At 44.7% G+C, this 140,762-nt stretch overlaps 8 protein-coding genes across 12 annotated transcripts; 4 read left to right on the forward strand and 4 right to left on the reverse strand.

Annotated features, from left to right (window-relative positions):
• The first annotated feature begins 8,655 nt into the window (after positions 1-8,655).
• On the forward strand, positions 8,656-10,906 carry POP5 (POP5 homolog, ribonuclease P/MRP subunit). Its single transcript, XM_061169978.1, has 5 exons — positions 8,656-8,715; positions 8,788-8,930; positions 9,980-10,129; positions 10,312-10,395; positions 10,504-10,906. The coding sequence occupies exons 1-5, from the start codon at positions 8,696-8,698 to the stop codon at positions 10,617-10,619; spliced, it is 513 nt and encodes a 170-aa protein (XP_061025961.1). The 5' UTR covers positions 8,656-8,695; the 3' UTR covers positions 10,620-10,906.
• A 1,708-nt stretch (positions 10,907-12,614) lies between these two features.
• RNF10 (ring finger protein 10) lies at positions 12,615-43,311 on the reverse strand. Of its 3 annotated transcripts, XM_061169421.1 has the most exons (17): positions 43,066-43,311; positions 34,294-34,493; positions 29,169-29,368; positions 28,031-28,121; positions 26,825-27,009; positions 26,609-26,745; positions 23,775-23,935; positions 22,337-22,462; positions 21,747-22,023; positions 21,400-21,533; positions 20,276-20,393; positions 19,936-20,037; positions 18,770-18,925; positions 16,224-16,324; positions 13,759-13,816; positions 13,503-13,661; positions 12,615-12,899 (listed from the first exon to the last, which is right to left on the reverse strand). In XM_061169421.1, exons 1-17 carry the CDS (start codon positions 43,220-43,222, stop codon positions 12,823-12,825), a joined length of 2,439 nt encoding a protein of 812 aa, XP_061025404.1. In that variant the 5' UTR covers positions 43,223-43,311; the 3' UTR covers positions 12,615-12,822. The 3 variants fall into 3 exon arrangements, with proteins under 3 accessions (XP_061025404.1, XP_061025405.1, XP_061025406.1); XM_061169422.1 differs by lacking the exon at positions 18,770-18,925; XM_061169423.1 differs by lacking the exons at positions 12,615-12,899; positions 16,224-16,324 and having other exon boundaries at positions 13,574-13,661.
• A 3,577-nt stretch (positions 43,312-46,888) lies between these two features.
• On the forward strand, positions 46,889-62,383 carry COQ5 (coenzyme Q5, methyltransferase). The gene is made up of 7 exons (XM_061170254.1): positions 46,889-47,106; positions 50,622-50,771; positions 54,337-54,558; positions 59,141-59,247; positions 60,872-60,960; positions 61,563-61,674; positions 61,757-62,383. Exons 1-7 carry the CDS (start codon positions 46,905-46,907, stop codon positions 61,856-61,858), a joined length of 984 nt encoding a protein of 327 aa, XP_061026237.1. The 5' UTR covers positions 46,889-46,904; the 3' UTR covers positions 61,859-62,383.
• A 2,233-nt stretch (positions 62,384-64,616) lies between these two features.
• Positions 64,617-103,832, reverse strand: DYNLL1 (dynein light chain LC8-type 1). 3 transcript variants are annotated; one of them, XM_061170262.1, is made up of 3 exons: positions 103,754-103,832; positions 66,457-66,594; positions 64,617-64,935 (listed from the first exon to the last, which is right to left on the reverse strand). In XM_061170262.1, exons 2-3 carry the CDS (start codon positions 66,586-66,588, stop codon positions 64,798-64,800), a joined length of 270 nt encoding a protein of 89 aa, XP_061026245.1. In that variant the 5' UTR covers positions 66,589-66,594; positions 103,754-103,832; the 3' UTR covers positions 64,617-64,797. The 3 variants fall into 3 exon arrangements, with proteins under 3 accessions (XP_061026245.1, XP_061026244.1, XP_061026243.1); XM_061170261.1 differs by lacking the exon at positions 103,754-103,832 and adding an exon at positions 87,688-87,750; XM_061170260.1 differs by lacking the exon at positions 103,754-103,832 and adding an exon at positions 66,804-66,942.
• Positions 87,854-94,391, forward strand: SRSF9 (serine and arginine rich splicing factor 9). Its single transcript, XM_061170257.1, has 4 exons — positions 87,854-88,161; positions 90,534-90,694; positions 92,200-92,372; positions 93,896-94,391. The coding sequence occupies exons 1-4, from the start codon at positions 87,974-87,976 to the stop codon at positions 94,037-94,039; spliced, it is 666 nt and encodes a 221-aa protein (XP_061026240.1). The 5' UTR covers positions 87,854-87,973; the 3' UTR covers positions 94,040-94,391.
• On the reverse strand, positions 94,210-104,138 carry GATC (glutamyl-tRNA amidotransferase subunit C). The gene is made up of 4 exons (XM_061170258.1): positions 104,022-104,138; positions 103,754-103,926; positions 97,146-97,249; positions 94,210-95,653 (listed from the first exon to the last, which is right to left on the reverse strand). The coding sequence occupies exons 1-4, from the start codon at positions 104,100-104,102 to the stop codon at positions 95,601-95,603; spliced, it is 411 nt and encodes a 136-aa protein (XP_061026241.1). The 5' UTR covers positions 104,103-104,138; the 3' UTR covers positions 94,210-95,600.
• A 19-nt stretch (positions 104,139-104,157) lies between these two features.
• Positions 104,158-107,121, forward strand: TRIAP1 (TP53 regulated inhibitor of apoptosis 1). Its single transcript, XM_061170263.1, has 2 exons — positions 104,158-104,345; positions 105,298-107,121. The coding sequence occupies exons 1-2, from the start codon at positions 104,166-104,168 to the stop codon at positions 105,379-105,381; spliced, it is 264 nt and encodes an 87-aa protein (XP_061026246.1). The 5' UTR covers positions 104,158-104,165; the 3' UTR covers positions 105,382-107,121.
• Positions 107,122-107,503: 382 nt separating this feature from the next.
• Positions 107,504-109,431, reverse strand: LOC133075847 (cytochrome c oxidase subunit 6A1, mitochondrial). The gene is made up of 3 exons (XM_061170259.1): positions 109,301-109,431; positions 109,013-109,155; positions 107,504-107,797 (listed from the first exon to the last, which is right to left on the reverse strand). Exons 1-3 carry the CDS (start codon positions 109,398-109,400, stop codon positions 107,714-107,716), a joined length of 327 nt encoding a protein of 108 aa, XP_061026242.1. The 5' UTR covers positions 109,401-109,431; the 3' UTR covers positions 107,504-107,713.
• Positions 109,432-140,762: the final 31,331 nt, after the last annotated feature.

Here is a 140,762-nt window from a genome sequence, read left to right on the forward strand (position 1 = left end):
TAGAATATATCAATAATTCAGCCATAAAGTGGAACGAAGCACTGATACATGCTACAACATAGATGAACTTCAAAAACATTATGCTAAAGAAACCAGACACAAAAGTTCACATATTTTCTGATTCCTTTTATATGAAATATCTAGAATTGGCAAATCCACAGAGACAGAAAGCAGACTAGTGATTGCCAGGGTCTGGGGAGAGGGGGAATGGAGAGCAATGGCATAATGGGTACAGGGTGTTCTTACGAGCTGATAAAAAGAAGTTGAAATTAGGGAAAAGTGTTGGTTGCACAACATTGTGAATGCACTAAATGCCACTAAATTGTACAAATTTAATAAAAGAGGTAGTGCTTATTTCCCCTCGCCTCGAACGAGGCTGGTCTTAGGACTGGCTTTGATCATTATGATGCAGCAGAAGTGACGTTCTGGGACTTCTGAGCCAGGCCTTAAGGAGCATGGCAGCTTCCGCTTCTTGGAAGCCAGCTGCTATGCTGTAAGAAGCCCAAGCCCCATGAAGAGGCTACATGGACGTGAACTGAAGCCCCCTAGACAATAGCCCCAACTGACGGCAGCCAACACCTACTACCAGCCTTCTGTGGGTGAGGCCACTTCAGAACCTTCCAGCCATCCCAGTGCCCCAAGCCACATGAAGCAGAACTGCCTTGTCACCCGACAGAATCATGAAAACTAATAAGCTGTTGTTTTAAGCCGAAAAGTTTGGGGGTGATTTATTATGCAGCAACAAGTAACCAATTCTACCTCTAAAACCTTCACAAAGCCACCCATTTCTCTCCATCCCCGCCTCCAGCACCCTAGTCCAAGGCTCTCTTTTCCCCCCAGGCAGCACCCTCTTCATCAAACTTCCCACCTTCAGTCCAACCTCCTGAGGTCCATCCTCCCTTGAAACCAGAGGGAAACTTCTAGCCCCTGATCTCATTCTCTCAGCCCTCCAGATGGTATCCAAGCCCCTTAGTGTGGACAGCAAGTCCCTGAATGACTGTCCCCATCCATCTCTACAGCCCCAGTGTCCCTCACCCCCACCTTTAGCCCCTGCTCCTCAGAGTTCCCAGAATTCAGCACTTCCTCTCCTAGCACAAGCTGTCCCTCTATCTAGAACACTCTTTCCTACATCTCTTTCTTCTCCTGGCTAACCATTTCTCTCCTTTTGGGCCTCAGTTCAGACATCACCACCTCCAGGAAGCCTTCCCTGACTTCCAGGCTGAGTTAGGTACCTCCTCCCGGCAGCCACTTGCTCCTGTTCTTACACCCTCATCACAGCAGCTGCCCTGTATTGCTCTTGCCATTTGGGCAACCTCTTTCTCTCACCACATCCTGAGCAATTTCAGGGCAGAGACGAAGTCTTCTTTGTGTTTTCAGAGCCTAGCACAGGCCTGGCATATATTGGGTGCTCAGAGAAACCCAGGGGAACAGAGGTGGGAATTCGGTAGTGGGGGCTGAGGACCAGCTCACATCTGACATGGGACTGCTGTGTGAGTGAGACTCAGCTGTGGACTCCCCCTGCCTCCGCACTGAAAAGGCCCTGGCTACTAGGAGGGGCCTGGAGGAGAAAGAAATCAGGGAGGTAGAGTACAGCCCTCCTCCATGCACCCAACACCTCCTACCGGGGACTTCCCTGGCAGTCCAGTTGTTAAGACTCTGTGCTTCCACTGCAGGGGGCACGGGTTCAATCCCTGGTCGGGGAACTAAGATCCCGCATGCCATGAGGCACGGCCAAAAAAAAAAAACCAAAAACCTCCTACCCAACCTCTGGACTGCACCAACTGAATGACTTTGTCCATCTCCCCAGTAAAGAGACAGTGTCATGCAGTGGTTTGCATGAGCTCTACAGGCAGGCAGCCTAGGTTTCAAATCCTGGCTCTGCAACCTCCTGGCGGTGTGATCTTGGAGGAGTGACTTCATCTCTCTGAGCCTCACTCCCTTCAGGCCTAAAATAGGGCAAGATTATGGCTCCTCATAGGTTGTCATGAGGAATAAATGGGATGCTGTAGGTAAAAATGCTTTGCATAGTAGCTGGCACATGGCAGATTCCCTGAAATATCAACTAATCTCTTCTTGCCACTGCGTGAGCTGCACCAATCTAGGCCTAGCACTGTGCCTGGCACACGGCAGGTATTCAGCCAATGCCTTAAGGATGAACGAGTGAGGAATCTGATAAGAAAACACTAGCAATCATAATAGCCACAAGTATTAATTCATTCAATCTTCACAACCACTAAAGAAGCTGGGAACTATTATTGTGCCCATTTTATAGGTAATGGAATTGAGGCCCGAGAGTATGTATACAGGTCATGTAAGTAGTAGTGGCTGGATTTGAACCCCTATATTTTGAGTCCTTTAACCCTTTAACCACCACCCTATAAAGCCTCTCAAAGCCCCAGGGCTTGCCTCTCCCGTCAGCTTGGCTTCTAACCAGCTTTGTGATCTCGAGCATGTGAACCTCTCTACGGGCCTCAGTTTCCCCACCTGCCAAGAGAAGATTGTGAGGGCCAGTGTTGAAGGGCACTTCCTACTGGTCTAAGAGTCCAGGTCCTGGCCAGGATCTAGCCAGTGCTGGTGACCTGCTGACCACCCAGCCCAGGTGGGGCAACACTTGGCATGGACCGGATTGTCACAGGTGGGTCACTGCATACTGACAGCTGCACTATCCACCTGCCCCGCATTGGGGGGAATCTGGCCTCTGCCTATTCCCGGTCCCCCAGGGCTCCTGAGGGAAGCTGAGGCGGCCACCCCCAGATGTCTATTCCTGTCCCTGGCCTAGTGCCGTGCTGGGGAAGCAACAGCTATTTTGAGACCCTTCTCCCTCCAAGCATGAGCGGTGGGAAGGCGCTGGGAACATCCCGAACTGGGAGGCCGCCCGTCGCAGCCTCACCCTGGATCTGGGCCACACCAGCCCTGTGGCTCTGGCCCTTTTTCCAGCTCTGGTGATCAATTCTGATCACAGCAACCACAGTGGGATAACCCAGGAGAACAGATCCCGAAGGACTTCTGCTGGAGGCTGGGGCACAGGGCAGGCTGGGCCTTTCCCTTCAGGGAGGGGACTGGAGCAGCCACAGCTGAACCCACCAGCTGGGAGATAGAACTGCTCTGAGCTTGAAATTGGGGAAGACAGCATTCAGGACAATATATAAAAATACTCAACATTTCTTGAGCGTTCACAATGAGACAGGCCCTGTTCTAAGCACTTGACATGGAGGTAAGTCATTTAATTCTCACAGAGAGGAAACTGAGGTTCAGAGAGGGGAAGTGACTTGCCCAAAGTCACACAGCTGGTGAGTGGCTGAGTCAGGACTTGAACCCAGGTGAGCTGGCTCTGGAGTCCATGCTTTTAACTGCTTTTCTCCCCTCTGGACCTTCCAAGCCCAGGAGGCTAATATAAATTAGGGGAATGAGCACTGGGTTGAGGGTCAGTACCCCTTTGCCATTCCCAGGCATGTCACCCAGCAAGACCACCTCGGTGAGCTCAGCTTCCTTACCTGCAAAATGGGGGTCATGATAGAACCCACGGCCAGGGTTGAGGTAAGGATTAGTAATAACATACTGTAGTGACTGGGGCTCAGTAACTCCTCTAAATTATGAAACTAACATATGCACATGGTAAAATAATATGGTATAAAAGGGGACACAGTAAAAAGTGAGGTCCCCCTCCTACGTCACACCTGTAATTCTTCTCCCCACAGTTAACCACCATCAAAGCTTTTGTGTCACCTTCCGGAAATTTTCCATGCACATAAAGAAAGAGAAGCTGAATAGGATAGTGGTTAAGGACAAGAACTGCCTGGTCCAAATCCTGGCCCTGCTGCTTACCAGCTATGTGAAGCTTCGGCAATTTACATGTCATATGGGGTTAATAAAACTAAGTCCCTGTTTTACAGGGTAGTTGTGAGGATTAAATGAGTCAATCTATGTAAAGCATTTAACAAGTTCTCTGGCACATGGTCATCTAATAAATATACACATACAGTGGATCCTTTCTGGCGGACATTGAGGTAGCCTTTTGCTATCACAAACAATGCTGCAAGACATGTCCTAGTCCGCCTGTCATCGGGCACAAGTGCAAGAATCTCTGTGGGATAAATTCCTGGTGGAGAAATTGCTGGGTCAAACAGTAGTGCCCTTGTAATTTCAATTACGTTGGGGATGAGTGAATCCTCACAGCAGGCAGGGCAGAGGGAAAGAGGTCCACAAAGCAGGGAGGATGAGGGAAGAAGCAGGATGGTTCTGTCTCTGAGGTCCAGGGAGAGCCATGCCTGCCCCTGCAACCCGGTGGATACAGCAGCTCCCAAGGCCCCTGGCCAGGCAGATGGAGGGTTTAATTTTATCCAGATTGTCCCCATAAAGGTTTTATAGGGAATTGGCTGATTGGGTTAGAGGAGCAGGAGCCCCTAATGAGCAGCGGCTGCTTAACAAAATGCTGAAGCTGAACAATTTTCCTTTGCCACCATCCACCACGGCAGCATCCAGGCTCTGATCGAGACCCCCCTGGATGCCAAAGACACTTCAGAATGTATATGCCTTCTTTGAACATTCTTCTAGGTCCCAGACATCCCAGAAGAGGTAGAGAGCAAGGGCTCAAGAGCACAGGTTTGGGGGTAAGACAAAAGGTCTCTGCTGAAATTACTGTGTGACCTTGGACAAGTCACTTCCCTCCCTGAGCCTCAGAGAATAATGGGGCCTACATTCATGGGGTTGTCCTGAGGACTAAAGGAAGTCAAGCGCATGAAGTGCTCAGTACAGTGTCTGGAACAGAGAGCCTAATAAATGGTAGCCGGCGGTGGGGTGACGGGGAGGGATAAATTGGGAGAGTGGGATTGACATATACACACTACTACATATAAAATAGATAACTAATATAGCACAGGGAACACTTCTCAATACTCTGTGATAACCTATATGGGAAAAGAATTTTAAAAAGAGTGAATATATGTGTATGTATAACTGCTTCACTTTGCTGTACAGCAGAAACTAAACACCACATTTTAAATCAACTATATTCCAATAAAATTTTTTTTTTAAAAATTGGTAGCCCAGAACGTAAGGATGAAGAATAAAGCCAGCTACTCTGGATCCCACCCCAGAAGGCCCTGAGAACAAGGTACATAGGTATAGCTTCCCACCCTCATGTTATGGGAGCATTTTAGCAGTTACCTCAACTACCACCTAGGGAATGTGCCAGGTTTCCCAGTCCAAGAAATGGGTTGTGTGATTTACGTTTCCAAGTAAGCTTTAAAGGACTTACTGGAGCTGATACTCGGCTTTGTGTCTGATCCAAAAGGGCAAATTGACAGTAAGAACCTTCAGATGGGAAGGAGGGGAAGAGCTCAAAGGAAGTTCCCCCCCCTACACACACACCCATTCCTCCTTTTGTCTGATCTGAGACCCACTCTTCTGAGAAGTCCCAGGAGTCACACAACAGCAAGTACCCCATTGATCTAGGCAGTAGCCGGTTAAGAGCACAGGCTCGAGGGCAGGGAGGTAAGGATTAGACTATTCCAGCGTGTTTCGCGCCTGTGAGTTCACTTCTCCGAGCCACAGGCCCCTTCCCCACAGGCCCCTTCCTCACCTGTAAAAGTGGGATGATAATGGTTCCAAAGACTGACGGGCGCGCATTCGGGGGGCAGGCACGGCCGGGGCGCACACCCACCGCCGCCAAGCGGATCTCCTGGCCGGGGAGGCAGCCGCTGTCCACACCCCAGCGGGCGGATTCCCCCGCGGCCTCCCGCGCCGCGCGCCGGGGACCCGGGTGATTGCAAACAGCCGCCGGCCTCATTAGGAGACGTGTAATTAGCGGCTGGCGCAGCCGGAGCAGACACTGGCTAATTACCGCGGGGAGCGGGCTGAGCCGCCGGCGCCGCCCCTCCCGGCCGCCCGGGACCCTCGTGGGGCCTCCAGGCAGGCCGCCCGGCCGGGTCGGAGGCGGGGAGGCCCAGGACCGCCCCGCTGTGCTTCCCCTGGGACTACGCCTGCGGGTAGCAGTAAATCATTCGTTCAAATCCGCGTTTACTGTGCACTCACTGTGCCAGGCGTTTGCCCACGATATCTGGTTTAAATTTCATATGCACCCATGAGGGAGGAACCATTATTATCCTGTTGTACAGATGAGGAAACTGAGATCTTGGAGACGCGAATTAACCGCCTCGACAGCACGTGGCTGGTAAACGCCGGAGAAGAGATTCTAATTTACGTCTGTAGTCTCTCCAATTTATACGAAGTGGACAGCGAAACCGTGCACCGGAGGACATCAGCGGTGTAGACCGGAGCAAGGACCACGGAGTCGGATGGCCTGGAGTTCGAATTCTGATCCTGCTCCTTATTGGATGTGTGACTTTGCTCAAAGCCCCAACGGCATCTATGAAATTGGCGCGGTGTTTGGATTAAGTGAGTTGAAGGCTGGGAAGTGTTAGAGGAGTTACTTTAGGGACGGGAGGGGAGGGGGGAAGCTCAGAGGCAGAGACTTTCTCCACGCACTACGAGCCTCTGACGCCCCCTGCTGACCAAAGGAGGACGCTGGCGGGAACAGTTTTTGGATAAAGAGGTGGTTCTTGGGTGAGGGTCAAAGAGCCCTGGTCCCTCAGCAGGACCACTGCTCTCTCTCTTCTCCTTACTTCCTTAGCATCCCTCCTTTAAGGTGATTTAGAGTGAGAGATGGAAAAATTGAGAACTCAGTCCAGATCTTGCAAACAATCGGTTACCCGACTCCCTTCAGGGGCCTCACAGAGCCCGCCAAGTCAATGACAGGTCTACAAATAATCAGGGATGGATATAAAGAGCTAGTTACAAGGCTGGGCATCAAAGTGCTGGGTATAACAAGAAAATCTGGAACTAATTTAAACGTCCATCGTGGGAATATTGACCAGTTTAGCAGCTGAACAGTTGACATGAAAATATAGTCAAATGACAAGAATGAATCGTACAGACAATATGTTGAGAGAAAGGAGCCAGACGCGCACACACAAACATGCTGTTGGAGATTTATATTTATATAAAGTTCGAGGACAGGCAAAGCTAATCTATCATGATAAAAGTCAGAATAGAGGCCACTTCTGGGAAGGTTTATGGCTGGGAGAGGGCACAGGAACCTTCCTGGGTGCTGGAAATGCCCTCTTAATGTGGGCAATAGTTGCAAAAGTCTATACGTATGTAAAAATTCAATGAGTTGTACACTTAATATGCGCTTTATGTATGTTATGCCACATTAAGACAATTTTTAAAAAAAGATATTCAAGGGGAAAGAAAAGAAGAGTACTAAACAGTATGATCCTATTCTTTTTTTTTTTTTTGTCTGCTTTGGGTCTTGTTGCTGTGCGCGGGCTTTCTCTAGTTGCGGCGAGCGGGGGCTACTCTTCCTTGCGGTGCACGGGCTTCTCATTGTGGTGGCTTCTCTTGTTGTGGAGCACGGTCTCTAGGCACGCGGGCTTCAGTAGCTGTGGCCCGCAGACTCAGGAGTTGTGGCACACAGTCTCAGTAGTTGTGGCGCACGGGCTTAGTTGCTCCGCGGCATGTGGGATCTTCCCGGACCAGGGCTCGAACCCGTGTACCCTGCATTGGCAGGCGGCTTCTTAACCACTACACCACCAGGGAAGTACAGTATGATCCTATTCTTAAAAAGAAAATAAAAGGAAAAATATAATTTAACATACGGCAGAAGTTCTCATCTCATACTTTTTTTTGGTCTCAGGACCCCTTTTCACTCATTAAATTATTGAGGATCCCAAAGAGCTTTTGTTTTGTGGGATATATTGATACCATGTCTGTTAAAACTGAGAAATGTTTAAAACACAATACACAATTCTCTTAGCCATCAGAGCAATAATGTCAGCACATGTTATGTGGCCTCCGGAAAACTTCACTGTCCACTCTGAGACAGTGAAACAAGTAACATCTTAGTATTATTATGAAAGTAATTTGATCTTGGGAACTCCCTGAAAGAGTCTCAGAAAACCCAGTGCTTCCTGGACCTCCCTGGAGAACTGCTGGCACAGAGGGAAAATGAAGGAAGAAAACCCACTACATTATAAATTATTCTCTCTCGGTGCTGGGATTATAATTTATTTTTATTTGCTTCTTTGTGCATTTCTGTTCCACACAGAAAATATAAAGACTACAGATGGTTTTTGCAAACAGAAAACGAGACAATACACCCGACTCCATAAGGTTGTTGAAAGGCCTAAACAGTAATAACATATTTGGCTGTATGGGGAAATTAAACCGAGCTCTAATCTGAAAATAAGGATCCGATTTCCCCTCTGTCAATCCCTGGCCTGTGAGTGCAAAGTCTTGCCCTCAAAAGTTCCACCGTCCATCTTGGGAAGAAAATATAAGTGCACACACGACTGTGTTGCAAGCTAATAGAAGGTAAACCTCCTGGAGGCTCCAAATGCCGCGGCTGCGTCCTACACAGCGGTGGAAACTCCGGCGTGGGGCGTAACCACCCATCACAGCACAAGGTGTTCACTCTCGGAATCCAGCTCCCAAACAACTCAATCAGCGAAGAGCTGAACAGGCCGCCTGCGCTCCTCAGAGGGAGGGGGAGCTCGAAGGAGACCGACACGGGGCTCCGCCTACATTCTAGCTCCGCCTCCCCCTCTGAGTGGCTGCCAGGCCAACTTCCCATTGGCCGCCGACCAGAAAGCAGACATCCGGTTTGCGGGTCCGGCTGCTGGAGGCGGAGGCCGCAATGGTGCGGTTCAAGCACAGGTAAGCAGACCCTTGCCGGGTCCCCGGCGGCCTGGCCCCGCCCGCGCTCACCTCCCTCTCGCCCGCCCTTAGGTACCTGCTCTGTGAAGTGGTGTCTGACGATCCCCGCTGCCGCCTGAGTCTGGAGGACCGAGTGCTGGGCGGCCTGGTACGGGACACGATCGCCCGCGTGCACGGGACTTTCGGCGCGGCCGCCTGCTCCATCGGCTTCGCGGGTGCGAGGGTGCTGGGGAACCGGGGGCGGGCGGGATGTGGAGGGGGCGGTGGCCAGAGGAGGGAGAAAGAAGGGGCACGAGCGACCCCAGCAACTGCCAAGCCCTGTGCACAATCCTATGTAAGATATCGTCCTTTGGGACTTTCCTGGAGGTCCAGTGGTTAAGCCTCCTCGCTTCCAATGCAGGGGGCGCGAGTTCGATCCCAGGAGGGGGAACTAAGATCCCACATGAGGGGGGTGGGGGTGGGGGTGGGGGCAAAAGAGAAAAAAAAAGATATCGTCCTTTTTAGGAATCTCGGATCCGAGCCCGAGGTCTGCGTGAGTCCAAAGTTAGGCGGAGAGCTAAGAGCAGTAGGCAGTGAGACTTTGGGCAAGAACCCCCTGTACCTATTTGACATATGTTTGAGTTTAACAGGATGGTGAAAATTAAATGAGGGAAGCCTTGTATGGCTCTAAGTTACTTGACTGGTTACGTTGACATCACATGGAAAAAACATTGTCAAAATTAACCCTGAAAAGGGCCTGTGAAGTACAGAATGTGTGTAGGTAAATGCAGAAGGCCCTTTCAACAGGCACACTATGTAAACTCATTCTCTTACCATATGCTCGAAATTGAATCCAGTAGAAGGTAATGCACGTAGGCACAACTCTCCTACATCAAGTGAGACCCAGTTGGCTGCTATGAGAACCTGCCTAGCCCAGTTGCAGAGCAACTTGCTTTTCAGCCAAGGGTTTTCTGAGGAAGATGGATCTCTGCGCTCCCCACCCATTCATTGAGTTAACTAGTCAGTGGATTAGACCGTTTTAAATTCTGAATTCACCAATTCTGAGTGGTGTGCAAGGCACTGGATGTTGTTTCTCTCCCTTCTGTAAATGAAGGTCTGTCCTAATTTTTTTTTCTTCAGAAATCAGTTTTTGCTTACTGCTGCATCCCAACTGCCACTGCCTTGAACGATCTCTAGCGCATAGGCTCTCAATTACCCCAAGATGTTTAACCCATTCCCGAGAATCCAAAGTTTCCCCGAATGATTTTTTTTTTTCCTGCTGTAGTGCGATACCTCAATGCCTATACCGGAATAGTGCTACTTCGATGCAGGAAGGAATTCTACCGGCTTGTGTGGTCAGCTCTTCCCTTCATCACATACTTGGAGAACAAAGGACACCATTACCCATGTTTTCTCAACACCTTACACGTGGGAGGTATGGGTGCATGTGGTAATGTCTCATTTTCAAGAGGTAACAGGTTCCGTGTTCAGTCTTCAGTGGTGGGTGGGTCTTCCTGCTCTCCTGCGAAGAGCAAGATACTTTTTCCTAGCTCTGCAAGACTCTTGAGGCAAACACTTTTCACAAGCTGTTGACCACAAAGCTCTTTCATGTGCCAGGTACAATTAGAACATGTCAGAAGTTCCTGATTCAGTACAACAGGAGACAGCTGTTGATCCTGTTGCAGAACTGCACTGATGAAGGTAAGGCACGCTAGCCCTGTGCCCACTGAGCAAGTGACTGGCCTCCTCCTCCAGCTGAAAGGCCACTCCCAAAGACATCTTTAATCAACTGTACTGTACTTTCTTCAGGAGAACGAGAGGCTATCCAGAAGTCTGTCGCAAGAAGCTGTTTACTAGAGGAGGAGTCAGCTGGGGAGGAGCTTTCAGACAGTGGTGGTGAGGAGGCTGCTGAGGCAATGGAGTGAACCTCTGCAGACTGCCCTGTGCCCCAGCCTCAGGGCCCACTTGTTGGGACAGGACATTCTGGGAGGCAGCAGCATCCTCTGTACTTCTCAAACTGGATGACTGCTGACCAGAGGCCAAGTGACCAGCTCAAAATGGACTTATTTGCTTAAAACTAATCGAAGTCACCTTTACCCAGCATTGCCTGGTTAAGTGGTTCTGGAGGTTGTGAAGCCCCTGTAGTTATAGACATCTTTGTATCTAACTGCCTGGCTGAGAGCAGGTTTAATAAATGTATTTGGCTTCTGTAGCATTTAGTGCGCACGTGAAGTTCATGCTTGGCCTAGTCTCTTTCACCCCTCCACCCTCGGCCTCGGCCGGAAAACTGGCTCCCCATGTGGTACTAGATGCATAGCCTCCCACTTGAGACCTTGTACCCCTGCCCCTAGGATGGGCCCTAAGTAATCCAGGTCATTCAGAGTAGCAGTTTTAGTGAGACACAGCAACTAAACTGGCACAGATCTATAGCTGGTCTCAGTACTGACCGACAGGACCATAAGAATTCCAGATTCCTTGCCAATACTTAACCAAGTAACCTGACAAAAAATACAGTTCTTGCACTTTTGAGTGGGGAAAAAACCTGGTCTCACCTGACCTCATTATTACAAAGTCAAGTAGCAGCTGCCAACTTCTGGTAGTTTTCTGCAGTTCCACCCTTCCCTATTGCCTTTTACCTGCCTGGCACCTGAAGGCAGGTGAGACAATGCACTCACAGGAATTAGGAAGGACAAGAGACTATGATCAGTTTTGATCTGCTACCTATGAAAGACATTTCTAGGAGCTATCTTCTCCTTAATGAAATGGACATCACTCAAAGTCCCTTAAATATTTAACAAAGATTTGTGATTTTTTGCTTCACATGCCCCTTCATCTACCCAGAAGAGTTCCTGACCCAGGATCTCTTCCTTTTAAGAATGGGAGGTTAGAGCTAAACCCAGCTCAAGAACCCTTTAGGCCCGACACTAGGAAAGACATTACTCGAATTCCTCAAGCTCATAGTAGCTGTTACTTTAATCTATTAAGAAGTATATGTCTAGCGACTTCCCTGGTGGTGCAATGGGTAAGCCTCCGCACTCCCAATGCAGGGGGCCCAGGTTCGATCCCTGGTCAGGGAACTAGATCCCACATGCATGCTGCAACTAAGAGTTCACATGCCACAACTAAGGAGCCCGCCAGCCACAACGAAGACCCAGTGCAACCAAATAAATAAATATTAAAAAAAAAAAAAAAAAGCTTACCTGAAATCATCTTAAAGAAACCAGAATGCTCACAATGCTTGTGCAGGTGATTTATTGCAACTATTTGCCTTCATAGTCTATTACACCTAGAGGTCACTTTATTAAGCAGCAAAATAGTTCACATCACTCAACTTCAGCTGAAACCAAGGCATAAGACTGCTCTCGGCAACAGGGAGGCAGTGGGCAAGCCCACCGCTTTTAAACCTGTCCTGCTCTTCCTCCGGGTGTGCCAGGCTCCTCTGTTCCTGTAACTCAGGCCACTGTCACTTGAAACAAGCTTGATCTAAAGGTTGCCAGGTCCCCAGGCTTCCTTCATTGATGACAGTTACAGCTTTCCTTGCCAAACAGAAGCCACGTTCAAGAGGCAAAACCCTCCATCACACATGCCAGTGCAACCTGGGTCTGACACCACAGCATGGTTATTTGTCAGAAGAAAAACTGCAATTTAAGCTGGGTGTCATAAATCCATATTATTCCCATCCCTCTGTTTCTTAAAGATAACAAGAGAACTGAACAGATAGAAAAGATTCAACTATTAGGTGTGCTGAAAGCATGGTGCCCTGACCCAAGATGTCACAGCAGAGCAGTGCTGTAACACTAACACTGGTTTGGGCTGCTCCAAAGGACTCAAACTTAGTTCGGGTTGAGAAAAACTAACTACACATGGGTCAAAAAGACTAACCTGGCAACAAACTAAAAACCATGGCAGGAAGAGATCTCTTCTGAGTGTCAATACTTTATTTTGGTGTGAAGATGGGAAGCTGGAAAATACACTGTATTTAAAATTTTCTTGGTTCCCCCTCACATTGTGGAAACCCCCTCCCCCCAGAGCTAATCTGTTCAAACTCAAATACTTAAAAATTACAGCAGCAAAACAAAAGCGCAGAAAAAAGAAAACCAGATGGAGAAGGTAGCCAGGCCAGTAGTGTCACTTGGTGTGGACGACTGAGGTGCTGAACAGGAGCTTCTGTTTCTGTTTTTTTCTTTTCTTTCCTCCTTTCTCTTCTAAACAGAAAAAAGAAACAGCTTAGCTTAGAATGCCATCGCCTTGCCCCCCGGCCAGTTTTCATTAATGATAGTCGCAGGCAGCTTGGAGTGCAGGCTCTGGAATTAGACCTCCTGGATTCAAATACCAGTCCTTGCACACTCTGGTGTTTGTCTTCAGGTACATCACTTACGTCCCCAGCCCAGCTCCTCATCTGTAATGTGAGTTATACCCATTTAATATGGGTATCAGGAGAATAAAATTAGCACAACGCCAGGCACACAGGAAGCACGCCATAAATGCCAGTGTTGTTCTTATCTAGTTCATGAACACCACAGAGCAGGAGTGTGCTTCAAGCCTGACCTTCTCCATCTATTAGCCACCCTCCACCACTGTGTCTTAGAAGGTTAAAAAAAAAAGGTCCTCAGAATTTCACACCAAGGCCTCAAAAGAACTAATCTGGGGTGCAAAAAGGTGCTAACGTACCAAATGGAATGTTAGTTGACACTAGAACGTGAGCCCTGAGGCTCAGAGGGAAAAGTGCAACTGATTAGTGATGTCTGCCACTGGATCCAGGAGGGAATGACAGCCCTGAGCTGAGCACCCCACTTCTGTGCCTTTACCAGAGAGGGGATCTGAAGTAGCTGGCGTGTCCAGTTTCATGAAGGCTGCTTCAATCGCTTGGCTGAAGGAATTCTGGAAACTGGGCACAGGAACACGGTCTGAGTTATCACTCTCCCCATCGCTGTCCACAGGGGCAGGAGGACCTAAGCTGTTTTCATCTAAAAAACACCAGTGTTAAAATTGCAGAAACAACACTAGAGCCTTTTACTTTCTGAAAGGGGCCAAATTTCCCCTTTACCAGAGGGCTGTTCTCACCTTTCTTTGGAGCAGTTTTGGGCCACACATCTGCTTTTGCTTTTCCAATTCTCAGCATCTGCCAAAGTGGGAAAGGGGAGGAAAGAATTTAAGTAACTGACCCCAGTTCTTCTCCAGACTCCTATCTTGACACCAACTGGTACAGGGGACAAAGAACCAACTACCCCCTCTGGGAAAAAGATTTTCTAGATACTTCTCTCCTTAACACTGTTTTGGTCATGTCCTCTATATCCTGACCAATGGAACTGGCAATGAAACCCACAAGGTGGGAAACCAGTTGTTCCTTAGGAAAGAAACAGGTGAAGAATATTGCAAAGAAGGCACAAGAGATTCATACTCAGATTCTGAAGTTGGGAATCCTGACTCTGTGTCATTGCCTGCTTCTGACAAATTTTCCTACTCTTCTGGCAACTCCTAAAAACATCAACCTCTTAGAATAAGGAGTGTACAGGACCTTCCAATTTTAAAACAAACCACCTGGCTATCAAACCTCAGTTACTTAAGGCCACAAAAATCAATTTAACTTTATCCCGAAACTGCTCCCACAGCCCTCATTACCTTGTGGTCTTTGCTTATCCAATAGTTCCTTAACTATTAACTTTTAGATCCAGCCATAAACCATATCCCTGCACGTACAGTAAAATCAGAACAACTATTCCTCTTGCCCCTGAGTGAGGAAATTTTTCATCCCACTTGGCCAAGACCAGCTTTGTAAGTGCTGAGGGCCACTATGCATCCCAGCTGCCACACATACCATGCCACTCAAAGCAGGGTGAATTGAATTTTACCAAGAGACAAGCCCAAGAAGATACAAGTAGGAATGCCTGTCCTAAATGTTTACCAAAGTGGGGCTTGCATGTTGTGCAAGATGAGTTCAACTGGCAGATGTTGATTTCACTGATAAACTTTCTTCATCATGTACCACACTTTGATGATCTGCTCCCTTGGTCCCTGGGAGTCTGGGGTCCAATAGTACGACATCTGAATCATCTTACTCTTCCAAGGTCATTAAAATATATCACCTATATTTTAATCTTGACAAAAATGTTTAAATGTTTAACCTGAGTCCACTCATGAAAAAACAATCAGAAAAATCTCAACTATAGGATAATCTGTAGAACAACTGGTCTGGATGCTTCAAAAATATCCATGTCACAGGTAAAAAACAAAAAAACAGAAGCCAGAGGAACTGTTATGGATCAAAGGACACTAAAGAGACTTGAAAAACTAAATGCAATGAATAGTCTTTGATTAAATCTGACTGAAAACAATACAGGACACTGAGACAAATGGGAAAATAAAAATATGTGCCATCTTAGATAGTATTAAATCAGCTGTCTTTGATGTGATAATGGTAATTGTAGTTATACAGGAGAATGTCATTTTGGGGGCATGTATCTCCCAAGTATTTAGTTGTGAAGTGTCATTCATGAGGTCTGTAACTTACCTTCAACATAGCAAAAGAAAAAAAAGAGAGAGAGAAAAGCAAGCAAATATAGCAAAATAGTAACAACTGGTAAATCTGGGTGAAAGGTATGAATGTTCATTATACTATTCTTTCAACTCTTTAAGTCTTAAGTTTTTCAAAATATAAAGTTGAAAAAAGCAATGGCAGTAAAACCTAGCTAAAAAAACTTAGGCATTGACCTAACTCCTAGGAGCCACTTGCTTTTAACCTCTGAAACCTAGCAGTTCATTCTCAGGATTGCTGTCAATTATTTCATCCTCCTTGACTTCAAGGACTCTCCTCACCAAAGTTCAACTCCTGCTTATTCCTCAGCACCAACTGCCATTTGTACGTGAGAAATATCCATATCAACTAACTGCTCTAAAGAACTGTTAAGCTAATGATTCCAAACTAGCCCCAAAGAAGTGAATACTAACCTCCTACAAGGCTGCTTGTCAAGCTGTCTGTCCGTCTTCCTCAGTTACCTGAATGCAGGAATGCTGAGTGTTTTGCTTGTTTTAAAGATTAATACTGATCTGACATCAAATCTCACTAGCCTAGTGTTGCCTCCAACCCAACTCCTCAAGAAAGCTGATTTGGCTACTTACAGGATAACCAAGACAACTTTCCCTTTTCCAAAGTGAAGAAGAATGGTTTATTATATGTAACAGATACCACTGAATCAGAGGTCCTAGAACCAGGGACCAGTTAAAATTGACTGACATATCCCCAGCCCCTAGAACAGTGCTCAGTACAAAAGTATCTATTGACTTGTTAAATAATTAAAACTCCTGATTCTTCCTCAACTACTCTTGGCCTCTTTCCTTGGTAAGTCTATGGTAATATCTTGAGACTAACTCCCTGACCTTCCGTCTTTAAAAAGCCTTCCATGGTTATTAGAGTCAGTGCAACATTAGCCTGTAAGTCTCCCAATCTCCAACAGAGGGATTTCCAGAAAGAACAAGCATCAGAGTTCATGTTAAATACCCTTGGGCTGCTTCACAAGCAACGGGTTTACCTGGGCAAAGGAAGGGAAGGGAGAGTCTTCTTCCAGACTCCCAACGCAGAATGAAGAACTGCCCTGACTGGCAGTGGGTGACAGAGGGGTCAGCAGAAAGTCTGAAAGGGAACCAGAGACCTGATTATACAAGTCAAGTTCCAAAGAGTTAGTGTCCTGTTAATAAGAGAGAAGAGACAAACCCAGAATCGGGTCTGGATAATTACCAACCCTGCCTCAGAAAGCTAACTGTGATCCACTTTCAACTCTGCCATGTGCTTATAAAGCCAAGAACATGGCCTATTGTTCACATGAGTGATCAGCACAGAGAGAGAAAAGTTTCATGGTTACAATAACACTAGAAGGCATAGCAAAATCTATTCCCACGGTAAGAAAAATCCTCTCCACATCAGCCGGTTCTCAAGGCCTAGGTATCAGACTGTCATAGGATGGTTTTATATGGATGAAAAAGCTCCAAGAAAAAAAGATATAAAATGTAATCATGTCAGCCTTTATGTTCCAGCCAAAAGAAGTCTATGACCTGGGAATATTCAGTTAGAATCCAAAACACATACAGCAGCAAAATCCAGCAAGATGCAAGCTTTTCCCTGATACTCCCTAGGTAATAGTCTTTTCCATCCTTTCTGACCTAGGGTTGAACATTTCCCACAGATCAGTCTACCCACTGCCCTGATCACTGCTGGAAGGGAGAGGCCTATTCACTCTCCCAGCAGCAGGCCCTGCCATGGTCAGCCAGGGCTCTGTGGTACTTTTATTCCTAGGACCATCCAACTGCTCTTGCCTGAATACATTAAAGCCCACATAACTTCAGAAAAGCTAGTATGTGAAAACGCAGTCTTTGTATCACAGATGATGTAGTCAATGTTTTGCCATGTTCCTTTGTTTAGTAGCTCTCTTCTCATTCCGAAGAGCAGAATGGCTGTGCAGCCCTCAAGACCCAGGTTCTAGTCTCAGTCCCTGCCTTGGTCTCAGGCTCCTCAATCTGCCAAGTGATGGGCATATGATCACAAGGGTCACCAAGAGTTTTAAATATTCTGATCTTGGACCTTTCATTGAAAATGCCTGACAAAAATAAATTTTAAGTATCAAAAACTATCTGCCAGGAGGATAAAGATCAGAAAAGACAGCTCTCTGAAATTACAGCAACTCCTTTTAACTGTTTAATTTCATGACACATTAATACATTCTATATATAAGGAAAAACATTTTTAAAAGGCTGAAGGCCTATACCCTGAGAAAACCATAATTCAAAAAGAGTCAATACCACAATGTTCATTGCAGCACTATTTACAATAGCCAGGACATGGAAGCAACCTAAGTGTCCATCGACAGATGAATGGATAAAGATGTGGCAAATATATACAATGCAATATTACTCAGCCATAAAAAGAAACGAAATTGAGTTATTTGTAGTCAGGTGGATGGACCTAGAGTCTGTCATACAGAGTGAAGTAAGTCAGAAAAACGAATACCGTATGCTAACACATACATATGGAATCTAAAAAAAAAAATGGTCTGATGAACCTAGGGGCAGGACAGGAATGAAGACACAGACATAGAGAATGGACCTGAGGACACGGGGAGGGGGAAGGGGAAGCTGGGATGAAGTGAGAGAGTGGCATGGACATATATACACTACCAAATATAAAACAGATAGCTAGTGGGAAGCAGCCACATAGCACAGGGAGATCAGCTCGGTGCTTTGCGACCACCTAGAGGGGTGAGATAGGGAGGGTGGGAGGGAGACGCAAGAGGGAGGGGATATGGGGATATACGTATGCATACAGCTGATTGACTTTGTCATACAGCAGGAACTAACACAACACTGTAAAGCAACTATACGCCAATACAGGTGTTTAAAAAAAAAAAAAAAAAGGCTGAAGGCCTCTCAATCCTGATCTCACTCCCTAGAGTGGAACACTGTTACCGGTCTGGAACACAATCATCCCAGTATTTTTCTATACATTTAGACATATAAACCCATATTGAAATGCTTTGTTTTGTGTGGCTTTTTTAACCCAAAAATGGTGTCATGTTTTGTCTTGTTCTACAACCTCCTTTTATCTTAAAGGTCTAACCATTAGTTCAGGAAGACAGCTATTTTCTTTTTCAGTAGGTGTAAAGAATTTCATAGTATAAATGCTGTAATTTAGCCATTTCCCTACCAGTAGACTTTGTAGGCTGTTTTCTCCCCCTATCATAAATAAGACGACATAAATAAAGATATTCGCACAAACAAGGGGAGTATCTTAAAGGTAGAAACTAGAAATAAAACAGCTGGGTTGCCGAGAAGAATCTAGGTTTAACCATCCTGCTATATGAGCTGCCTGAGGTTTTTAGAAGCTAAGTCGGTACAGCCAATGGAAAAGTGAATCAAATGGTAGGAATCTGATGGATCTCAGGAATCTATTAACTACCCAAGTAAGGTTAGTCCCCTAAAGACCCCCACCATGCCGAGATCACAGCTGTAAATTCAGACACTAGGGCTTTGCTTAAGGTCTGTGGCTGGTGGTCAACTTCATTCTTTAAATCCCAACTCTATTTACCTGCTTGGGAACCTGGACTTCTGCTAAGAGGAGAAAGGGAGAGAGCCCCATGGCCCTCGGTGCTGGTGGGACCCAAAGCAGAATCAGAGGAGCAGGTATAGGAATTGAAGGCAGGAAACTGCTGTAGATTCTCAAGGGGAATGTGGACTTCTGGGTCTGCAAAGCAAAGATGAGAATGGTAGGCCCACGTATAGAATTCCTCAAATCTTTTCCAACAGTTGTGGACAGTCAATATGAATCCCCCAGGGGTCTGAATGATGGAGACAGAGCTTTAAAACCCAAATTTATAGTAACTGTCACTTTATAATATATCTTTGTTTTAATATAAAAGCCTTGTTCTAACTCTTCTTGTTTGAAGCTAGGTGATAAACCTGGGGGTTAATTATAATATTCTGTATACTTGTGTTTGAATATTTCCATAATAAAAAGTTAAAACAAAAAAGCCTTCGTTCCTGAAACATCACTTTTCTCAACTATTCAGGACTTGTGCTAAACAGCTACACAACACTGGTATGCCGGCTATATACTTATCCCAGTTGAAGAAGTAAAATTTATGTTTACCATACCACATGGAGTCAAAATAGTTAAGTCCTTTCCCTAGCCAAGGACCCAATTCCTTGTTTTTAGGAGGTTAACTAGACTCTCATGTCACACAATCCTTGGTTCAGTGAAGCTTATGTTTAAGAACCAGATCAAAAGATTCTACTTACTGGTATGAAAGAGCTCAAATCTAACTTCCTGCACTTATTTCCTAGTTTGTCAATAGGTCTCTACTATTTCAGACTCTCCTGGTAGACTTGCTATGTATAGATGTCTCCAGAGTCAAAGGTGAGGCCAACAATGTATCCAGAGAGCACAGGGCCAGTTATCCCCAACATGCAGCAGATCTCCAATTCCCTTCCCCGACCCGCCCAGGTTTTTTTCACCCACTATGCCAAGGATGAACTTACTATGTGCTATGCACTTTGACCAACATCAACTCATTAATTCTCATGTAAGCCTACAAGTAAGGAGGTACTCTCACAACTCACATTTAAGAGCTGAAGAAAGCAAGTGGCAGACCTGACATAGGACCTAAACAGTCTGGCCCCTGGGCCCAGGCACGGGATCTCTGTACAATGATGCACAGTTGTGCTCATCATTGAGATGAGAGTTCTTGAACTTACACTTGCCCTGTCTCTTGTTCTCCTCCATCTCAATCCGGCGCTCTCGGCGACGTTCCTCCCGGGCCTTCTTCTGGCGCTGCCGCTTCCTCTTCTCAATGTCATCTGCGGGTTGGTGAGGTTGTCAGGAGGCAGACCCAGGACAACCTAGCCATTAACTCCTCCCACTTGGCTAGTAGCTAAGGGCACACGAGTGGGCCCAGCTGGATTGGATGAATGGATGGAGTGTATCAGGAGGTTCTGAGACTCATGACAAAAGCTCCTTACTTCCTCTTGTGGGTTTCTAGTCACAAGAATCCCTGAACTCCACTAAAAAGAGAAGCAAAGTAGGGGGCATTCTCACCTGAGAATAACTCTAGGGTTTCCTTAGAGACCAGAGGAGGCTGCAGAGCCAGTTCACAGATGCTGAACTCGCAGGTGAGCGGCAAGTGAGAGAGGTATCTATGACGCTGTCGCACATCCTACAAGGGAAAAGGGACCGATGCTCAACTAAGACCAGGCCTAACTCTAAGAGCAGAGGTTCCCACCCCAGATATCCGGCAGTACACCACACCCTCTCAGATGGCAATGGGGCTCAAAGAGTTACTGCTCAAGTTATCAGCTTTTGAAAAGCTGAACAGAAATTGTCAATTAACCTACCATAAGGTAGACTAAGCAACCAAAAGCAGTTTTTTGGTTTGTGCTGCAAATGAATGAATTGAGGCTGGTAATGAATGATCTAAAGCTGATCAGCTGTTTCAGCTTTTCTGGGGGACCACAACAAACAGGGGAGAATAAGGAAGATAAAGAGTTATTTACTGGGAAAAACATCTGGGAACCACTGACTGAATTAACGGTAACTGGGAAGGCAGATAAAGCAGGTTTCCCTACTGAACAAAGCTTGGCCTAAAACAATAAAAAATGAAGGCCATTAATTTAATTTTCTTTTTATTCTTTTTCTGCATGTTTGATGGAAAGTTCATAGTACTTAAACAATCTCTAAATTTAAGGCTTTTAACAAATTTGTGATCAATACAACGGTAAAAGAGCAAAGAGCAAATATTCACATATGTAAATTATCAGACACTAATTCATAGGTACCTGCTAAGCCAAAAATTCATAACAAGCTTGTGTAAGCTACCTTAAAGCCTCCAAGGACTTTGTTTTCTTGGCCATTTCTCCCAAGCAATAAGGAGAAACAAAAACAAACTCATCTCGGAAAGTAGGAGACATCTCTGTTCCCAAACCACAATAAATGAACTTGTGATACAGAGAGCAGTGGTGAGTGACCTAACAGAACCCTGGCATGGTGGGGGAGGGTCATTTAACTTTTTAAAAATTCACAGGCACCATCACTAACAAAAAGACTTAAAACCTTTCAAGACTAAAGGCCTTGACAGTCTGTGAACTTGGATCAGCTAGGCCCACCACAAAGAGATTAGGTTAATGCCGCTTCCTGCCCCTCCACCTCGCAAGGCAGGCCCTTACCTCAGACATGGAATACCCAGCGATCTCCACCACCGTGGCTGAGATCTTCTCAGGGCTCTGCTCCAGGCTGCCATACTCCCGCACGAGGCAGCGCACGTTCACGGGGTGCAGGAACATGTGCTGCCCATCCTCCGCTGAAGACAAGTGGCTCTATCACACAATACTCTTGGCCAGTCCTCAAGTCAGGCCCTCCTTATCCCAGGCCCGACTCTCCCCCCACAAGCTGAAAGGCACAACAGACCCAGCTGCCCAGGAGCTAGCGGCAACACCTCCCTCTGCTTAGAGAGCCAGACCCCTTCTCTGAAACATGAAGCAGCAGCCCAGCCCTCCTCCTCAGGGGCACTCACCTTGGTAGAAGTAGTAACAAGGAGAGCTGCTCAGGCGTGTGATGCTTGGCTTGGTGACGGGTTCCTGCTGGCTGGACTCGGTACAAATGGTCCCCTCTCCAAGATTGTCTTCTGCTAACTCCGAGTCCTCACAGGCCTCTGACAACCCTTCAGGCTCTGGTTCAGAAACTGCTTCCTCTTCCTCTACCAGAGGGAGAGCAAGAGGACGAGGAGGAGAGCCCAGAGAACAAACTCCTGTGGTCTCTTCATCAAAAGCAGACAGATACTCCAGCATGCCCTGTTGGGACAAACTGTAGGTCACAGAAAGAACATGTGGTAAAGGCAGGCACAGGAAACAAGCTCTCTTGAGGTTTACCTTAACTGTCATGTTCACTGATTTAACATCACTGGGGAAAGAACACACATAGAAAAAGCACATAGGAAAAATTTTAAAATAAATAAATAAATTAATTAATTAATTAAAAGGCACATAGGAAATACTCATAGTTCCCTCCTCTCCCAAAAAAGTTCAGACCTCACAACAGGGCCTAACAGCTGAAGAGCAGCACTTGAGCAACGGCAGCCATTTAGCCTGTAACTGGGACACTAACCTTCCTGGGTTGAAAAACGGACTCCTTCGCCAAGGGAGCCATCAGCACCAGTTGTTCCAGAGCAGCCACGACACCAGCGACCTCCCCTCTGCTTTCAGCCAATCCTGACAGAGCCTCTTCCCGAGTCTAGAGCACCAGAGAGAAAACCAGAAACATACTTAGTTTGAAGGGCCAAATCTTACAATGGCCTTTCTCAACAGGAGCAAAAGTTAAAAGGCAAAAAGGAAGAGTCTAAGTACTTAAAATTCTCAATCTTTAAGGGAAGCAGGATGCAAAAGCGCCTAGTACTCAAATGGGATGTTACTCTGCTTAGCATCTCTGACAATGATAACGACAACACTACAAAAAAGCTTCCTGAACAGAAATCCCAGGACACAGAACTAGTCTTCTAGTTTTTACGAACGAAGCTTTGAGAGAGCCCCAGTGCAGGAGATAAGAGTCTGGGCAACCCCCACCTCAACCCGGACAGCTCTACTTCTAGGCAGCTTTTCTTCTCCCTGAAATGCACTTGAACAAATGCTCCGCACTACAGAAAGAAATTAAAAAGTATTGGGTTGGCCAAAAAGTTCGTTCGGGTTTTTCGTAGGCTGTTACGACCAGCCCAATAAATACAAAGAATGCTGCCCAAAGAGGACTTATGAGTCAGAGAGAGAGAAATTCAAATACCAGCTTCACCTCTTATTAGTTACATGTCCTCAAGTAAATTATCTAACCCATGATTCCATTTCCTCATCTATAAAAGGGGATAGTTGTTCTATCACACCAGGTTATGGAGCTTAAGTGAGATAAAAATAAGTACAGTACCTTAGCACAGCCCCTTTCATGTGGGCTTTCATTGTTCTAATACATATCAGTGATTCTCAAAATGTGATCTGGGGATGAGCAGCATCAGAGCCACCCTGGAACTTGGGATAATGCCAATTACTAAGCTTACTGAGCCCAGACCTACTGAACCAGTCCCTCAGGGTGGAGCACAACAACCAGTGATTCTGATGCTTGTTCCAGTTTAAGAATCTCTATTGTAGAGGATACAGGACATAAGGGATTCTATATTTGGATAATTCTTGATGCTCCAAAACCCTCAGCAGGCATTGCTAGAGCCCGCTGGAGAGACCACAGTAATTTCTCCAATGTCCCTCAAATAAAACATCTCCAAAAATAAATCCAAGTGTTTTCCTAAAGAACAAAAAAACCCACCTTGCTTAATTAAGAACACAGCTAATCTAGAAACTCAAGGGTCTCAGTTATAAGATCACCTTGACTTGTTCCTTTCAGCTCCAGAGAGCAGTTTAAAAATCCCTAGGTCAACCCCTTCCCTCCTATCACCAAAGCCCAGAGCAAACCTACTTTTTTAGCCATTCCCCGCTTGTAATCTTAAACGTGGGGCTGAAGTAACTAATCCCCACTACCCCGTCCCATTTCCAGTGTATCATCTCACCTTGAGTTCCTGGATAGCTGCCTCAATAAAGCAGGACTCGGGAGTGTGCTTCTCCTCTGCCAGCTGCTGCTCTAGTGCTGCTTTCTCTTCCTGAACCACCCGGTGCAGCACCTGCTCCTTCGAGGCCAGCAGCAATTTGGAGTACTGGCTGTGCTGTTCATCTACAAGAAAGCCAACAAGATGACAGAAATGCCGGACTTCCCTGGTGGCGCAGTGGTTAAGAATCCACCTGCCAACGCAGGGGACACGGGTTCGATTCCTGCTCCAGGAAGATCCCCACATGCCACGGAGCAACTAAGCCCTTGCGCCACAACTATTGAAGCCTGCGCACTCTAGGGCCCGTGTGCCACAACTACTGAGCCCGAGTGCTGCAACTACTGAAGCCCGCGAGCCTAGAGCCCGTGCTCTGCAATGAGAAGCCACCGCAATGAGAAGCCCGCGCACCGCAACGAAGAGTAGCCCCCACTTGCTGCAACGAGAAAGCCCGCGCGCAGCAACGAAGACCCAATGCAGCCAAAAAAAAAAAAAAAAAAAAAAGCTCATGGCTGTGTGACTAAATAGGAACTTTCATACACAGCTTTTTTCCTAAAGTGAAAATGGACTGATTTAGCAGGTTTTCCTTAAAAAATTTTAGCAATGACCTTAATATAAGGTTTGTAACTCTGACCCCGTAACACAAGAAAGCTATCCTAAGAAAACCAAAGATGTAGTCAAAAAATTAATGTTCTCAGAACTCCCTGGCGGTCCAGTGGTTAGGACTCCGCACTTTCACTGCTGAGGGTCTGGGTTCAAACCCTGGTTGGGGAACTAAGATCCCACAAGCGGTGAGTTGCAGCCAAAAAAAAAAAACAATGTTTATTAATTATAGCATTATCTTTAGTATCAGAAAAGCTGCAACCAAACAGTAAGTCCAATAAAGAAACAGTTAATGATATGATGGTATATTCATTAAAGAGAATTCTGCAGACATTAAAAATGCTTTTCTAAGAAGGAGGCATTTAGTGACACGGAGAAATAGCCACATTACATGGGGAAAGAAAAGATGCCAAAGAAGAAAACAATCCCAATCTCACAAAAATATACATGCACAGAAGAAAACTGTACAATTAACGTTTGGGGGGTACCTCTGGGTAAAAGGATCATGGATGATTTATTTCCTTTACTTCCTTCCCCCAGATTTTGTGGACTTTAAAATGTAATATACAGATCTATCTCATTTTTACCTTCTGTATCGTGTTCGACAGCATGATATACTCTAATGAAAGTTTCTTGTGGAACATTTAGGTTATTTCCAATTTCTATTACACTGTAACAAAAATATCCTTATACATGCTCCTTGGTACAAATGACTTCTTTATGATATTTAAGTATAAATGCAAAATCAAAGGTTGTGCATATTTTAAATACTACCAAATCCACCCCCCCCACACACACACACAAAAGGCTGTATCGATTTAAACTCCTACAAAGAACAAGAGTACCCAATTCCCCACCCCTGCCAAAACGCAGTACAGGCATACCTCAGAGATATGCCTGTTTGGTTCCACTGCAATAAAGTGAGCATCACAATCAAGTGGATCACAAATTTTTTGGTTTTCCAGTGCATATCAAAGTTTTGTTTACACTATTCTGTATATTAAGTGTGCAATAGCATTATGTCTAAACAACGTAGATACCTTAATTAAAAAATACTTTATTGCTAAAAAATGCTAACCATCATCTGACAACAGCAGGGTTGCCACAAACCTTCAATCTGTTAAAAAAAAAAAAAAAACAACTCCGTATCTGTGGAGCACAATAAAACGAGGTATGCCTATATTCGCCTCATCGTGTGCGTGCGTGTGTGCGTGCGTGAGAGTGACTATGATAGGCATTTTGATTTGCATAACTCTAGGCAAAGTTAAACCTCTGTAGATACTTGGAGTTATTCAGATATCCTTTTCCGGGAAATGCTTTGCCAGATGCTTAGACTATTCTACTAGACTGTTTATCTAATTTATAGAACACCTGCATGTTCTGGACATTAATCTGTATTTTAAATGTGTAAATCTTCCCCTAAGTTTATTTATCACCCGTTGACTTTGAGGAGTCTTGCTGGATTTTATTCTTATAAAATCAAATTCATCAATCTTTTTCTTTTATAGCATCTATGGTTTCAGCCTGGTTCAAAATTCCATCCAGGTAAAAAACCTGAGGATTTATAAAGATATTTTCCTGTATTTTCTTTTAAAAGTTTTGGATTTCGTTACATTTAATTCTTCAGTCCATCAAAAATTGATTTTTATGAATGGTATGAGATAGAGATCTAATTTCATTTTATTTTTTCCATAAGAGTCAATTGTTTCAATACTGTTTACTGAAAAATCTCTTTTGCCCAGAAATTGAAATGCCACTTTAATTCAATGCTCATTTCCATGTGGAATACAGAGAATACAACCTCTTGCACTTCTCCCACTGTAAGCACTGCCCACACTCTAGATCCGAACTGCCTGGCCACAAGTCTGTCTCTTCTATGAGACACGGAGTTCCTTGATGACAGGTGCCAAGACTGGCTGACTGTGGAATCCCCAAAACCTGGGCACAGAGCCAGACACTATTCAACAAAGCTTTATATGTATTTTAATTTTTCATTTTACAACTGAACCAAACTTGAAACCAAGAGTTAAACCACTTTCTGCAAACTCCACCCCAACCTACTGGAACACTATGAATAATTTGGAAATGCTAGAAATGTCTTGCTGAAAGGCTAAATCTCTGACAGTAGAAAGATATATTCAAGTAACCTTAAAGGGTATATACCCACCATTATCTGCCCCCAAATTAACCAAACTTACCTCCAAGATGAATAGGATGTTCTACATTCATCCATTTGGATTTGGGCAAGGCCACCAACACCCCTTTCTCCCTCTTCATCAGCTGCATTGTAATGGTATCACCAACAACATACTGATGTGATTCTGTGGCAACAACACTGTAACATGGATATTTATATGTAGCAGGGCAAGGAGTTAGCAGACTGGGGTCTAATCTAGTAAATATCTCCGTCTTACCTCTTGAGATCCTTCTTATGCACAGAACTGTAACAGATGGGACATTTACTCCAGGTCTTCTCGCTCAATGAAAGATAGTGCAGGATGCATGCCCAGCAGAAGATGTGTCCACAACGGGTTATCTTGGCTGCAGTAGGTGGATATAGGCATATTGGGCAAGATGGCACTTCATGGCTACAAATGCGCTGAAACAAAATGCCACCACAAGTTAAACTACTTTCAGAATTGACTAGAGATTATCAAAGTTAAAGCCTCTCCTCTCCCATCCCCATCCCTATACAACTCTAACAACACATCTTCATAAAACTGTTCAACAGTGCAGGTGTATGTACAATAGCACTTCAAGCAAATCATAAAGGAAACAGTAATAATAGTTTAATATACTAAAACAACTATACAACAGGTATTTTGGGGGTTCTACATCAAAGGGAAAAAATGACAGAAATCAATATATGATCCCATTTACAAAAAAAGATTTATATGTACGCATACATAAAGGCACAGAAAGGTTCTAGAAGTAATGTACCAGTAATTTCCAACAGAGGAGTCAATGAGACTTCCACTTTATACTATATGTCTCTACTTTTTTTTTTAAACCAATGCATATAAAACCTAAGTTTCATAGACCTTCTATGTCATTTTCAGATGATTTTATGAATTTTCACAGTAATGGGAGTCCAGGCTTTGGGTCCATCATTTTGAAACTACATCATATAACCTAGGAGTGACAAGGGGATACCCAGAGCCCATAACTTCAGGAGACGACAAACACAGCAGTAGCTTGGACAAAGTACAGCTGTGTGGCTCATTTCACCTGTCACAAGGCCAAGGCCTAATCTGATACTGATTATTACAAATGGCTACCAATGAAGCAGTGTCCCTGTAATGAATCCATCCTGGGTCAGGAGGGTAACCAGAGTTCTCATATTCCCCTGATTACTTCTTCCCAGAAGAGAAGAGGTAGTAGACAGGACTGCTTTTATCCTACAGATCAGAGCCCTCCAACACCCAGTGCTGCAGGCCAGAGCCAATTAGCACAAAATGAACTCCAGAAGAAACCAGGACTGATCTCTGGAAAACGTCTACTGTAAGGCCAGGCAGAAAGGGGGATCAGCAGTAAACCCAGCCAAAAGCTGCTGTCACCACAGTCCCTTTCTTTAGTTCTCTCTCCCACTAACAGGTTATAAGCTTAGCTGAGCTACTCACCACTTGTTCCACAAAGTCCCAGTTGACTAAGGTATCAGGATCAGCAAAATGAACTGTGTAGTCTTGGTCTTCAGACACCACAAACTGGCAGCTAAAAATAGGGAGAGACAAGTAAAAGGCAGACTGTCAGAATCCACCAACAAGCCTTCAGCAGAAATTCATCATCTCTTCACTTAGAAATCAAATGCAGGCCATTAGCAGCCATGCTTTGTGAAGCACTAAACTAGGACTTCAGCCTCAGTTCCAAGTCCTGGCTCTGGAAGGAATCCAAAGACTCAGCGGGTAAGCGTCTAAATCCATGAACTCTGTTTCTTCTGCTTCCAGGCCCAGCCAAGCTGCCTGCAGGCCCTCCTCTGAACTAAAATTAAGCCAGACTGTGGCTCCATCAACCAGAAGGGAAGCCAGATCTCCTCCCTCACCCCCAGAAACCACTAGTCTTCCAGGCAGTAGAAAAAACTGTCCCCACTCAATCTTTTGAGTACTAGTTTTTTGCTTTTCGGTTATTTTGGCCACGCCACACGGCTTAGGGGATTCTCAGTTCCCTGACCAGGGATTGAACCCAGGCCACAGCAGTGAAAGCCCGGAATCCTAACCACTAGGCCACCAGGGAACTCCCACCAGTTTATATAAAGTACTAAATGGTTACTTCAGTCTAGATCCAAGGTCAAACCTTACATTATAACTAATACCACACAAAAGGAAACAAAAGAGAATCAGTATTTGAGCAAATGTATGCCAAGCACTCCAACAACTTGGCACTCAATTCTCCCTTAAGTAATTTCTCCTCCTTTATAGAGGAAAAACTGAATCTCAAAGTGGTTAGGTAAGTTACCCAAGGTCGAAGGCCAAAACAAGATTCAAATCTGGATTCAATTCCAAAGCAAACACTTTTACTACCTCATCATGATACTAAAACATTATTTAATTTTAGCATTTATTTATTTAAGCTAAATATTCTTTTGAGCACCAAGAACATCCACTTGAAACACATCCGTGTTTTCAAAGCGAGGTGAGAGAGAGAGAGAGAGAATCAACTCCATTTCTGCCTCTCTCCCACAGTAATTTAAACGAAGCCTCTTTGCACCACAAATGCCCAAAGGCTCAATTTCACTTCCCTCCTAAGAGTAGCCATACTCACTTGGCTTGTAAAAACAATTCCTTGTTAAAAGGCTTATGCCCCCACTTGTTCCTTCTTCCCCAGCTGCCATGTCCACTGCCTTCAAAATGACCTGCCTGGCCACGGGGTTCAAAAGTGAAATTCAACAAGTGATTCAGGTTGATCTTCTTCGGACCAGAGAACTGGGCAGGGCTAAACTCTGCCCGCTGAGCCTCTGCTACCTAGAGAGAATGAGAATAAATCAGAGGATTTTAGATTAGGATGACACTTGCTAAATGACAGCAGAAACCTGCACAACCCCTCCTTCTACACGGCTTAAAATATTAACTAAATAAAACGCAGGCTTATATTTAGTAAACAATTTTCCTAGGATGGGGTAATGCAAAAGTCTACCTAAGATCTAGATGGGAGTGGAAAAGAGAAAAAGAGCCTCTAACATACAATTACTTATAAACTATTTAGACTGCCCTAAGTGGCAATTAACCATTAAATGACAAAACCCAGCATGAACTCCTCTAGCTATCTTGAAGCACAAAGATTTACTTACTGGATTAATCTTTCCACAGTCCCATAAGACTCCTACACCTTCACTCTTGTTAGCTACTTGCTCTCTGGTTTGTTTCTGGTCAACGTGAATCTGTGGAACTGTGCTCTGGAGGCGGCCTGCAGGCAGCTACTAACTGCCATAGGCTTCAGGATCCTTCCAGAGACCTCCTGTCTAAGACACACACTGCTATTCATTGTTAATTAAAACTGACAGAATTAGAACATGTAGGCAGACTAGCTCTGTGTCCAGAAATAAATCCAATCAGCACATTCAGAAACAGCTTAGAAAGTGACAAGAAACCACGTATGAAAAATACCATTGCACAGAGATGGAAGATTTATTGTGTTGGAGCTTTTGTGGTCCTCTTGACGTTCCCAAATTGAATTGGTACAGGTACCTGCTATAAGTCAGCTAGTGCATTTTCTAATACCACTTTCCCATTTAATATCATAGGCACTTGGCCCTGTCACTAAATACTAGTAAACAGTCACTTTTTAAAAAAATTTTTTTTGGTAAGCCAGTTTTATTTTTTTTTAAGATTTTTTTTGATGTGGCCCATTTTTTTTTTAAAGTCTTTATTGAATTTATTACAATATTCCTTCTGTTTTATGTTTTGGTTCTTTGGCTGTGAGGCATGTGGGATCTTAGCTCCCCGACAAGGGATCAAACCGTGCCTCCTTCATTGGAAGGCGAAGTCTTTAACCACTGGACCACCAGAGAAGTCGCTAAAGAGTCACTTTAAATAGCTATATACCATTATATTACGATGGGTATACTATAATGCCTTAGTGTAGGACACAGATTGTTCATGGCTTTTCCAGCAAGAACAAAATAATGCTATGATAAACAGTTGATAGACCTTTGTGCACAAATATTTGAGCACCTACAATTATTTCTTTTGAACGTAGAGTAAGAATTACTGAGTCAAAGGAAATGCAAATTTAAGGCTTTTGCTGCTTGTCAGTAAAGTCAAATTTAGAGTTTAATAAGCAGCACTTGCATATACATGATAAAGAAATCTAAAGAGTACAAAAAAGCGGACTTCCCTGGCAGTCATGTGGTTGAGGCTCCGCGATTCCACTGCAGGGGGGCGCGGGTTCAATCCCTGGTCGATGGGGAACTGGGATCCCGCATGCCTCGCGGTGAGGGCAAAAAGAGTACAAAAAGGGATACAGCCAAAGATACCTTCTATTCCAGAGGCAACCAATATACCCTCTGAGATATTCTATGAATACGGAACCAGAGTATACGAACGACCTTTACGATTAAATACAGTGGCATATCACACAGTTAGGCAATCTCCTTTTATCTTAACAGATCTTGGGAGACAACACCTCCCCCTCACTGTTTATGTAACTCACCAGAGGAAGCCCAAGACTTCCAGGTCATCCCTTATCTCTCACCCCTTAGACTCTCATCTCCATATGGCTCTGCCTCCCCTAATCAGTCTTCCACCCCAATGCCCCAAACTGAGATAAGAGCTCGTGTTCACTCAACAAAATTTCCCACATTCTCAACCTTCTACCTTCATCTTTTTACCCTAACTGGCCCACTGTCTCTAATACTGCCCATCATAATTCCTGATTACACTTCCAACACGTTCACCTCTCAGTTCCTTAACTTCCTCTCCTCCAATCAGCTTGCCCTCCACTCTACCTCTGCCGCCCACTCCCATGGGCATACCATCTAGAGCTGTGCTGTCATAACAAAGCAGCCACTACTATCCAGATATGATGGCTACTGAGCACTTGAAATGTGGCCAGTACCACATCATGAAATAGCATTTTAGCTATACTAAATATATTAACATTAATTTCATCGTTTTTACTTGTTTACTGTGGCAACTAGAAAACTTTGTTACATATTTGGCTTGCCATTTCTATCTTAGCATTTCTACTGGATGGCACTGCTCTACAGTCTAGACCATGGTGGTAATAACTGCACCTCTTCCACCATCTTAATTTTGGGCACCCTACCAGTAACACTCCTTTCTCAGCTTGTTTCCGTTAGTTCTAATTCTAACAACTTTTCACCTCCACTGGGATTTCCAAACCAGTGATCCAACACCCTCCCCCCAAATTTTCTTTCCTTATTTGGCTCTGATCCTATTCCACTGCCCTCTTCTTTGTAGCTGTACTCACCGGGCAAAACTTTCCCAATTAATCCACACCGGCATCAGAGCAAGTAAACATGGCTAAAGAACACAACCACACCATACCAACCAGCCTCACTAAAGTAGACCTTTGTGCGGCCCGGCAGTCATACTGCAATCCTATTACACTTCTGTGCTCCACGGATTCCCCCCGACACCCAGACAAATCCTCCAGTCCTCTCTCCTCTCTCGGCTCATCTTTTACATTTCACTGAGACAGTAAGAACAATCAGAAAAGAACTCCAACGTGCTCCTACCAGCAGTCTGCCTTCCTCTTGTTACTGTGGATGAACTGGTGAAGCTCCTAAGCCAACTCCCCCACCTGTGCACTAGACCCCAACTCCTCAGGAACTCAAGGACACTATTAGCAATTCTCTCTCTCTCCTCTGCATCACGTTTTCCCTCTTACCAGAACAATCCCATTAGCAGAAATATGCTGCATTTCTCTAAGCTTAAAATCTCTCTTGACCTCACATTCCCCTCAAGCTACTGCCTCACCTCTCTGGTCCCCTGTAAGAGCAAAACCACTAGAAAGTTAACTATCTAAACTTGCTGTTTCTTCTTCATATCCTCTCTAAAGCTATGCCAATCAGGTTTTTGTCCTCACTACTCCACCAAAGCAGCGCAAGGCCAAAAACCTAAACTACCTTCCCATTTCCAAATCTAATGGTCAACTTTCCATCCGAATCTTCTTACCCAGCCTAATAGCAGCACAGGACAAAACAAGCCATTTCTCCAAATGGCTTTCAGTTCTCTTCCTCCCTTTTTGCTGGTTCCTTAACATCCTGACTCCAGGCTCAGTCCTTGAATCTATTCCCTTTTTGCAACACTCACTCCTTAATGATCCTACTTAGTTCCATAGTTGCAAACACCAAGTGTACATGGACAGCTCTCTAGCCAGGGTCTCCTCCTTGAACTCGACTCAGTTATACTTAGAGATCCAACAGGCATCTCAACGCAAATGTAACACTTCCAAATGACATTCTTTATCTAAACATCCCTCTTCCCTCCCCATCCCAAAACCCTGTACTCCTCTTGAACTTGCCCCCATTTCAGCAAACGGTACCTGAATTGGGCCCCTACCAAAAACATTAGTCATTTATTTCTCTGCTCAAACCCCACATCTAATCTATTTAAAAGTCCTGCTGGCTCTACCTGCAACTATCTCCCCAAATATGATCCCCTCTCATCACTATCACTCTGTTTCAATCACTCTCACCAGGAATACCTTAATAAGCTCCTAACTAGTCCCCCTGCTTCCACTCTCCCCTTTACAACTCCAAATCAGATTACCTTACTTCTCTTCTTAAGCCCCCCAAAAGCTTCCCATCTCTCTGAACAAAAGCCAAAGTCCTTCAAGGGCCCATGTGATCTGATCCCTCTGTCTTACTCTTTGGCTTCATTTCCTGCTTCTCCACCCATGGTAGCCTATTTGCTTTACCTCAAACACACGAAAAACATTACCATCTCTGGTCCCTTGTACTTGTAAATTCGCTCTTGCTAACACACCCTTCCTCAAATTCTACTGTGTGCTCCCTTGCTTCATTCAGGACTCAGAGAGTCCTCAGAGAAGCTTTCACCTCCTCAGAGAAGCTTTCCTTAGCCACCTCCTAAAACTACTCTTTGTTACTCTCTATCCCTTTACCGCTCTCAGTCTACTTTTTTTTTAATTTAATAATTGTATTTATTATATAACAATTTATTGTCTCCCCAAACTAGATTATAAGCTCCACCCACTGTTGTATTCCAAACTCTAAATGATATCTAGTGCATAGTAGGTGAGGAATAAATTTCTGGTGAGTGAATGAATTCTTCCATTAGTGCATCCATTAAATCTTGTTCTATACTGGTTACATAGTATGGAACATTCAAACAGCAGGATAATATATTTAACCAATAATATATTTAACTTTGATAGCATTTAGCCTGTTTCCTAAATTGTGCAACTACAAACAATGCTGCAATGACCTCCCTTGTACATGAGTCTTTACGCACTTACAGAAAGATATCTAAGAAACTCCTAAAATCAGAGTACCTGGGACTAAGGATATATAGCATTTTACATTTTTCTAGATACTATAGGGCAAATTAATGTCATTAATTAATGCCATTTTATTACCTAAATATTCCAAAGGGTACCTATAAATCAAGAGTGATAATAAAAGGATGACACAAAATTTTTTTAAAGGATGATACAAATTAAGGTACCCGAAATTTGCTATAATTTCTCACAATCCATGATTACAATGTCTTCCAAGAAAATGTTCATAACCTTCAAGGGAAGAAAGGAGGCAAAGTTCCAAACCTAGTTAATCCTCAACTACTCAAGTAATTCAGAAAGGGGGGGACCTCTTGCTCCCACCCCTGCCCAACCACTAACAAACTGGGGATGGGGGATCAGACCTCATGCTTCTTATGTTCTAGAAAGGACATTCTAAATTCCATACCTCATCTCGTCTTCCACCATTAAAAGAAGAGCTAAAGAGTTTGTTGCTGCTGCCGCCGCCCCTTTGAGGAGGCATCTTATTAAAAGTTTTGCTTTTCTGTGAATTGGAGCGACGGGACTGGTTGATAAAATTTTCATTTTTGGGGTAGGAAGGTTCACGTTTGCGATTATAACGCTTGGCTCCACTTGAGTTCTTTCCATCTGAAAGCAAGAAATGTGAAAAAATTAGTTAAGAAACGATACATATACTTGGCGAATTGCTCTCCACCTCCCAACAAAATTGTGTTTAAACAAAGGTAAGTAGGCCCTTCCATGACCTCCAAGAAATCTGGGTTGGACCAGAGCATCAGTGCTTTGGGCAAGACATTACACAGTAAGGTGAAAAAAAAAATTTGTTTTTGGAATGAAGCCTAACGGGTCCCTCCCTCAGGAGGGACACAATATAGATCAAACCACATAGACTCTCAGTTCACAATGTCTTTCTTTATAACAGAGCTTAATCACTGCTCTTGTATTGATAAAAGTCCATTCAGACAGAGTGACAGAAAAAGACCAGCCTATCTATATTGAGGAAAAGTACTTTATCTGGAGGCAGGACAGAAGGCATTCTTCTTAAATTACTACAACACAGCTAGACCCTATACCGCAATGGTGTGGCCTAGGTCTTAGCAGCTATACAGAAGGCACAAAAGCAAAACAGTATTTACATACGTTTTAGAGGTCAAACTGAGAAGTTATTAAATTGACAAAACAAAAGAAGTTGGACTCTAAGAGTATATCAGCGTAAAGTTATATACCCTTTTAAAAACTGCTTCTTGCTTTTTTTCTCCAGTTACAAGAACATATGTTCAATTTCGGAAACAAGAATAAATTCGCCAGTGCCTATGGAATACCAACCTATGAAGTGTTTAATTTCCTTTTATTCTCCATTTTATACACTCATCACACATCTTCCACAGAATGACAGGCATATAAGATATATTGTCTTCCACCTATTACTCCATGAGCATTTGCATGCACCCCTAGGCTTCAAAAACATGATTAATGGCCACACTGTTGTCTACCATATGCTTACGGCGTAACATAACCAATTTGTTGTACATTTAGGTGGCTTCTGACTTTTTGTTTATTTAATATAATAGTATTGGGAGCCTCTTTATACAGAGGCCTGTGTGTATAATTATGTCAAGTTCTCAAAGTAGAATTAGCAGATTAAGTATGATCATAAAGCCTTTTACACATCCTCAAGTTGCTTTCCAGAACCATACTAATTTATTTATATTCTAACAACAGTATAAGAGAGAACATCTAGTTTACTATGTTCTTTATAATACTGAGTTGAATAAACTTTCTTAAATTGAAGGGTCAAAATAATTTGTTTCAAATTTGAATTTCTCTGATGACTAGCAACAAACATTTTTTCAGTCTGTTAACCACTTGTATTTTGTGTAAAGAGCTCGTTTGTATTCTTTGCCCCACTTTTTCTACTGCGGAGCTGAACTGCATATATTATTTTGTCCAAATTGAACAAAGAACCCTGACCGGACACATTTAACATGTGCCAAAGTTTACCAGCTTTAAAAAAAAAAGCAGGGGAAAAAAAAAAAAAAAAGCGGGGGAGGGGGGGGGCAAAATAAAACCTATCTGAGAACCTGAGAACCATACCAAGTAAATAACGGTGAAAGGTCCCCAAATTAGTCTTTGGACAAAAAAAGACTAATCTTTCTTGTCCCTTCACTCACTCCATCTTGCCTTATTTCAACACAGAAATCTGACCAAATCAAGTCTGTACCCTACTTTAATGGCTTTAAAAGCAAAAACAGAGAAAACAGAAGTTGGGGGACTTTTAATGAAGAAGTCCATTAGGCTTATCCTCAAACTTTAAAGGGGTGGCAGTTTATAAAGTCAAGAAGACTCCAGTGGGCTTCCCTGGTGGTGCAGTGGTTGAGAATCTGCCTGCCAATGCAGGGGACGTGGGTTCGAGCCCTGGTCTGGGAGGATCCCACATGCCACAGAGCAACTAGGCCCGTGAGCCACAAGTGCTGAGCCTGCGCGTCTGGAGCCTGTGCTCCGCAACAAGAGAGGCCGCGATAGTGAGAGGCCCGCGCACCGCGATGAAGAGTGGCCTCCACTTGCCACAGCTGGAGAAAGCCCTCGCACAGAAACGAAGACCCAACACAGCCATAAATAAATAAGTAAATAAAATTTAAAAAAAGACTCCAGCATGAGCCTCAGAAACTACAACCCCTCCCAGCTGCCAAAATATAGCTTAATCCTGTTTATGTTAAAAATATATAACTAATAGAAACATGTCTGGAAAGGCAACAGAGCAGGCTGTTAATGACATTTACCTTTGGGAAATGAAGCTATTCACGCTGGCCTAAAACAGTGGTTCTCAATCCTACAGTTCGTAGGAATCACCCAGATGAGCTTATAAGGGATTCTTGTGCTCAGGCCTCACGCTCTAAGATTCTGACCTAAGTAAACAGAATTACTGTTCTGTATACTAATAATTTGGATAATTAAAAAACTGTAAGTACCTTCAAGAAATTATTTCTAGACAAGGTGACCAGCTTCTTTTACAGCAGACAAAAATAAATTCAAGGTGAAGCATATCCTCAGGGAAAAGGAAACATTAGCTGATAAACCAGAGTCCAAATTTTCAAAGCAACCACTTCACACTCAGTTTGCCAGCAACATGGGATAAATGAGAGGTATGCCATCCTCTCCAAACCTGACCAAATAGTCATGTGAGATGGCAGCACTGTAAACAGAACAGATGGTCAAAGAAAGACTGCCAGGCTAGGGTTCACTCTTACCAGTCACCTTTCAATCTCAGTTAGGGAAAGTGACCAGAGCTTAAAAGTTAGAATTTAAGAACTAGACTTTTACCTACTACTTCAGTTCGCAACAGTTACTGTCAAACATGGCATCAGTGGTAACAATTAGAAAATGAAGCTTCAGATCTCAAATTCTGCCTTGCTCTCAACCCATGGAATTAGTTTACAGTAAGATTTCAAATAAATAGAAAATTCAGAGGGATACAGAACCCCAGCTAACTTTACCATGAAAAGAAATGAGGTTTTATGAAGAGGATAGGCATATGCAGAAAACATATGTTCCCCAAACCTTATTATCCAAGACTATTTCAGATGATCCTGCATTTGACCCTGTTGTTTTCAAGACCTAATAGATTTAGACATAGATTTAGGTAAAGTCAGATTCTACACTTCAAGGGCTCAAAAAGGTAAGCTGGCACTCAGGAGGAGGGCTGTTTTCATTTCTTCACTTATTACCACGCTGGCAAGGAAACGGTTTCATAATGCTTACAGAACTGCTCTCTGACAGTGAACTGCTCACTTCTAAAACATTACAACTGACCACATAAGGATTCATGATTTTAGTTGCTAAAATCCACTCCCTCATCTTGTCTTTCACTTACCTACAGGCATGAAGTCAGACATCTAAAGTGAGAGGCTGGCTCTTATCTCTAGACCCAGGCAGCTAAAGATTGAAGGTACAGTCAGGCCTGGGACCCAGAGATAAAACTCAGAGTGCTATTTTTGAGGTGTCCTACAGGCAACTTGCCAGAATATACATGTGAATAAGTTGGGGGTTGAATCTGTCCTCCTTTCTCTAATAGGAGACAGCAATGAGGTGATCTGCTTTAGATTTTGGAAAACAGACAAAAAAGTCAAACTAAGTCCCTAGGACACACATATTCTCTGTTGAAAGTTTTAAATTTCAAAGTGGTTGTTCACAATCCTGGCTGCACAAGAGAATCATTTGCAGAGACTTTTAAAACTATGGCTGTCAGGGCCCAAACCAGACCTAAAGAATCAGAAAGAATTGCTAGGGAAGATCCCCACACATCCTTATTTAAAAAAAAAAAAAAAAAGTCCTTAGGAGATTCTAATGCACACCCAGAGCTGAGAACTGCCAAAAACTGTCAAGACACATTCCAAAATGGACCATTAGTTAAATGGCTCATATCCAGAACACAGGATCCTAGTTTCAAGAGACTTGAAAACTTAATCCACTGTGTCTCAGCTGTCCCACATTTCCCTAAGAGAAAGGTCTCCACCAAGTAACAGTAAGCATATCTCAGTCTCTTCCCCCGATTACCAAATTACAGGCCATAAACTTTTCAGTTAAAAAATTTGGCATCATCAACACTTCTAGCTGTAGTTGTAACAGGTGGCACAGTCTAGAGATCAGAATACCAGCCAGGAAGTTTCTGCTGCTGATTCATGCCATGTCACAAGCAAGTTGCTTACCCATCGTCCAAAGCGGTTGACAAGCACCTCTGGAGGGGCAACATATGGCCTTACTACAGAATCAACTGATAACTGAATCCAGCTGAAATTAGTAATTCTGAATGAAAGGAAGAGAGAGGGGGTATCAGGAATGACGCATGTGCCAACAAGTTACTTGTTTGTTAAGTGAATTTATATAAAGTGTATTTAGTAACATTGCCTGGGATGTCTTAGGAATTTACTTGGACAATTACTCTAACTCCTGGTTTTCTCGTCAGTAAAATAGGGCTAATCCTCTCCCCTCCCTCCTCATAGAGTCATGAGGACTAAGAGAAAACTTCTGTAAAATGCCTACCATGGTGGCTGGCACATAGTTGCTGTTGTTATTTGAAAGCCTATTATTAATAAATCTAAAATTCCTATCAAGAGCACCTATTAGACTTTCAAAAAGCCACAGAAACCAAGGACTCAAGCCAACCAGCCTGGAAATTCTTTTAACGTCCCTAAATGGTGTTTATTGAAGGCTTTAAGTCACCTCAATTTTCAAAGCCATCAAAACCTCCAGGTCCATTTACAGCTCAGAGGCTTTCTTCAGAGCAGATTACCCCTAGGTAACCTGGCTTCTGGTATCGGAATATAAGAGGAAGAGTGTCAGGACAGTGCTTCACACCACCAACCTCAAAATAACTGCTTCATAATACCTGACCTTCCTTTAACCTCCATGGCAGTACCATCCCCCACCCAGAAGGATGGGGCAAGAGACTGGTTCCAGGCCAGGGTCCACTGTTTGCCCCCAAACAGCCAGGTCTCTCTCTTGCCTCTTTTTACTTTCTTTGCTCTTTTTTTTTTTTTAAATCAGTTTACTGTTTTTTTTTTTTAATATTTATTTATTTATTTATTGGCTGTGTTGGGCCTTTGTTGCTGTGCGCGGGCTTTCTCTAGTTGCAGTGGCTTCTCTTGTTGTGGAGCACAGGCTCTAGGCGCGTGGGCTTCAGCAGTTGCGGCATGTGGGCTCAGTAGTTGTAGCTCGCAGGCTCTAGAACGCAGGCTCAGTAGCTGTGGCACACGGGCTTAGCTGCTCCGCGGCACGTGGGATCTTCCCGGACCAGGATGGAACCCGTGTCCCCTGCACTGGCAGGCGGATTCTTAACCACTGTGCCACCAGGGAAGCCCCTCTTTGCTCTTTCTAAACAACTTTCCCCAAACTCTAATCCACCTCTCTCCTCTGGGCTACATTCCTGGGATATTTACTGTTGAACGTTCTTAGAACTACATCTTAGCCCTACTGGAACAAAACTGTAGGAACAGATCCAAGAAAAGGAGTATTATGCGAATGTTTGAAGCAATTAGCCAAGGCAAAGAAACTGTGGTATGCCAATCTGGCCAGAAAGATCAAGTAAATCCTGTTAGCCAAATATACTTATTTCCTGTGTGCATGAAGGGCAAACTTAAGCCAGTCACAGGAACAAAGACTCAAGTATATTAATCACGTAACTAGGAAGCAAATGACCATTCATTACACACATGGTTTAGAGAACAGAAACCAAAGGTTTTGTTCTCATGTGAGGTAGGGAAAGGAGAGTGAAAAAGGGAATTAAATATTTAAAAACTGAAAAACTCTTGTTCTTGTTACTTTAACAACAGAAAGACAAGTTGTAAGTCATGTCTTTTCACCTCACCTTTCCTGTTCTTCCTTCAACTCAGTATCATGAAACTCAAGAGGTCCCTTCAACAATTTCCAGCTGAATCAAGTACATCAAGTGTTGAGTCAGCTTCTGAAATCCTACAGAAATCTTTTTACGGAATTATGCAGAATTTCAATCTACTCTTTTGTTAGAGCAGCCATCTAGAAGTAGAAGTCACTGTGTAAGAGGTCCTGAACAATATCTGCTGTGGTAGCATTAGTCTTAGTTGTAATGTTCTTAAGGCAGTATATGCTACCTTTCAGCTCAACCTTAGCCAATATCTAGCTTCCCAAGCCATTTTTAATCTCTATTTACTCTGTCTTTGAATTTGTTCCTAAATGCAAACAGGTGATTACGGTTGATGAGGAACTCTATTTAGCTACAGGCCTATCCTTCCTTTTTGCTAAAGGAATATACATAGCAGTAGCCAGAAAAGTAGGCAATAGCAATGGCAAACATATTCAGGCTCTCTTACAAACACATTAAACAAAAACTAATGCTACCAGAGGGCACACCTGTGTATTTCATAAAGCCCAGCAAAAAAGTCCTTTCCGTGAGTTTTTACTTCCTTCCTCAGAAGCTTTCAATTGATAAGGTGAATAGTGTTTTAAAAGTATTTTATGTTCTTTTTTGCGGGGGAGGGGGACTTCCCTGGCAGTCCAGTGGTTAAGACTCCATGCTTCCACTGCAGAGGGCACGGGTTCCATCCCTGGTTGGGGAAGTAAGGAACCCACATGCCCCATGGCAGCAGCGGCCAAAAAAAAAGAGTATTTTATGGTTTTCTTTTTTTTTTTTTTGCCATGCAGCGTGGCATGCGGGATCTTAGTTCCCCAACCAGGGATGGAACCCGTGCCCCCTGCAGTGGAAGTGTGGAGTCTTAACCACTGGACCATCAGGGAAGTCCCTTTATGTAGTTGCTTAAAAAAAAAAAAAAAAAATTCACTTTAGTCAGAATGAACCCAGCAATTAATACTTACTCTATACAAGTCTGACTGAAATGTTAACACTGACAAATATTTGCTTTGGTCAAACCACAATAGAATTCTGTATCATCCTGTTGGGTAATGAGAGTTAGTTCCACTAATCAACATATTCAAAGTCAGGACAACACAAGTAAGATGCCTTACATACCTCAGTTTTGTTGCTGTTTTATTTTGTTTGAGTTGGGGCAAACTTTCACCTACTGTTTCACTAAATAAAGATCAACTTAAGGCATTTACTGCAACTGACTCATGACTGTATGTTAGTGGCTTAAACAGAAGCCCCAGAAAAATTAGTTGAGAATTAAGATAGCTGGAGAACCAGAATCTTTAACATCTAGAAATAGAATGCAAAAGTTATTTATCAGCTACACTGAAAAATATGCAGACTGTTCTAAACTAGTTCCAACACTGGCCAAGAGGACTGGCAAACCTCTATCTCTAGGGGAGATCTCCGATAAACCTACACATGTGCAAAACCCCAAAATTAGTCTACATAATACTGCCTGACGTGGCCTGAGAGTCTACACTCATCCCTGTTTACATATTTAAAGCATTCATTCTTACCAAGACAACTGGTCTCCACCTGAGTTCCAAAAGCAAGCTCTAGAAGACCTTGACGTACCAGGTAAACAAGTTTGCTATATCCAGCAGAAAAACTCTGAACTCAACTCAGCCTTACAGTTGTTCTTCTGGTTTTTAAGTCAGCCTTGCAGTTTTCTTAACCTTGGAAGTTTTAAACAACGGGAGCTCCACATTTGGGGACTCCAAATGTTCCCCTCTCTGCCACACATCCCCACTATTCCCACTGAAAACATTTCCTATTACTGCTAACATAACCAAAATACAAAAGAGCAGAGCTTTGAAGTAAGACGAAGACATTCAACTCCAGACTCTGCCAACTCCTGAACTCCTGGCCTCTCACCTTTTTCCTTCTTTAGATGTGAACAATTCCACCCTGCTGGACAGGTGACTGGAGTATTGAAAAAAGAGGTAAAAGCCTAGCCCAGTACCTGGCACATGGTAAGCCCCTCAATAAATGGTAGCTATTATCATCATGATGGTCATATTTTAATATTGAGAGGCATGACTACAGAAATGACAAAATCTTCCCCATAAGACGACACCACCCTAGTCTAACAAGGAAATAGACATGATGTGCATTTGGTGCATAACAGGTGTCAGGTACTCTAAGCATTAGTTCATTTGTTTCCTAAGTTAATTTATTTTCTCCACCTTTACAGGTAAGGAAACTGAGACACTCACTCAAGGTCTGGCAAACCTAAAAAGACTGAATCCAGAGACTGTTCTCTTAACCACTACTCCACACTAAACAAAGCCATTCAAAGATGAGTCCTCTCCATCTGAGGAGATCTGGGACCAGGTTATGCAACATCATGAGATTTGAGTTTAACAAATCTCTGGGCCCCACCCTCCCCTGTTTAAACTTGAACACTACCCAATTCTAATTCAACATTAAGGGTAAATGAACTTAGTGGTTTTAGGAGCGTACGCTGATGCGTCAGACAAACCAGGTCTTCAGGCCTGCTACACATACTAGGTGGTGACCACCTTTTCTGAGCCTCAATTTCCTCATCCGCAAAATGGGGATAAGAATAGCACCTACTTCACCGAGCTATTTCGAGCTTTAATGCAAGGATGTACTAAAACCACGCAGTACAGTTCTCATTAAGTGTTAACTAAAAGTAATGGGAGCCATGGAAAAGAGAAAGATATGAATAGTAGAAAGCGGAGCTTGTCCCTGGGTGACCCAGCGGGCACACGAGCGAGGATCCTCCCCAGCATTAGGAGCAGTCGCCCCCCGCCCACCGTCACAGGGGCCCGCCCTTACCGCTCTTGGGTTTAGACTCGCCGGCCGGCCCTGCAGAGGCGGAGCGGGGCGGCTGTTGCCCTTTGCTGCTGCCCGAAGAGGCGGAGGAGCTGCTGGAGCCGCTGTTCTTGTCCATGTCGGAGGCGGTGGCGGCGGCGCTGGGGGAGCTCTGCGGCATCAAAGGGGGCCTTAGCGGCGGCGGCGGCGGTCGGAGCGGAGCGGGCGCGGCGGAGACCCAGGCTCATGGCGTTCGGGGCCGGCGGGGGTCGGCGGCGGCAGCGGTTCTCGGCCTTCATGGCGACATTTTTCCTGTTTCCTTCCTCGGCTTCTCAAACTGGAAGGAGAAGCGGCGGGCGGGGCTCTTGAGCCCGGCGGCGACGGTGACCGAGAAGGAGGAGGAGGCCGGGGCTCGGAGGTCCGGGCCGGGCCTGGCGGGGCGGAGGCTGCGGGGAAAGGGGAGGCGAGGGAGGGTGCGCGAGCCCCGCCGGCCGGCCGGACACGCTCTCCCGCCGCGGGGCAGGGGAGAGGGCTGGCTGTCTTGGCGTCGGGGACAAGTGTCTCCGACACAGCGACCGACACTCGCCCCTGGGCCGAGGCCGAGCTGCTCTGGGAATGGCGACGAGTCGCCAAACAGCATCTCGAAGAACCCGGATGAACTGTATATATAGCGGAGATGTGGGCGTGAAGCACGCTGGGAAATGTAGTTTTCTGCCTACATCCGGGTCCAATGGGTTTTTGTTTGTTTTTTGGTTTTTTTTCCTTTTTTTTCCTCCTCAATGTGTGAGAGATCTTACAGGATGATGGGACTTGCAGTACAGGTTTTGGTCTTAGTACACTAATAATAATATATACCACTCATAATGCATCCAAACATTGGAATACCTGTGGAATTCCTTTACTGACTCATTGTAAGTTATAGTTCTTATTCTAGTATTAATATCAATTTATTTATGGCTCTTATTCAATCTCCTAATAATGATAATAATGACAATACTTTACATTTAATATCACTTTACAGCACTTCCTCATACAATTACTTCATTTCATTGTCATTTATTAATTAATATAAATCATTGTTAATATTTCATTTCAGTGTTAATAATAATAGTTATCATTGAGTGCTTATCATTAGCAGACACTGCTCTGTGCAGTTTTTATGGAGTATCACATCTATCCTCACAATAACTCAAATTTAAAGACAAGGAAACAGGCTCAAAAAGCTTAGATCATTTGCCATGATCACACAGCTAATAAGTGACATTCTCAACTACCTGTAAGATAAGCAGTTCTCCATTTTACAGATATGGACACTGAGACTTAGAAAATCACATATGTATTTTAGAAATCATATGACACCCATCTGTACTTTGGAAAATTATAAATGATTCTTTCCAACCGTAGCAGTTCAAGATTCAAAGGATCACAGAAAAACACTATGAAAAAGATAAATAATTCTTATAAATATAACAATAAATAAGGCTAACCTTATCTAGTTAGAAACCTATTATATGCCAGGCACTGTGCTCAGCACAAAGAATTCCAAAATACATTAATGCAAGAATGTGATAAGGACTATAATAAAGTTAACGCAAAATGCTGACCAGAGCAGAGGCCTCAAGGAGAGACGTACAAAAATTTAGGAGGAGTAGAGGAGGGCTTCCCCAGAGGTCGTGTTACTTGAGCTGAGCATAGAAGGATGAGCAGAATATCAGCAGTCATAGATGAACAAATAAACAAATAGACAAAATCCTAGACTTCCCCTAATTAGGCCCTTTTGGGTTCCTTATTGTCACATGTTATACAAAACATTAATAAGTATATACAAGTCAATCAATCTTGAAGTTAACAGTTTTAACTGGGATAAAGGAAATTAGATACTAATCTCATTTTTAAATTTATTTATTATTTATTTATTTATTTATTGGCTGTGTTGGGTCTTCGTTGCTGCACGCAGGCTTTCTCTAGTTGCGGCGAGTGGGGGGCTACTCTTCATTGCAGTGCGTGGGCTTCTCATTATGGTGGCTTCTCTTGTTGCGGAGCATGGGCTCTAGGCACGCGGGCTTCAGTAGTTGTGGCTCGCGGGCTCTAGAGCCCAGGCTCAGTAGTTGTGGCACACGGGCTGAGTTGCTCCGTGGCATGTGGGATCTTCCCGGACCAGGGCTCGAACCCACGTCCCTTGCATCCCCTGCATTGGCAGGCGGACTCAACCACTGCGCCACCAGGGAAGCCCTAATCTCATTTTTTTTTAATTAATTAATTAATTTATTTTTGGCTGTGTTGGGTCTTCGTTTCTGTGCGAGGGCTTTCTCTAGTTGTGGCAAGCGGGGGCCACTCTTCATCGCGGTGCGCGGGCCTCTCACTATCGCGGCCTCTCTTGTTGCGGAGCATAGGCTCCAGACGCGCAAGCTCAGTAGTTGTGGCTCACGGGCCTAGCTGCTCCGCGGCATGTGGGATCTTCCCAGACCAGGGCTCGAACCCGTGTCCCCTGCATTAGCAGGCAGACTCTCAACCACTGCAACACCGGGGAAAGGGAAACCCCCTAATCTCCATTTTTAAATTTCCTTAAATGCCCTCCACAAGTCCTTATCTTGCTTTCCCTTTTCCAGCTTTTTTTCCCCCCACAAATCATATCGAAATGAGAGAATGGCTACATCATGCATCAAACTAAGTCTAGAAAATCCTAAAGTCCATTCTTATGTATGAATAGACGTGGAAGATACACTAAGATTCCTGGATGGTTTTTTATTTCCTTTAACAAAGATGTGGGAACTCTGATTACATGGGTGAATCATTCCTTTCTTCTATCACTCTTAAAGGAGAGGGAAAGAGAGAAATCCCAGTGTAGTTCTTCCAAAATAAAGCAGTAGGTGTCCATCTGTCAGGTTACATTAAGCCAAGAAGAGATTTTTCCTTTTCAAAGTAGTTTCTTAGGGTCCTTGGCGCTTTCTCCTTGTGAAACATTTACAGGAAACATACTTTAAAGAAAATTAAAGCAGAAACATATGGAAATCCAAATAAAACTCACCACCTTCATCCTCTTTTGCGCAAGGTGCTTTACATTACCCTTACCGTAGAAAAGAATGGGAAAATCTGGGGTTGAAGTAAAGCACTCATTCTATACCAGTTGGAGCTAGAAATGTAGCTTTGTGATAGCAGGAGAGGGAGGCTCAGTGGTGTTTGCTTGTGACTTACTAAATAGATGCCAGAGCTTTCCTTCCCACCTATGAACTTCCTAGGTTCATAAAATGGAAAAACCAACGAACAATCTTTCCTATGTTTATTATTCAGAGTAGTCTAGCATATGTTTCTCAAGACTGGTCTGCCAATCCCTCTCATTGAAATCACCAGAGAAGTTTGGTCAAATAGATTCTCAGTATCCATATCAGATTTACTGATCCAAAATCTCTGGTATTTGGGGCCCGGAAATGTGCACTTTAAGATCAAGCCAAGTGATTCTTTATGCACACCAAGGATTGCGAGAATTGACCCTATAATATTAGCCTTTTACCACACTGTACCTCCGTTTGCCCTCTTCTGCACCAGAAAACAAGAGTTACTCAGTATCTTGGAAGTTAGTACTACAGGTTGGCAAGATGCAGAGACGTGGCCTCTGAGAGGTGATTGGGGGTTCTCCCTAGGGTCCGCTCATTCCTGGTGAATTCTATATTCAATTTGGAGAGAGAGAAAGAGATTTCGGGTACTCAAAGACTAAATAGCCTCAGAATCCCAGAGATCCTGCAGAACTCCTTAATATCAGGTTTCAGGACGCCTTCAGCTAATAATGTCTCCGGCCGGCCGCCGTCAGCCATCTAGTGAGGCAACGCGACATCCTGTCTGGCGGCGGTGACCCGACTGTCAAGATGGCGGCCCCCAGGAGCTGGGCTTTATGGAGCTTCTGCTGCCGTGGGTGGTCGCGGGTGTTGCCGGGCTGCAGGCTTCCCGGGCTTCGTAGCTCCTGGCCCAGGGGCCCGCTGGGTGCGCGGCCCTTGTCCCAAGAGAAGCGGGCAACCGAAACGCACTTCGGGTTTGAGACTGTGTCGGAAGAGGAGAAGGGGGGCAAAGGTGAAAAGGGTGAGAGGGTGGAGGTGGGGGAATCTGACCGTCTGCGATCTAGTTTCTTCTGCCCATATTAAGGGTTGATTTAACGTCCTGTCGGCTCCGATGCATTATCTTCTGCAGTCCTAACCTCCAAGGAGTAGCCCCAGCCTAACCCTGCCAAACTGAGACGCCTCCTCTTTTTAAGTAATTATCACAAAACCCCATCAGTTGAGCGTTTATGATGTGCCAGGCAGTGTGCAGACATTGTTTACAATTCTCATTTCAACTTCCCGATGATGAATATTGCTATCCCATGTTACATATGAGGAAATTGAGGCTTAAAGGTTAAGCAAAAACTTGCCCAGTTTAACATAGCTAGTAAGTGGTGGAACTAGTATTCCACCCCAGTTTGGTCCGACTACAGAGCCCACGTTCTTAATCTCTTGCTAAAGGGATAGGCCATGTTTTATACAAAGAAAGAAGGAAACTATTTTCTGTGTGCCTCAGCTTCCAAATTTGCCCGGTAGGAATAATAGTAACTTTTTTCGTAGAGTTCTGGGGAAGATTAAATTACTTCATACACTGAAGAATTTTGAATAATGCCTGGCACTTCATAATTGCTCAGTAAATGTTAGATATTATTGAGCAGTTTTTTGTGTTCACCATAAGCATGGGAAAGGAAAAGAACTTTTTAAAAACTCCAACTGTACCATTTGTAATGGGGAAGGTATTATGCCCATATTACAGATGGATAAGGTGAGACTCTGAGAGGTTCCTTAACTTGGCCTATGGTCACCCAGGAAATAAGAGAAAGAGCCTACAACTGAATTTCCATCCTCTTATAGACTAGTACGTTGTATTACCTCTCACCTGAACCTTAACTAAATATTATACATAGCTCTACTGTAACTCTTTGAATACTGAATTTAAATTAACATTTATTTCACTGTGAATCCCCAGAAAGCTAGGACGGTGGCTCATTCACATCTGTATCCTCAGCACCTGATGCACATTGGGAGCTTGATAACTGATTGTGGAGTGAAATAAATGGAGTCAAGTAAAAGGATAGCAAACTTTTATTGAGGCCCTGAAACCTTTTAAAAATATTTTACATTAATTCTTATAAATACAAGTGTATGAGGTAGGAACTCTTATCCTGTTTGTATAGATGAATAAACTGCTAATAAGTGGCGTAGCTGGAATTTGAATCCACATGGGTTGCATCCAAAATAATAATAATGCTTAACCTCTGTATTGTGCTTTACAATGTATAAACAACATTTCACACAATGACGGGGGGAAGAGTTACCCACTAAGCTAAATACAACTTCCAGATTGGGACCCAAGATTGAAGTACAGGCAATCTTTGCTTTGCACAATGATGCGGGGCAGTAAAAATGTCCATGCAAGCTGAAATCATGACAATGATCTTAAGGATCAATGGGGAAAATTGCGATTGTTCCAGAACCTTTAAAAATTATCAAACATCAAAAACTCTCTTAGTGTCAGTTATAAATGTATAAGGAAATGAAAAAATAGTAAAGTTGATATTGATTTAGCACACTGTCATTTAAAATTAGATTTAATTAATGCAATTAGAATTTTTAATTGTTTAAATTTAAAATTTTAAATTACATTAAAATCTAATAAAAAATTAGAAAGATTGAGAATTAAGTTGTTTTATTCCTTTGTAAAAAATTTACCACGAGTAGTTTAAACAGTGTTTGCATCCTTTTCGTCATATAATTTACAGTAGGGAGTGAGCACCTTCTCCATGCCTCAGCAAACGGCCATACTTCTTTCTAAGGTTCAGTCAGCTTCTAACATTTTATCCTTTCACTTTCAATGTCATGAAATATCTCCAAGAATTCCTTTAATGTGAAATTTTTTGCTGGCATCATTTCCTCTGGGACATCTTCAACCTTTTCATCACAACCACATTCTCATTTACATCCATGAGTTCATTTTCCCAAAGTTCCTCTGGCTGCATATCTAAAACCTCTCGAGGGGCAGCAGTATCAACATTCCCACGGTCATGTTTCTCCTGTAACTCCATTGACGTTCTATTCAAATTTCACTTCCAGGGTTATCACTATTCATTATTTTGTTGCACTTTCATTTTCATTGGCCAGTTTCCTCTTTCAGTTATCTAGTTTTGTAAAATGCCACAGAGATTTACAGCTGAGATAAGAAGATAACACAACTACATGCTTTGCTGTCTGCATGTGAACTGAATAACTGATGTATAGTAACCAACCACCTACAAACTGTGAGAGAAGTGACATTATTGGCTTCTGATCATGATGCATATCTGTTATTTATGTATGATTTGTGGACTGAAGAACTACTAGCAAAATTTGTACTTTATGTAATTAGTCACAGTTAATATACCACTGTATTTGAATGATGTTGCTAGAGGACTGGTATTATTGAACTAAACCACAGTAACTGAAATTCTTGTATATTAGAACCATGTAAAGCAAGAAGGGCTTATACTTAGTGGGTTGAGCCTTAGTGTCCCTCTAAGTACCCCAAAAGATGTTCAAAAGCAAAGAGCAAGGTTATAGGATCCCAGGGTTGAGAATAGACATTCAAGATTGAGTTAAAGGAGGGGGCTCTATAGGCTGCTGATTCAGCAGAGGACAGTAATGTTTTGGGTCTAAGCAGCACATTTTATCTGAGGAACTCAACGTGTCTCCCCTTCATTACCTAATTCGGCCTTATGGCAGGCAGGTAGCGGGCTGGTGCTGATGTTCTCATCTCATGGGCAGAAATTGAGGTGCAAAGAAGTTAAATGTAGCCAGTACTTTAAAGTGTATTGGATAGTAAATTCCTTAGCTCTTCAGCTAGCCCAGATTCCACATTCTGCCTTAATCCTATGGAGGGTCATGAGGACCCTCTACAGTGTGACTTGGCCCTGATTTACATCCTGCCATCCATCTGCCCACCAAATTGTACATGAGGTTTTTCTCAGTGATGCTGGCAGAGATGAGCTGAGGTCTTCCCATCCATTTGTCATGTGTTTCTAATGGATTTTGTTGTCTTTTATTATAATAATATTAGAAGCATTCCAACCACCACCACCACCCCGCCCCTTCCTCTAAGAAACAGAAACTGGGGAATTCCCTGACGGTCCAGTGGTTAGGACGCAGTGCTTTCACTGCTGAGGCCGCAGGTTCGATCCCTGGTCAGGGAACTAAGATCCTGCAAGCCAAGCCGCGTGGCCAAAAAAAAAAGAAAAAGAAAAACAGAAACCGATTTAGTACTTAAGTATGTGCATGACATTATTACAAGGTAATGGTCCTAGGTAAAGCTAACTAAGATAACAGAAAAGAGGTTGACTTCTTTCTTACATGATGTAATTTAAGCCTTTTTTAGAAGTGGTAATGTTAAGGTGCAGATTTGGACATCAAGCATTATGACTTGGCTCCACCTTGCAGACAGTTAATTTCATGGGGGGGAAAGCTTTCTCCTCTTTCATTTAGGACTTTTCCAGGTTAATCTTATGAATAGTCCAATCATGTTATATTTCTCTCAAGTCTATCAGGTGTTTGAAAGTGTGGCCAAGAAGTACGATGTGATGAATGATATGATGAGTCTTGGTATCCACCGTGTTTGGAAGGATTTGCTGCTCTGGAAGATGCGCCCGTTTCCGGGGACCCAGCTGCTGGATGTTGCTGGAGGCACAGGTAACATACAGTTCTGTATCCTGGGGTACCACTAAGCTCCTTTTATAAAAATTAGTGTCTCTTGGGACTTCCCTGGCGGTCCAGTGGTTAAGACTCTGCACTTCCGCTGCAGGGGGCACAGGTTAGATCCCTGGTCGGGGAACTGAGATCCTGCATGCCTCGCAGTGTGGCCTAAATAAATAAATAAGTAAAAAATAAAAATAAAATAGTTTAAAAAAATTAGTGTCTCTTGTTGGAATGAGCTAGCTCACCTACCATTAGCCTGAAGATAGTAATTGAAAATCAGTACACTTCTCAGAAAGATTTACTCTTTTCTTTTTAACTGAATGTCAGTCAAAAGCACAGAATATCAGCTTTGTGCCTGTCACTTTTCTAAAATTCAGAGGATTACAAAGTAAAACGACCAATTTTTAACTCCAGTGGCATTTCCCCATCTAAACAACCGTTTTACCTTCTGTTTAACCTTTATCCCACTTTCCCTCTTTCTTTGGTGTGGGGAATGGGGAGAGCTTTTATCATGTTATGTGAGCTTTCTAGGCAGACTTTTCTGCCTAATCTACTATGATATCAGATATCAAAAGCTCATTGATTTATGCATGGTCCTTTGTTATTTGGTGCACACTAGGCATTTGGAGAGAAAAATGTCATAATGTGTAATATAATGTAATAATGTCATAATCTATACTAATAGGATAATGTACAATAATAAATTACAGTAGAATAATGTCCGTGTTTGAAACATGTTTATGTGTGGCTTTGTTGGTGTGGCCCTCTACCCAAAAGGAAGCTCAGAGGGCAGTAAGGTGGAGGACAATTTAGCAGAATCTATCAAAATCTAAAATGCTTACAGTCTAGGATCCCACAATTCCAATTCTAGACATCTAGTCTGAAAACACAAACAAAAACAAAAACAAAAACTTGCACAGAGAGATAGCTACAGAAGGGGGTCAGTCAGAGCTGCTTCCATCTCCAATGTACCCCAGCCAGTAACATTGTTGCCACATGCTGGCAACTGCCCATTTAGAAAATGCAATTGAAAAGTAATCCCATATATTTAAAAAGACATTGAAAAAGTAGAGCTACAAATATGCCCACTGCATAATTTTTAGTCATAGTGAAAAACTGGAAATAACCTATTTCTACCTCAATAAGGAAATGGCTTTAGGGACTTCCCTGGTGGCACAGTGGTTAAGAATCTGCCTGCCAATGCAGGGGACACGGGTTCGATCCCTGGTCTGGGAAGATCCCACATGCCACGGAGCAATTAAGCCTGTGCGCCACAACTACTAAGCCTGCGCCCTAGAACCTGCAAGCCACAACTACTGAGCCCGTGTGCCACAACTACTGAGCCCACGTGCCACAACTAGTGAAGCCCGTGAGCCTAGAGCCCATGCTCCGCAACAAGAGAAGCCACCGCAATGAGAAGCCCGTGCACCGCAATGAAGAGTAGACCCCGCTCGCCACAACTAGCAAGAAAAGCCCACACACAGCAACGAAGACCCAACACAGCCAAAAAATAAATAAATATATTTTTTAAAAAAGGAAATGGCTTTAAATTAAGATACATCAATACTATAAAATATTAGGTAGCTATTTAAAAGAATGAGGAAAGCCTATAAATACCAATGGAATGGTCTCAAGGACATATTAAGTGGGAAGAAAAAGAAAAGTTGTATACAATGCATATAATATGATCCCCATTTATGTTTTTAAGTTGTTTTATATGAGTACATATAATTATATTTAAATATATAGGAAAGTGACTAGAGAATACCTAATTGGATGGAGAGAATGGAAAAACTTAAGGATATATTTCTTACAGTGTAAGAAAAAAACAAAGACAAGGAAACCGCATTATAAAAAGGGAAATGTGATCCTGGAAAGCACTGGCTTTGCCCGAACAATATTTACCTGGTCACAATAATGTACACACTTGATTTTCAGCTTTTAGACTCAAACCATCAACAAAGCACAGAAGACATGGCTATAGAACAAATAAAATGTTATCAGGCTTGACAGAATAAAAATATATATATGATGGAACGCTGAAGGGAGTCAAGAGATACTGTCTGTAGTTGGTGGAATAAGAAATAAAATACTGGGGTGGAGGGATAAATTTGGAATTGGGATTAACAGATGTATACCACTATATATAAAATAAACAACAAGGACCTACTGTATAGCACAGGGAACTATATTCAATATCTTGTAATAACCTAACCACTTTGCTGTACACCTGAAACATTGTAAATAAACTATACTTCAATAAAAAAATAAAATATTGATTAGTTTATTACTCTAGGTTACAAAGGTATCTGTGAGGAATTGTGAAAAGTGATAAAATATATTGGGAGGATAAAAGCAAGCAGAGATGGGGGTGAGTAAAGAAGTAGCTGGTGAGTAAAGAAGTAGCTGTAACCAACAGAATAAACAGTTAAAGGAGTTGGGAAGGATGGTCTGTGGGGAACTGAACTGGGAGTAGGAAGTGGTGTGGCAGGGAACTGTTGCTTGTGACTGTGCCTTTATGTTACTGTCATAAAAATTATTAGAAAAAGACTAGAAGGCTGCACACTAAGCTCTTAACACTTGTTATGTCTGGAGAGTGTGGACAGAGAATTCAACTTTCATGTTTTATTCTACATGTTTAGGTATTGAGTCTTATAGTAAGAATGTGTCCATGCATTACATATGCAATTTTTTAAAGTTTTTTTTTTTAAATTAATTTATTTATTTATTTTTGGCTGCTTTGGGTCTTCATTGCTGCGCGCGGGCTTTCTCTAGTTGCGGCAAGTGGGGGCTACTCTTCGTTGCGGTGCGTGGGCTTCTCACTGCGGTGGCTTCTCTTGTTGCGGAGCACGGGCTCTAGGCGCACGGGCTTCAGTAGTTGTGGCACGTGGCCTCAGTAGCTGTGGCGCACGGGCTTAATTGCTCCGTGGCATGTGGGATCATCCTGGAGCAGGGCTTGAACACGTGTCCCCTGCATTAGGCAGGCGGATTCTTAACCACTGAGCCACCAGGGAAGTCCAGGTTTTTTAAAGAATCTTAGACGTTAAAAATTTGCTGGTAAAAAAAAAAGTTACTGGGCTTCCCTGGTGGCGCAGTGGTTAAGAATCCGCCTGCCAATGCAGGGGACATGGGTTCAAGCCCTGGTCCCGGAAGATCCCACGTGCCGTGGAACAACTAAGCCCGTGCGCCACAGCTACTGAGCCTGTGCTCTAGAGCCCGCGAGCCACAACTACTGAAGCCCGCGCACCTAGAGCCCGTGCTCTGCAACAAGAGAAGCCACTGCAATGAGAAGCCTGTGCACCACAGTGAAGAGTAGCCCCCGTTCGCCGCAACTAGAGAAAGCCCGCACGCAGCCACGAAGACCCAACACAGCCAAAAATAAATAAATAAAATAAATAAAAATAAAAATTAAAAAAATAGTTACTGTTGAGATGAGTACACACTTCAATTTTCATACACTCCTCAACCCCTGTACCTTTGTTGCTCCTTTTGGGTTTAAGAAATGCTGGGGTTTTGTTTTTGTTTGTGTTTGATCTTTCCTCCTGTTGGCTTCCCACAGGTGACATTGCATTCCGGTTCCTTAATTATGTTCAGGCGCAGCATCAGAGAAAGGAGAAGAGGCAATTAAGGGCCCAACAAAATTTATCCTGGGAAGAAATTGCCAAAAAGTACCAGAACGAAGAGGATTCTTTGGGCGGTTCTCATGTCATGGTCTGCGACATCAACAAGGAGATGCTAAAGATTGGAAAACAGAAAGCCCGTGCTCAAGGATACAAAGCTGGTAAGTCCTGCAGAAAGTGGACCCAGAGGAGATGTTTATATGTTTATAAAATAAGATGGAATATGTACAATGCTGAAGTGCTTTCTTTTCCAGGTTTCAAAAACTTACAGATAGGTAGGAGTGGAAGATAATTTGTGTGGCTGCGTCCAGCATGTGTGCTGTTATGTACATTATTTCAGCAACCCAGGGAGTTAGATTATCAGCCACATGTGACAGGGGAGATAACCCAAACCCAAAGAGGTTAAGTATCTGCTTCAACTAACACAATTTAAATGGCAGATCCGGAATGGGGGCTGACTTTTTGGATCTCAGCTCTTGGACACTGAGACAAGTTTGGCTTTTAATTCCCAGCAGCTCCCCAGTGACCCCCCATGCCCTGTTCTTGAGCCATTTCATCCCCCTCCCAAAACTAAGCTCTGCTTCAGCTTTCAAACCAGGGCTCCTGGGGCCTGGACATTTCCCACGTGGGGCTCCTTTTACAGGCAGTCTTTGCTCCAGAGCACCTCTACCCCACCCCCGCCATTGGGTGGGCTGAGGCTTTCTCAGATCTTCATCCAGGTCTAATGACTTTGTTTTTTGGGGGAGGGGGGGTTTTGTGATTTATTTATTTATTTATTTAATACATCTTTATTGGAGTATAATTGCTTCACAATAGTGTGTTAATTTCTGTTGTACAACAAAGTGAATCAGCCATATACACACATACATCCCCATATTCCCTCTTGAGGCTCCCTCCCACCCTCCCTATCCCACCCCTCTGGGTCATCGCAAAGCACTGAGCTGACCTCCCTGTGCTATGCTGCTGCTTCCCTCTAGCTATCTCTTTTACATTTGGTTGTGTATATGTATGTCGATGCTACTCTCACTTCGCCCCTCACCCGCTGTGTCCTCAAGTCCATTCTCTACGTCTGCGTCTTTATTCCTGCCCTGCCACTAGGTTCATCAGTACCATTTTTTTTTTTTTGATTCCAAATATATGCGTTAGCATACGGTATTTGTTTTTCTGTTTCTGACTTACTGCACTCTGTGTGACAGACTCTAGGTCCATCCACCTCACTGCAAATAACTCAGTTTCGTTTCTTTTTATGGCTGAGTAATATTCCATTGTAGATCTAATGGCTTTTCCCACACAGCCTTGCTTCCTCTCCTTTTTATTTTTCCCAGGTGTCTCCTCTCACCCCCTGCCCCCAAAAAAGAAAAAAAACCTTTTGCCCTCCTACCTCTATTTCATCGTGGGTTTCTCAGAGGGTCCAACTGATGCAGTTGAAGAATCACCCGTAAATGGTACTCCTCAAATTTCCCTAGCACGGTACTCTCAACGGCCAATGGGAGAATGCCTGGGTATCTCCAGGAACCTGTTGCAGCCTCCAAATAGACAGTTTCTGCTGTAGCTTAAAGATATACATTTTGCATTTGGCTTTCTGTTTGTTTTCATATTTTGAAATACTTTTGCCCCCGGTTTTTTGCCCCAGTAGAAGTACTGATCTGGCAGCTGCAGCATGTTTACCCAGCTCTTCAGAGCCACTGCACTGCCCTCTTCCACGTTGGCCGAGCACTGCAGGCAGCCCCCGTGAGAGGCAGCGGTGCACAGCAAAGGAAGCCAAGTCCCTTGGGTCCATATCAGCACTTCTCCCCTCCCCCACCCCCACCATGAGTGTCTATGGTTATTTTAGCTCAATTCTGCTTCCTCCTCCTCCTCCCACCCGCAGAATGAGCTGCCTAGACGAACTGCAGCCCACTTGGCCCCCCAGATGAAGGGCTCTTTTGTTAACCATCAACACTGATCAGAAGGCTGACAATCACTAGTGTTTCTAGACAAAGGCACCGTGTTCTTACTCCTACTGAGAAACGTGTTTCCCTTCTCTCTGGTGCTTAGCCACGAAGAGTGGAGAACAAAGATGGAAATGATGGGTAATGTTCCACCTCTGGAATCATCTCTTCCATAGCATAGCTTGCCCTTCAGGCTCTCCTAACAGACAAGAAATCTACCTGCGTAGGAATCATTACATGCTGCATAGTATGGTTTTATCTTTCCTCCTTGCTTTATCAATCTCCAATAATAATGCCTTTGCAAAAAATATCATGCAAAAAAAATTGGAAACTAAGTAGGAAGATCCTAGAAATGATTTAATAGTTTAAAAAATTAATGTGTAAAGGCATTTTTGTGTGTAGTACTATTATGTGTTTTACTTACATGTAGCACTTCCTCCCAAAATGGAAGCTTGGAGGGCAGGAACCTTAAAAAGATTATTTGATGGGTTATAAAAGTGATATATTTGGGAAAATTTTGGATATTAGAAATCAAAAATTTGAAAAGGTATTAAGAAGTAAATATTAACCAGAGTTTCAGCATCCAGAGATGACCCTCAATATATTTCCTTCCTAGCTTTTTCCTAATCATTTTCTTTTTATAAAATTGAGAACATCTTATGTATATAATTTAGTATCCTGCTTTATTTAATTCAGCATTGTATCATGAGATTTTCCCATGTTATTAAAAACTCCTGGGAATTCCCTGGTGGTCCAGTGATTAGGACTCCACACTCTAACTGCTGAGGGCTCAGGTTCGATCCATGGTCAAGGAACTAATATCCCACAAGCTGCATGGTGCGGCCAAAAAAAAAAAAAATTCCTTAAAATCATTTTTTATGATATTCCCTCATATGGATGTTTTATGATTTGTATAACCAATTTACGTAACTAGTTGATCTTTCATTTTTTTCTGATGTTTTTGCACGTAGCACAATGTTGTGACATCCTTATTTGTAAATTTTTGCATGCATCATTATTTTCTTTTTACTGACTATATATTTGGACAAGCGTTTAGGCTCTCTAGATCTCAATTACCTTATCTATAAAATGGAGAAAATAATAACCCTTCTCACAGTAGGAGGTACTATCCCATAACTGTTAAAAACACAGGCTCTGGAATAAAACTTCCTGAGTCCTCATCCATCTGTGTGACCTTAGGCAAGCTACTTCAATCTTTCTGATACTCAATTTTGTTCACCTGAAACATGAAGATGATAGTATGGCTGTCTCAGAGTCGGTATGAGGATGTGAGAAGATAATGTACGTAAAGTGATAACACAGACCCTGCCATCATGGGCTTAGTAAGCAGTAGCTTTGATGATGATGTCATTAATGTCCTCCTCCTAAAATTCAAATAGCTGGGTCAAAGGATATACTTATTACTAAGGCTCTTGTTAAATACTGCTGGCGTGCTTTCCAGGAGGGTTATTTCCATTTACCTTCCCCTATAGTGCCTTCCTTCTATATCATACTTTTTTTTTTAAGTTCCATTGAGACACCGAACGTGACAGTGCTTTTATTTTATTTATTTATTTAAGGAAGCCAAGTGTTTTATTTTATTTTTAATGTATTTATTTATTTATTTATTTTTGGCTGCATTGGGTCTTTGTTGCTGCGCGCAGGCTTTCTCTAAGTTGCGGCCAGCGTCGGCTACTCTTCATTGCAGTGCACGGGCTTCTCATTGCGGTTGCTTCTCTTGTTGCGGAACACGGGCTCTAGGCGCGCGGGCTTCAATAGTTGTGGCTCACGGGCTCTAGAGCGCAGGCTCAGTAGTTGTGGTGCACAGGCTTAGTGGCTCCGTGGCATGTGGGATCTTCCCAGACCAGGGCTCGAACCTTGTCCCCTGCATTGGCAGGCGGAGTCTTAACCACTACACCACCAGGGAAGTCCCTATATCATACTTTATGTCTGATTCACTGCAAGTTGAATAATATTAAAGCCAAATCAGGATCCTCAGAGGACATAGCTACCCTGATGGGGAGCTCCCTTGGGTGTTTTCTGAATTCATGACCAGACTTGCAGTCAAGACACTCTGCTTCTCTATGACTCCAGTAGAACCAATATAATTATACTAAATTATGTACTTAGAATACTTCCAATGACTGTCTGAAGTAGGTACTGTTATTGACTCCATTTTACAGATGAGGAAACAAAGTAGTTTATTAACGATTATATAGCTAATAAATGGGGAAGCTGGAATTAGAACACAGGCAACCCCAGGCCCTGGGCTCTTAACCACAGTGCTTTACACAAAACACCTAGTTGGATAAAAATTGCTTAAGGGTAAGGCATAACTAAGTAACCAGTGTCTACTCTGAGAAACTTGGGTGGACTTCCTGCTAAATTTCAAGGGCACCAGCTTCACATTCTCAGGACTGGAGGACACCGTGAAGACGGTGGCCAGGAATCCACTGGAGAAGGCAGGTGTGTATTTTCTGACACCACTTCAGATACCACACGTGTGATGTTTGCCCAGCACCAAACAGCTCTCCAGTTCTCCAACGCCAACCAGCTGTCCAACAATTCAGTTCAGTTCTGACACTAATTACCCAGAGTTAGCGTCAGATTCCACAGGTTTAAGGGCTAATTGCCACAGGACTGCCCCCACTTCACAAGCCAGCCGCAAACAGGGTGTCCACGGTACCCACAGTTCTGTCCGGCCTACTGCAAATTCAGGGGTTCCCACGACCCCCTCCTCAGGTTTGACAGTTCACTGGGTGCAGAGGAGACAGCTATCCAGACTGAGGCCAGAACTGCTTTTCTCTTTCAGGACTTGCTTGGGTATTGGGAGATGCTGAAGAACTGCCCTTTGATGATGACAAGTTTGATGTTTACACCATCGCCTTTGGGATCCGGAACGTCACACACATTGATCGGGTAATGAATGGCTGCATCCGCTTGCGTGACTCAGGATATTAGTTCTCCTGGAGTGGCTCCACGGTGAATGAGGAAAGGGAGAGATTCTTCTCTGGGCTCAGCTCCTGAGTTGAATGTTTCAGGCTTAGAGGTCTTAATCCTTTAAATTGCCAATTTTCCTGCCCACAAAATTGAAAAAAAACCACAGAGCAGATCCCCACAGAAGCCTTTGTTGCTTGGGTTGGTATTTACATCTTTTTTTAAAAAAAAAAAAAATTTATTTATTTGGCCGCATCAGGTCTTAGTTGCGGCAGCGGGCTTCTCTCTAGTTGTGGCGTGCGGGCTCCAGAGTGCGTGGTCTTAGTTGCCCCGTGGCATATGGGATCTTAGTTCCCCAACCAGGGATCAAACCCGCGTCCCCTGCATTGGAAGGCGGATTCTTAACCACTGGACCACCAGAGAAATCCCGGTATTTACATTTTTGAGACGGTCAGTCTTGCTCTCTCATTTCATCTGCTTCCTCTCGCTTGTGAAGCCACCTGACTCTGACACTGCAGATCCGAGGGATTTCCAAGGCTGACAGAGAAAAAGGCACTCAAACCCTATTGTGGCAGAAGGTAGCTAGATTCATGGTTCCTCTGTAGGAAGAAGGGAATGTTCAGCTCTTAATCTGATGCAGCTCTTCTTTATTTCTGCTTGAACATTCTGTCCAAACATTTGAAGATGGTAAGCAAGGCACCCAGTTTCATTTCTGTAATGTGGACTCCAGTTGCCTAGTTGCCTGCTTTGGGTGGGACATCCTTTATGGTGTACTTTAGCTTCATTTTTATGACCTGTCCTGTGTCTGTAGCCAGTTTATTATTCCTTTTAAATTAAAAAAATAATAATAAATTTTAGTAGATTCAAAGTTCAAAAGGCACAAACGGATATATCAGTAAAAGTCTTCACCTTGTGTCCCAACCATTCAGTGCCTCCTCCCCCTGCAGTCACCAATTTCTTAATGTAGCTTTGCAAAGATGTCTTGTGCATATTAAGTGTATTTATTTTTTTTTATACAAATATTAGCATATGAAACATTTTGCCCATTGCTTTTTTTCCCTTAAAAATATACCTGCAGACTTTTCCATGTCAGCACATAAAGAACACTGGCTCTTCCTTTTTTTAATAGCTGCATAGATTCCCTTTGTATATATATTCCATAATTTAGCCAGTCTCTCATTAATGGTTAAGATGCTTCTAATCTTATGCTGTTCAAATCGTGCCATAATGAATAACCCATGTCGTTTCCACAATAGAAACATTTCTGTAAGATAGGTTCCTTGAAGTAAAATTGCTGGATCAAAAAGGAATATCCATTGTGATTTTGAGACGTAATTCAAAAATTGCCGCCTGTGGGGGGTTGTACCAATCTGAGTCAGTTTAGATTACTCCAGGTAACCTTCTCTAGTCACGGGCAGCAGAATGCCTAAAAAATTTAGGAGACTGTGGGTTATTTCTGCTGTTACAGCCTCCCAGCTGAGAGAGTGAACAGGGGATCTGTGGGAAATAACTTTTATAATGCCCACAGAAGCTGATGCCGCCTCAGCCTCCCGGAGTTGAATGAGGGCTGCTGACAAGTGTGTTCTGTTGTTCCTGTCTTGCTCAGGCGCTCCAGGAAGCCCATCGGGTCCTGAAGCCAGGAGGACGGTTTCTCTGTCTGGAGTTCAGCCAAGTAAACAATCCGCTCATATCCAGGTTGGTATTGTTAACAGGGCTTGATTTTCATCATCTAGCCAAGGGTTTCCCATCCCAAAGTGGACAGAAAATAGCCAGTAAGCTATAAGCGTGAACCTCATAGTTCAGTGTCCCAGAGTCCCTGAGGGACAGTGCCACCTCTGAGGTCAGCCAGTTCTGAATGACAACACTTAGGCCAGAAGGGTCTCAAACCAGTAACCAGAGACTCAAGTGGGCCCACATATGTATTTTGTTTGACTCATGGTATTTTAGAAATTGACTTAGATGTCCATATTTTAAAATCAGGAAATTTTACATAAAAATCTAGATTTCCAGCTTCACGTGAGAAATCAAATATATGGCAACCCTGGTTAAGCCCATATTCCCACATGGCAATAGTCAGAGCTGAGTAGTAACTGCCCCTTCTCCACTTTTCTGGTACTTCCTAACTGTGCCTGTCACCACACCCTCACTACTCCCTATGGCTCTTGCACCTGGCCCACTTCGCTTATTTCAGGTACTTGCTTGACCATTATAGGCATTGGAGTTTATAATCCCAGGCTTAGACCTTCTTGCTTATTAACGGTCATGTTCTCATCTTAAACTTTTGCCTTTTTTTTTAGGCTCTATGATGTGTATAGCTTCCAGGTCATTCCTGTCCTGGGAGAGGTCATTGCAGGAGATTGGAAGTCCTATCAATACCTTGTAGAAAGTATCCGACAGTTCCCATCTCAGGTACAAAACTTCTACAGCTTACAACAAAGGCCCTACAGTTGAAATCCAGGCGATTTTTGCTGTATCCTTCTTTGTGTTTTAGGAGGAGTTCAAGGAGGTGATAGAAGATGCAGGTTTTCAGAAGGTGACTTATGAAAATCTAACATCAGGCATTGTAGCCATTCATTCTGGCTTCAAACTGTAACTCCTTTAAGATCCTGGAGTGTGAACCAGTCACATCCTGTCAAAAGGCTGGAGCCGAAGGATAATGTGGTTAGTGAGACCAGCACAACATCTCCTCTTAAGGCTGTGTGCCTTGGACTCATGTTCTGATGTGACCAATCTCAAAGGGAAAGAAACAAGCTTCTGTCACTTTATTGCAGCTTTCCTTTGGGGCTACTTCAGGCCTTCTCCCAGAGGTATTTGGTCTGTACTTTTTGCTTAACTCCTACTAATTTTTCTTGGCTCTGTAGTATGTGGTTAAGGAAAACCAGCACTAAAACTCAGTTTTGAAGTGTATTTGTGGCTTCTCTGCCAGTGCTGCCTTCCAGAGGGATAATGAATCATTAGAACCCAATGATGATTTGAACCAGAAAACTTCCTAGCTGTACCCAAGTCCATCTTTCAGCCTAGGACTAAGTCTGGGGCCAAAAGCCAAGGCCCAAATTAGAGGGCTAAGGATCACAACTAGAATTGTGCACTGAAACACTAAATGAGTTTACGATTTTCATGGGTTTTGTCATTTTTTTCTTGAGGGAGGTGAAAGAAATACACTTTCATCATTATTCATTCAGTCCTCTTCTACCAAAAGCCACTATTGTGTCCTCAGTGCCTGTCATGAAGGAAACTTGACAAATCCCTGTTGAAAGAATAAATGTACCTGATTTCACGTCTTACAAAGAGAGCTTCTTTGTCAGGATACGTTTGAAGTTAGGGTCTTATAGCCAAAAAAAAAAAAAAGTTTGATAACTATTTGTCTAGCCAAACCCCCTCCAGTACTCAGCAGAGCTGGACAGAGCTCTTGTCTCCTTAATAGTCAAAATGAGACCATAAATATTTTCAGTGCGGATGAAACTTAAGGGTTTTTTTGGAGGTGGGGGAGGGTTGGTAAGAAATTGCAGAAATCAACCTGTGAGTTGGCTGGCAGTTGAATTGCAGAGACCTTAGTTCAAGGCTATTTGAAAAGTCTTCAGATATGCTGCCTCTCTCCCCAGCACAGAAGGGGTCATTTACCCCTTCACGTGAGTCACGACCTTCACTCACAAGATTGTGCTCTTGTCACTGAAAAGCTTCCAGATACAGCACTCTATACACCTGTCTGAAAGAACAGCACCTAAGAACGATTGATAAAGTGCTAAACCTTAGAAAAACTTTTAAGTTTTGTTTTCAGCCAGCTGGCGCCTTTGAAATTAACAAGGAGCAGGCACTAAAAAAACCTTCATAGGTCATCAACCCAGTCCTCTCTCAGTGGCAATGTGATTCTCATATCTGAATCAAGAAAGAAAAGTTAAAAGCTGTCACTTCCTGGCGATAGATATGGGCCTGATCAAATTAGAACTCCCATTGTCCAGCTGTTTGTGGCCTGAAAGCAGCTGGAGACTGGAAGTAGAGCTAAAATCGACAAGATTGATGCAGCTTTGAAAGCCAAACACCTGTTGGGCTTCAAACAAATATAGCCAGGTCACAAGAGGAAAAGGAGGTAGAAAAAAGATGTATTACAGGAACATTCTCAGTCTGTTCATATAAATACAAACCTAAACCACTGCAATTGCAGTCCCGTTCCACAGTACCTCCTCCTCCTTTCCTGCAGAAAGCAGGGGAAAAACTTCTCCCATTTTAATTGCCATAATAGTAAAACAGTTTTTTGCCCCTCTACCCTGAAACTTTCCCAGTCCTAACATTGATCAACTTCACTAGAACTTTTAAGACCCCAAGTTCTGGTAAAGAAAAACCACCTCCCAAAGATGTTACAGACCTAATACTGCTCTTAAGATGGACCCCCTCTGTGTAGCATTAGCCTGGCTGCTCAGACACCCTAATTGTATCTCCTAGATCCAACGTCTAAAACAAAAAGGCTTACCTCATGTGAACACTGAAAACAAAGGGGAACTTAAAAGCCAGGACCTTCCTTGCAGCTTCCCAGGATGGGCGTGGGTTGTTTCAGCCTCTGGAATATTTCCTATCTACAAAAGCCAAGTCTGCCGTATTCGCTTTTATTCATAGAAAAGATGTCTTCCTAAAATTGATAGCAGGAAACCTTTAATGAAGTTTACTTATCCAGTTTTAATTGGGTCTTTTAATGAAAGCTTCAATTCACATGTGAACACAGCTAGTTAAAGCACAGCACAGCAGGCTTATAAGTTTAAATTCCTGCAGACTTTATTAGAATCACATGGAGGGCTGCCTCAAAAGTTTTCCCTTTTAAGACCACCTTTAATCTTTAGAGTATACTTTGGCCAAGGCAGGGGAGGGGAAATTAGTCTAGAGCCCAACTTTCTTATTAGCTTATTTCCATTTTACAACCATGGAACTACTATACATTCATCACCACTTGAGGCCTAAGGCCCAGAACACTCTACAGCAGTATCTTTTAACAAAATGAGCACTTAAGGAAAGCATCAGATTAGGAGTAAGAGTTAATTCAGTAGTTTCTCTGCCATGCATTTCTCAACATGCACTTCTGAGTAGTATTCTTCCATGCATAACAGTAGCAGGATGGGCAAGAATGAAACTCAAGAGCGTTGAATAGGCTAGTCTATTATATCCCACAGAAACTTCAAGGAATCACCCCCACCAAGCTACCCAAGATCAAACAATAGGCCATCTTCAACCCTAGATTATTTGAACAAATCGTTATTAACGCACACTTCTCCAACACATTTATTTCTTTAAAGGAATGGATTTTGAAGAGAAAAAACATGGGGCAGAGAGGTATGGAATAGAAAATAAATACAAATGTAAGCTGTTTTGCTAATTGCTTTATAACCACAACAAACTAGTACAGAGAATGCCCTGTACAAAACAACACAATAAAGATCGAGGTGTTCCCTTAGGCAAGGCTGAAGGTTTCAGTCTCTGGTATTTGGATAGGCTGCAGTCCTTGTTTTTGGATGGATCATTGCGTGTGTGGCACAGTCCATGCTTTTAACCAGATTTAAACAGGAGAATGGCCACTTGGCCCAGGTAGAAGTAGATGAAGTGTTTGGTTTCATGTGTCACATAACTACCGAAGTTCCTCCCCACGATGCAGTGCCAGGTGGGGTTGTACTTCTTGTCAAACTCCTGGGGGAAGGGGAGGAGAAAAAGAACACAGAATTTTAGTGCTAAACCAGAGGTCAGAGTTTGCCTCCTAGATAAGCAGAGCAGAAAGAAGGAACGTCAGCATCTGCAAATTCTTAGAATGAAAGAATGTTCCTCAGCTCCAAATCGCCTACATGGTGCATTAATGCACACATACTTGCAATCTGAGCTAAGCTGGGAATGGGGGCTGGGGAGGTAAAAGAAAGGGCAGCCTCAGAGACAGAGCGCTTTGTTATCATGGCAATTACACCTTCATAACTTCTAGAATATTCTTATTCATTAACAGCAGGTGACATCAGTTCTAGTTTATCCTCTAGTTTTTAAACAGAGCCAAACTATCCTCCTACTGTACGACTTGCACCTACAAAAGCCAAGAAAACCGTAAATATTTAGCTCAAAATACCCCCATTATTACTCATTTCAGTATTATTGAAAACAAAAGACTTCCAAAAGAACAAAGCCTTAATGAGCTTCTAAACCACCGTGGATCAAAATTTAAACGGACAAGACACTTGGCACTCCGCTGTCCCTATAAAAAGAATGCTAGAAGCAGAACCTGACAGCTACCTGGGCAAATTTTATCTTTACTGTCAATATCCCTTCTTCCCACATCTATCCTGATCGTGCTAATCTACCACCTGGTCCTCAAGGAGAGCAAATTGCAGTAACAACTTTTCCCTATTTTCCCCACCCCCAGAGGCTCTAGGCTTCACTGGGTAGCTCTAGGCAGGGGCCAAAGCTAGTCCTTCTCTATGAAAGTACTACAAGTCTCTGGTGAGTTAGGCAAAATTTGGCTACTATTGTACACAGCAAGAACGTCTTTTAGATTAAGGGGAATAAAATTCTTACAAACTAGACCAACGCACTGCTGCTGCCTTTGTCAAAAAGGTATTTATTTCTGCTCCATCTTAAGTCTTTCATCTTCTCATTCTCAACTGGAACCCTCCCACGGCTTAGGCTGCCAGCTTCCTTCCCTTCTAGAAAACATAGCTCGAGAAGTTGGCAGGCCTGCCAGCTTTCTACAGACTGCCATTTACCAATCCCCCAACCTAGTACCCAGCCATCACTACCACCCACTTTCCCTCAACTGCCGACTGACTCCCCACTGAAGGCTGGCAAGATCTCCCTTCGGCCCTGCTGGAAACACCCACGCAGCTCCCCCCTCTCGAGCACCCAGATGGATCCTGGGCGCAGCAATCATGCAGAAGGGGGAACCGCTGCTGCCTGATCCTAGAAACCGTTACTAGGTGGCGCTTTCCCCGTGGAGCTGGGTAATTAAAAAAAAAAAAAAACTTTGAGCGCTGAGGGGCCGATCTTCAAGAGAAGCGCAAAATTCATTTGCGTCCTTTTCTGGAAACCTCTACACCCGCGCTACTTTGCGTGCCCCCCAAGTATCTCTGCCATTGCTCGGGGGACGCAGGATCGGGGAGAAGGAACTAAGTTGTGACTCGCCCCAGCTGAGCGCAAACCGCCCGAAACCCCACGCCCGCGCCCTGTCCTCACCTTCTTGATATGGGCCGCAATGTCCTTCTCTATATTATACTTCTCCAATGCCTGAGTAGCACACTCCACCGAGTCCTGTTGCATCTCCTCCGACATATCGGCATTTTTGATCACGGCCTTTCGGTCACACATGGTTACCTGGGGGGCGAGGCCCGGGCAAAGGGTGAGGAGTTGGGGTATGGGCTGCGCCTCCGAGGCGCCAGCTTCCCCGCGCCGCTCCGCCCCACGCCACCCCGGGACGACCCCCCACCCCACTTCTCAGGAAGCGCGGGCCGCGCGGACCGAACGGCGGGATAAGTCCGGCAGGGGACGAAGCCAGATAGTGGAACCCCCCCCGAGTCTCTCACCAAAGAGCAGGGGCTGGCCGACTGCAACGGTCTCCTGGGGGAGGGGCTGGCGAGACTCAGACCCGTCGAGGTAATCGGTCCCGACTAAAGCCGTGGCGCATCTATGGAGCCCCACGCCACCCGCCGCCGCCTAGTACCTAAGCCCCGCCCTGCTCCCGCCAGCCCCGCCCCTCACCGAACGTCCCTATTGGCTTGACACAGCCCCCAGAACTCTCCCATTGGCCCATGGACTCAATGGTTCCCTCAGGATCTTTCTCCTGCATTTTGTTGCAGACCACAATGCACCGCTCTCGGCGTCGGTTGCCCCGGCAATGGGCCGCACGAGATGAGGCCAAACACCCCGAAGGTGGTGCTGGGGTGGGGTCGCGAGGACCGCCCAGCGGCTAGAGAGGTGCGAAGGAAGCTTCCGCCCAGGTCAAGAGAAGTGATTCCAAATTTACGGAGGTTGTCCCAGAGTGTGTTCTCGAATAAGGATTGTCTTTGGAAGTTGGTTATCCTACGTCCCTTCCTCCCATCCCAGGTCGGAAGGATTTACCCTTTCTGAGGTAGCCAATCGCTTCACTAGAAGGGTATCTCTTAAGCAGGGCTGGCTTCGTGGGCAAGTGATCCGTGCAGTCGCAGAAGAGGAGCCCCAGTGTTTGGTTTAATGCTCTGCTGTCTCATTTTTGAAATTCGTTTTTTTTTTTTTTAAACAAGGGACGCCACATTTTCATATTGCATTGGGCCATGCAAATTATGCAGCCGGACCTCCTGTGAAATATGGGAGTGGGGGTGTCGGAGGTCCTCAGAAATGGGAGAGGGTTTCCTTATGAATTAAGAGATTATCCCCGAGAGTGGGGTCTCCCTGCTGGGCAATGCAGACCTCATTTAAGGGGGTGGGGGGCCCTCCGGGTGGATTTGGGAGTGCTGATCCCGGTGGTGTGTGTCCAGGGTGGGGCTTCTTGCTCAGATGAGGCAGTCTTTCCTGTGTGGGAGTTTCTTGGTGGGGATTTACCTCTAGGGCGGAGGTGCCCTAATGAATAGAATGGCATCCCTCAGAGGTATTTCCTCTGGTTTAGGGAGACTAACCACTAAGTGGTTAAAAAAGCAAGGACTTGGGGTGGGGTTGGGGAGCAGGATCAGATCTGGATTTAAATATTTAAATCCTAGCCCTGTCATTTTACTAGCTGTTTGAACCTCAGTTTTCTAATCTGAGGGATTAGAAAACAAATCTAATTAGAAAACTAATTTAGTAAAGGGACTAAATATAAAAGGAAACCACTTCATAGGCATGTTGGGAGTATTAAATAAACTAATGCATTTGAAGTTCTCAGCACAACTTGTGGCACATAGTAAGAGCTGGAAGAATCTTACCGATAGCTGTCAATTTATGGAACTGTCCCAAGAGTCATGGCAAGGTTTTGAACAACCAACCCTTAAATGCCTAAGATGTGTTTTTGAACTTCCATAAACAAGTTATCAGTTTAATCATGTAACCAGAAGCTTTCTGTTTACATTTCTGCCTGTTTCTACTTGACCACCCACTCTCATTAATCCAGAGCCCCTTACAATTTGATCAGAGGCACACAATGCCAAAGAGAAACCAGCTGGGAATAATGAGAAACTCGGGTACAACATATGCATATCAATTAAATCAAATTAAGAGACTTTTCCCAGTTTCAGGTTTCCAGTGGTGGGATTATGGGTTGGAGGAGTTAAAGTAGTTCTACACGGAGTCGCTGTTGGGGAAGCAGTTGGATTGGCAACAGGAGTGAGTCTGGGTTAGTGCTTCTACCTGACTTGGATGTATGATTCAGAACTATGGAATCTAACGATGATGCCAGAACCTGAATCTCTCTTGGGGGCCTTTACTTTTCATGTATATAGTTTTAAACCCTCTGATCTATGGCTTGGCCAGGTTCTCCTTGTTTGAACAGAAGGAGCTGAGAGTCGTTAAAGGGGATGAGGTCATAAGAACAGCAGCTGTGTATTGAGTGGTTGCCTATCACCAAGTGCTTGGCATTTACTCAGTTGCTCCTCACAACAGCTGTGCCTGGGACCCCTTTCCTCCCATCTCCCTCCTGGCATAACTTCTGCTCATTTAGATTTGGGCTCAGATGCCTCCTTCCCTAAAGAATCATCTCTACTTACCCCCTACCACCACACTTCAGTTACTCTCTACTGAAGTAACTTTTTTATTTCCTCCATTGTACTTGCCTCATTTATTCCTTCAGAATAAATTCACATGAATTATCTCATGTATTTATTTGCTCAGTTATTGTCTATCTGTCCCTGCCTGTCTTCATCACTGCTGCATCTTCATCATCGAATTCAGCGTCTGCCACATAGCATGCACTGACTTAGATATGCATTGAATTAAGAATTCCAGGTCTTATATTCCCATTTTACAGATTAGGAAATTGACTTTCACAAGGTCAAGCTGTTAATAAAGGAATAAATTCCAGGTCTGGATGACCCTAAAGTCCATCCTCTTATCTTCAATATTACTTTAATACATTTAGCTGAGGAGACAGTGTGCCTTTTTCTTATTAATAACTTTGAAGAAAAGGAGTTTGAAATGGGATGATGTTAAGGTTTTCTAACAGATAAGAGGATTTTGCTCGATAAATGCCTGTAGGTTTTTCTCCATTTGTAGCACATGCCTTCCCGAGCATCTTCTGTGTTTACTGCTCATCTCAACCAGCTCTTGACCCTAATTATTTTCTTTAAAAGTGAAGGAAGAGGGACTTCCCTGGTGGTCCAGTGGGTAAGACTCCACGCTCCCAATGCAGGGGGCCTAGGTTTGATACCTGATCGGGGAACAAGGTCCCGCATGCATACGGCAACCAAGAAGTCCACATGCCACAACGAAGATCCCACACACAGCAACTAAGACCCGGCACAGCATAAATAAATAAATAAATAAATAAATTTTTAAAAAAAAGTGGGACTTCCCTGGTGGCGCAGTGGTTAAGAATCCGTCTGCCAATGCAGGGGACATGGGTTCGATCCCTGGTCTGGGAAGATCCCACATGCCATGGAACAACTAAGCCCCTGCGCCACAACTACTGAGCCCGCGAGCCTAGAGCCCATGCTCCGCAACAAAAAGAAGCCACCGCAATGAGAAGCCCGCACACCGCAGCGAAGGGTAGCCCCCACTTGTCGCAACTAGAGAAAGCCCGCACGCAGCAACGAAGACCCAACGCAGCCAAAAATAAATAAATAAATATTTTAAAAGTGAAGGAAGAGCACTGTCAAAAACCCATGCTGGGACTTCCCTAGTGGTCCACAGGTTAAGACTTCGTGTTCCCAGGCTTCCCCGGTGGCGCAGTGGTTAAGAATCGCCTGCCAATGCAGGGAACACAGGTTCGAGCCCTGGTCCAGGAAGATCCCACATGCCACAGAGCAACTAAGCCCGTGCGACACAACTACTGAGCCTGCGCTCTAGAGCCTATGAGCCACAAGTACTGAGCCCACGTGCCGCAACTACTGAAGCCCGCACGCCTAGAGCCCGTGCTCCGCGACAAGAGAAGCCACTGCAGTGAGAAGCCCGTGCACCACAACAAAGAGCAGCCCCTGCTCGCAGCAACTAGAGAAAGCCCGCGTGCAGCAACGAAGACCTAACACAGCCATAAATAAATAAATAAATAAATAAATTAATTAATTAATTAAATAAAATAATAAAGACTTCGTGTTCCCGATGCAGGGGGCCTGGGTTCGATCCCTGGTCGGGGAAAGAGAGCCCACATGCCGCAACTAAAAGATCCCGTGTGCCGCAACTAAAGATCACGCATACCCCAACAAAGATCCTGCACGTGGCAACTAAGACCTGACGCAGCCAAATAAATAATAAATATATATATTTTAAATTTATTTATTATTTATTTATTATTTATTTTTGGCTGTGTTGGGTCTTCGTTTCTGTGCGAGGGCTTTCTCTAGTTGAGGTGAGCGGGGGCCACTCTTCATCGCGGTGCGCAGGCCTCTCACTGTCGCGGCCTCTCTTGTTGCGGAGCACAAGCTCCAGACGCGCAGGCTCAGTAGTTGTGGCTCACGGGCCTAGTTGCTCCGCGGCATGTGGGATCTTCCCAGACCAGGGCTCGAACCCGTGTCCCCTACATTGGCAGGCAGATTCTCAACCACTGCGCCACCAGGGAAGCCCAATAATAAATATTAAAAAAAAAAAAAAGAAACTCATGCTTTTCTGGCCTGTGTTTAACCCCAAGAGACCTTTTGGGGATATTATTTCTAGGAACCAACGGCCTTTTTCATTCTGTTACCACTTATTTTTGCAGAATCATTTCTCATTTCCTATCTGCTTATCGCACAGTGAGGCAGGCAATAAATATCCCCTAGTTGTAAATGAAATGTTCTGTGCAGGATTTGGATGCTTGAAATATATACCCAGAGTCAGTTACAGCCCCATCCTCAAGGAGTTTCTAGTCAACAGTAACCTAATCTTTCCAATATCATGGGTTTGGGGGTTTGAAAGGGCTTTAGAAGTACAGAAGCCCAGCAGGTAACATTAATGAGTGAGGTGAGGTAGGTGGTACAATAGGGAGTGGAGGGGACTGTGGCAAATAGAAAAGCCCTTTTTTAAAAAAATTATTTATTTATTTATTTAGGGCTGCGTTGGGTCTTCGTTGCTGCATGCAGCCTTTCTCTAGTTGTGGCGAGCGGGCTCTAGAGCACAGGCTCAGTAGTTGTGGCGCACGGGCTTAGTTGCTCTGTGGCATGTGGGATCTTCCTGGACCAGGGCTTGAACCCATGTCCCGTGCATTGGCAGGTGGATTCTTAAGCACTGCACCACCAAGGAAGTCCCTAGAAAAGCCCTTTAAAAGGTGCCAGGCAGATGTTGCCATTTGGGATTGTTGACCCAGTGTTGCTAAAATCATCTGATTTTCAAGAGAGACCAGAAATCTGAATTATTTTTATGGGAAATATCATCATTTTAATGTTGGTCACAAATTCATTTCTTAAAACACAGTGCAGTCTAGATATGGCCTATGGGCCTCCAGTTGGCAACCTTTTATTCAGCTGAATACTCTCTTTTTGTAACCAGAAGACAGACTCAAAGAAGTATAATAAAACATATATATATATGTATTTGGTCTTTGTCCAAAGATCCAGGCACAGAGCTCTTAAACCCTTGAAATTATTTGAGTTATAAGAGCATCTTTTGTTATCATAACGAGTCCTTATCAACTACACTGGAGTTTAAGTAACGAGGTGACTCTTTCGGGGGAAGGAAGCAAGATGCCTTCAGATATACAGATAGTTTCAGATATCTAGATAGCTGGTCATCAGAGGAAACAACCATATGATTAAAGGGTTGAAACTTTCAGCCCCCTATTCCTACCCATGTCCCCTTCCCCTACCTTCCCCATCTCCTGACCTCCTGGGAGGGGAGAGGGGCTGGAGATTGAGTTCAATCACCAGTGGCCGTGCCCATGTAACAAATTCTCCATAAAAACTCCAAAACCATAAAGTGCTGTGCAGGTGGTGCACCCTGAGAGGACGCTGAAACTCTGCACCACCCTACCCCCCAATACCTTGCCTTATGCATCTCCTCCATTTGGCTGTTCCTGAGTTGCATCCTTTACAATAAATCTGTAATAGTAAGTAGAGTACTTTTCTAAGTTCTGTGAGTCATTCTAGAGAATTATCAAGCCTGAGGAAGTGGTTGTGGGAACCCAAATTTGTAGTCAGCTGGGCACAGTGAGGGTAACCTGCGCACCCCATTTGCAGCTGGCACCTGAAGTGGGGGCAGTCTTGTGGGTCTGTGCCTTTAGCCTGTGGGTCTGTGCTAACTCTGGGAGTCAGCGTCAGAACTGAATTGTTAGACACCCAGTGGATGTTGGAGAATTGATGTGGAAAAATAAGTATTTGGTGTTAGAAAAACAAACAAACACAGTATCAGAAGTGATGTCATGGAATTCCCTGGTGGTCTAGTGGTTAGGATTCCGAGCTCTCACTGCCGAGGGCGTGGGTTCAATCCCTAGTTGGGGAACTAAGATCCTGCAAGCCGTGCGGCTCAGGAAAAAAAAAAAAAAAAAAAAAAAAGTTGTCAGAAAAGCGACCACAGCAGACGGGAAAGGACCTGCCTGTGATTACACAGCGTGTTAGTTATGGAACCAGATTTCTAAGATCCTGGTCTGTTTGACTCCAAATCTAGTGCTCTTTCCATCACCTCAGACAAGTTGGCTTTACCCTTGGGTGCTGGGGATTTCACACTTTCTGGGCCTGAATGGAGCATGGCCTATGCTTGCTACTTGGCACATGGGGTTTGCTGAATAAATGAATGGGTATGGCACCAAAATACTTGCACTTAGATCTGCATGAGGACAGTATCTGGTGTAGTTTTGATTGGCAGCACGGAGGGTTCATCTCATCATAGGCACTAGGGGAATTCCATGGGAAGGTAAGAAAGTGGAGACTCAACAGCATTTTTGGTTGATCAGAACCATGCCATCAACGTAGAGAGCCCAAGAATAGGTCATTTCCAGGGTCCTCTGGAAATTCAGATGACGCTAAAGTAAACCCACTATGACTCCACCAAGGAGAAACCCCAGAGACATTTCCTAAATCATCCTCATGATTTTTGCCATACCCGCACCCTACCTCTACTATTATTTCTTCAATATTTTTCTTTAATTAAACTCCCTATTTTTAATAAGTATTTTTAAAAGGCAAATTTATATTATTACCGTAAACAGAAAACTAGTCTCATTCATCATAAATAGAAGGTAACCATAAAATATAAACAAATACTATAATATAAAACGTTTTGGCCTCATATTGCTAAACTGATCTGGGACCCCACCAGTGATATGTGTCCCACACTTGGGAAACGCTGCCCTAGCGGAAGGTTCTTAAAGGGGGTCCGGTGGATGGATTGCGAAGGTTTTACAAGTCCCCAGGAATTATGTACAAGATGTGTGTTGTGCTCACAGGCATTTTTCCAGGGAGAGGATCTATACCTTTCATCAGAGGCACAAAGGAATTCAGAACCCAAGGAGGATAAAGAACAATTGCTCTAGAATAACCTATACTCTTGGAATGAATGCAAGATTCCCTCACCAGGTCCCACTGAATTGGCCCATCAATTGGGTTCTGTAGCATCACATGTCTGGGCAACTCACTATATTCCATTCCTAGCTGCTAAGTTTTCTTGAGAACCCTTCTGAGCCTGAAAACATGCATTTTCTATTCTTATTACTGGAAATCATCATTAGAGGGAGGCAAAGCTTCTGAGATCATAGGCTTTGGAATGAGACAGACTTGGGAAAAACCTAAGTTGTGTGCCCTCCTACGAGTTAGCCTCTCAGAGGTATAGGTTCCTGATTTTTAAATGGAGATAATACCTTCATTGTAGGGTGGTGGCAAGGTTTATATTAAATAATGCATCTAAAGACCTAGCCAGGGACTTCCCTGGTGGTCCAGTGGTTAAGACTCCATGCTTCCACTGCAGGGGGGACGGGTTCGATCCCTGGTTGGGGAACTAAGATCCTGCATGCCGCGCGGTGCAGCCCAAAAAAAAAAAAAAGACCTAGCCAAGGTCCAAAAGATGGTAGCTACTGCTGTTATGTACTGAGAACTTACTATGTGCTAAGCATTTGGGACACATTATCTCCTTGACTTCTCACAACTCTATAAGGTGGATGTTAAGAGCTGTTGATCTCTCCATTACACAGATGAGGAAAAATGAGGTGCGGAGAGGTGAGGTCCCTTGCCTAAAGTCACATTGCTAGGAAATGACAAGGCTGGAATTTGAACCCTGCTCTGTCTGACCGTACAGTCCCACGTGGTAGATGAAACCTCTGAGCTGCCTCACCTCCCCAGACAAAGGGAGATGATGTGTGTCCCCAGAGACTCTCAGCATCCGTGGCTCCTGCTGGGAGCTCCCTAAATATATGTTGGATGGATGGATGAATGGATGGATAGATGAATGGATGGATAGATGGACTGAAGAAAGAATGGATTTTTCAAACTAATTCAGAGTTGTTTCCTCTCAAATTTGACCCCAGATTGGTCCTTGACTGTCTTGATCTTCCCTGAACAAATTCTTTGTACTTTAGCCATCAGACTTTCCCAGGGCCCTCAGAAAGCCCTTTGGATTTGTTCACAAGCACACTGAGGGATTTCTTGCAGGGACTGGAGGTCCCAAAACAAGCTAGAAAAAGCCATAGCCTGCACCCTGCCACTGGCCCAGGACTGCACTGTTCCCAGCCCTGTCCAGCAATCACTTTCCAAGATTTTCTGGGACCTCAAGCGCTTTCTTTTTTTTTTTTTTTAATTTATTTATTTATTTTATTTATGGCTGTGTTGGGTCTTCGTTTCTCTGCGAGGGCTTTCTCTAGTTGTGGCAAGCGGGGGCCACTCTTCATCGCGGTGAGCGGGCCTCTCACTATCGCGGCCTCTCTTGTTGCGGAGCACAGGCTCCAGACGCGCAGGCTCAGTAATTGTGGCTCACGGGCCCAGTTGCTCCGCGGCATATGGGATCCTCCCAGACCAGGGCTCGAACCCGTGTCCCCTGCATTGGCAGGCAGATTCTCAACCACTGCACCACCAGGGAAGCCCCTCAAGCGCTTTCTTGGACCATGAGTTCTGTCACCAACCTAGCAGCTCCAGCCCTCCCTTACCTGAAAGGAAGTGTGAGGAATGTGACCTTGCAGTCCCCAGGGTTGATTCAAGAACTCCTGTACAGAAAGGAGAGGCTCAGTGGGAGAGTGTGCAAGGCCTTGGTCTGAATCTAGAAGCTTTCTTCCCATGGAGAAGGGCTGGCACTAGCCTGGGGCTGGCAGGGGAACTGAGCTGTGGAGCCAAGTACTGTACTGCAGTGCAGGCAGAGTGAGGCCAGACAGACTGGGACAACTCAGGGAAGAAAAAGCTTCCCTCTGGCCCATAGCCAAGCTTCGCCTGAATGGACAGATATTTCCGAAGCCTGATTGCTCAGCCCCCTGTCCGGAGGGGCAGCAGGTAAATTCAGGCACGTCCAGAGAGGCCTAGTGGGCCCCCCTCAGCTCCCAATCAGTAAGCAGGAAACCCAGAGTAGAGGCTAAAAGTACAGACTTTGAGGCCAGGCGGACCTGGGTGTGCAGCCTTACCCTGCCCCTACTAAGGTGTCTGACCTTAGGTAAGTGACTCTACCTCTCTGAGCCTCAGTTTCCTCACCTGTAAAATGGGGATTGTAATAGTCCTTGTTTCTCAAGGACAATTTGGAGATTGAGATGGTGCATATAAAGTAGGTGGTATAGGACTTGGCACATGGCAAACAAAGGTCAATGATGCTGGCTACCAATTATCATTAATGGTACCCTAAACCAGGATTCTTAAACCTCAGAACCAACGTTTTGGACCAGAAAGTTTTCTGTTGGGGGACTGTTCTGTGCGTTGAAGGATGTTTAACAGCATCCCTAGCCTCTAACCACTGGATGCCAATTGCACCGCATACCCAGTTATTAACCAAAAATGTCTCCAGACAGGGAATTCCCTAGCAGTCCAGTGGTTAGGACTCTGCACTCTCACTGCTGAGGGCCCGGGTTCAATCACTGGTTGGGGAACTTAGAGCCCACGGCCAAAGATAAATAAATAAATAAAAGTCTGCAGACAGCGTCAAATGTCCGCTGGAGGGTGAAATTGCCCCCTAGTTGAGAACCAGTGCCCTAAATAATCTAGGATGGGACCTCCCTGGCGGTCCAGTGGTTAGGACTCAGCGCTCTCACTGCTGAGGACGCGGGTTCAATCCCTAGTCGGGGGATTAAGATCCTACAAGCCAAGCGGTGTGGCCAAAAAATAAATAAATAAATAATATAGGTTGAGTCTGAATGCCACAGATCCCAAACTCACAGCCCTGTGTAAGGACCACAAGGCAGACGGGCTTACTTACAGACAAAAGGGATGGGATGTCCAACAATTACAGAACAAGTTCCCTCCTGCATAGACTATGAGGCAGGACTTGAGTCTGCTCTAGGAGCCCCCTCTGACTCACTAGGTGACCTTGCTGTCACTCTTTAATTATATGCAAAGTGGCCCCAAGTTAAATCTCAATTATTCTAGGGCCCCAGACAAAGGAACAAGCAGTTGGTATCTGATTTCTGGCATCTCCATTCTTATTCACTGACTGGAAGAAAACCTGACTCTCCAGAACTCAAGAGTTCATTCAGACCTTCATTCGTGATTGCTGAGAGAGAACCAGGTGTCAGTAACTGTTCTGGATGCTGGGGATTGTGACATTATGATTTATGATAAGAAATATATATTATAAACATATGTTTTATATATATATATATATATCTTGTTATATATAAATATAACAAGAGCAATGGGAGCATCTTTTGTTATAACATTTGGTCTCTTGTCCTCAGTTCCTGAAATCACTTCAGAGCTATAAAGGTGAAATGAGTGTTTTGTTATTCATAACAAGCCCCTTCCCACTACAACTGGGTTTCTGCTGATGAGCTGACTTTTGGAAAGCACCTAAGGTGGGGCTGGTTGTCAGTGGAGCCAACCATGAGATTAAAGGCTTAGAACTTTCAGTCCCACCCCTGGCCCCTGAGGTGGGAAGAGGGGCTGGAGAGTGAGTTCAATTACCAATGACCAATGATTTAATCAACCATGCCTACGTAATAAAGCCTTCATAAAAACCCAAAAGGACAGGGTTCAGAGAGCTTCCAGGTTGGTGAACACATGGAGGTTCAGGAAGGGCGGTGCGCTGCAGAAGACACGGAAGCCCCCCACCCTTTCCCCATACCTTGTGTCTCTACCATCTGGCTGTTCCTGAGTTACAGCCTTTCATAATAAACCAGTGATTTAAAGCAATTATACTCCAATAAAGATGTTTAAAACAAACAAACAGTGATTTAGTAAGTAAAATGTTTCTCTGAGTTCTGTGAGCTGCTCTAGCAAATTAATGGAACTCAAGGAGGGGGCCGTGGGCACCTCTGACTTACAGCCAGTTGGTCAAAAGTACAGGTAACAACCTGGGCTTGCAACTGGCATCTTAAGTGGGGCGAGGGGCAGTCTTGTAGGACTGAACCCTTGACAGTGGAATCTGATGTCTTCTCCAGGTAGATGGTGTCAGAACTGAGTTGAATTGTAGGACACCCAGCTGGTGTCCAGAGACTTGCTTGTTGGTATGAGGGAAACTCCATCATAATTGGTGACCAGAACCCTACTAGGGATCCACAAGAGAACAAAACAGGCAAAATCCCTTCTTCATGGAACTTATATTCTAAAAAGAGGATAAAGATAATAAACAAGCAAAAATATGTCTGACCCTGCTAAGTTCAATGGATAAAAATAGACTAAGGGAACCAAAGGGGACAGAGTGAGAGATCTTGTCTTAAATAGAGGTTTCCAGGCAGGTCTCTCTGAGAAGGTGCCATTTGAGCCAAGACTTGATGACCTGGCTATTGGGTGGAGGATAGAGTTTGGGGAAGCCAGTGGGAGCAGAGAGGCCAGGAAGAGGCTACTGCAACAGTCCAGGTAAGAGGTGATGGTGGCTTGGACCAGGACGGTAGCAGCAGAGGTAGGATGAGAGGTGGTTGGATTCTGGATATATTCTGGAGGTGGAACTGACAGATTGGCTGATTAATTGAATGCAGGGTGTGGGGGAAAGAGAGGAGTTAAGCATGACTCCAAGACTTGTGGCCTGAACAATGGGAAGAATGGATTGAGATAGGGAAGGCTGGCCAAAAGAGAAACAAAAAGTTGTTTTGGCTATGTTAGTTTGAGAGGCCTATTAGACATTCCAAGCGGAGATGTCAAATATGCAGTTGGAAAAAAAAAAAAAATGCAGTTGGATATATGAGTTCTGGGAAGAGGTCCAGGTTAGACCTATAATTTGGGGAGTCATCAGATTATAGATGACACTTAAAGCCATGGGACTTGATGAGATCACCACCAATGGGAGGAGTACGTGCAGATATAAGAGGTAATGCTTATTCAGCTAGCAACATTCTCTGAGCTTTCACTGTGCGCCAGGCCCCGAGCTAGGTGCTAGGTACAGAGATGTACCTCCCTCAGCACCTGCCCAAGAAAAGCTCCATTACTTATTTAATTTTTTCTTGCCTAAGTGCTTTGGCCAATTAGAGGATAAATACTGAGAGTTCCTGCCCTGTGTCTTAGTCACTTGTTCATTATTTCAAGAGATACCTATTGAGCACCTACTTGGTACAAGGCCCCCATCTAGGCACTAGGGACTTGAAAGGGAGCAACTCAGACCTGGCTCCTGTCCTCATGGAGTTTACGTTTTGTGTGTAGAGGAAGTGGACACTGAATGAGATGCACATGGTATTTTGTTGTAGGAGCCTGAACAGACTAAGACACTTCCCATTCACTCTCCAGTCCATTCCACCAAAGCAGCTTATCAAGGTTACCAGTGACCACCACGCTGCTAAATCCAGTGGCCAGTTCTCAGCGTCCTTCATTGATGTACTTGTCACAGTTGCTCTCCTCCTCTCTGAAGCTCATTCTTCGCTTGGCTTCCAGTATCCCCAGGACTCTCCCTCTTCTCCTGGCTCACTGGCTGCTCCTCCTCAGCTTCATCTACTTGCTCCACCTCTTCTCCCTGGCCTCTAAAGGAAGAAGTGTTCCAGGCCTCAGTCTTTGGACCACTTCTCATAGTTTCCATTTTCAAGGCTTTGAATAACACCTCCATGCTCATGACTCCTGTCTTGGTCTGTTCAGGATGCTGTCACAGAATATTATATAGACTGGGTGGCTTATAAACAATAGACATTTAGTTCTCACAGTTCTGGAGACTGGAAGTCCAAGATCAGGGTGCCAGCATGGGCAGGTTCAGGTGAGGGCCCACTTCCTGGTTCATAGATGGCCATCTTCTCTCTGTGTCCTCACATGGTAGAGGGGGTGAGGGAGCTCTCTGAGGCCTCTTCTATAAGGGCCCTAATCCTATTCATGACCTAATTATCTCCCCAAAGCCTCACCTTTTAATACTATCACATTGGTGGTTAGGTTCCAACATATGAATTTTGGGGGATAAACAGTCTATAGGAACCCCAAATTTATAGTCAGCCTGGAAGAAGTGTGGGTAGACTGGTAACCCCATTTTCAGCTGGCATCTGAACTGAGGGTAAGTCTTATGGGACTAAGCCCTTAACCTGTGGGGGTCTGCACTAACCCTGGGTAGTTGTGAATTGTTGGACACAGAGTTGGCATTGGAAAATTGGAGAACTGGTGTGGAAAAATGACACATTTGGTGTCAGAGGTGCTGTCAAAAAAAGACACCGCAGGTAGTCCCTGGGTATCAGCACAGTGCTACAGATATAGATTTCAATAAATATAAAAATTATAAGCCACAAATAGGAGAAAAGAAGAAAAAAGATGTGAATAAATAGAAAGTGATACCAAACTTCTGGGTGGGAGGGCCAAATACAGCAAGAATGGAAAAATTTTCCCCATGTAAATTTATAGATATAACACCATTCCAATGAAAAAAACTAGAAGATGCCATATAGAACTTGATAAAAAGATTCTAGAATGTGCTTAGACAAATCAACTGGCAAAAATACTGAGGGAATGAAAGGAGCAGTAGGGGACACCTAGGCCTTTCCGAGGTACAAAGTGGGGTCACACAGGTCTTGGCATCACTGAATACTAACTTACTAAGTCAGGGACCTGAAGGCCAAGGAGGATTTGGTCAGGCTAAAGACTGGGGAGGCAGAGGTGGAGAAATCAATGTTCCAAGGAGAAGAACTAGCCCCTGCAAGACGCGGTACAGGCTTTCAGACACAGCAGATCCTGGAGAAGCTGGCAATCTGGGAGTAATGGGAGATGAGGGAGAGACTGGTGAAGGCAAATCACAAAGGCCAAGATAAAGGGATGCAGACGGGGTTCTCTCTGGGAGGCAGACACTGTCCCCTCCACCGCTGGCACCCTAGCATCTAGCGCAGTGCCAACAGTAGGCATTCCATAAATATCTCGCACATCTTTTCATAACTACGTATAGGGACTTGCTCTTTTTCACATCTGCGTGGTATTCAGAACTGCACGTTTCCCATGTAGCAAGTCCCCTCTGGGTGGACCTCGAGGATGCTTCCAGTTCCTTAGGGAATTATAGTTATTAATAAACATCCTAGCATTTTGAATACAGCACCCCCTGCGGCCCTTCTTCCTCAGGCCCAGGAGGCATCGCTGGATTTCTGCTTGGTTCTCTTCTGCTTTCCTTCTGGCTTCCAAACGAGCACCCTTTTGCTTTGCACAGCTCCCCTAGGAGACTGTGAGACTATATTCCCCTCAGGCTCTCCCCTCCCTCCAGCCTATCTCATCCCCTTTACAATCATCCTAGTCAGGGATATACAATAAACATTTGTATGAGCAGCTGAAATACTTGGGATTTACATGTATAATCTAACCCAGCCAGGCTCTGATTTACATTAGGGCTTCTCACCCTAAGTCACTGGCGGCTGTAGAGTGAGAAAGAAAGAACACTCCTCAGCCCCACCTAACTGTGCTGAGCTGGGTAGCTTCCCCAAAGCGACAGAAGTCGTCCCAGCTTTCTTTGCACATGCTTTTCCTTCTGCCTGGAATGCTCTTCTTCTCTCCTCATGTACCTGGTTAACACCAGCTGGTACGTCAGGTCTCAGCTCAGAAGCCACTCCCTCCAAGAAGTCTTCCCTGAACACCCCATTCAGCTCTGGGTTAAGAGCTGCAGGAGCACCCATTGCCATTGCCCCTTTGTCTGTGAACAGTGGGGGTCTTGATAACGCTTGTGTCCCTGGCGCCCAGCACAGAGCCAGGCTATTCTGCGGCTCAGTAAATACCCGGTGGAATGAATGAACAAATGTCAAGTGGGCAAGGAGTGGGGAAAACCACCAAAGTCCCAGATGCCACATACACAAGCCTGGGCTTTTAGAGCTGGGGTCAGAGTGTTCCACGAGGGAAAAAACCCTAGTCTCCTGCAGGCACTCTCAAGGAGTCTGCCATGACAAGAAAAACTGGCAGCCCACGAGAAGGAGGGAATAACAAAAGAAACTGGTCCCCAGCTGCCTAGCTCCAGGGAACGTTTGTCAATGTGACATTCACAGAAGCCCTGCACATGTGCTGGCTGAGGGGGAGAGCCAGCCTCAGCCAGACAGAAGGAAATTTAGCTACTGTGCACATGTTAGCACTGGGGGAGGTACAGCTTGGAAGGTTGGGGGTTTGTTTTTTTGTTTTTGTTTTTGTTTTGTTTTTCACTCTTATAAAATCTGCAGGTACTTCCCATATTTGTTTTTACCTTTAAGGAATGTGTTTGCTTTTGAGGTGCTGTTACCAAATTATATCGATGCAGTTCATTAAAAATCTGCTTAGTACAAGATTGAGTGCAAAAGCGTTAGGATTCTATTAAATCAGTGCATCCTCTTGCTGCATCAAAAAACATTATCAGCACTGTTGTTAATCTTTTCACACCCCTTTCACCCTTTGCTTGTGCTTCTGGTTCACTGTGCCATAAAATAAGTTTCCAAGGTATGTGACAGAGTGGAAAATGTTTAGGGAAAAGTTTTGGGTCAAGGGTAAGGAACTTAGGGCTTAGAAAATAAAACTTGGTGAAATTGAGAAGCCCATTTGTCATTTTGTACTTCAGCTCCCTTTTTCTGGAGCTAGAGCTACTCTTCTTTAAGTACTAGTTAAAAAATTAACAGGTGTTGATTAAACACTTACTATGTGCCAACACAACAGGGCTATAAAGGGATTGGTCCTAGTGGTTCTTAACTTTTCCGGGGGGGAGTTTGGGGGGTATAGGTTTACAGACCCTTGAAAATGATAAACTGCACTGTCCTGTATGGTAGCCACTAGCCACATTTGGCTATTAAAATCAAAATTAATTACAGTTAAATACAATTAAAAGTTCGGTTTCTCAGCTGTAGCAGCCACGTTTCAGGTGCTTAAGAGCTACATGTAGCCACATGGGGTTACCATATTGCACTCAGATAGAGAACGTTTCTATCATCATGCAAATTCTATTGGATAGCCCTGCGTGAATATGCTTCCAGAATCAAGACTATCTTGCTCACGTGCAATATTTTGCATCCAACTTTACAACTTTCACAACTTTCAACTTTTACAACTTTCGTGGGGGGGTTGGGAGGGGAGGCAGTGCTTCACTGACCCCTGCAGCCCACGGATCCGAGAAAAAGCAGCCCTGACATGACAAGCTATTTGAGGCCTCCATCTCACAATACAGCAAGTTGGCAAAAATGAAGCAATGAGGCTGCTACAGATTCAGCATGCTTACTGCTTTAGATGTACCTCATATGAAACCAGGCCCTCGTGTTCCTACTTGTCTGGCCACATTCAAAGAAACATCAGTTCATTACCCCAAAATAATAGAAAATGTTACCGATTTTCTGCAGTCTCTTAAGAAAACACCAAATAGTCACAATGTACTGCAACTCTTCTTGAATTATCTTTCCCATCTTTCTCCTCTTCTCATCCACCTACACATGGCACTTGCTTCCCTAAAGCTCTCTGCACCCCCTTCCACCCTCTCTCCAGATCTCCTAGTTCTGCTGCTGCTTGTCCCCTTCCTCTCCTGCACGGCTCAGTTCTTAATTATGTAGCTCTCCAGAATGTTCCATTTTACTCCATCGCACAAATAAAGTGGCAAAGAATGACAGAAAGCTCCTAGGGTACAGTGGCCAGAAACACATTCCACAGCGACCCAGCCCAAGCCCTCTCTGCCAGCCTGGACCAGTTTCTCTGAGATGACTCATTTTCCCACCGATGGTTTACTCCCCCATCACTTCCTCTTCTGCCCACTGCTCCCAAGGGCCAGGGTCTGGGAGAAGCTCATGACTGAGGCTGGCAGAGAAGAAAACATTTTGCTTGGATGCCAGAGGGGACTGATGTCATAGGGAAAGGGAGGAAACCAGATGCGCAGGTTCGTAGAATGTTTCATCCCCAGTGTTGCTTTATTATTTTTTTTTTATTGGGCACTGCCCTACTCCCTAGTAGGGAGTAAATGGCTTGCTGTGGGAAATGCATTAACTCTTCACAGTCTGCCAAGGCCAAAGGCTTCTTTTCAATCTGAAGACAATCCCACTGGTGCCATTCTTATCATCATATTAGGAATGATGAACTTTATTGAGCTCCCATACAGCTTAAGTGAAAGCCCCACCCTGTGGGAAGGGCAGGCCTATCCCACGTATCAGAGGACTCCAATGCCCATCCACCATCACCTGGTCATGCACCTGGAATTCTGTTCTCGGAGAGGGCACATAGAGCCTAGAGCCATCACACTTCTTATCCTTCCTTCTTACCTCCTCCATACGTATCTGAACTCATCGTTGTTCATCCTCTTGCAGATCAGTTCCTTCTGCTTTATTCCCTGTCTCAGAACGATACCACTGCCTAGCCAGTACCCCAAGCCAGAAACCTGGGAATCGACCTGGACTCCTCCTCCTTCCTCAGCTCCCACGACCAATCTATCTCCAAGTCCTATGATTTTTGTCCTTGGAATATCTCATCTCCTTAGCATCTATCTCTATCACCTTACATCAGACCACTGGCATCTCTTGCTTGGATGACAGCAGTGGTCTCCCCATTGGTGTTTCCCTGCACCCAATCCCATGTTACTTCCCCATGTAACCTGCTAGTCAATAGGCCACCCAGGGCTATCCCCGTTCTTACCTATACTCACCTTTGGGCTAATCTGAGCACACTGTCATATCTTCCCGGAACAATATGACTCCAACTCTAAAATCATTAATGGATAATGCAGATTTTTTAATGAAGTCACAGGAGGGGGCTTACACTGCGATTACACAGCAATACTTCCTACACTGACCCTTTAATTATCTCTCTTCTTTCCCCAAGTTTCCCTATAATGGCAGCTGCTGCCACATCTCTCCCTGACTCTCTTTCCTTTCCCTACTATCCTGCAGTTACCCTCCATTCAAATTAGCTCTCAGTCTCCTCCCCTACTTGTTATCTCCCATCAGCTGCCACTTCCTTCTGAGAAGGTCTCATCCCAACATAACTCCTTAAAACCCTTCAATGGCTACTCACTGCCCTCAGTAGAGTCCAAACTCCATAATACGGTCTACTAGGCCTTGCAGGCCCCAGCCTCAGCTCCTTTGCCCTCCATTTTCCTACTTGAACTCTTTGCCCCAGCCATACTGTAGGGAGGTGGGGGTCACCCCTGGTCTGCCATAATCTCATGATCTGAGCAATTGCTCATGCTGTCCTTTTTGTCTGAAAAGCCTTCTCCTTCCCTACGGTTAACTCCTACTGGTCCCTCAGGGCTCAACCTAAATATCTCCTCCTGGAAGCCTCCCTTATAATCTCTAAAACTGCATTAGGTGGCCTCACAGCAGTTTACCCTTATCACAACTGTGCTCTAAATTGACTGTTTGAATAACAACTTGAATATACACCTTGAGGACAGAATGGTATTACTGCATGCAACCAGGGCCTAAATTATAGCATGTACTTGATGATGTTGAATAACCAGATGAGCAAAAGCTCAAAACGGTGTCCCTGCTTAGCATCTGTGGCCTTGGTAGAGAATGGAATCCATGGGCCTCTTTAGCATTAGGCCATAATTTGGGCTTCATTTGGGTTCTAACTTGCAAAGGTTAGTACCTGGGCTCACAGAAACAAAATCCACCTTTGGGGTTCCCTGGATGATGCCTCTTAGCAATTTAGCTGCCTTCCTCCTAATCCAGAAAGGCTGTACTTGTCACATCCCCAGATCTGGGCACATTTTCTAGGCTACATATGAACTTCTTTGGTGATCACAAGCTGCAAGACTTTGCACAAGACGAGTTGAATCATTACTATTTACACCTAGAGTTCTGTTAGGTCACTTAGCTGACTCCACCTCTCTCTCCCTAGGAGACTACCCAACTGTCTCCACCAGCACATTCCAGGCAACAATCACGTAGGACTGGTAGGACTCAGAGGGTGGTTTTAGTACACCTAAGCACCCCCCCAAATGGGGAGGCATCAGGACTTTAGGATGCCTTTAGGATACATAAGCTCCTATATACTCTGGCCAGGGCTCTTTCCTGCTTGCTTTCTGAAGGCCAGGAAAGAGCAACTAGAAGTTTTACATAATCCAGAATACAACAGATGGTTCTGATTGTTTTATTTTAGAAATAATTTTTTTTATTCCAATTATGAAAGTAGTACATGCTAATTACAGACAATTTCATAAACACAGAAAAGCACAAATAAAAATATAGAAATCAGGGAACTTCCCTGGTGGCGCAGTGTTTAGGAATCCGCCTGCCAATGCAGGGGACACAGGTTGGATCCCTGGTCTGGGAAGATCCCACATGCCACGGAGCAACTAAGCCCATGCACCACAACTACTGAGACTGCGCTCTAGAGCACCTGAGCCACAAATACTGAGCCTGTGTGCCACAACTAGTGAAGCTCGCGCTCCGAAACAAGAGAAGTCACCACGATGTGAAGCCAGCGCACCGCAATGAAGAGTAGCCCCCGCTCGCCACAACTAGAGAAAGCTGGCGAGCAGCAATGAAGACCCAACGCAGCCAATAAATAAATAAATAAATTTACAAATTAAATATTTGGTTTTATTCTCTTGCTATTGCTAGCACTAACAGAGTTTGTTTTTGTTTCATAACTCCCCCCAACATTTTATTATGAAAGTTTTCAAATATATAGAAAGGTTGAAAGAATGGTACAGTGAACACACTGAATACACCCACCATCTAGATTCTACTAGTTCTACTAGTTAACCCACCTTCTAGTTAACGTTCTACTGTATTTGTTTTCTCATGTGTCTACCCATCCATCAATCCACAGAGGTTTTTTTTTTTTAACAAATTTATTTATTTTATTTATTTATTTTTGGCTGCATTGGGTCTTCATTGCTGCGCATGTGGGCTTTCTCTAGTTGCGGAGAGCGGGGGCTACTCTTCGTTGAGGTGCACGCGGGCTTCAGTAGATGTGCTCACGGGCTCTAGAGCGCAGGCGCACGGGCTTAGTTGCTCCGCGGCATGTGGGATCTTCCCGGACCAGGGCTCGAACCCAAGTCCCCTGCATTGGCAGGCGGATTCTTAACCACTGCGCCACCAGGGAAGCCCCAGAGGTTTCATGTTTAACATGAAAAATCTTTTTAGATCAAGACTCTAGATGCAAGACCTCATTCTTGTAACGTCCCCAGGTTCAATGCTCTGCCCTGAATGTAAATGCATTCAATGGAATGTAAATGTGGAAACGTTCCAAGGTGGGAGTCTACCTGAGCTCCCGAGCTTCTGAAGGACTCAGCGCATAGGCTGGAAGCATGGCTCTGGGTTCTAATCCTGACCCCATTATGATACCTCCGTTTTCTCACCTGTAATATTGGAATCTCTCCATACTGCGTGAGGATTAAAAGCACAGTTCGCGGGAAGCACTCTATAGTGACAGTCGCTACAGTTGTGATCCTTTTTTTTTTTTTTTTTTTTTTGGCCACGCCGCGCGGCTTGCAGGATCTTAGTTCCCCGACCAGGGATAGAACCCGTGCCCCTACAGTGGGAGCGCGCGCCAGGGAATTCCCAGTAATGATTCTTTTACTCCCTCCTTGTCTCCGATAAATTTCAAGTCCAGTTATGGAGCCCATCTCAGGTCTCTTACACCCATTTTAATCCACCTAACACCCTCGGTTCTAAGCAACTGTAAAACAGGGACAGGGTGGCCCAGAGGGCTACAGACCTGAGGCCGTCGAGGACTCCTTCAGTCCGCTGCGGGGTCAGCCTGAGCCCCTGGCCGACTCCCTGCGGCGCCCTGCACGCAGAGTGACGGCCCGCGGGGCCCACCCTGAGCGCTACACCCGTGTCACCTCAGCAAATGTTCACAAAAACCTGTGAGGTAGACAGCGCTACAGAGGGAGAAAACTGAGGCCCAAGGAGCCTGAGTCACTTGCCCAAGTCGACGCAGCTGGCGAGTGACTTGCCTTCGGGAACTGACTCCAAATCGCCTGACTCCAAGCTCTCTCCCGGTTGTCGCCCCCCGACCCCCTTTGCACCTACAGGGGACGCACGCGCACGCGCAGTCGTCGCAGCCGCGTCCCCTTTAAGAGGATTCTTTTTGCCTCCTCCGACCCTTTCGCTTCCGTTCCCGTTCCCACAATGCTGTGCGGCTGAGCGCCTCCGAGCCCGCGGGGACGCTGCGGGGGGACCCCGGCTGAGGCGGCGGCGGGGACGTGGGCTGCGGCAGGCCCGCGGCGTCGGGCGGTGCGGATGTCGGGCTGGGCGGACGAGCGCGGCGGCGAGGGCGACGGACGCATCTACGTGGGGAACCTTCCGACCGACGTGCGCGAGAAGGACTTGGAGGACCTCTTCTACAAGTACGGCCGCATCCGCGACATCGAGCTCAAGAACCGGCACGGCCTCGTGCCCTTCGCCTTCGTGCGCTTCGAGGACCCGCGGTGAGGGCCCCGCGCCGCCCGCCAGCCCGCCGGCCGGCCCGACGCCCCGGGCCCCCGCCTTCCCTCCCCTCCCCGCTCCCTTCCAGGGCCTCCCCTCCCCCCTCGCCGCAGACCCCTCACGGCGCCCCCGGGTGGAGGCTGAGGCCTCCTCTCGCCGCGGGGCTCCGGGCAGTCCTTTGCTCCGTCACTTCCTCTATTATTATTTTTTTTACTTAGAAACACAAAAGCCGGGTCTTGGGAGGGCCCAAGCCCCCCCAGACCGGCCTCAGGGATGGTACAGATGCCCGTTCTCTCCCTCGCGGTAGGACAGGCACCTTTCGGAGAAAGCGGCCCAGGGCTTGGGAAGCTTGGCCCCTGAGCCGGCCCGGAGGGGACTGGGTGAGGAGGGAAGGGTCGCCCTCCCTGCCCACTCCTCCTCCCAGCTGGGACTCGCCGTTGTGGGGCGCACAGTGCCGGGGTGGGGATGCCTTTGGAGGGCGTAAAGGGGCTCTTTGACGGAACGGATCTCCATCCACGCGCGCCCCGCCCCACACGGCCAGGGCCTCGTTCTGATAAAAGCGTCAGGGATCTGGGAAAACTTCTAAAACAGTCTTATGGGGGTCTCTGATTTCACTGTTCCTCGTCTAATAAGGGAGGCACCGCTAGATGCTAAGGGCCCCGAGGATGTGGAAGCTCTAGATCCCGAAACCGGCTCGAAGGGGGTCTTTGTGACTTTGCAAAGAGTGTCGGCCCTTGCCCCAGAAAAGGCCTGGGAACTTTCAACACTGCGCTTGTTGGTTCGCCCTGTGTTGGTTACTACACTCGGGGTAAATCGGAACTCGCTCGCTGGTTTCCAGCATTGGCTGAGGGAGCGCTTTGCCTAGTCTGCGCCCTGCGGGCTTCACTACGAGGACTGCCCGTGGGGTGTCCTGCCCATCTTGGGGGGTGATACGAGGCAAGGGGAGCGTTTGAGGATGAGGAGGCTGGACGCTCCCTAAGCCTTTGATGGCTGAAAACTCTGACGGAGCTCATTCCTAGTGTCTTGCCATTTGCCTCAAAAAATGGAACTAGGCATTTTCACACACACCTAAACTGGAAAAGGTTGCACGTCTATTAATTAGTAACAGTTTCCGTGTGTTTATTAAGTTGCTATGTGTCATGTACCATACTATGTATCATTTAGCATTTTCAAGAGCCTATAAACTAGGTGCTACTAATCACATTTTCAGATGAGGTAACAGGATTTAGAGTTGATAAAAGGGAAGGGTACTAGGGAAGGTAGGATTTGAACCTCCTGCCCTGTCGAATACAAACTTACTGTATGATATGTCATCTTTTCCCTCATTCCTTTCATAATGAAAAGCTATCTTTTGCTATTGCTAGATGCCAAGTTTCAAGCAAAGCACTGCACACGTAGTATCTTAATTCTTACAAAAACCCTGTGAGACAGGCATATTACTCACATTCACATGTAAAATCTTGATCACATACTTACGCAGAGACAACTACTAGTAAGTGCAGGAGGATGATTTGAACTGAGGACAGTTTTTATTCATAGTCTTAAACCCTGGCAGTTCTGCCTCTCTCCCACTGTATTATGAATATAGCTAAGGTTGAACTGGATGTGGTCCTCTTTGCTCTTAATCCTGGGACTGGAATCTTGATTACCGTTTATGTGCCTGTGACAACTGAATGCTGCCTTCATTAGTATGTCTTCAGCTGTTTGTCCTCTCAACCTCTGAGGGCATTCACTCTCCTATCAATATTGGAGAACCAGCTTGGTGTTCCTAACTCTCCTAGAGCCCTAGGAAAGACTTTAAAGTATTACTTTATTGGATATTTACCTCTTTTGATGAAACTGTACCCAGAGTGGTTTTGACAACTGAGTCCTCCAAACCATGCTGAAAAGGTACACTTGAAGGAATTCCATATTCCTCACAAAACACTAATTTGCATTTGTCTTTTGAGCCTTACCTCTTTTTAAATGGGTTTTTCTTTCTATAGACTTGAATGTACTAGGCCTTGAGGAAGAATATTAAAGGACTAGTGTGTGGTGTGCATTTTGAGAAACAGCTCACCAAGGTTAGAGAAACACTTTATTGGCAAAATCAAATCTGTCAACAGTTTATTTTTTTCTGAATTAGTTCTCTTATCTGTTTGTCTATTCATTATCATTTCATACCTAGAGAACCCTGTGTGTGACAGCTGTAAAGTTTAATTCCAATATCATGAAAGGTCTTCAGACCAAAGCAGTAGTGCATCAAGTTCTGGGTTTTTGTTCTTTTGTTTTTTTTCTCCCTTGAGGTTTTCCTTTTATTCTTGTTACTCATGTTCCTCACTGGGAAGTCAGTCGGCCCTCCTGAGCAGCACTAACTCCAAACTTTTTGTTGCAGAGATGCTGAGGATGCAATTTATGGAAGGAACGGTTATGATTATGGCCAGTGCCGGCTTCGTGTGGAGTTCCCCAGGACTTACGGAGGTCGGGGTGGGTGGCCCCGTGGTGGGAGGAATGGGCCTCCTACAAGAAGATCTGATTTCCGAGTTCTTGTTTCAGGTATGTTCCTTTCAAACTAAATAAGATGATGCATGTAAAATACTTAGCACAGAGTCTGGCCTCCAAGAAATGTTAGCTGTTATTCTTCAGTGCGTGGGATGTGTGGGGTTTTCTTTTCAACAGCCCATGCACAGTGACAGTCTGAAGCCCTGCCAGTGAGGCAGGTACCTTGCCAATGAAATTGCACTGATAGTGCAGCCTTGATAGAACGTAAACTTTCTTCTTATAATAGAGTTTTCTAGTGTTGAAAGGGAAGATGATGGCAAAACCCCTTGAGCTGGAATTCTAAAGACATTTTCTTTTGGAATGTACCCTGGTGTCGGACTTGCTAGAAAGACATTGCAGAAGCCAGATTTGAACAAATTACCTAGCCTTGGATCCTAAAATAGGCCATATTTTGTGGTGGTTTTGGAATTATGTAAAAAAGAAACCAAAACTACAACTTGGAGTCTTAGTGATTGTATTGCAAAGTATAGAACGAAATGTCTAGTGTTGACAAGTGATGAAATGCTAAGCTCAGAGGTTTATGCATCTTTTTGAAATATTAACACACTGGTAAAAACCTGGGGCCTTCTGCACATTGCAGGGGTGTTTTAGGGCCCTGGTGGAGTGAAGTGTATTGAGGAGCCTGGCACTGTCTTAGATGTGAATGTCACACAGTCACATCAGACTCCCATGGTGCTTAAGAGTGATACTGTCAGTATCTGCCTATCTGTGTCCCTTTGTAATTTTTTAACCCCAGAACTCTATTCCCTCCTTCAGGATGTCATGCATATCTTTTTTTCTCTCCATGCTGCTCTGAAATCCTGCTTAGAAAACTATTAGGAAATGGCTGCAGTCCTGAGCTGTGAGCGGTAAACACAGCCTTTGAGAGCAGGAGCACATTTCCCTTTCATGACATCAGGTAGGGTTGTATGACTCCCGACTAGTTTTAGCGTCTGAGTCTTACCTTTTCCCCTACTGTATTGAAGAGTGTTGGTGATCTTTTAAGAGGTACTTTGTCTAGTTTGTCAGTCATTCACACCTACAGGAAAACAAACTTTCGATTTTCGTTGTGTTACTTCAGCTACACTTTGGTTATTTTATTGGATGGTTTCAAAATTCCTATGTCCTGGGAACCCAGTCAGGCAAGAAATGATTGGTACCGATAAATTTCATAATGGAAAAAATTAGAACTCAAAGTCTTGGGAGTTTGTTATTAATTATGAAGGACAAAGAAAGAGAGGCTCTGAATTCTTAGAGGTACTAAACCTATAATGGGATGAACTTCTTGGTCTGTCGCAAAGGCCTGGTCTCTGGAAGATTATCCTAGGACCAGCTTCTTATGGTGGTTTACCACACATACTTTAGTGTTCTTCTCTGGTTTTGTGTCCTTTATTAAAATTTGTGATTTGGGGACCCTGAGGATTTAAAAGTAGTGATTGATGGAGAAGGGACCCTAGGTCTTGATGGCTCTTAACATAGATGAAGGATGTGGCCTCTTCTCTTATGTTCTCTGTGCCTAGGACTTCCTCCATCAGGCAGCTGGCAGGACCTGAAAGATCATATGCGAGAAGCTGGGGATGTCTGTTACGCAGATGTGCAGAAAGATGGAATGGGGATGGTTGAATATCTCAGAAAAGAAGACATGGAATATGCCCTGCGTAAACTGGATGACACCAAATTCCGCTCTCATGAGGTGGGTCCCCACCTTCTGTTGAGGAGCTTGTACCTAGACCACTCCACCTGAAGCTGACCTAGCAGAAGTAGCAACAGGCCATGCGTTTGCCATTTGAGGACCTCACAGTACCATTAAAGATCTATCTTACGTGGACAAAGCCAAGGAATTCATCATGCCTAAGCCCTGCAGGGTCATAACAGAGAGAAGTCTGCAGTCATAGTATTTTTAACCTGGAGAGAATACTGGTGCAGTCTGTCATAATGTGGTGAGCTATTCCATGATAACACCCTTTCACAACTGGCTTAATCCGCAGTGTCCCTCCATGAACCTAATTATTATGGCTCTCCCTCCTTTGGGTCTAGTCTGGGCTCTGCAAGCCAACCTCATCATCTCAGCCCTTCTAGGTACTGCTACTGGGGCTGAGTTGTCACTTCACTGTGCCTTTCCCAAAGTGATGCAGGAGCCTCTTTGAACCCTTAGCCCTTGGCATTTTCTTGTTGTTCATCACCTCACCCTGGGGACTTAGTTCTTGATGTACTTCCTTTCAAGTAGGTGGCTGCTGCTTTGGATCTCAGTCTGATTCAAATGGTGACTATTCCTTTGATACCATTGAGACCAGATACCAGACCACCAATTGGACATTTTTGCTGGTTATCCTGTCCTGACTTGCTATGGGGTTTAGGGATGTCTGGGGACATGAATTTCTGGGCCCATTTCTTTTTCTAAGGATTCATATAATTTCCTAACTTTATGGCTTGGAGGCTGCATGGGTTAACAGTGCTTTTGCTCAGACTGTCCTCTAAGACTTGAATTTGCAGCAGAAACAAAACAGCACCTGGTCAGTCAGTTATACTACAAAGCAGAGTCTCAGTAAGGGTAATCAAATTACTGACTTCACTGAGGGAAAAAGCATCTGGCTTCTTTCATCTTAGGGTCTTTAGATCTGAGAATGCTGGCTGAGGGCAAAGGGCCTGGAGGTAGGCCTGCCTGGACATGACTCCTCTGCTGCTTATTAAAATCTTAGCCGACCTACTCCGAACCCTGGTTCCTCTATATGCAAAATAGTCACAATAATAGCATTATCTTAAAAGACTTGCCAGGAAGCTAAATTATGAAGATAACTAAGCATCTAGCCCAGGTCCTGACACCTGGGAGGTGCTAAATACAGGTTAGCTCCTTCCATAGGTACCCACCCAAAGATGCATATGTGAGGTGGCAGAGGACCAAACTATGTATCTGACCTCTGAGATCCTTTCCAGTTCTTAGATTCTGGGGGTTAGTGGCAGGAATTCAGATATGTTAACAGTAGTAGCTAGTAGCTGAGTTATTTACCACATAATCGAGTTGCCATTTATTTGTGTCACCTTGGGCAAGAATACCTACCTCCTGCACTATTGCGAGGGTTTAATGAGATAGCATTGTGCCAAGCAAACAGTAAATGCTCAATACTTAACTATTATTGTTAGGCAGCCATGTTAGGTGTTGGTGTGCTTTATTCTTCTGGGTCTTATTTTTTCCTTTACCTTTTGTTTGAATTTCAGGGGGAAACTTCCTACATACACGTTTATCCAGAGAGAAGCACCAGCTATGGCTACTCACGGTCTCGGTCTGGGTCAAGGGGCCGTGACTCTCCATACCAAAGCAGGGGTTCCCCACACTACTTCTCTCCTTTCAGACCCTACTGAGACAGGTGATGGGAATTTTTTCTTTATTTTTTAGGTGAACTGAGCTGCTTTGTGCTCAGAATCTACATTCCAGATTGGTGATTTAGTGTCTTAGGAAATTTTTTTAATTTTTTTTTTTTTAAGGAAATAAAACTACATAATTTCTACCAGGGCCATATTAGCAGTGAAACATTTTTAACTGCGGAAATTATGGTTTTGGTTCAGAAACAAGTTGTATATTTTTCACCCCTGATGATGGGAAAAAAACCAGTGCTGTATCTTTGTGGGTTGCTCTTCTACGGAGATCAGCTGTTACTGTGACTTAAGTCGGCCCATTCTGTTTAGAAATATATTTTAAACATTTAATAATTGACATGTGTGATTGTCCTTAATTACGTTCATAGATTTCACCAAACAGGCACACTGAAATAGTAAAAAAAAAAAAAAAAAAAAAAAAAAAATCATTGAGTTGTAGTGGCAGCTTGTACCCAATTGGTAAGGAGCAGGAGTGGATTACTTTATTTGGGGATAAAGATGGTGGTCTGAGAACTTCAATCCCAAGGGCAGGTTCAGGGTTCTCTTATAATTCAAGGCCAACTGTGTAAATTAAGCTGCTTTAAAGAAAAGAGGGCACATTTCAGATAGGGGAAGGGAATGGGAAGGCTAAAAACAGACTTTTAAAAGTGGGCACCAGCATAAAGATCATTGGGAAATTCTTAGCCAAAACCAACTTTGGCAGTTCGTTAGGGAAAAAAAAAACCAAAAAAGTTTTGGTTCTATCACTTTCACTCCTAAATTTGTCTCATTTGTCCCTGGTACCTGAGCTTTAAAAAACAAAACAAACCCCAAAACAAAAAACCCCACTGTCTTGGATTCTGTTCAGTTCAGTAATCATGGGGCAGGGGGCCTACTTTGTCACAGGCCCAGGGCTGTTTTTTTTTTTTAGACCACTTTATTGAAATACAGTTGACCTGTAAAAAGCTGTACTTTTAATGTATACAACTCAGTGAGTTTGGGGTTAAGTATACACACATGAAATCACAACCATGAAGGCCATAAACATATCCATCACCTCCCAAAGCTGCCTCCTAACCTTAACAGAAAGTCAGCCCTCTGCTTGGAACAAAGTGGGTACCCAAGAACAAATTTAAGTGTGTTCAGTAAAGATAAAAGGCTGCTCAAGTCAATGGAAGCAGCAACTGAAAAGGACAACTCAGGTTGTCACATAGTGATCAGATGCAATGTCTAACAGTTACATAAATAGAAAAATTCACTTAAATGCAGTTTGGTAGACAGTCTTTTGGGGAGGGGATATAGTCTTCCATACAGAACAGCCTGTGAGTACACTTGATCCATTTCCTTGGAAACTGGCAATACCTTCTACTTCGGTTGGCATCAGGGACTATTTGCCTTATTTTGGCTAGATCTTTCCCAATTCTGTCTTCAAAAGAGTTAGTTACTAAAAGATACCTAACCATCACTTTTTTCAGGTGACTGAAGGAAGTGGGAACATTAGTGTTCGTAACAAAATAGTCATTGCACTTCCACGTTTTTAGAGGGCACCCCTTCCCAGAATAGCTACTCAGCGGTGTGAGAAGGGCTCTTTTTCATCCAGCTTTGGCCAAGAGATATTACCTGTTTGAAAACAATAACAAAAAGGAATGTTATAGTTGAGCCTGCTTTCCAACTGGCTCTACACTGAGCTAACTGGTTTGTCATGAAAAATAAGCAATGGAAATAAGTGTAGCTATTACACTGTTTTTCTAACTATGAGTATCTGAAAGAACCAGTTATAAGTGAAGCCTAATCAATGCACACTTTTCAGTAAGTAGCAGAGACAGGTTAATTAGACATTTATATGCATATGGGAGAGGAAGGAGAGACTATGACTGTGAACTCAGTTTTTCCCAAGAAGCAAAGTCTGACACAAGGTTCTATTTGAGAAACAGCATATGTGATCAATGGATATGTCTGCTGAAACAGCAACAACTATCAGACACTGAGAGATTATAAAATCTTATTTCTCTCCACAGTTAACTGAGGTGGTTTAGTTAATCAGAGGCATGAGCTCAAAATTTTTTTAGCTTTCCTTCCCATCCGTGCTTCAACCAGAGCTTTTCTTTAATTGGTTGGTCTTGATCAAAGAGGTATTCCCTGAGCCAGAGGACTGATGTTTGTCTCTGGAGGCTGCTCAGGATTGTTCTCCACTGAGGGGCATCTCCTGAACTTGAAGCTGGCACTTGGAAAGCCATCTACCTGGAGTGCTTAGGCTAGTCCCATTCCCCAATGTCCAGAGGGGTGCAGCAGCTCTGAGGGCTCACCTATCTGCAGTTCAGCTACCCAAGGTTCTGGGTTTTATTGTTGGCCCAGAGTTTTAAAATAGTTACAGTGAGGTTTAAAGATGTAAATCTCCACACTAGGGGTTGCAAATTGATCACAGGATGCACCTGGCTTGCAGCAGGTATGTTTTTTCATGGTTTTTTATTTTTTTAAATCTTGAATTAACACTTAAAATTTGGGAAATAGCACACAAAATGCCAGATGTCCAGGTTCTCTGGGAAAATCGGCTCCCATTCCTGCCTGGCACTGAATGAGAAGCAGCGCATGCCAGCTGCCCCTTTAGGCATAGCTTGAGCTCCAGATTTGCCACTCTACACATCTCTCCCTGCCTCAGTCCTGTTTTTGTTTTGCTCATTCCTGTTAACACCTGGCCCCTAGAGGTGAATGGGACCCCTGGAATCTACTGCCACCTTAGTGTCACCACCTGTATATACTTTGTTTTTTGTTGTTAATACATGTGTTTTTTTTATTTCCAGTTTTATTGAGATAATTGACATACATTGTATAAGTTTAAGGTGTGTAACACAATGATTTGATACATGCATATATTGCAAAATCATTACCATAATAAGATTAGTTAACATCCTAGAGTCACCACGCTGTACATTATATCCCCAGGACTTATTTAACTTATAACTGGAAGTTTTTACCTTTTGAGTTCCTTCACCCTTTTGCCACTTTATACTTGTCAAAGTGCTTTCACATAGCAAATCTGGGTCTCACAGTTCCTACTGCATTCTTAGTTTACTGTGGGACAGTCTGTTAAGCCATTTTGGGCAACACATACCTGGGGGAGCCACAAAATACTCCTCCACAACTCGATGGGAGTTTTGTAGTAGTTCTTCAGCACAGTTGCCTTCTACCACATTGTCGGATCTCAAGTACAGACATCTACAAAACCAGAAGTTTAAGGTTACCTTCTCAGAACATGGCTTCTAGGGCATGGGTGGAGAGGGTCAAGTATGGGAGAACAAGGGAGCAGCGTAATCTTGAGTTACAGTCACTGCTCAAAGATGGAGGAGCTGTAGTCAACAGTAGACCAAATAACAGCCTACCATTTATAGATTCTCCCAAGAACCCTGTGAGGTAAGTGGTAATTATTCCTCAGGATTGATATGTTTAATATTTTTGATGATTACTATGGGTAAGTTGCTTTTGGCGGAGATAGGTAAGAAGGCAATTACAGTATAATATATTAAACCTAACAGAGGCTTGCCAATGCTTGCCAAGGGACTAGGTAGGGGGACCTAACCCAGCCTGGGTGAGGGACAGGTCCTCAGAACAGGTGATGTCACTCCTTAACCATGGTCAAGGAACAGCTGGGTTGGGACTTCCCTGGTGGTCCAGCGGTTAAGGCTCCGCGCTCCCAATGCAGGGGGCCCAGGTTCAATCCCTGGTCAGGGAACTAGCTCCCACATGCCGCAACTAAGAGCCTGCATGCCGGGCTTCCCTGGTGGCAAAGTGGTTAAGAATCTGCCTGCCAATGCAGGGGACACGAGTTCGAGCCCTCAGGAAGATCCCACGTGCCGCATAGCAACTAAGCCGTGTGCCACAATACTGAGCCTGCACTCCTCAACAAGAGAAGCCACCGCAATGAGAAGCCCATGCACCGCAACGAAGAGTAGCTCCTCACTGCAACTAGAGAAAGCCCAGGCGCAGCAACAAAGACCAACGCAGCCAAAAATAAATAAGTTAATTAAAAAAAAAAAAGCCCGTATGCCACAACTAAAGATCCTGCACACAGCAATGAAGATCCCATGTGAGACCCAGCACAGCCAAATAAATATTTAAAAAATATGTATACACTTAAAAAAAAAAGAGAAACAGCTGGATTGGGGGGGTGATGGGAAATGAGCAAGGTGTAGAAACTTGCTCAAGAGTGGTTATAAATAAGCTGCTAAGTGACAGCACTGGGATCCGAGCCTGGTTCTGGTACCCCTAAGATGAGTGGTTTTTTCATCACAACCACCTTTGTGGATGTAAAAGTACCTGCCCCTGCTAGATGTACCACGAACATAGCTCAAGAATCTCACACTGTTTTCGGGGCTTAGTGGTTTCATTAAACTATCCAGATGGCAAACTAGTGAAACCAAACAGGAGTTGAACACATCTATGGGGCTTCCCTACTGTTTTAAGGTTTAAAAGTGCATGACAAGAGGTTTGAGTTGGCTTCCAGATACCTGGGCTGAAAAATAAGCAGTCTGCTCAATCACTAAGAGGGTAGCAGCCAAGCTCTTTCTGCTCTGAGCCAGACATAGACTGCGGGCTAAACCTAAAGGGACAATGGGGCAAGGGTGTGACGTGAACATCTGGGTAGAGGCTGCATAGAAGGCCAAGTTGTAATGATAAGATTCTTTTAGGAAAGGATTGGTTCTTCTATTTCTTTGGGGCACCCAGCCCTGGGCAAGACACGATAAACACTTATTCATGGTACAAAGAGTGGAAAGCTGGACTCTATTCCAGGACTGGCACCGTCTTAACTGTGTCACCTTGAACAAGTATGATCTTTCTAAGACCTTAAGCTTCTTGCCAAAAAAAGTGAAGGTTGCACTAGATTTTTTTTTTTTTTTTTTTACCATACAAGGATTATGCACTCATACTCATTCAAGGAAACTTGGAGAACAAAAATAAAAGTAATCTGCAAAGGTGACAATTGGACTTTCTGGGGTTTATATTTCTGTTCGGCAATATAACAAAATGGCTAAGAGACTGGGCTTCTGAATCACTGCAGAATTCAAACTGAGAGCTGCACGTGGCCTGTATGCAAGTTACTTATCCTTTCCATGTATCAGTTTCCTTGTTTGTAAAATGCTTCAGAGAATTGCTGGGACAATTAAATGAAATGATGTTTAAAAAGAAGGTCTGATAATGCTGGGCTTGCATTCTTAGGGCAACAGGAGGTGGGCGCTGAATAGCACCTGCTCTTTTTTCGAAAAGAGTTTGTACACCCCAGGTACCCCTCAGTCCCCACTACTCATTCAGAGAATACCTACGCACTTAACCTGCTATAATCACTCACAACCCTCCCAGTCCACAGGGACTGGAGGCTGCTAATTGTTCCTGGGCACTTGGAGATTTTGACAAAAAAGACTATACAACTGCCAAGAGGTGGTTAAAAGCTACTGCTTCCCAACAGTAGGTAGCAATTGATTTGTTCATTCATTTGGTAATTGGGTTTCCTATTAAGTGACATTTCCAGAAAGACAAAATTCACCTCTTTAAATATCACAATTTCCACCTAATTACTATTTAAGATGGAGTTGTTTGTAGAATAAATCCACACCTCCCTATTTTCTTAAACACAGGCTACTGAACACAGGGTCTCTGTGAGGGTGGCACACCAAGCAGACCCCTCACTTGGCAAGTCGCTTAACTTTTCTTGACCTTGGAATCATACATAAAACACCAAACAGGACCAGATGAGCTCTTTAAGTGCCTATCAATTATGACTGACTGAATGTCTACCTCACCTCATCTTTCTCAGTCAGGGTTCTATTATAAGAGCGTTTAGCCCAGATACGTAGGACAACTTCTATGCATCTGGGCTAGTTGTTAGTTATGTACCATCCTTGGGAGACTTGAAAAAAGAGTCCATTGATCTTTCTGTGTCCTCAATCAGATGAAAGACCCTGGTTGAGAAAACTTTTGACTGTGAATTAGAAATCCCTGCCCTCTAAAGCTCACAGACAAGGCACTTAAACCAGTAACTGTGGGAAATGCATTTAATTTCATGGAAAGCACTACGGCAGCATGGCAGAAGAAGTGCCTCTGTTGGCCCTTGGGCTGACCAATGGAACAGTTCTGCTGTTGTTTTAAGTTTCTTTCTGCCTCTTCCCTGCTATCAGGCTGCCAGGAGTTGTTTCTCTGGGCACCACTCTACTTCCATCTACAAGCCTTTTAATTTATTTCTAGTTTCAGGCGGACTGAAATGAGAGCTAATCGATTTGGCAAATAAGGCTCTGAGGGACATCCTAAGCATTGAAGTTATTTGGCTGCAATCAGAGATGTCACCTGAGTCAGTCTCTGGATCTGAGATGAAAAAGGATAAAGTTTCTAGGGGCTGACTTTATTACTGATTGATTGATTGATTTTTTTTGGCTGCGCCACGAGGCTGGTGGGATCTTAGTTCCCCGACCAGGGATTGAACCCGGGCCCTGGCAGTGAAAGCACTGAGTCCTAACCACTGGATTGCCAGGGAATTCCTGGGGCTGACTTTAGAGGGCATATCTAGAGCAGTATTTGAGAGAAGCTCTGAGTTCCAAGTCCTGGATTCTCCTCTTTATACCTGTGAAACTTTGGCACAGGTTACATAACCTTTCTGAGCCTTGGTTTCTTCATCTATGAAAGAGATACTAGTATTTGCCTTTCAGGATTATATGTGATTACTGAGATATAACGCATATAAAATCTTAGTGCCTGGTACATAAGCATGCTAATGCTTTTTAGCTCAAAACAAATGATAGGTTATTAACGGGCCAAGAGATTTCTGTTAGCCAGTCAGGACCTTTACAGCTAGTGCGGCTATCACCTAAAACCATTTAACACTTGTCTTCACTTAACTGGGTTCCATTTCAAATGTCAGTGAAGGCAGTACATTCAAAACATGAAAATCCTACAAATGTCACATCTAAAATGGAATCATTACCCCAAACTGGTTTCCTAATTTATGGCAAGATTGCAAATCACTGAATACTAAGTCACTATTCTAGTTACCAGAACCAAATCCCTCTTCATCTTTTCCACAAACTCTTCCCTGAGTAATAGTTGCATTTCTTTATAGTTACCCTCTAGATGCCTTGGGAAATTCTGACTGCTCTTTGCGCTTCTATTCCCACCTTTCCCATAGATAATAAAGAACATTCAACAAACATTTACTGAGTGTCTGCTCAGTGCTAGATGAAGATGAGCAATAACAGACATGCTCCCTGTGCGGTGGACGAGCAGTAGCAGAGGGGCAGAGAATCAAATATCAATTAGATAGATGTATAAATACATGTAAAATTACAGCTCTTTTGAATACCATGAGAGCCACAGGTCCTGAAAGAGAACCTGACTCAATACAGAAGAATGAAAACTTCCTTGAGGAAGTGGCAGTTGAAATCTGAAGAGAGGAAATTAAGTAGGCAAAAAAAAAAAAAAAGGAATGCGGGGACTTCCCTGGCAGTCCAGTGGTTAAGACCCCGCGCTTCCACTGCAGGGAACATGGGTTTGATCCCTAGTCAGGAAACTAAGATCCTGCATGCCGCACAGTGAGGCCAAAAAAAAAAAAAAAGGAATGCATGGGCTGAGATGGGGGTAAAGGCAAGAGCCCAGAATTCTAACAAGGGGAAAGAATGGAGAGCTCTGGGAAAGCGATGTCTTGAAGAAGTGGGCAGAAGCTTGGTTAAATGATGCCCCACAGGCTATGGTGAAGCTTTCCTTTTTATCCTAAAGAGCACTAGGAAGCCACCTGAAGGACTTGGGTAGGAGAATGACATCAGATTTCTGTTCTGAAACACTGTAACTTTGGGCAAATTGGTTAACCTCCCTAGACCTAAGCATCAAGATTACAAAATAGAGGATTTGAAGGAATCAAAGACTGGAGTGAGACCATGAGGCTAGCAAGCACTTTACACGAAGGTTATGGTTACAGATAAGTGTGGCTCTCCCTACCGGCATTGACTAATGGCAGCTTTCTTTCTCCCACCTGTACCAGGAGTTTATTTTTTAAAATTCCATCAGGAAAAGGCTAGGACAGAGTTGTAGACTGCCCATATCTTTATAGGCTACATACCCATCCTTTCTAAGAAGCTGCAGTCCCAAACAGCAAACAAGTCTGCTTTTCAAAAAAGATCATTTTCTTTTAAAATGTATTAAGATTTGGCAACAATTGGTAGAGGTGGGTAGAGGCTGCACCTTTTTAGTATTCATAAGCTGCTTTGTCAAAGACCCACCCCTCCCTGTTGCATTACACTACTTCACTACTTGGGTTATTACTCTGCCCCCTTAGGCATTTGTGTTTAGGGCCCTAGGTATAAAATGAAAAGTTAAAACTTCCCTCTGGGCTTCCCTGGTGGCGCAGTGGTTAAGAATCCGCCTGCCAATGCAGGGGACACGGGTTTGAGCCCTGGCCCAGGAAGATCCCACATGCCACGGAGCAACTAAGCCCGTGTGCCACAACTACTGAGCCCGCGTGCCACAACTACTGAAGCCCACGCGCCTAGAGCCCGTGCTCCGCAACAAGAGAAGCCACGACAATAAGCCACGCACCGCAACGAAGAGTAGCCCCTGCTCGCCACAACTAGAGAAAGCCTGCACGCAGCAACGAAGACCCAACACAGCCAAAAAAACAAAAAACAAAAAAAACTTCCCTCTGCATTCCCATCTTCTTTAACACTAACCATCGTTAATAGTTTCTTGCATGCCCTTTCAGGGAACAAAACAAAACTTAATGCATACACCAGAGTATATAAAATAGATTACACATAAAGTATCGATAATACCATACACAATGTCCTGAACTTTGCCTTTTTCATTAAGTATATCTTGGAGACCTTTCCATATCAGCATATATAGTTATTTCATTATTTTTAACTGCCAAATATTCCAGTGTACTATGATGATGTATTTAGCCATGAAGGACACTTAGATTGTTTCTGGGGTTTTTTTGTTTCTTTTCTGTTGTTTTGTATTATAAACAGATTTGCATACCCTGGGCGCTTGTGAACACATCTTGATGCACTTTCACAGATATTTCCATAGGGAACCACTAGGTCAGAAAATATGTACATTTAAAATTTTTGAGACAGGAATTCAGCAGCAAGGAAATCAGACATGAGCTCACATTCTATTAACAAGAAACATTACAAATCAACAAAAATAAGATAATCAAGAAAAATATTAGAAGAAAACCCTGGGACTTCCCTGGTGGTCCAGTGGTTAAGACTCCGCGCTTCCACTGAAGGGATCGCGGGTTCGATCCCTGGTCCGGGAACTACGATCCCGCATGCCGCACGGCCAAAAAAAGAAGAAGAAAACCAGACAGGATAAGGAGTTAATGCAAAGATCCTAGAGGAGCAACGAATCTGGCGTGTTGGAGAAACGGTAAAGAAGCCAATGTGGTTGGAGTGATAAAAGCAGTACTTCGGTGCGGTAGGGAGGGACTCTAGGAAGTTGGGCCTCGAAAGTGAAGCTTAGCAGTTCGGATTTTGTTCCTAGTTACACTGGGAGCCCTCGAGGATTTTACAAGGGAGGGACAGGATCCATAATGAACAAGGGAAAGAGTGAAAGCACCCGCGGGGTGACCGTGGGCAAGTTCTCGCATCTCGCTTCTGTGAAATGAGACACTAATCTTCATCTTAACTGGGAGCGAAGGCGCCGCAGGCAAGGCTTCGAGGGCCGTAGTCGCAAGCTTACCTGTCCTCCAGAACTGACTCCATGGGCTCCACCCCGTCCGTGTCCACGGCGCGGAGCCGGTCGGCGAAGGCGATGGCTTTCTCCAGCCGTGCCACGGCCTCTTGGCTGCCGAAGTCCACAAGCGCTAGCCGCTCCAGGTGCTCGATCAGCTCGGCCGTGACCCGGCGGCTTCCCTGGGGGAGGATGAGGCGGAGGGCTTGGGTCACGGGTGGGGCCTGCTCCGCCTCCCGCCCCGCTTCGGCGCCCGCCTAGACGCCCCGGCCTCTACCTGATGAGCGGCCTTGGAGGGGAAGCCCCGGCGCCCGCCCGCCGACGCTCGAAGGCCCAGCCACACGGCCCGCGCCCACATTTCTCTCCTTCTCGGCTTCCGTAGTGCGTCCTCTCGTAAAGCCTAGCGACGCGCTTAAAAGTGATGACATCCGAGAGCGCCGCCACCGCCGACGCCATGAACAGCGTAGGGGAGGCTTGCACCGACATGAAGCGTGAGTACGACCAGTGCTTCAATCGCTGGTTTGCCGAGAAATTCCTCAAGGGGGACTGCTCCGGGGACCCGTGCACCGACCTCTTCAAGCGCTACCAGCAGTGTGTTCAGGTGAGCTGAGGCCCGGATCCTCTCGCCTCTACCCCAGGCACCGGCTTCTCTCTACGGTGTTCCTGGCCTCACGCATCGTATCTTGAGGGCGTTGGGACTAGCAGGGTGAAGAAAAGCCTCGATGAGACCAGTGACAGTAGTTCTCTCCCCTACCGTCACCAAGGCTGCCTGGTATCTCTCCGAATGACAAAGTTAAATATTTTTGCAGCACTTTACTTTTTACGGAGCCCAGTAACATTCTTTGGTTCATTTGGTGCTCAACCTGAACTTGCAGAGTGGGCATAGTTATTCGTATTTTATGCATGGAACACTCACGCCCAGAAATAGGAAGTGATTAGTCGAAGTTCACTAGAATCAAGTTTCCTTGGATTTTGCGGTGGTGCACTTTTCCAATATTGCTGAGGGACAAGGAGGGGTGTTAACCTCTCTGGCCTGTTAGACATTATGGAGGATCTCCTTTTGTTATATTCCCTTCATTGGCCTATTTTATTCTCTCTTGACTAGCTAGAACATCTTCATTCCAGCCCAGTGAATGTGAAACTGATCTGAATCGTAAGAACAGCCCTGGGCAAGGCACTCCCAATTAGTTAACTTAAAAAACATCCTCAGTAATTCCAGGTGGAGCTGCTGTCTTTACCCAATATACAGATAGGAAAGTTAGGCTTGATCAAAGTTACATAGCCAGTAAGTCCTGGGACTGATTTGAACTTGTGTCTGTCACAATAGAGTGGTGATACTGTTTAAATTCCACTTCTGAATTTTGACGTTAACTCTTTCCAATCTCTCTGGTTTTACACTTAATTTCTTTGTAATCTTATGTTTAAAAGCATGGGGTTTGAATCATGTTTGGTAGTCCTTATGGTCCAGTCGGATTTACTTTTGTACCATCATATTTATAAAGTTTGGTCCTCAGGCTCCATGTAGACCTTTATCATGTGTTTTCTTCCATCAGAAAGCAATAAAGGAGAAGGAGATTCCTATTGAAGGACTGGAGTTCATGGGCCATGGCAAAGAAAAGCCTGAAAGCTCTTCTTGACCTTGACAGTCACCTTGAAAATGGACTCCTCAAATCAGGAAATTGAGGACTCTGGATCATGTCAGTTAAAGCTGTGAAGATAGCATCGATTTGATGAATTTAGGAGAGAGGAGTTTCCTGTCCTCCTTCTTGATATTTTTCTCTCATTTGTAAATGATGAAAAAAATCACTCTTTGCTTTGAAATTTCTGGCTTTGGCATCAGCAGGAACTCAATGTGCTAAATAATGGGATTATGGTTGCAATACTTGGTCTGGGATCGGTTTTAAATATACCTTGTATGTAAATGCTGATAAGCTTGTCAGGATGACCAAGGCTGCCAGAGTTATGCTTCGAAGGACATTACTTGTACACTGTACTCGGGTTATTGTTCATGGAAGCAACTGGTTAGGATCTCTCTTTTCTCTCAGGGAGATAATGCTTTGGAAAGGGTTCCCAGCACAACAGTTTCGATCAATGCTTGGGAGCACAGTTTTATTTTTATATAGTAACTTAACTGTTAAGATTGCTGGTGGACTGGGTTAGCCAAGAGGAAGACAGCTTTTAACAGTTCCCTACCTTAAGAAGAGGTGTCAGATCTCATATTAAGATGTGAAAGCTTCAAGAACACTGTGAACACCATCTCAGAGCTCATGGTGTAGTTCAGCAATTAAGATCCTTGGAGTGACTATGCAGGAGGATCCTAAATTGCAAAGATTTGCTGTTGCCAGCTTTCAACTTAAGTAAATGAATTAAGTCAACCTGTGTATCATAAAAGTGCCAAAATGCTGCATCTGGTTAAATGGGGGGAGAAAAGAGTTCACTTTGCCTCCTTTACCCACCCTGCCCTGTAATGCCTGTAATCATGAAGATGGAACAAATTCTAACATTTAGTTTCTATCATTATTTGCCCCTGAAACTCAGTGCACTTTATGGAACTACCACCCTGTAACCCCACACATCCCATATATAAACTGGGGGGAGTTTTATAATTTAAAAATGAAGATTTATCTAAGCTAGGTAGTATCGTATAGCAAATGGAAACCACTGATTTCTAAAATTTCCACAGTAAGCTACACAAATATCTTAAAATGTTTATATAATGGCACCCAAAAAAATGTCAGGATCAGGTGAGCACTTACACACTTTAGAATGTCATGTAGTCTCCACAGTTGTGTATCTTGAGTAATGTGGTTCAATTTTTTCTGTGCCTATATAGTATGAAACTTGATTTACAGAAGTCCTAGATCCTATTATCTCTTCTCCACTTTACCAGTTATTTTATAAATAACTTCATATTTAATGTGACCAGTCCTTAATGTCATTGCAATACATTCTGCATTTATATTTTGACAGGTTAAGGTCCATTATACAAAAGATATTTGGAACCCAGTTGAGGGAGTCCAGGCAGCAAGCTAGAGTTAAGTATAACTGTCCTGAAGTAAGCCTGGCCACAAGCCAGTCAAAACCTTATATTATAGGCTCTTGAATCTTACCACAAAACTGTCTGGTTGAGCCTTGAGAATAAAACAAATGTTATTGTAATTGCTACTGAGGGAATAATTTTTTTCTGATTGTTCCTCATGCTATTTTGACTTTATCCTGCCCTTATAAAATGGCTCCCACTATCTCAACTACTTAAAAGGTTTTAAATTTTGAAGAGGAAATCTTAATTGCTCTTTAATGGTGGTCTCTCCTAATTCCTATGGCTACAGGAAGGTTTTAATTCCAGAAACAAATAAAGCCAGTTCTATATGCAGAAATGTGTCACACTGCCTTTATTTCTCCAAAAGTTTCTGATCCTTCCAGCCTTAAGGGAGCTGAGAGATGACCCAAGATGAGAACTTGACACCTTGGGAGAAAATTATCTGACTGTAGGGAGAATTCTTCAGCAAATGCTGGTGTCTTTGCCATCCGAAGTCTGCCAGGACCCAATTTTGACCCTTAATTAGCTTGACTTGTGGTATCTGCTTTATCCACCCCAGGCACAAGAAACCAATGCCAGGCCTGTTACAAACATTGTTATTTGGAGGCCTGAATTGGACCTGAAACACTGTAAACAGCAGCCGCAGACCTTCACTGCACAAATAGAAATAACATCAATGCTAATTTATGAGGGAAAAACATCACCAAAGAATGCAACTCTCAGCTCATGACTAAGTTATTTATTTAAGCCATCTCCTGCCATAAGCAAAGGGACGGAAGATCAGTATAATGGTCATCAAGTATAATGGTCATCACTGGATACAAGAAGGTGAGCTTAACGTCCGTCTCGAACACTTTTCTGGTCCATGTGTGCAGAGTAATGGTCCAACCAGTGCTGTGGTCCCCGCTGGGTAATGGTCCAGGTTCTCTTTATTCATCTTCATAGCCAGTTGGAAGCGGATTCACATGAGGGTTATGGAATAGGGTATGGTTACCATCTCCCCAGGGAAAGGGCTGTGGAGTGAAGATGTCAATTAGGCAATTCCAGAAAATAGTTCAGAAACAGCACTACCACGAACTGCCTAAAGTAGGGTGAGTAACAGATAATACATAAAAACAAAATGGAAATTAGTCCTTTAACTACTGGCATATTTCAGCCCTCCCATAATTTAAGGGAGCTCTTATAAATTCCAGGGGAGCCCGTAGACAGTATGAAAAGCAAGCTCAAGTTCATTACTCAAAAGCCTCTCCCTGGTAACTGTACATCAGTGCTGTGTTTCTGAAAGTGCAATCCTCCCGTCACCTGTATCAGAGTGGTAGAGGTGGGTATGGGGGCAGAGATGCTTACTTAAATGCAGATTTCTGGACCTGAAACAAATCTCTGGATTGGAAACTGCAACATACCCTCAGTTATTTTGCATGCTACTTTTGAAAAGCATTGCTCTAGGGCAGTGATTTCCAGCCCAGGATGATTCTGCCCCTGTGGGGACGTAAGCCAGTATCTGGAGACATCTTGGGGAGAGAAGCGGATACTACTAGCACCTAGTGGTTAGAGGTCAAAGATGCTGCTAAACATCCTATAACTCACAGGACAGCCCCTCCTCGCCCCAACGAGAATTATCCAGCCCCAAACGTCAATAGTACTGAGGTTAAGAAACCTTACTGCACGGCTTCTAATTCTATTGTACAAGGGTGGGAGTGGCGCTCAGACTCAAAAATTCTTTCTGAATCTAAGGATCCTGCTTAATTTTCCAGTCCTACCTGGGCTAAGTGACGTAATAATTATTATAATATATCTGCATCAATAGCCAAAGGATGACATAGTTGGGATGATAACTAGCACAGAGGTGAACAGAAGCTGTCAATCTCTTCATTATGCAGCTAGTAGCTTCCAGATGCCCAGGTTTTAGAAAGGTGAACCGCCTTCCGACTTTGCCAGTCTAAGGGAGTTTCCCAAATCTCCAAGTTTTGTACCAGCGACAACTGTTTCAGAACAGTATCAGAAGGCAAAAGGTGGGATGACTCGGAGAAAGGAAAACTGAAGGGCACTTATTGTACGACCTTGAAGAAGAAAAGTGAGATATGACCGGAGAAAATAAAAATGTGTTTGGGAGGATTAAATGAGAAACTGTACACGCACGGCACCCACGCTTTTAGAGAATGAAGAACTTGGACTAGGGCATTTGGAATGAAAAGCGAAGAGACACTCGGAGAGACTGCAAGGGGTACCTTGGACCTGATGCGGAGATGGGGGTAGGCGACGAACTCGGGTCTCTCCTCCTCTCCGTGGCGCGACTTAAGGAACACGTTCAGCATGCTCACTCCCACCCCGGGGAGCGCCACGAAGTAGGTGAGGGCCTTCCACATGCGAGCTGCAGAGGGGACACGACGCTCAGGCCTGGCGGTAATACGCCCGGGTCTCCTCTCCCTCCCCCAAGGCCTCAAGCCAAGGTCACGGTCCCGCCGCTCTTCGCTCCAGTGGGGCCGAGGCCCGCCCTGCGCACCCAGCCCCAATACCTGAGCCCTCCTCGCCGTGGGCGCCACTCGACATAGGCCGGGTCAGCAGCCGGGAACGACCTAGCAGCCCAGAAACCCGGGTTGCAGCTGCCGTCGCCATCTTTGACGAGAACCACCGCAGCGCCGGAAGCGGAAACAGAAAAGTTGACTGTGGGGGCGGGGCCACAACCTCAAAAGGAAGTTCCTATTGGGCGGTGCCTTTTAACCCGAGGAGCCCGCGCACTGTCTTCCGGGCCCGCAGAATCCTAGCGTGAAAGCTCGGAGCCGCAGAGCTAGAGGGAGCATGCGCTCTGCACTCCTGCGTGCACTCCCTGCTCCCTAAGGTCAGCACCCTGGCGAGGTTAAGCGCAAAAGAAAGGTTTGTGGAGGACACCCTGGCATCCGGGGTCGCTCCCTTCGTTGAAGTCCGTACACAGCAACAGGAGGTTCCGAGCACAAACCACTCTATCTAAAATGCCATTTCCCCTCCTCCCTATCCTTTGACTCTGCGCTATTTTTTTCATGGCACCAGGACATAATAATAATTGTCATCATCATTATTACAATATTTTGTCGGCATCACAGAGTTTATGTTCTATCAGGGGAGGCAAAAGATTTTGCCACTGCAGCATCCCCAGACTCTGGAATCGTGCCTGGCAGGTAATAGGTGCTCAACACAAATTTGTTGAATGAATGAAAGAATGAATGAGTGAATGAATGAATAGCAACGGGAAACAATTGGCATCTGTTATATTTTATCTCTACAATTCTTTCCCACCCCTCCTGTCATTTTTCTTCCTTCTACTCATCTAAAAACAGTTTTAAAAATAAAAGTTAAAAAATAGATACATAAGATAAAATGAAAGTAAACTTTTTTTTTTAATTTATTTATTTATTTAGTTTTGGCTGCGTTGGGTCTTCGTTGCTACGTGCAGGCTTTCTCTAGTTGTGGCGAGTGGGGGCTACTCTTCATTGTGGTGCGCGGGCTTCTCATTGCGGTGGCTTCTCTTGTTGCGGCGCACGGGCTCGAGGCACGCAGGCTTCTGTAGTTGCAGCACGCGGGCTCAGTAGTTGTGGCTCAGGGGCTCTAGAGCGCAGGCTCAGTAGTCGTAACGCACGGGCTTAGTTGCTCCGCGGCATGTGGGATCTTCCCAGACCAGGGCTCGAACCCGCGTCTCCTGTATTGGCAGGCAGATTCCCAACCACTGCACCGCCAGGGAAGTCCCAAAAGTAAACTTTTTGACCATAGGTTCCTTTAAGGATATAATGAAAGCTATGAATCCTTTCCTCACAAAAAATGCAGCTGCTCCTAAGCACACACAGTTTAAGCACGCAATGTTGGGGGAAGAAGGTACTATAAAGTACATCCAGACACCCGCTAAGAGTCCTGTGCCCCAGGTTAAGAACCTCTACTTAGAGGAATAAACAGGGACTCTGGCGTGGTAAGACTGGATTCACATTTTGTTTCCATCCCTCACAGCCTGTATGACCTTGAGCAAGTTAGATAAAACGAATGCTTTAAGGTCCTGCAGTTTCATGAAAACAAAAATTTAGGATCATATTACTAGAGCTTCACAATCTGATCTTTCTTTCTCTGAGTAGCCTGGGTTTTTGCATGTTATGGTGAAATTAGGATTGTCAGATCCCTAGGCATCCTCAAACACAGCCAGAGGGGCTGTGAAGCCCCACAGTGTAGCCATGGAAAGGGTCCAAGCTCAAGGATCAGGAAATCCTGGGCTTAAATCTGGTCTGTCCCCAACTGTTCCTCTTCTCTAAAATGGGAATGTAATATGCACTTATTCATCCCTTTATCTGACAGACAATAATTTAAGACACAGCCCCACCTGGGGAAGTTACTCACCCTCTATCCATAATAATGATGGTTCATTTAATAAATATTAACTACGGTGGCTACTATGTGCCAGGTTTACACAGTAGTATGCAAGAGCTATAAGATCTCTCTCATGCAATTTACAATTCAGTGTTAGAGACAGGATTAAGTGAAAAATGCCCAATGCCTGGGATATGTTAAAAATTCAACAAATGTTTATTTTCTCATAGGACTTTCATACATCTTACAGGATGGTAGTGCTAGGTAAAGATTCTGTCTGTCATATGCTTGGCCCACAGTACATTCTCAGGCATGATGCCTATGATGTTATTGCCAGGTATGCTCAGCATTTGCAAAGCTTTGGGTGACTGAGTTTAGACAGCCCAGGAAACCAAAATCATCAATACAACGAATAGCTAATATTTACTAAGCACTTATTTCATGCCGTCATCTATGCTAAACACTTTACATAAATTGTCTTCTCCACCTCAGTAAATGGGCACTCCATTCCTCAAGTTTAACACCTTGGAATCACCTTTGATATCCCTCTCTCTCTCTCTCTCTCTCTCTCTCTCTCTCTCTCTCTCAAACACACACACACACACACACACACACACACATTTTCTATCCAGAATCTGACAGCTACTTACCACCTACTGCTACCAATTTAATCAAAGGTGTTATCTCTCACCTGGGCAATTGCAACAGCTTCCTAACTGGTCTCCCTGCTACCTGGCCCTTCTACAGCCTATTCTTATGTGGCAACCAGGGGAATCCCTTAAAACCTGTCAGATCATCTTCTTCCTCTGCTCAAAATCCTCAGTGGTTCCCATCTCAGAGTAAATGCCAAAGTCCTGACAGTGGGCTGCCAAGTCCTACACACCTTGCCCCCAGCCACCTCTCTGACATCATGTAGTCTCCCTGCTCCCTTGCCCACTTCACTCCAGCTACATTGGCCTTCTTGCCTTTCCTTGAACATGCCAGGCATGCCCCTGCCTCAGGACTTTTGCACATGCTCATATCTCTGCCTAGAAGAGTTTCCCCCAGGTAGCCGCATGAATTGCTTCCTTATTTCACTCAGGGCTCTGCTTAGAAGCCATCTCTTATCAGAAAGGCCTTCCCAGGCCACCCTGAAGTGAAATAGCTCCTCCCCGCCCTGACACTCTATCCTCCTTACTGCGCCTTATCTATCTTTGTGGCACTTACCACCATCTGCTGTATTAAATATTTATTGGTTTATTGTCTGCCTTTCCTCACCATACACCATGGGGGCAGGGACTATGTTTTGTTCACTGGTGTGACCACTTGGCACATGATAGGACCTCACTGAATATACATTAATCCCAACCATGATCCTGTGAGCTAGATACTATTCTCCCCATTTTTCAGATAAGGAAACTGAGACTCAAAGTTGTGAGGGAAATTGCCCAAGATCACAAAGCTTTTGGCAAGTGGTGGACTCAGGCAGTGTGGGACTCAAGCCAGTTCTTTTAACCTCAAAGCCATACAGACTTTGCTTTAGGTAGAACGACACCAACTCCGAGAGGTCACCCTGTCAAGCTCATGCTAATCTGATGCTCTGAATAAGGATTAGCAAGAAAAAAAAAAAAAGAGCTAATAATTTCTGACTTCAGTAGGTTTGGAAAGAAAAATATTTCAAGTCATGGGGTCCTTGAGAATGGATGGAACCATCAAATGTGTTTTCAAGGTGCTGAGCTGGCAGTTCCCAGCTTGTGCATCCTCTCACAGTGAACCCCAGGGCATCTGGCCTCTCTGTGCAGGGAGTCTCCCCAAGGCCATGGCCAGCCAGGCCTGGATTTGACGTCATCTTCTCTGGCAGCTGGTGATGTTTACACTCATGTTGAAGCCACTAAGGTCTCTGGTGCTCTGTTTCCTTGAAACAGGGAGCTGGCAGGCAGGCACCTCAATATTGGGGCCAGCTGCTGATGCGGGGATTGGAGGGAGGCTGGGGGAGGCTGCCTAGCCAAGGACAGGGCTTGCTTAGGGGAAAGCTTATCTGGGGCATTCTGCCTGCTACTTCTGCTGTGGTTTCTCCCAGCTAAGAGTTCATCCAGTTCCTGGACCAATAAATATTTGTCTGCCAAGAGACTAATCCCAAGTCTCAATTAAGTGCTCAATTATCGTTCGTTATTATTTTTGCCATGGTCAGGGGAGGGGTACAGGTTCTATGGAAACAGAGCAGAGGGGTATTTGGCCTGCACTATGCAGAAGGCACCGAAGCTTTTTTCCAAGCACGCTGCAGGGGTGCTATGACCACCACTTCCATCATCTGAATAACTTGTCTGAGATGCTTAGCATCATTAATTCATTTAATTAGGGTCTCAACTGTGTCCTTGGACTGGGGCAACAGCAGCGACCTCATGGAACACCCAGTCTAGAGGGAGAGACTGACAAGTAAACAGTTACTACAACCAGTGTGATGGGTTCTACAATGGGGGGCAGTACACCATGAACCTTGGTATCAGGTTCTAGTCTCAGGTCAGCTACTTAGCTACATAATCATGGGCAAGTCAAGTGACCTCTTAGAGTCTCACTTGTGAATTGGAGTTATTACAAGGACTTAACAGGATAATAGTTATTAGCTAATATTTATTAAGCATTTACCATGTACTGGGCCCTTCACGTGCATTAGTGTAGTCATTACAGCACTCCTATGGGATAGCTACTATTCTTATCCCCATTTCACAGATGAGGAAACTGAGGCACAAAGAGAGGTGAAGTCATTTGCCTAAGTTTCACACCCTCTAAGTGATTGAGCCGGGATTCAAATCCAAGAAGTCTGGCCTCAAAGTTTGCATGTTTAATCACTCTGTGATACTGCTTCAATAACTCAAGTGACCAAGCAAAGGAAATTACAAACAAGACGAAAAGACAACCCTCAGAATGGGAGAAAATATTTGCAAATGAATCAACGGACAAAGGATTAATCTCCAAAATATATAAACAGCTCATGCAGCTCAATATTAAAAAAGAAACAACCCAATCAAAATATGGGCAGAAGACCTAAATAGACATTTCTCCAAAGAAGACATACAGATGGCCAAGAAGCACATGAAAAGCTGCTCAACATCACTAATCATTAGAGAAATGCAAATCAAAACTACAATGAGGTATCACCTCACACCAGTTAGAATGAGCATCATCAGAAAATCTACAAACAACAAATGCTGGAGAGGGTGTGGAGAAAAGGGAACCCTCTTGCACTGTTGGTGGGAATGTAAATTGATACAGCCACTATGGAGAACAGTATGGAGGTTCCTTAAAAAACTAAAAATAGAATTACCATACGACCCAGCAATCCCACTACTGGGCATATACCCAGAGAAATCCATAATTCAAAAAGACACATGCGGAAGATTGGGATTGACATATATACACTAATATGTATAAAATGGATAACTAATAAGAACCTGCTGTATAAAAAAATAAATAAAATAAAATTCAAAACTTAAAAAAAAAACAAAAAACGACACTTGCACCCCAATGTTCATTGCAGCACTCTTTACAATAGCCAGGTCATGGAAGCAACCTAAATGCCCATCGACAGACGACTGGATAAAGAAGATGTGGTACATATATACAATGGAATATTGCTCAGCCATAAAAAGGAACGAAATTGGGTCATTTGTAGAGAAGTGGATGGATCTAGAGACTGTCATACAGAGTGAGGTAAGTCAGAAAGAGAAAAACAAATATCGTATGTTAATGCATATACGTGGAACCTAGAAAAATGGTACAGGTGAACAGGTTTGCAGGGCAGAAATAGAGACACAGATGTAGAGAACAGACGTATGGACACCAAGGGGGGAAAGTGGCGGGGGGGTGGGGTGGTGGTGGGATGAATTGGGCGATTGGGATTGACATGTATACACTGATGTGTATAAAATAGATAACTAATAAGAGCCGCTGTATAAAAAAATAAATTAGGGGCTTCCCTGGTGGCGCAGTGGTTGAGAATCTGCCTGCCAATGCAGGGGACACGGGTTCGAGCCCTGGTCTGTGAAGATCCCACATGCCGCGGAGCAACTACTCCCATGAGCCACAACTGCTGAGCCTGCGCGTCTGGAGCCTGTGCTCCGCAACAAGAGAGGCCGCGATAGTGAGAGGCCCGCGCACCGCGATGAAGAGTGGCCCCTGCTTGCCGCAACTAGAGAAAGCCCTCGCACAGAAATGAAGACCCAACACAGCCAAAAATAAAAATTAAAAAAAAAAAGTAAAAAAATAAATTAAATTAAATTCAAAAAAAAAAACCTCAAGTGACCTTAGCACGGTGCCTGGCACAAAGTGAGTGCTCAATAATTTTTTGTTAACTATTATTATTGCCATGATTAGGGGAGGGGGAACAAGGTCTATGGAAGCAGAGCAGAAGGGCATTTGTCCTGGACTAGGGAAGGGCAGTCAGGGAAGGCTTCTTGTAGGACGTGACATCTAAGTCATGCCACCATCCCCCCAAATAAATATGAGTGAGTCAAGGACAAGTTTTGGTTGGAAGGGAGATGGGAGAGTTTTCCAGGCAGACAGCACCACAGAGGAAAGATATGGGTACTGTATCCAGAATTCCAAACGGTGCCTTAACGTTGGAGGTGTGAAGGGAGAGAAGGAGCAAGAACTTAGAGTCCTGCAGACATAGAGAATGGACTTGAGGACATGGGGAGGGGAAAGGGTAAGCTGGGACGAAGTGAGAGAGTGGCATGGACTTATATATACTACCAGATGTAAAATAGATAGCTAGTGGGAAGCAGCCGCATAGCACAGGGAGATCAGCTCAGTGCTTTGTGACCACCTAGAGGGGTGGGATAGGGAGGGTGGGAGGGAGACGTAAGAGGGAAGAGATATGGGGATATATGTATATGTATAGCTGATTCACTTTGTTATAAAGCAGAAACTAACACACCATTTTAAAGCAATTATACTCCAATAAAGATGTTAAAAAATAAAAATAAAAATAAAAAATAAAAAAAGAACTTAGAGCCCTACAATCCTACAGGCTATGATGAGTTAGGGTTTTATCCAAAGGGTACTAAGAAGACTTGCTTTTAAGCTAGGAGAGAGGTGATCAGCTTTGCACCTGAGGCTTTGCACAGGCTGGACTCTCCTGTCTGGAAATGCCCTTCCCACCCTGTTGTGCATCTCTGTCTGCATGCACCCCACTCAGTTCTCACCTCCTACAGGCAGCCTTTCCTGGTTACACCGTGCCCCTGGCCTCTGGTACCCCAGTGAGGTTTAAGTTCACTACACTGTGTTTGAAAACTATTCCTTCTCCTCATTTCCACTCTGAGCTCCAGGAGAGCTCCCCTGCCCCCACCCTTTCCTAAGATTCCTCTGAATTCCCATACAGCCTGGCACAGAGCAGTCATAACAAAATGGTTAAGAACTCAGTTTCTCAGTCAAAGCTGGATTTTTAAAAAATATTTATTTATGGGCTTCCCTGGTGGTGCAGTGGTTAAGAATCCGCCTGCCAGTGCAGGGGACAGGGGTTCGAGCCCTGGTCTGGGAAGATCCCACATGCTGCGGAGCAACTAAGCCGGTGCACCACAACTACTGAGCCTGCGCTCTAGAGCCCGCGATCCACAACTACAGAGCCCACGTGCCACAACTACTGAAGCCGGCGCGCCCTAGAGCCTGTGCTCTGCAACAAGAAAAGCCATCGCAATGAGAAGCCTGCTCACCGCAACGAAGAGTAGCCCCCGCTCACAGCAACTAGAGAAAGCCCCCGCACAGCAACGAAGACCCAACACAGCCAAAAATAAATAAAATTAAATTAATTAATTTTAAAATATATATTTATTTATTTATTTGGTTGCACTAGGTCTTTAGTTGCAGCAGGCGGGCTCCTTAGTTGTGGCATTTGAACTCAGTTGAGTCATGCATGTAGGATCTAGTTCCCTGACAGGGATCAAACCGGGGCCCCCTGCATTGCGAGCACAGAGTCTTAATCACTGCACCACCAGGGAAGTCCCTCAAAGCTGGATTAAAATCCTGGCTCTGCTACTTTTGCTGGACAAATCACTTCACCTTTCTGTGCCTCAGTTTCTTCATCTGCAGAATGGGGAAAATCATAGTACGTACCCACCTAATAAGATTGTTGGGAGGACTGAATGTGATGATATGTGTAAAAACACTTAGCATCTTGCTCAACAAATAGAAGCAATTTGTATTGTATTATTATTAATCATCTGCTGTTACATTAAGCTAAAAACAGAACCAGTGTATGGTCTGTGAAATATATGTCAATAAAGCTGTTAAACACAACAAAGCAGGCTACGAAACATGATGAAATGTATATTTCCATTTTGGTAAAGTGCATGGAAAAATGCTGTAAGGGTTATACTTACGTGTTAAGAGACGTATGTCTGGGTTTTAATTTTCTTTTAAAAATTTCTACAATGAATATTTATTACTTGTGCTATAAAAACAAAGGCTTTCACCAAAAAGCAGACTGTGAAGTTGATACCAGAGCTTGTGTTGTTGGTATTCTTGCCATTAGACTGTAAGCCCCATGAGGGCAGGGACCCCTTCTGCCTGGCGCAGGAAAAGCCCTGAGTAATTGACGGAAGGGTGACTGGATGAATGGGGGCTTCTCTGGTACCCTCACCTGCAGTACCGCACTCTCCCTGTGGGTGGCAGGCTCCGCATGTGTGGGCGCCGCCCACGAGTCTGGCCACAGATGAGTCGCGCCAGCGACCTTCAACGTGGCTGTCTTGAAGGAGGGAGAGAGGTGGAACCTGAGAGAGGGGTAGAGGGAGGTCGGGCTCAGGGACTCCTTCTTAAGGCCTTGCCTCTTAGACGTCTCCTGAATCTTCCCCGGATTGGAACAAGAAAACTTCACTTTCTATAGAATGTCCCCTCACCCCACTTCACCCCACCCCACACTGGGGGGCAGAGAGGAGAGACTGAAAGGCCCCTGGGGCCTGGGAGACAGAGGAGGAGAGAGAAAGGCCATCCCGAAAATCTTCATCTTCGCAACTCATAACTCACAGGGTGCTGCTCTTGGCAGTTGACTAATTGCCTCCAACCAGTAGCTCTTTGATCTTAGAAGGGAGGTGTGCTAGCGTCCCATTTTGCAGACGAGGGTCATTGTGGCTTAGAGAGGTGGTGCTCGCTTAGAGAGGCAGACCTCAGCTGAGTCTGATTCCAAATCCCTTCCCTTGACTCTGCCTCCTCCCCCACTCCCCCCGCCCCTCCCCCACCGTGTGTCAAGCTGAGACATCCTTGGAGGGGGTGTGTACCCATCTAAGTTACCATTATTAATTGTTAATACTAACAGCATTTGTTTAGCCTAGACTTCCTGTGGTACTGGCACTTGACATAGATTATCTCATTTAATCCTTCCAACAACACTTTGAAGTAAGAACTACTGTTATCCCCATTTTATAGATGAGGAAACTGAGCCTCAGAGATGCAAATATTGACAAATCTGGAGACAAGTTTGACAGACCCAGGATTCAAATGCATGGCTGTCTGACCCCAAAGTCTGCTTTTTACCAGTACATGTTTTCCCTTCATAATTATTTTAAGTATTAAAGTATCGAATACATACATCTATATGGTACAAATTACAAAATAATAATAATAATAAAGAATAAAGAATGAGGGCTTCCCTGGTGGCGCAGTGGTTGAGAATCTGCCTGCCAATGCAGGGGACACGGGTTCGGGCCCTGGTCTGGGAAGATCCCACGTGCCGCGGAGCGGCTGGGCCCGTGAGCCACAATTGCTGGGCCTGCGTGTCTGGAGCCTGTGCTCCGCAACAAGAGAGGCCCGCGCACCGCGATGAGGAGTGGCCCCCGCTTGTAGCGGCTGGAGAAAGCCCTTGCACAGAAACGAAGACCCAATACAGCCATAAATAAATAAATAAAAACAAATACTTTAAAATACATGAAAAAAAAAAAAAAAAAAAGAATAAAGAATGAAAAGCCTCCCCATCCCTGTTCTCCAACCACCCAGTTTTACTCCAAAGAAGGTTACCATACTAGAGATTTCTGATGATCCTTCTAGAGATATTCGGTACGTAGATGAACACCTATTTTACTGCCTCTTACGCACTGATCAGTAACTTTCTAAACCATAAGAAGGACCAAGTCTTCTTCTAGAACATGGTGTAATTTCTCTTCACTGACTCCTTGGATTGGCATGCAGAGCCTCCCAGGGGCACCTCCACCCACTTTATGCATCAGCCACATAGGTCTTCTCCAAGCTCCGCATCATGTTGCCATCTTCCCAGCCTCCTTGCCTCCAGCCTTCTTCCAACTGCTTCATTTATTGTGATCTCTTTCCCTTTGAGGCTCCCCAGCCAGAACCTATCCCCCCTCCCTCTCTGCCCCCAGAGGCCCTGTTAGCCTCTCTCTTTTAGCACATTTCACTGTACTGCCTGTGATGGTGGTTGTCTCCATGGTTGACTCTCCAACTGGATCATTAATTTTAGGTGTCCCTTGTCATTGGGTAGGTGGCCTTATAATGGTGCCACCATCCACACAGTCCCCAAGCTAACAAAATAGGAGTCGATCTTTCTCATTGTCTTCTCTTTCATTATCACAGCCAGTCAACCACCAAGTGGATTTTACTTTGGAAATGTCTGTCTAATGTTCTCCATCCCTGTTTCGTCATGGCTACTCTTCTCTCTCCCCTGGAGTATTGCATTAGCCTGAGGGCTGGTCCATCTCCTTATAGCTTCACCGCCTTCAATCTGTTCTCCACAGGGCAGCTATGGTGATTCTTCTAAAGGGCAAGTCTGACTAGACCTCTCCTCTCTGCAACCCTTCAGTGGCTTCCTGTTCCTTGAGGTTAAAACCCAACACCTCACTCTGACCTTCAAGGTCCTGAAGGGTATACAGTCACTGCCTATTGCTACCATTTTCACTAAGGACACCTCAGTCATCCTCTGAGCTAATCTTCTTTTTGTTTCTGAAATATGCCAAGTCCCTTCCAACCTCAGGGCCTTTGCTCATGCTGTTCCCTCTGCCAGGAATGCTCTTCCCACTCCTCATCTCACTAAATTCTAAGTAGCTGGGGAGCTTCATGAGAGCAGGGACCTTGTCAACCTTGCTTACTCCTGTATCCCAACACCAAACCCAGTGCCTGACGCAAACCAGGTGCTTAATTTTTTTTTTAATGAAATGATTCTGCTTTTTAAATTTTTGACACAACTTTTGCTCTCTACCATGCAATATAACATCATGTCTTCTGTGTTTTTTGGGGGTTTTTTTTGGCCACATGGCTCGGCATGTGGGATTTGAGTTCCTTGACCAGAGTTCAAGCCCGCGCCCCCTGCATTGGAAGCACGGAGTCGCAACCACTGGACCACCAGGGAAGTCCATGTCTTCTGTTTTTATCTAACAATTTCGTGTGCCCCACAGCTACATCCTAAACTGCACCCAGACAGTCACCCACTGTCTGCATTTCCCATGCCAGGCTGCACAGTAATAAATACTAATTGTTCTAAAATTTTTTTCACATTCAAGATTTTTATTATTTTTACTATTATTATTAATTTTTTGAACATCTTTATTGGAGTATAATTGCATTATTGTTAATTTTTTGGCCACATGGCATGTGGGATCTTAGTTCCCTGATCAGGGATCAAACTCATGCCACCTGCAGTGGAAACACGGAGTCCTAACGACTGGACCGCCAGGAAATTCACTGAAGATTTTTATTATTATTTTGCTGTTGTTCTTCTTCTTCTGGTGACAAAATGCCAACTGTAAAGACTTCAGACAGAAATAAATTAGAAGGTATGAATTCCCCAGGGGCCCACCCTTTAGAACCATTGCTGATTTAAATGGCACCTGTAACCTTGTTTCCATTTGTAGACTTTGCAGGGGAGGAAGACAAGGCTCACCTGCCTGCCTGTGAGGATACTGCTTCTTTTCTTATTTTGTAGCCCACACCCCGCCCCGTAGTTATGCACACAGCATTGATCCCAACATTACACATTTTCTGTGAAGTTGGCAGTCATTGGCACCAATGACTCTGATGGAGAGGAGGTCTATTTAAACCTCGTCAGGGATGGAGGCCCATTCTCAGGCTTACATCAGACTCCAGGCTTACATCAGACTCTAGGTCTCCACTCAAGTCTGTAAACATTGAATGAACTTGAACACTGCTGGAAAAAATAAAATTCCTGGGTCAAACTGAACCCAGGTTCAAATCTTGCCACCAGCACTTCCTGTGTGCCCATGCGCAAGTCATTTGCTTTCTCTGAGCCTCCTTTCTTCAGCTGGAAGATGACAACAATAAGAATAGGATCACACTCCAGCTGTATTGGCTTTCTTTTTCCTTGAGCAAGCCAACCTCATTCCCACCTCAGGGCCTTTGCAAACGCTGTGCCCCTTGCCTGGAACCGTCTTCCCCCAACTTGTCATGTGATATGCCTCCCCTTAAATATCAACCTTCTTGGGGAGGCCTTCCCTGGTCACTCTCTCTAAAGGAGCTCCTCTTTGTTTATAGCCACTATCATTTTTTTTATAGCACAAATCATAATCTGTGCTTTTGTTTCTTATTAATTACCCAACTTTTTTTTTTTAGCAAATTTATTTTATTTATTTATTTATTTATTTATTTTTGGCTGCTTTGGGTCTTCATTGCTGCGCGCAGGCTTTCTCTAGTTGTGGGAGCAGGGGCTACTCTTTATTGTGGTGCGAGGGCCTCTTCTTGCGGTGGCTTCTCTTGTTGCGGAGCACGGGTGCTAGTAGTTGTGGCATGCAGGCTCAGTAGTTGTGGCTTGCGGGCTTAGTTGCTCTGCGGCATGTGGGATCTTCCCGGACCAGGGTTCGAACCCGTGTGGCCTGCATTGGCAGGCGGATTCTTAACCACTGCGCCACCAGGGAAGTCCCTACCCAACATTTTCTGAGGTCCTGCTGTGTGCCAGGCACTCTTCTAAGCATTTCATAGGAAAATTCATTCCATTCTCAAAATAACACTTTGGAGATAGTAAGTACTCTTAGTAACCTCCTTTGCCGGAGGAGGAAATTGAGGCATCAAAAGGTCAAGTAACATAGTACGAGGACAGGTCATTAGAAAATGGCTGGGAGGGGATTTTTTTTTTTTAATAAATTTATTTATTTATTTATTTTTGGCTGTGTTGAGTCTTTGTTGCTGTGCACGGGCTTTCTCTAGTTGTGGCAAACGGGGGCTACTCTTCGTTGCGGTGCGCGGGCTTCTCATTGAGGTGGCTTCTCTTGCTGTGGAGCAAGGGCTTTAGGCACTTGGGCTTCAGTAGGTGTGGTTCGCAGGCTGTAGAGCACAGACTCAGTAGTTGTGGCCCACGGGCTTAGTTGCTCCGCGGCATGTGGGATCTTCCCGGACCAGGGCTCGAACCCGTGTGGCCTGCATTGGCAGGCGGATTCTTAACCACTGCACCATCAGGGAAGTCCTGGGAGGGGATTTGAATCCAGGCTGGCGAGGGCCAGAGTCCTACTATCCACCTAATATTAGTCATCAATGGTGTCCAGGAGGGTCATTCCAAGAGGGAAGAGATCCTGTGCTTCTTCTGTAATTGGGTGGATCTAAGCAGGTGTTCTCCGGGTCCCATTTCAAAGGAATTCTCCTCCACCATTTACTACTGTGCACTAAGGACTCTAGATGGAAGGACTTAGTTCAAACAAGCAAAGGCTTAGCATTGACAATGGAGGTGAAAACAGCATCCAGATTAGAGGATGATGTGGCTTCCGCTCACTGTTAGTAGGCTGATAAGAGGCCTCTAACGTCCTGGGAGATGACACCTCCGACCAGCCCTGGATCTCTTCCATGCCCATTCTCTTCACTCAAGATGTGATGAAGCAGATGTTTATACCTGGTGTTGGAAAACAGTCACCTCCTCTGCAGAGTCACCCCTGATTCCCCAGGCTGAGTCAGGCACCTTTTCCACATTCCCAGAGCCCCCTGGGCACATCCTTCTGCTAAGCTGCTGTCGCTTTCCATCCCATCTCCCCTCACTCCCCCCTTCCCCCCTGTGAATTCCCTAAAGACAGAGACTGGCTTCTTCCTTGCTGTGTCTCTTTCCCCTTCCCCTTGGTCTATTCACTCCTACTCACCCTTCAGGTCTCATCTTAAAGGTCCCCTCTTCCAAGAAGCCTTCCCTGGTTACCTCCATAATCCATAGAGAAAACTTTTCTCTGTGTAACAATTGCTTGGGACTTCCCTGGTGGCGCAGTGGTTAAGCATCCACCTGCCAATGCAGGGGACACGGGTTCGAGCCTTGGTCCAGGAAGATCCCACATGCCGTGGAGCAACTAAGCCCGTGCGCCACAACTACTGTGCCTGCACTCTAGAGCCCACGAGCCACAACTACTGAAGCCCACCTGCCACAACTACTGAAGCTCGCGCGCCTAGAGCCCGTGCTCTGCAACAAGAGAAGCCACAGCAATGAGAAGCCCGCGCATCGCAATGAAGAGTAGCCCCTGCTCACCACAGCTAGAGAAAGCCCGTGTGCAGCAACAAAGACCCAACGCAGCCAAAAAATAAATAAATAAATATATTAAAAAGACAAAAAAACAATTGCTTGCTTGTCCAGGTCACCTCACCCTCCATCCAGGAGTTCCCACATCTCAGTGTCTATGAATCAACCCGGGAAACTTGTCAGATGCAGATTCCCAGCTCTAACCTCAGAGAGTCTTATTCCAGGGACTGGAGCAGGGCCTGAGAATCTGCCATGGAGCTGCTCACACCCTGAATCTGGTGCTGGGGGTGTCAGAGGAAAGATGCAATAACTGGGGCTGCTTGAGGGGAGGGACCATGATCATTGTGAGCCCCCGTTAGCCAGTCTGTGTCTGGCACATGCATGATTGTTGAATGAATGCTTGAAGGAATGAATGGTTGCCAGCATTATATTGATATGTTCTCCAAATACAGCAACTTGATTTTGGCCTTGAAAGAGACCCATGGGGCTCATTTGTTTATACTCTCCTGGATTGGAGGTGGGAGAGTTGAAACTCTGGTGTCCACAGTGCTGAATTGGAAACCAGGGCCCCTACTGCTTGGCCATGCTACCTGAGCAAGTTAATGAGTCCTTCTAAGCCTCAATTTCTTCACCTACAAAGTAGAGATGATAATGACAATGCCTGCATCATTATTATTCACAGGGCTGTGAAGAGCTTAAACGAAGTAACAGTGCCTGGCCCAGAGTCAGTGTCCGAAAACTTCTGAATCCTATTATTATTGCTCTTGTTGTTATCATTACAGCTATTAGTATCAGAGCTAGAGGGACCTCAGATCCTCAAATTCAGGGGTTCCCTACTCAGTGTTCCATGGATCACCCTCTCCTAAGGAATCTGTTGCGGGGGTTCAGGAGAGTGTTCTGTGAACATCTGGAAATGGAGTACAAAATTGTCTACATTTGCCCATTTTTCTGAGTAGGAGAACCTTAGCTTTTAACCACTTAAAGATGGGAAACTGAGTCCAGAGAGAGCAGGGGCCTTGCTCCAAGTCTCTCACTTCATTCATTCATTCATTCATTCACTCCTCATTTCTTCAACCAAGCACCAAAGATTTCTTGAGGGCCCACTGTGTGCCAGGATCCAGAGATGAACCAGTCACATCCTAGTCTCTACCCCTTACCTCCCACCCCAAGGCATCTCCTCCTCACTTTGTAAAGGTTTCGTGCTTTTATTCTGATTCCTTTGCTACCCACGATGCCCTGGTGGGTAGTTACTTCATTAAGTAAGTCTAAATTCTTGCCCTAGTTGAATGCCTTGCTGGTAGTTTTACTTGAAGCCTTTACTTCCCTTCTCTGAGCCTCGGTTTCCCAACCTGTAAAAAGGGGGTAACCCCCGCTGCCCAGAGTTGTAAGAATGAAGTGAAACAGATTTGGGACTTCCCTGGTGGTCCAGTGGTTAAGACTCCGTGCTCACAATGCAGGGGGCCCAGGTTTGATCCCTGGTCAGGCAACTAGATCCCACATGATGCAACTAAGAGCCCACATGCCACAACTAAAAAAATCCCCATGCTGCAATGAAGATCCCGCACACAGCAATGAAGATCCCATGTGCCGCAACTAAGAACAGTGCCTGATGCACAGCAGACACCCAGTAAACCTTAGGAAGAGTTAATGTTATTATTAGGAACTCACAAGAGCCCTCTCTAATTAGGGTGAAATACGTCTGGGAGAAAAGGGAAAACATGTTAGGGGGTTGAAAATCTTTCTGAGCAGTACAAAATAGCAGGCATTTTGACCTCATTATATCCCTTTGCCCTCCTAATAAACGTGTTGAGGTAGGTATGATTCTATTCCCTGCCCATTTCACAGATGTGGAGACTGAGACTTGGTGAGGCGGAACAACAGCTAAGAAGGAGGAGAGCTGGGACTTGACAACATTCATGTGCCTCACATGTCCCACCCCAAACCCTGCCCCAGATAGATGCAGGCAGGTTGCCAGCTCCCAGTGCCAGGGGAGCCCCACTCCAAACCATCTGCTCTCCAGAGTCTGACTGTTCTCCTCCCCGGCCCCCCTGCCTGGTGCAGGAGGAGGCTTGGATTTCCTGCAGAGGTCACAGCAGGATTGTTTTCTTGGTGCTCTAGAAGTAAGGCCTTTCAACTCATCTCTGCTGCACAGGGATTTCCTGGTTCTGTGCCTTGGACTGTTTCTGCTGCTTTAGACCCTTGCCCAGCTCCAGCCAACACCAGCATGATTCAATTTTGGACCTCAGACCAGAACTAATAAATGCATTAATTCATTAATTCATGAGACATTCCACCTGCTACGTGCCACACACTGGGAGTACAAAACAGACACAGGCCCTACTGCAGAGAACCTGAATGTTCACATGAAGGACACACAGAACCAAGAAATAACATACAGTGTGATCAGTGCAGAGATGGGAGTATAACCTGGCTCTGTGAGAGCCCAGAAGAGGCACCAGATCCAGCCTGAGAGTGGGAGGGGATCTAGGAAGGCTTCCCTGAGGAGGTGACCTCTGAGCTGATTAGCAGGAGTTCACCTTAGTGTTTCATCAATTTCTCATTTTGTAGATGGAGAAATGGATCCAGGGAGAATTATTTAGCTCATTCATTCATTGAAGCAAGCAAACATTTCCCTAGTATCTACATTTCTCCAATATCAGGCCCTGAGCCTGAGGATACAGAGGTATAAGGAAACAGCCCTGCTAGATGGAAGGGTACAGAAAAGCCCCAAGCAGCCAGGGGACCTCACCCTTGGCCCATGGGCGCCTTTGGTTTTTTTGTGTGTGTATGTTTTTTTTTTTCTTTTACCTTTTTGAAGTCAGGGTTATTACAGTATGCTTTACATAGAGTAAAATTCTCCCTTTTTAGTGTATAGTCCCATGAGTTTTGACAAATCCATACAGTCCTGTAACCATCATAATGGAGGCCTAGAACACCATTTGTATCTCATGCTCAACCCACTTCCTGAGCCCAAGCTTTCCCCCTTATTCACTGTGGGACCTGAGGCAGGTCTTCCCCTCCCTGAACCTCAGTTTCTTATCTATAAAATAGGGACCATCATGTCTGTCTTACAAGAGCGATGTGAGGAGGCCAAGCACAGAGTAAGCACTCAATAAAAAATACCAACTCTTAGTGGATGTCCCTTTTTCATTCTGTTTCTGTGGTCTCGCTCTCTCTCTCCGTGTCTCCCTCTCTCCCTCTCTCTCTCACTCACACACACACACACACACACACACACACACACACACAAAGACATTTTTGAAGCCTCTCGTTTCTCAGAGAGGTTTTATTTATAGGCCGCGCCTCATTGTGAACGTGAAAAGGAGAAAGCCCAGGCCCTCCGTAGACCTTTCATGTGTAAATCAGCCCGGGCCAGGAGCACCGGGGTCACCAGGAGGAGGATTTCACTCTTAATTACTCCTAGAGAAAGCGGGCGGGAGGGAGGCCGGGCACAGGCTCCACCCACGTGGGAGGGAGGCCTCGCCGGCAGCCGTGGGCCCGCCGGGTCCGGGCCCCTCGCCGCCCAGCGCGGGTAGCCAGACTCTCCCAGGCCCGGGCCCGGCGGGCCTGGGGCTGCACCAAGGCAGAGGCGCAGGTGCCCCTGGGGAGCTGGACCCCAAGTGGGTTTCTTTGAAGGCAAGTTTGGACGTGGAAAGAGGGCGCACAATTTGGCAGAGTGGGTGGTAGGGAGGGGATGGTCTGCAAAAGGGCAGTGGAGGTCCTAATTTGAAAAAAAAATTTTTTTTAAGGTCTTTTATTCATTCTTTCTTTTCCGGTGTAAAAATAACCTGCTCTAGAAAAGGAATATGGAAGTATTCTCACCAGGCCTTCAACATTGTTAACCTCAGGGAATGAATTTGGACGTGAGGAGAAGGACATTATTAACATTTTTTCTAACACATTTCTTTATTTTTGACTTAGTACAATGACTATGTATTGCCTTTTGTAATTAAAAAAAAGGTACTCTTCATAATATCTGTGATACTGTTTTCTGATTAGAAAAGAAATTTATATTCTGCGTAAAACACTGAAATAAAACTACCCATGATCCCACCTAAAGAAAGTCACTTTTAATATTTAGGTATATAGCCTTTGATGATTTATTTCTGCACAAAGTTTTTCGGTTTTATTTTTGTTTATTTTGCATACTTATACTGCACACTTTTGGCACTACTTAACATACTGAGGTTTTCTTCCATTTGTCTTTTCTCTTCATGTGTTTCAAATACATAGAGTATATATATTTAAATTTGTATAAATATATATGTATATAAACAGACGTATATTCATATAATGTATATTTCATATTTTATAAATCCATTATATATTATACATTATATAAATACATTATATATTTATATAATATTTAAATATTATAAATGTATATATCTATTTATGTTGCTGGATGGCAATATCTTATATCTTTTTTTTTAATACCTTATATCTTGAAATTTAAAATACACAAACCATTGGGCCTCAGCAATTCCATATCTAAAATTCTATTCTGGGACTTCCCTGGTGGCGCAGTGGTTAAGAATCCACCTGCCAATGCAGGGATACGGGTTCGAGCCCTGGTCCGGGAAGATCCCACATGCCGCGGAGCAACTAGGCCCGTGCGCCACAACTACTGAAGCCCGCGTGCCTAGAGCCCGTGCTCCGCAACAAGAGAAGGCACCATAATGAGGAGCCCGTGCACCGCAATGAAGAGTAGCCCCCGCTCCCCGCAACTAGAGAAAGTCGGCGCACAGCAACAAAGACCCAACACAGCCAAAAACAAATAAATAAATAAATTTATTTTAAATAAATAAATAAAATAAAATAAAATTCTATTCTACAGGGAATTCTCTGGTGGTCCAGTGGTTGGGACGCCTCACTTTCACTGCCAAGGACGAGGGTTCGATCCCTGGTTGGGGAACTAAGATCCCACAGGCCTCACAGTGTGGCCAAAAAATAATAATAATAAAATAAAATAAAATTCTATCTACAGATATAGTCACACGAGTGGGAAAAAGTTAATAGTATAAACAAATATGTTCATTGCAGCAGTGTTTATAAAAGCAAAAGCTAGCAACACCCTTGATGTTCATCATCAACCTTGATGGTCATCAGTCAGGATTAATTAAATAAATTATAATGTCACATTACAGTGGAATGTTTTGTAGTCATTGCAATAGAATATCATACATGCAAAGATACCCAAAAATCTATACTGCATTGAATAACAAAGCACGTTTCAGAATCATTTATATTGTGTGAATCTCTCTTTCTCTCTCTCTCTCTCTATATATATATTTTAATGGATAATCATATCTAAGTATATATGCACAGAAAATTTCTGGAAGAACACACATGAAACTGGTAACAGTTACTTTTGGGGAAAGAGACTAAGGGATAAAGAGAGGTCCAAGAACTTTTACTTTCACCTGATACTTTTGTGTACTGATTGAATTTTTCTTTTAATGTGACACGTTATATTTATAATTTTAAACTAGTTGACAAAAATGTAGTTTAGCTATATATAATGCTAATATATGTTCATTAAAGAAAGTATAATATTCATTAAGTAAACACAAAGTTCATTAAAGAAATACAACGTTGATTAAAGAAAATATAATCCCCTATACCATCCAAAGACAACCACTGTTAACATTTTGGTTTATTTCCTTATAGTTTTCTTTCTAAAGTTTTTTTTTTTTAACTCTGAAAAATGTACTAGTGGAAAAATATACACAAAGGATATATTTGTAGAAAAGTTAGGAAATAAATACCACTCAAACCCTACTATTCAGAAATAACTACTGTTTACATTTTAGTGTATAAACTTTGAATGCTTCCCTGCAGCATTTTCTTTGGGGAGTTGATTTTGTTTTTTTCAACACCATTCTTTCTATATATGTAAATTTGTATTTTCCCTTTATTCATTAGCTTATTTTTATATGCTTTTCTATGTTATTATAAACGACTTGCAAATATAGTTGTTTAATTTTGTTTGCTCCCCTTCCTCTAGCCACGGAGCTTGCGGGATTTTAGTTCCTCGACCAGGGATTGAACCCCGGCCCACGGCAGTGAAAGCGCGGAGTCCTAACCACTGGACCACCAGGGAATTCCCTATAATTTTAATAGTTACAAAATATCCTTCACTCAAACATTCCCCTCTTAAAGACGGCTAAGTTGTTTCCAAGTTTTTGTGATTATAAACAACTCAGATGAGCACTTTATACTTACATTTTTTCTTCTATGTCAAATAACGTCCTTGTATCTCAGCAGCGGAGTTATTGGGCTACAGGCAATATACATTTTTCAGGCACTTTAAAAGCATTGTCCAGGGACTTCCCTGGTGGTCCAATGGATAAGACTCCGCAATCCCAGTGCAGGGGGCCCAGGTTCCATCCCTGGTCGGGGAACTAGATCCCGCATGCATGCTGCAACTAAGAAGCCCGCATGCTGCAACTAAGAAGCCCGCATGCTGCAACTAAGACCTGGTGCAGCCAAAATAAATAAATAAATATTAAAAAAAAAAAAGCATTGTCCAATATTTCTCAAGTGTTACCCTTCCTTACATCACCACCCACAATCTCTGAAATGTCCTGTCTGTTTCACTCTGTATGAAGGGCACAGGCATTCTGGAGCCAGGGAGGGTTCAGCTTGGTAAGATTGGATGTGAACACCTGGAATTTAAATATATATCTCTGCCTGTCTGCTGCCAGCTAGCTCCTTTCTTTCTCTTCTCTAACACTGCAGCAGCCACTACCAATTACTAAGTGTTTACTTTGTGCTTTGCACTGTACACACATTATCTCATTTACTTCTTACAAGAACCCTATGAAGTGGGTGGTCTTACCATCCCCATTTTACAGATGAGGAAACTGAGGCTTAGAGAGGTAAGTGTCATTCCCAAGGTCACGTAGCTGGTAAGTGGTTCAGCTGAGGTTTGAACCAGGTAATCTGCTTCCCTTTGTGTGAATTTATAGACTGATCAAGCTCTCATTTTACAGATTTAAAAAACTGAGGCAGAAAAGAGATGTGAATTGCCCAAAGTCAGAGAAAGAGCCTAAGCCCAGATTGCTGAACTTTTTCCCCCTTTGCTCCATTGTCTGGTCACAGGGCACTAATCCAGGGAGTTAAGGCTGTAGGAGTTCCAAAATTCTTTGCCTTAGAAAATCTTCCTGTGGGGCTTTTTGGTTCCAGCAAGATTCAGAGTCTCTCAGAACCACAGCTCCAGCTGTGCATCTCCCCTCCAGGGCTGGGTGCTGCCTGTCAGTCATTAAAAAAAGGAAATAGCAGTTAAGCACCCACATGCCCAGACAGGGAGGAAATCGGGCAGCCCCAGTGCATGTTCAGCAATGGCCATTCCATGGTTGGGAGCATGAAGTATTAAGATGAACAGAAAAGAGGTGATAGAATAGGAGAAGAAAAATGCTTTAAAAAGGAGTGCATTCTGGGGGAAGCCTGCAAAAACAGGCGGTAGAGGAGGAGATGGTGCCTGGAAGAAATAAATTAGAATTGGCTGGTCTCCACAGGTGAAAGAGGACTAAGTGCCTTAGCCTGAGTTCTCACTTCAAAGAATTGTAGTGTGTCTGACCTAGAAGTTCCAGTCACTGCATTTTACAGATGAGACATCTGTAGCCCAGACAGGTAGGCTCTCCCCAGCCACAGAGAGGGCAAGCCTGGGATTCTGCCATTGCTTCTGAGGTCTCCTTCTGTTACATAGTCCCATCATCACTTGGTTAAAGGTCAGAGCTACAGGAGGTGAAGGTCTAGATCTGTCTTCCTTGCTCAGGCCTGGACCACACTCCCTGCTCATGTGGACCCAGTTGCTCTAATGGGGAAGCAGCTACTAGAATGGAAAATTCCAAGAAGGCCAGGACACTAGATATCCATCCATCCATCCATCCATCCATCCATCCATCCATCCATCCATGTATTCATCCATCTGTCCATTCATCCATCTGTCCATTCAACTCTCCACCCATCCATTCATCCATTCATGCATTCATATATCCATTGATTTGTTCATCCATTTGCCAGTCCTTCTCTCTGTCCTTCCATCCATCCATCCATCCATCCATCCATCCATCCATCCATGGATATACATATCCATGCTAACACTAACCACTAGGCACAGGGGCATGCTGGTTAACACTGAGTGCTGGAATCAGACTCTCCAAGTTAGAATCCTGGCTCCACCACACACAAACTGTGTGACCTTAGGCAAACTACCTAGCCTCTCTGGTGTCTTAGTTTCTTCATCCATAAAGTACAGATAACAGTATTATATTCACCTCATAGGGTTGTTGTAATTGTTAAATGAGTTCATCCATTTGAGATACTCAGAACTGGTTCATATCTATTGGGCAAATGCTCCTTAATGTTAACAGCACTTATTATTACTCAAGGATGTGCTATATAGGGTCCTGAGGTTTGAATAAGGTGCCATGGAATTCAGAGGCAAAAGCGAACACCCTGGTCCAAGTCAGGGAAAGTTGAGGTTCCTGTTCCTTGATTCATTATTTTCAGGGTCCTTGTTTGGAGTCCAGAGATGAGAGGAGGGGAGAATGCCCCCTCCCCTAGCTGTGGTCTGGGGGCTGTGTAGCAGATGCCATGGTACACTGCCCTGATGCCCCTTTATGACTGAGGTATACATTTCCCTGGTGTTGGTGGCTGACAGGTCATGGCTGAGTCCTCTCTGTGGCTTACTCGCAGTTGAAGGGAGCCATTGCACCAAGGTCATGCCCTTTTCTCAGGGTAGCTCATGTCCTTGGACTGGTAAATGCAGCTATAAATGCTCAGCCCCCTCATGTCAACTCAGGACAACTGTGATGGACTGTCACAGCTTCAGAGCTCTCCAGAGGGTTGGCTGAGGCCTCCATTGAGACTGTATTACAGCCCAACTCTTCCCTCTACCCATTCCTGCTTTCTTCCTTTCCTTTCCACAGGTGTTGGTGCCAGGAACAACTCTTAATAAAGTTCTGCATGCCAAGCTCCATCTCTGAGTCTGCCTCTGGAGAAGCTGATGAGTTGGATGAAGGATACAACATCACTTATATATACTATGTGCTATATATAAAATTCCTGATAACACCCTCAGGGAGTAGATACTATTATTGCTCTCATTTGCAGATGGGGAAGTCAAGGCACAGAAAGCTGAGAGGATTTGCTCAAAGTCACACAGCTGGTGTGGATTCAAACCCAGCAGTCAGGGAATTCCCTGGTGGTCCAGTGGTTAGGACTCTGTGATTTCAATGCCAAGGGAGCGGGTTCAATCCCTGGTTGGGGAACTAAGATCCCGCAAGCCCTGCAGCGCAGCCAAAAAACAAAACAAAACAAAACACACACACACAAACCCAGCAGTCAGGAGCCAGAGTCTGTGTGCTTAACCTTTACATTACACTGCTTAATGAGGTCTGACCAAGCCCAGGAATTCAGCGCAGGGTGGGGTGGGTGGAGTGTAAGTGTGGAGGGAAGATGCATGTACTTGTGAGGTCACACATACTCATGTGTTCCCTCTGTGACTGCACGGGTGCATGCCCACGTTAACACATGCCTGTGTTAACATGTGCTCTGCTGTCATGAGGGTGACTGAGCAAGGCATGTAGGGCTGTATGTGCACACAGAGTCCCCCACTCAGGTTCCCACATGACCTGTCTCCCTGGTTTCTCCCCTTTCCTCTTGGTATACAGGAAGTGTGATTATGTGTATGGGGTGGGGGGAGGATTTGGATTCCAAACCTAAATTACTGTGTCCTTATTCCCACCATGCCTCCCAAGAATAGAGGGGTCTGGACTTTGGAAACATCAAGTTCTCTGTGGAGTAGACTTGGCCATCAGGGCAGGGAAGTCAGAATGATGTGCTTTGCCCCAGGAGGCAGCAACCCAGCCTTTGGCCCTGCCTGGCCTCCAGTGGGGGTGGCTGGTATCTGCTACCTCAGTGAAGGCCATGTACTTATGGGTAAGAGAAGGCTGTGGAGTGAAACTGTTGGGTTCAAATTCCAGCTTAGCCTCTGAGCTGTGTGACTTCAGCAACTTACTTACCCTCTCTGGTCCTCTACTTCCACCCCTGTAAAATGGGAGCCTAATAATAGTAGCTCCTTCGTAGGGTTTATTGTAAGGCTGAATACCACTTGAAATAATGTTGATAGTGAACAAACATATGGACACCAAGGGGGAAAGGGAGGGTGAGATGAATTGGGAGATTGGGATTGACATATATACACTACTATATACAAAATAGATAACTAATGAGAACCTGTTGTATAGCACAGGGAACTCTACTCAGTGCTCTGTGCTGACCTAAATGGGAAGGAAATCCAAAAAAAATGGGGATATGTGTATACATATAGCTGATTCACTTCGCTGTACGGTAGAAACTAACACAACACTGTAAAGCAACTATACCCCAATAAAAAAAGAAAGAAAGAAAGAATGCTGAACCCATAGTACATACTCAATAAATGCTAGTTTTGTTGTTGTTTTGAACCCACACCAGGTAAGTAAAGAGCACAGGAAAGTGCTTTTCCAGAGGATAGTGATTTTGTCTAGCAGCTATGTTGTCCAACCTTGTGAAGCAGGTACTATCATGCCCATTTTATAGATGAGGAAACTGAAGCTCAGCAAAATGAAGTAACTTGCCCCAGGTCACACAGCAAGTGAGCGAAAAAAACAGATTTCAAAAGTTGGTCTCACTCCAATTTCAGGGCTTTTCCTACCACCCCACATCTGCCTCCTTGTTTGGCCTAGAAGCTTCTGGGTTGTGACAACTTGTCCTGTAAACTCTGTTCAACACAGATATTTTGCTGCCTACATGGTTTTCTCTCATGTTGCCTACTCACAAGCGAATATGTAGGGATTTGCAGGTGGTCAGACTTTATGGGAAAAAATAGACATTTCTCTTTGTGCAGAAAGAAATACAGTGAGACAGTTGAGACAGTCAAGCGGGGAGCTCTTAGAGGAAAATGGGAGGTTCAAAAGGCAATTAATGTTTCTGTCTGAAACTGTAAACAGATAGTTACCAGCTCTGACACCACCAGCACACAGACAAAAGGCAGACAGAAACAGTGCACCACAAGGAAGCTGGGATAGACTACGCCCAGGGTGGAAATTAAATGTTTTCCTGAAAGCAGAAAGGAAAACCATGGTTAAAGCCAAGCCATGACTCTAAGTCTGTGACTCCATGGCAATATAAGTTTAGTGAATTAAAGGCCCATAATTTGTACGTAGGTGTTGTGAATCTTAAAGTCTTACTTGGCATTCCCTCTTGACCTAAGTTTGTAAAACAAAAGTAATAATTAGAAGTGAGTCTTCAACATACACTGTCATTTTAATTAAAGATATATATGCACATATATATGTGTGTGTGCATATATATATGTATATATACGTGTGTATATATATTATATATACACAGAGGGAGAAAGAGAAGACATAATTGGTATATTTAGTCAGAACTCTTGGTTGTAAGCAACAGAAAACTCAACTCAAACTGATGCAAACAAAAAAATTAATCATTAATTATAATTATTATTTAGTGGCTCACAACTGGATCCAGGTGTTCAAAGATTTCAATGTCCTTGCCATGTCTGGTTGTGCTTTCCTCAGTGGCTTCATTCTCTGGCAGACATGTTCCTCCCCAGGGTGACAAGATGGCCCTCAGAAGCCCCATGCTTGCTTTCTCCTCCTAGTGGAAAAGAGATTGCCTCTCCCCAGCCAAAATCTCAGGGCTCTCTCTGATTGGCTCTCATTGGGTCACAGGTCCATCTTTCAACCAATCTTGTGGCCAGGCTGGATCACAAGGGTAGAGTAAGTGCCATCCAAGGTTCAGGGACTGATACTGGTGGAGGGAGAGCTCCTCAGGGAAACTGGGGTGTTATTTCCTGAAGAAGACACATGTTTATCTAGTAGTTCCTGCCTTTCTGTTAACCATGCTTAAGGAGAGGCTGTTATCAGGAATAATAATAATAAATAATTCTTATTGAGAATAATAATGTCAGTGTGCCAGGCATTATGATAAATGCTTTAGATGCATTATCATATTTACTCTTCACGTTTTTTCCTTATCATCCTCTAACTTCACCAACGGGCAAACTGATGTTTAGAGTGCTTAAGGAACTGTCCCAAGTTGGTACAGATAGTAAGGAGTGGAACCAGGCAGTCCTTTTCCAAATCCTATTCTCTTAGCCACTCTGAGAACTACATTTAGAGCTGGTCTATCTCAGAATTACCAGCTTCATGCCACAGTGGAAGCCCTGAGCCTTCTAAAGGGCTACCTTGCCAAGGCTAACCAGTGTGGGATGGCAGATAGCATCCTGAGGCTCATTTAGAGTCATTCATGATTCTCAAAGGACTTCTCCTGGAGCAGAGCCATGGATCCAGTGCCTTGGCTACCGAGAGGTTTGACAACAGGGAAGTTGGATCCAAGGATCATTGTGGGTTTAAGAGCCAGGATCCCTTGCCACCCCTGCCTTCCCACCCACCAGGAACGATGGAAAAAGAGTGTGCTATGGAGGGATGTGCTAGGTTTGAGACCATTCTGCCTGCCACTAACCAGCTGTATGTGTCCTCAAAAAAACTCCCTTTATCTCCCCGAGCCTCAGTTTCTGCATCCATAAAATGGGCCTAATAACACATTCCTCAGAGTGTTGTGAAAATTGAATTGTCTCCAAAATAATTCCTGCTTGTCACCCAGCTGGTGCTCCATGAAGTTAGTTTTCTAACATTATCTCCCTTCTCAACATCCCAGAGATTTAGCAAGGGCGGCAAGGAGAGAAAGGGAAGCACCTCTGCCTTTCCTGCTTCCCGCCCCCGACTCCCTGGCCCTCTGTCCAGCCTCATTCCTGGGTTTATATCCCAGCTCAGTTGTCCTCTTCCTAGCATTGTGACCTTGGGTAAGTCCCTGTCACTCCCTTCAGCTGAAGAACACACCTCCCTCATGGGATGAAAACCCCCCTCTGTAAACACACCTGGAAAACAGGTTGTTTATTCTCTGGGTCTGAACCAGAGAAAGGAGCAGAGCTGGGGGGTTAGTCTGCTTTGGGCAGGGCCTGAGATGTCTGGTCAGCAGAGGGGCCCTCTCGACTCCACTTCCCATCTCCTGAATAATTCATGACAAACAAAATGTCTGGCGCAGACTCGGGCCCTCCTCCTCCCAGCTGGGGAAGGGAGCAAAGTGTCTAATTACAGGTCAGCAGCCCGGCTCCCTGGGGCCCCTGGGTGCTGCACACAGGGGGTATTTATGGGAAGAGACAGGAGGGAGGGGAGGGCTCAGTCCCAGCCCCTTTCCAGAAGGAACTCAACTCCTTTTGAAATTGTAGCCTGGGCTTGCCAAGGCCCAGGGAGTGACTGGGGAAAGAAACTTAGAATCAGCAGGAAGAGAAAACCGTGCTGAGGGGTCAGAAAGAAGTGCCCAGAAAAATGGCAGGCCAGGGAGGGGCTCTCAAGAAGTCTTGGAGAGGGAACACACAGGCTGGTGAGGGAAGAGCCTTACCAGAGTTCCATGGAGAATGTGGCCATGCCGGCCTTCAAAAGGAGGGTGTCCTGGCTCCAAAATCGCAGCCTCTCAGCCACCTCACCTGCAAAATGGGCAGAAACACTGAACAGACCTTACAGTGTAGTTGGGGAATTACATTAATTAATATATATGAAGGGCTCAGAATACTGTCCAGCACATAAACTCAAAAAATATATTAGTGGTAGTATAGGTGTTCTTTTTTACATTATGTTGCCTCCATGGGGGGTCAGTAAAGATGAAGGTGACAAAAAGGTTCAGGGAGATAGTGGGAGAGGAGAAAAATGTTTGTGAGGCAGTTTTGTATAGTGATTAAGAGTAAAGACCCCGTAGCTTTTGACCCCATATTTTTCACAACAGTAAAAACAACAGCAATAAACAGTAAGAATCCCAGGACTAGGCTGCCTGGGTTCAGTCTCAACTCTCTGCCTCTTATTAGCTGTGTGATCTTAGGCAAGTTGCTATACCTCTCTTAGCCTCTGGATTCACCATCTGTAATAAGGTCCCTGTCTTCGTGGAGCTTACAGTCTAGCAGAAAGGTTATGACAATCAAGAGTATTTACTGAATGCCTATGGTGTGCAGGTCCCGTGCCTACTGTGTCATGGAGCTTGCTGTCTACCAGAATCGCTATACTAATCTAGAACATTTATTGTGTACCTACTATGTGTAGGTCCTGGGCACTCTGCAGACAGTCTCTCAAAAACCCTCACAGATGGGACTTCCCTGGTGGCGCAGTGGTTAAGAATTCACCTGCCAATGCAGGGGACACGGGTTCGATCCCTGGTCCGTGAAGATCCCACATGCCGCAGAGCAACTAAGCCCGTGTGCCACAACTACAGAGCCTGCCCTCTAGAGCCCATGAGCCACAACTACTGAAGCCCGTGCACCTAGAGCCCGTGCTCGGCAACTAGAGAAGCCACCACAGTGAGAAGCCTGTACGCCGCAACAAAGAATAGCCCCTGCTTGCCACAACTAGAGAAAGCCCGCGCACAGCAACAAAAACCCAATGCAGCCAAAATAAATAAATTAATTAATTAAAAGAAAAAAAAAAAAACCCTCACAGCATCCACTCCCATCTTATAGATGAAGAGACTGAATCTCAAAGAGGTCAGGAAAGAGGGGATTTGAAACTAAGGGGTCATTCAACAGCATGGTTGAATCTCCAAACTAACATTTGAGCGAAAAAAGCCAGACACAAAAGAGTACACATTGTATGATTTCATTTATATGAAATTCTAGAAAATGCAAACTAACCTATAGTGACAGAAAGCAGATCAGTGGTTGCCTGGGAACCAGGGTGGGAGAGCGGGCACTGACTGCAAAGGGGCACAGGAGAACTTTTTGGGGAGATGGAAATGTTTTACATCTGACAGGGATGCTAGTTCCATGGGTGTATGCATTTGCCAATCCTCATTGAACTGGACACTTAAGATGGGTGCATTTTATTTCATGTAAATTGTATCTCAATAAAGTTGATTGTTTTTAAAGGGGAAAAAATTGTGCCCCAGACTCCGGAGCACTCCCGAGCCCTGCAACCCTTCTTATATTATTTGAGTGTCTGATTTCAAGCTCATTTGTGGGCAGAAACTGTATCAGATTCACCTTTAGGTTTTCCTCCCTCTTCCCTCTCCCAGGGCCTAGCAAAATGTTCTCAAACCCAGTAGTGCCGATCAACAAATATACCTTGGGCACCTTTATTTGTGCTGGGTGCTGAGGTCACAGACCTATCCCTCTAGTGGGGAAAACAGAAGAAAATGGGCAAATAGACACAATAAGACAGTGCAGTCAATGTTCTGAGGGGGTAAGTGAGACATCAGGGGTGTGCCAGCTGGGTCACAGTAATGAATCCTGAACAGAGCCTGGAAGCTTGCACAGTGGGGAGGATGCCTGAGCTCTGGAATCTACTGCCTGCGTTCAAATCCTCATTCTGCCCCTTGCTAGCTGTGTGACCTTCAGTTCCCACCTCTGGAAAGTGGAGATCATAGCCACTCCCACCTAGAGGGCTGTTGTGAGGATAAAAGAAGACAGGTAACGTCACATGCTTAGCACAGAGAGCATAGTAAGCGTTCAATAATTGTCAGCTGTTCCTACTATGATGGAAGGCGGCACACACAGTGAGAGAGGGGGAGTCCCTACCTGACCTGGGAGTGGGAGGGGAGTCAGGGATGCTTTCCCAGAGAGGTGATAACTTGGAAGAGGAGTTTAAGTGGCCAGTTTAAATGGCCATGGGGGCAGGAGAGTGGGAACAGCTTGGAGCAAATGCTCAATAAATATTTGTTCAATAAATAAAAAAAAATAAAGACTGCAAGGCCTGCCTGTAACCAGGGAGACAGAAGGCCTGACAGGGCAGACTGGGGCATCCTCAGGAGACTGGATGTGGGTGGCAGACCCCACTGGCAGGCTCCAGACCTTTCTGGGCTACGGCCTTCCTTGGCCTGGTCCGACCCCACCCTGTGCCCTGCCCAGTGCCCCTGAAGGGATCTGGACACCCCCCCAGACCTGAGGCCTGGAGCCCACAGGAGGGGGAACGGTGGGGCGGGCTGGCGGGGCGGCGGTCCTCCTGGGCCTTAGGGCCTCTCCCCCTAAGGAGAATGGGCCGAGTACCCGCGAGGCGCCGTGCCCCCGTTTGTCCGAGCCACAAAGGGTCGGGATCAATGGAAGGCGGGAGCGGCCGAGGGGCCTCCTCTTTGTGCGCCTGTCTCAGGCCTGTTTGCGCCGCCGTCTCCGCGCCCCCATTGATCAGGCATGTGGAAAGATTCCGCCTCCCGGGCTCCCTTTGTGGCCGCGTTGCCAGGCTGCGCCCGGCGTGACTGCACCGCGCCGGGCGCTCCCGCCTGCGGTGGGCACCGGGCTGCGAGACCGGGTGGGGTCCCGAGAGGCTAGGGTTGCCAGATTTAGCAAATAAAAATACAGGACGCCCAAATAAATGTCAATTTCTGGTAAACAACACATAAAAGCAAAGAAAAAAAAATATCAGCGCATGTCCCAAATATTGCATGGGACATACTTATACCTTAAAAGTGTTCGGTTTTTTATCTGAAATTCAAATTTCACTAGGCTTCCTGTATGTTTATCTGGCACTCTACGAAAAGGGGAAGCGGAATAAAACTTAGGCTGGATACTTCTCCCAACTTCAGTCACTGGAGTTTTTTTGCTTTTGCTTTTTGGCCATATCTGCATATGCCCTGAACTATTTATTCACTATTTTTCTTTAAATGAATTTATTATTTTTAAACTTAAATTATTAACAGTGATCTACTGGTGCAAACATTACATACATCAACTTGAATAAATATTAAATGTACCTCCAGATGCATTTTTACCTACGCAGACACCCATGTGATCACACCAGATCAAGATATACTGTATTTCCATCACCCCAGAAGGTTCCCTGTTGAGACCCTCCCCAGTTGGCAGCCACTAATCTGACTTCCCTCTGTTCTTGAACTTCATATAAATGGAATTGTATAGTATGTACTCTCTTGAATCTGGCTTCTTTCATCCAATATTCTGTCTGTGAGTTTCATCCACTTTGTGGCTTGGATCAGTAAGTTTATTCCATTGTATGACTGTACCACGGTTTGTTCATCCATTCTATTGTTGATGGATGTCTCAGCTGTTCCCCGGTTTTTGGCTACTATGAATAACACTGCTATGACCAGACTTGTGCAAGTCATTGTATGGATGTAAATATATTTAACCTAAGCAATACTATTTGTGAATTCATAGGCTT

Source organism: Eubalaena glacialis, chromosome 15 (genome assembly GCF_028564815.1).
Source record: "Eubalaena glacialis isolate mEubGla1 chromosome 15, mEubGla1.1.hap2.+ XY, whole genome shotgun sequence".
NCBI classification, from domain to species: Eukaryota; Metazoa; Chordata; class Mammalia; order Artiodactyla; family Balaenidae; genus Eubalaena; species Eubalaena glacialis.

What these genes read in the sequence shown, in the direction of transcription:
- POP5 (XM_061169978.1), top strand. Translation starts at nt 8,696, where the DNA reads ATGGTGCGGTTCAAGCACAG. An exon ending in ATGGTGCGGTTCAAGCACAG is followed by an intron (nt 8,716 to 8,787) that starts GTAAGCAGACCC and finishes GCCCGCCCTTAG; the next exon opens with GTACCTGCTCTGTGAAGTGG. An exon ending in CTGCTCCATCGGCTTCGCGG is followed by an intron (nt 8,931 to 9,979) that starts GTGCGAGGGTGC and finishes TTCCTGCTGTAG; the next exon opens with TGCGATACCTCAATGCCTAT.
- RNF10 (XM_061169421.1), bottom strand. Translation starts at nt 43,222, where the DNA reads ATGCCGCAGAGCTCCCCCAGCGCCGCCGCCACCGCCTCCGACATGGAC. An exon ending in CTGGGTATTCCATGTCTGAG is followed by an intron (nt 20,394 to 21,399) that starts GTAAGGGCCTGC and finishes TTTCCCTTGTAG; the next exon opens with GATGTGCGACAGCGTCATAG. An exon ending in TACTTCAGATCCCCTCTCTG is followed by an intron (nt 12,900 to 13,502) that starts GTAAAGGCACAG and finishes TTTTCTGTTTAG; the next exon opens with AAGAGAAAGGAGGAAAGAAA.
- COQ5 (XM_061170254.1), top strand. Translation starts at nt 46,905, where the DNA reads ATGGCGGCCCCCAGGAGCTGGGCTTTATGGAGCTTCTGCTGCCGTGGG. An exon ending in AACAATCCGCTCATATCCAG is followed by an intron (nt 60,961 to 61,562) that starts GTTGGTATTGTT and finishes CTTTTTTTTTAG; the next exon opens with GCTCTATGATGTGTATAGCT. An exon ending in TCCGACAGTTCCCATCTCAG is followed by an intron (nt 61,675 to 61,756) that starts GTACAAAACTTC and finishes TTTGTGTTTTAG; the next exon opens with GAGGAGTTCAAGGAGGTGAT.
- DYNLL1 (XM_061170262.1), bottom strand. Translation starts at nt 66,588, where the DNA reads ATGTGTGACCGAAAGGCCGTGATCAAAAATGCCGATATGTCGGAGGAG. An exon ending in TTGCGGCCCATATCAAGAAG is followed by an intron (nt 64,936 to 66,456) that starts GTGAGGACAGGG and finishes CCCTTCCCCCAG; the next exon opens with GAGTTTGACAAGAAGTACAA.
- SRSF9 (XM_061170257.1), top strand. Translation starts at nt 87,974, where the DNA reads ATGTCGGGCTGGGCGGACGAGCGCGGCGGCGAGGGCGACGGACGCATC. An exon ending in GTGCGCTTCGAGGACCCGCG is followed by an intron (nt 88,162 to 90,533) that starts GTGAGGGCCCCG and finishes TTTTTGTTGCAG; the next exon opens with AGATGCTGAGGATGCAATTT. An exon ending in CCAAATTCCGCTCTCATGAG is followed by an intron (nt 92,373 to 93,895) that starts GTGGGTCCCCAC and finishes TTTGAATTTCAG; the next exon opens with GGGGAAACTTCCTACATACA.
- GATC (XM_061170258.1), bottom strand. Translation starts at nt 104,102, where the DNA reads ATGTGGGCGCGGGCCGTGTGGCTGGGCCTTCGAGCGTCGGCGGGCGGG. An exon ending in GAGTCAGTTCTGGAGGACAG is followed by an intron (nt 97,250 to 103,753) that starts GTAAGCTTGCGA and finishes CTGGTTTTGTAG; the next exon opens with ATGTCTGTACTTGAGATCCG. An exon ending in GTATTTTGTGGCTCCCCCAG is followed by an intron (nt 95,654 to 97,145) that starts GTATGTGTTGCC and finishes GTTTTCAAACAG; the next exon opens with GTAATATCTCTTGGCCAAAG.
- TRIAP1 (XM_061170263.1), top strand. Translation starts at nt 104,166, where the DNA reads ATGACATCCGAGAGCGCCGCCACCGCCGACGCCATGAACAGCGTAGGG. An exon ending in GCTACCAGCAGTGTGTTCAG is followed by an intron (nt 104,346 to 105,297) that starts GTGAGCTGAGGC and finishes TTCTTCCATCAG; the next exon opens with AAAGCAATAAAGGAGAAGGA.
- LOC133075847 (XM_061170259.1), bottom strand. Translation starts at nt 109,400, where the DNA reads ATGGCGACGGCAGCTGCAACCCGGGTTTCTGGGCTGCTAGGTCGTTCC. An exon ending in CCACGGCGAGGAGGGCTCAG is followed by an intron (nt 109,156 to 109,300) that starts GTATTGGGGCTG and finishes TCCCCTCTGCAG; the next exon opens with CTCGCATGTGGAAGGCCCTC. An exon ending in ATCTCCGCATCAGGTCCAAG is followed by an intron (nt 107,798 to 109,012) that starts GTACCCCTTGCA and finishes TTCACTCCACAG; the next exon opens with CCCTTTCCCTGGGGAGATGG.